This window comes from Taudactylus pleione, unplaced genomic scaffold (genome assembly GCF_031769625.1).
Source record: "Taudactylus pleione unplaced genomic scaffold, aTauple2 ptg000007l, whole genome shotgun sequence".
NCBI classification, from domain to species: Eukaryota; Metazoa; Chordata; class Amphibia; order Anura; family Myobatrachidae; genus Taudactylus; species Taudactylus pleione.
Genome location: NW_028284410.1, coordinates 22,481,422 through 22,625,600, shown reverse-complemented (window position 1 = coordinate 22,625,600; position 144,179 = coordinate 22,481,422). Strand labels below are relative to the sequence as shown.

Below are 144,179 nucleotides of genomic sequence, written 5' to 3'. Positions count from 1 at the left end.
GAGGTGCTAGGTTTTTTGACAGCCCGTGCGGAGAAAGGCTCGGGCTGTCGGTATATGTGCACAGGGGGGGTTTCTAGGTACTCAGAAATCCCCCCTGTGTGCGCTACTGTACTATACCAGCTGTGTACTTGGAGTCAGAGGGAGGCAAGACCACTGAACTGTTGTCACCGCTGGGCTACTACTCATGTGCATCTGGCGCCATGTTTACTTTGTAGGGTGTCAGATACACAGCTCCTGTGGTTAGACACTTAGGGCGGAATTCAATTGATTTTGCGGCCCGCATCTCCCGTCTAAAGTGACTGGAGATCGTGGGCCGCTATGCAATTGTGCCAGCTTTTCACACTGATCGTGCCCATAGAGGTCAGGTTTAGCCGCGTAAAGCAGCTAAACCCGACCAAAGTGCTGGGCGCGATCACGAAAAGTGATGTTTGGGCGCCCAAACATGTCACTTTTCGCACATTTCAGCTCTCATCCCTCAGGGGCTGCGAGCTGAAATGTAGTGCTTGGCAGCTGATCGCGCCCGACAGGAGCAAGAATTGAATAGCTCCGTCGGGCACGATAGGGGATGAAAAGAATTGAATTCCGCCCTTACAGTAAATACCGCTATTAACCCCTGCAATACTGCTATTCTGCTTGCCACTGATACTGCTGTTACCCTGCTGTTATCAATAATCTGTTATCCTGGTTAAGGAATCTCTGTGTGGCCTAACATTCACTTTCACAGCCACCTGACACCTATTGTGACCATCTCCCCAACACACTATGGGGGAATTCAGTTAGCCCCATTAATTTTTCAGGGGGGAAAAAAATTGACTTTTTTGCATATTCTAACTTTGGGCAATGCAATTAGAGCCTGTTTTTTCCCCCCGAAAAATTATCAGTATTCGGGCGAATACACATACAGTAGGTCTGTAAATTTATCATGGATTCTATATGTTTTCGCTACCGGCTTCCCGACAACAGGCTCATTATCTGGGATATTTTTTCAGAGCCTGCGGAGTTCCTGAAAAAAAAAATCCTGGGTAAGTGCTGTTGGCCAGCGTGCTTTGGGTCTACATGGATAGCCCCAGGGGGTCAATTAGCTGTGGTAAATTACTATGACTAATTTAATTCCACCCTATATGAATAGGTTATAGGCCCTGGCACCCCAAGTGTAAAGTAAACAGAAAGTTCCTGTATTTGAATCAGCAAATTCAGAAAGATGCACAGTGCAGCGGCAAGCATGACCATTACAAAACTGAGAGCTTCAGAGAAAAACGCCACATAGTAGTTTGTTCTGGAGATGTAGCTGAAACGAGAGAATCTATGGAAAATCACAAATGATCCAGGTGACAACCTAAATCTTGATGAAGTGGATACGGCCATGGGGACCAATGGCCTAGCTGTGGAGCAGCACATGTATTCCATAATTCATGGGAACGTATCAACATGACATTTGGATAGCCTTGCAGCAGTGCATGAAGATAAAGGACTCATGAGAATAAACCTGAAGCATACCAAATTGAGGGCCTGATTCGGAGATGTACGTACACCATCGGATGAATGTACATCTCCAATCATACTGATTAACCTAAACGGCACCACAAAATTGTATAAACAACCGTGTATAAAGTGTGCTGTGATACTTTATGGACCAGCACACAAGCACATAGGATATTAATGAGGAGATGTTACTGTGGCAATTATCATGCTGCTACATATCTTCCCGCATTGCTCTGCAGGAAGCAAAAACACAAAGACATATTAACATCTAGGCTGCCAGAGTAAGGAAGAGAAAACGTCCCCCTTCGGCGATCCTTGCAAGTCCCGCAGTGCATCAGCCCAGTGCTGTTGTGCTACATTTTGCCTTCTGGCTGTCCCCAATGCAAGATCTCATGTGCACTTTACACAGACGGATTGGGTACTAGCCCATTGGGTTAGTACATATACCGGCAGGTAATTCTGCCTATATGTGAAAAAACAAGCCACAAAGATAAGCTTAAGGTTTTTTTTTATAACAGCTGCAGCAATACTGTCACAAGTGTATGGCGATGGTGATATCATAAGAAATTATAGAGATTGATACCAGTATAAATTTGCAACAGATTTAGCACATTTCACATGTATCAACCAGCATTTAACCCTTTATGCTATCAAGGAGGTGACTTAGTGATCTTTTAGTGCTACAGAATTTCAGCAGTCAAATATTAACCAACAGAATATTTAGATAACCATACAGCTAAGGAGAATATACATTTATAATGCTGTTATTGGATAAATAAGACTCATAATAGTGAGGCAGCTTAGAAATGATCCATTCTATAGTGTATCCATTATTATATTGGGATTATAAACCACTATACTAAAAACATTTCACTATTAAATTAGAGCCTGATTCAGAGATTTCTGCAATGCTGATATTTATTCAGATTGAGTGATTTGTAGTCATGGAGCAATCGATTTGCGATTACGCTCACACAAAGGCAGGGGTGTAACTAGGTATTTGAAGGCCCCTTAGCAAAACCTATGGTAGTTACACCCATGCACAGAGGATTCACAGGTAGTCAGCGTGGTCTGTAGACCGCGCATGAGCAGGATCCTCAGCACAGGAGTTAAGAGACCTCAGATGTGGTCACTTCATTCCCAGCTCATCGCAGGGACAGGCTCCTTTTAGAGCCCCCGTCCCTGCGGTTGCAATTTGATACATTCGGACGCTGTGATCGCATCCTGTAATGCAATCATGAGTGCTAATATCTGGCCCAGGTCGCATTGCAAATGTGATTATTAACAAATAGGCCCCATAATGAGTACTGTACTTGCATTTTCCTGAGTCTGCCTGCAGAGGGACACAGAAGAAATATATATAACAGTGTGTGTTCTTGATGTCATTATAATCATCGGCAAATGCAGGAGGAGTTCCGGCTGCTTGGAAACCCCCCTCCCCAGCCCACACCATGACCACAATAGAAATAGTAATATAATAGAATTTTACAAGTGCTGCATGTTTTTCTCAGTATCACATATTATATAATTGGTATGCAATGCCATCAATATGGTTAATTATTAATACTATATGATAATACACTATCCAGTGCATAAGGAGACCAATATGTACATATATGTCCAGGGCAGTGCTAGGTTCTTTTGCTGCTCCCCCAGACTCCCGGACTTGCTCCAATGCTCTGGAATGATGTCCACATCTGAAATAAAAACATTCAGCTTAGGCAGGATGGCCCTAATGCCTCATTTAATTGCTTACTGTGATTGCTGGTTCTGTATAAGCTGGAAGTATGACACACAATACACTTTGTATGACGCATATTAAAGTTGGATAAGTGTTAATTATGCCCTTTTTGTAAATTGGCCACGCTCACTCTAAAATCAAACATTTGGAACCCCTCCTCTAGAAATTCTGTGTTTGTCACTGATAATGTACAGTAATTCACACTAAAGATTTGATAACTACGGCACTGTGCAGCTGTTATGAGAAAATCTTGTGGGAATTCAGAAGAACAACCAAGGAAGAGACGTGTGTTTAAGAGAATGCCTTGTAAGGCATAAACAACAAAAGGGAGGGTAGTAATGTGGCTTAAAACTGGTGTTTGTATTTAAACATAGAATAACAAGTCAAAATGCTCTAAGTTACTATACTTCAGAGAGGAAACACGTTAGTTTGATCTGCTTTCACATTTTATTATAAAAACGATGAATCAGTTTCTTTCAGTACTGCTCTCTCTCTTCCGCTCATACGTTTATTTTTAGCTGTACCCATTAGAAAGACCTAGCCCTTCCAAACAGACATTATGTCACACATTATTACATCACTCCACCAGTAAAACATTTCCAAATATGCAGTAAGTGAAACTTCTGTTAGTCAAATGCACACAGACATTGCAAGACAACTTATCAGAGAGATGTTATGTGGCTTCATTGACCTCAATTAGTATAAACTAGCACATATATTGTGCCTAAAAGGGTTACACAAACAGTTGTACAAAATAGAGAGCAAAAATACAAGTTACTGTTCCATAAAGATTTGATATACTATACATATTTAATAAAATAGCATGGTGCAAACAAAAAATGTGCTGTAATTCATTTAGATATTGCTAAAAATAGTTTAGTAGAAGGGGGAATATGATTTTTTTTATTATTATTATTATTTTTGGTCACTGTGATCAGCATTAGGCAGCTTGATACCAGGCGCTGCTAAGTAGTCTACAAATGACCCTGCTACTATTGTGATTCTTTATCTGTTATGAATGTATACTGTTATTTTGCTACAGATTGGCATTGCATTGCCACTGTTACCTGGTAAATGCTATTTGTATGCACGCAGGGATGTAGTCAGGAAGTCGGCGGTCGAAATGCCGACTGCCAGCTTCCTGACAGTGAAAGCCCGGCATGGGACTAATGATAGGCGTCTACAAACTGACACCTATCATTAGCCTCATGCTGAAATCTGGACGCCCGGCATACCAAACGTAGGTAAGCCGGGCGTCGGGAGCTGTTAGCCACGGGTGGGGAGGGTTAGGTTTATGGACTCCCGGGGGGACTTAGGGTTAGGCACCCTCCCCGGGAGGGTTAGGCTAGAGGAAGTGGGGGTAAGCATCAGGCACCCCCGGGGAGAGGTTAGGGTTAGACATCCCCCCGGAAGTGTTAGGTTTAGGGTACGGGGAGGGGGGTTAGGTTTAGGCACCCCTGGGGGGAGGTTAGGTTTAGGCAGTAGGGGGGGAGGTTAGTGTTGGGCACCACTAAGGGAGGTTTAGGGATAGGGTTAATACTTACCCTGTCAGGATCTCCATCTGCCGGCCTTCCGACGTCGGTATTTCATCCGCCTGGCTCAGGTCCGGCAGTATAATATAACATACAGATTCCTGCACGCAAATACTGCATTTAGAAATAGCCTCTTTCTTCCACAGAAGTAGATCATTTTATTCTGTATAACAAAAAGATTCCATACAGTATTTGCACTTTTGAAACCACCTTGCTCTAAATGCATGACCTTGGCACAGAGACTCAAATAATTATTTGTGATGTCCTGGTTTTGTTGTGGGCCCAGGGTGGTGATAGGAGCAGACACAGAAGCAGATTTAAAACAAAACGTGGAACTTTTAATAAGTGATTTGGGAGAAAATAAGTCCAGGGATGGCACTAAGTGCAAATGGGAACTGAGGTGAATGCAATGAGTAAAAGTCCAAGTAGTGGCAGATAGGAGCAGTCCAGTATCCGGGTCTTGTGAGGGTGGTGAAAAAAAGACTTGTCCAGCAGTGTGAGTTTCTGGTTAATAGGGAAATGTCCAGTTAATGACAGGCAGGGGAAATCAGGTGTAGTGGTTGAAATGAAAAATGCAGGCTGAGGGAAAATCATCCAGCAGAATGTCAGTGGAGGCAAGGTCAGTGGCGTCACAAGGCGGGTGCGGGGGGTGCGGCCCGCACCAGGGTGTCACCCGCCGAGGGGTGACACCAAGGTGCAGGATCCCCCTCAGTGACAGGAGCCGGGTGCTGCACTATAGCATTAAGTGCAGCACTCGGCTCCTGTCAGTGAGGGAGCCGGCACTGCCCATGCCCGCACCCCCCGCCGGCAGCACCCCATTGATACCTAATGTATCATACATTTAGTTAGCCACGGGCCGGGTTCGTGCCGCGAGGCCACGCCCCTCCCGAAGGCCCGACATGCGAGGCCACGCCCCCGACACACCCCCTCCCGAAGACCACGCCCCCATTTCGGCAGGTGCCGCGCGGATGGCGTCCCTCCCCGCACCGGGTGTCACCGTGGGGAGGGACGCCACTGGGCAAGGTGCAGGGTGAACAGCAGACTCAGATTCACAGGCAAGGGGAAGGTAATAGAGGATGCAGGGTAGTCCAGCGGTGGGAGAAGACAAGCAGGCAGGCAGGTAGCGTTACACAGGAACAGATGGTGAGCACAGGAAACACGTTGCACTGGCAATGAAGTGAGGCTCTGAACCTCCCTAAATACGAAGTGCTGTGCCGTGACTGGCCAGAGAGAGCATGTGACAAACCAGGACTGGGTGATTAGGTCACGTGACCAGAGGCAAGATGGCGGCACCCATGCCAGAGCGGAACGGAAGCACCACCAGGCCTCACCAGCCCAAAGTGACGACAATTTTCTTGCAAATTCTGACTAGAAACAATTAATTGCATTATTTTACAATATTTTGAGCTGACTTACAATCTTTGGTGTCTTATAGTAATTATTAAGATTATTCATCGTAATCCCATGCATAAAAAAGATACTATATATTACCAGTGTTAATTTTGTAGCTGCTATTATACATATATATATATATATATATATATATATATATATATATGATAAAATATCTATATGTGAGTCTCTTTTCTTTTCTTTCTCCATAAATGGGATAGAGAGATAGCTCATATTACTTTCGCCTAAACTTTCCTGCTATAAATCAAGTTTTTCTCTGTAAAGCAGGGCTTTGCTATTAAAACTAGTGATTTTTCAATCCAAAAAAATATATTTTTTATATATTTATAGTGGACACCTTACCATATTTTTCTGGGTGTCTGGCACACTATTATTTTAACAAGTATTATTAAAAGTTTCTGTTTTAAATTAAGAAACTATTCAATTTCTCTACTATTATAATTCATTAACTAAGAGTGCCCCACACAATAGTCTCTTTGGCCTGCCTGTGCAGGAATTTTTTTCAATTTTCACTTTGAGGGATACCATGTGCTTTGTAGCAATGGGAACAATCAACATTGTTAAAGAAATAATTGATTAAAATAGGTTGACATATGATTACTAAGATACTTTGCCTTTATTGCTGTCCTATACTCCATTTGAAAGAAACAAAAAGATTGGAGGACAGTTCCCTATCCACAAATTTTTGTTAAAATTAAAACTGCTTTAAAAACAAACATTATATATTTTGGAGATTGATAATTCTTTTAATATTTACTTTAATAAAAGTTATATATTAGATAAACTAATATAAAGAGTGCCCCACCCGAGTCTACTTTGTCTTTACTGTTGTACTGTCCAGATTTTCTAACAGCACTCTAATACCTTGTTCTAATATTAATAGAGTAGTTTTTTTTCTCTTTTATAATCAATTTCATGAGATCAATAGAGCACTAGTGTAATATGTTATCCCATTTACTCATGAAATCTATGTTATCTATCCCAAAAGTGTTTTTTTTTTTGTAGAATTCTGAGGCCCCTGGGTATCCTATTCACTGAGATATAATGTTCAAGTCCATTTATATCCCACCAGGCCTTAATTTCTTTTGTGATCAATTTTTCCATTTCCCAAAGTAAATTATCAATGTTTTTCGTAGGGATGTTCTCACTAGTTAAGACTCTGTTTTCATTAAATAAATTTTGCCAGAAGTCACTCCTTCTATTCAGATGGTCAGTATTTCTAGACATTATTTTGGATTCAGTTATAAATTATATATTAAGTCTGTAAACAGCTGTATAAAACTCCAGAGGCAGCTTTAATTAGAAAATCCGATGTAAAGCCGAGTTAGGTAGGAGATATATAAGCACCACCTGGATCCAATTATACAGTAAGGTGTAAAATATCTAGATGCACTTTCCATAGAAACATAGAATTTTACGGCAGATAAGAACCACTTGGCCCATCTAGTCTGCCCCATTTTTAAACATTTTATTACCTCAACCCTTATTGATCCTTACGTCTTCTGAAGGATAGATATCCTTATGTCTATCCCATGCATGTTTAAATTGCTCTACTGTCTTAGCCTCTACCACCCCTGATGGGAGGCAATTCCACTTGTCCACTACCCTTTCTGTGAAGTAATTTTTCTTCAAATTTCCCCTAAACCTACCACCCTCCAGTTTTAGAACATGTCCTCTTGTTCTAATACTTCTCTTTCTTTGAAGAATGTCTCCTTCCTTTACCTTGTTAAAACCCTTTATATATTTGAACGTTTCTATCATGTCCCCCCTATCCCTTCTCTGCTCCAAACTATACATATTAAGATCTTTTAGTCTTTCCTGGTACGTTTTGTGGTGTAGACCTTGCACCATTTTAGTTGCCCTTCTTTGTACAGTTTCTAATGTATTAATAACGTTCTGGAGATATGGCCTACAGAACTGTATTCGAGATGAGGACGTACAAATTACCTATACAGTGGTATTATCACTTCCTTCTTTCTGCTACTGATTCCTCTCCCTATGCAACCAATCATCTGACTTGCCTTCCTCATTGCTTTGTTACAATGTTTGCTTGCCTTTAAGTCACCTGAAATAGGGACTCCTAGATCCCTTTCCTCTTCAGTAGTTTCCAGTATAGTGCCATTAATACTATATTTAGCCTTTGGATTTTTGAGACCCAAGTGCATGATCTTGCATTTTTTGGCATTAAGCTGTAGGTGCCACGTTCTTGACCATTTCTCTAGTCTACCTAGATCATCAATCATTTGTTTTACCCCTCCTGGTGTGTCTACCCTGTTGCAAACCTTTGTGTCACTTGCAAAAAGGCATAGTTTCCCTTCAATACCATTTGAAATGTCACAAATAAAGATATTAAAAAGCACTGGTCCAAGTACAGATCCCTGATGTACTCCACTGGTAACATTTCCCTCTTGAGATTGCACTCCGTTTACTACAACTCTCTGTTTCCTATCCTGCAGCCATGATCGTATCCATTCAACAATCTTAGTATCCAATCCCATGCTTTCCAGTTTATTTAACAGTCTGAGATGTGGAATAGTGTCAAAAGCCTTACTTAAAGTCTAGATAAGCTATATCTATGCCCCCCCTTTATCTATTTCCTTAGTCACCCAGTCAAAAAAGTCAATAAGATTTGTTTGACATGATCTCCCCCCAGTAAATCCATGCTGTTTGGGATTCTGAAAATTGTTGGATTTGAGATAATCTACAACTCTTTCTTTTAAGTGTGTTTCCATCAATTTCCCTACTACTGATGTAAGGCTCACTGGTCAGTAGTTGTTTGCCTTTTCCTTGCTTCCACTTTTGTGCAGTGGGACGACATTTGCTCTTTTCCAGTCCTCTGGAATTACTCCAGTAGCTAGTGACTGGTTGAATAATTTCTGCTAATGGTGTTACCAGCACCCCTTTAAGCTCTTTTCCCATCAGGTTATGGATGTCAGTTAAGTTAAGAGGTTTTAAATAGCAGTGGTGATCTGCTATTTTTAATAGAAATGATTTGTAGTAGACTTGATGTGCAGCAACAATAGTGCTTAGATAAATATGGGGTAGTTAAACGTGTTTATAAGAAAAAACGTGTATAATACAACAGTGTAGATGTCTTTACCCACTACTAATAATAAAATTATAACCGTTAATAAATATATATTCTTGAGAACAATTCATATAAAAAAGTGCAATAAAGTGTCAGTGCAATTGTGCAAAATGATCATGACATATGAAATCGGTCTTTTATACTCTAAAAGACTAGATGACAATCCCTTATTTGCGTGTAAACAAATAAAAAATGAGTAGCAATTTATAAGAAAAATAAACACAGTTTTATTTGGCCAATAACAAAAGTTTATAATCTATAAATACATATAAAAAAAAAATTATATATATATATATAATTATATATATATATAAATAGGTGAATACTAGCGCGCAAATTTCAAATTCCTTGTGTAAAGTGAATAGTCAAATTTTGATGATTGATGATACGTGTGAAGAACACTCCTGAATATAACAGGTGGCTGCAGTTTTTCCAAATAGTCCGTATGGCAATCGGAGAAGAAGGTGCTGAAAAATAATAATAAAACGTTCGCCTAATAGTGTAATATTTTAAAGACAAATGCATCAGTGCTCAAATGGATAAGTAATGTGCGTACCAAAAAATAAAATATCAAGAGCTTATCTGATAGTCAGGCAGTACTTCAGTGGTCAGGTAATTTGAACTGATAGAACTTTCCAGGTTTCCACGGGATACACCTTTGTGATCACCTTAAATGTGGGCTTGCAATTTTTTTGCCCATCAAGAGAACATATATAGTGTAATATTGTATGCAACAGTTAGAAACACCACTGGACATAAATATATCTGCGTACAAAAATATGCATAAATCAATGCATAAACGATGTCACTCCTCTGTGTTTCAGGTCATACTCAGTAACAGTCTGGCTTCATGTAACAAATGGAAGACCTGACATCACTGAGGTCCTCAGTGATGTCAGGTCTTCCATGTGCCAGGGGCTGATTGTATAACTAATAGGAATGCAATCTATGTAAGCAATTGCTTGTATATAAGTGTTCAATAGTGCTCTACCATGGACGTCAGTCCAGGTGTTCACGAATTGTTACAAATGAAAAAAATTTTTATGTGCTGCATTCTCTATATTTGGCGCACCATATTTATGCCTGATAGACAACCTTGATAGACAGGGGTATCGTTATCTACTTAGAAGTGATCTTCGTGTACCACATTGATTGGTTTTGTGCACAACAGTACTTGATATGCCATCACTGCTCCTATAGATGTTTAAATGCATGATTGTATTATATAGATATGGATTCAGCGCTTGTAAACTACATTGCCTTCTGTTTTTATGTTTTTTAGTGTCATTGGTTACCATGGCAACGGGCCATGCATGATGACGTCATCTGTGGGCGTCTTAACTGACCGGAACCCAGAAGCTGTGGGGATGCACATGGTGTACGGTGGTGGGGTATAAGTAAGTGTACTTTTGATGTGTTTTGTATCCTGATGACGATGTGAGAAATACATCGAAGCGTTGATTATACCTGCGTCTGTGAATTTTTTCATATACTGGAGTGCCGCTGATATTGTATGTATGTATGTATATATATATATATATATATATATATAGTGGCAGTATCACCAGAGATGGCGTTGGTGAGCAGCAGATTTTGTGTGGGATTGGAGAGATCCTCCCACACAGGGTTGAAATACTGAGTGGTGATACACCTGTCGGGAGGAGAGAGCTCAGGTGTGAGCTAATGAGAAGGCCGAGCAGTCAGGCTGCTGGGGACAGTCTAGGTGAGACTGTAGCAGCCAGGAGAGCCCAGTGAAGCTAAGTGAGCCATTGGGGGCCAGGAGGCCTGAGTCCGGATCTTGCAAGAGGCAAGGGGGGACCATCAAACTCTCAGACTGTGGCACTATAAAGCAGCGAGGCTGCAGGCTAAGGAAGCTATATCAGGCCAGGAGGCCAGGGTCCAGTTCTGCACGTGGCAGGAAGGACCCCCATTTACAGAGACTGTGTTGGCATACTAGCTGCACCCTTATAGAGAGGGCTCAAGTAGTGAGCTAGATGGCCTAAACAGGGGCTAGGTTGTTTTGTTATTTTCTGTTTGTTATTTTCTGTATCCTGAATTCACAAGCTGGAAGTAAAAGCATCATTTGTTTACTTGAAAGCCGTGTGTGGACCCTCAATAAGCACCTAAACACTGCACCCATCCTCCCTCTGCTCCCTCTGCCGAGCTAAATACCCCAAGTCATCACTATATATATATATATATATATATATATATATATATATATTCGTGAATTTGTATTTATGTTCGAGGTAAACTCGGGAACTACTGAACCGATTTTGATTGGGGTTTCACTGAAATGCTCTTTGAGATCCTCCGAGTAACATAGGCTATACACACACACCCCAATCCTTTCTCCTCATTATTGGGCTTCTTCTAGCAGCCTCTCCTGTAATCTGGGGGGTGGAGCTTGTGACTGACATGCTCTGGAGGATCCCAGTGTAGGACTGAAGGAAAGGGAAGGGGTGGCCACCACACTACCTGCACAGCTCTAAGCAGGCAGACTGACTGACAACCAGTCGAGAGAGTCCCCATCCACATAATATTTTAATGGTCGATTCAGTATCATTGAACAAAATAAATAATCACTTGGCAACGACAGGTAGGCACTGCTAGTATATATATTCTATATGTATACATAATATAAAATAGTATCATCACTCAGTATTTCAACCCTGTGTGGGAGGATCTCTCCAATCCCACACAGAATCTGCTGCTCACCAACGCCATCTCTGGTGATACTGCCACAATATGTGTGTATATATATATACACCCCATCATTTTTCAAAGACAGCCTATATACTGAGGAGCTGATTGGTTGGTACTTTATTACTCTCCACAGCTTAGTACATCTCCCCCCAGGATGGTAAATGCTCTTTGGAAACCGGTAGTAGTTGGCCAACTAAAAACTTAGTTTCAGTAGTCATGCCAGAAACCCACTTTAATAGTTGCCACCACCAAGGAGATTTGTAACAGTGATCTGCTGCTGCCATCAGCCGAGAGCAGCAGTGATAGGGTACATCCTAAACTTGTGGTAGTCCCTGGGATGAAAATTGACCACTGATGGATACATGAAATAAAGGTATTTGAGCCAAATATCGACTGCAGGTCTGTGTGCTGATAGGTGGGCTCCATTATGATCACTATGCCTTGGAGGGATAATGGATATTCATCTAACTTGTGGGTCTGGCTTATATACTGGAAGCTGACGATGGGGCCACAGGTTCCTTTTTTCTAGCAACACATGCACATCATGGGGTACTAATGCAGGTCCAATGATAGGAAACTTTCAGGCTAACGTGGATTAAATCTGGCTTTGCAAATGTGTCTGTTAGAACTCCTGGGACCTTGATCCATAGGATACGAGAGAGCAGTTGGGAATGATCCAGACTTAAGTAGGTAAGAGACAGAGATTAGGCCATGCTTGAGATGGCTGTGATGGCAGCAAAAGCTCAGTAGTGAGCTCTTTAGATGTCTTTGCCAGGGCTTGGGCTTAGCATGTGGCTGAAAGCCACATCATACATTGATAGAAATGTAACCCCCCTTCTATCACTAAAGGGTCACCAGGTTTCTATCACCTTTGTTACTCCTAATGTACCCACCCTTAGCATCCCTCTAAGCGGTGTACAACCCCATTGTCAGTGCCTCCACCCAGGTTAATTATTTTAAATGTCAAAAGGGCTTACCTGGGAAAACCCAGTGATAGAATATATAGTGTCAGTATAAGTTTTCTTTGACTACCATGTATACTGCGTGTGTGTATATGTGTGTGTGTGTGTGTATATATATACCTATATATCTATATATATATATATATCTATATATATATATATATATATATATGTACATACAAATATTCGACCACCTGTTATTTCTTTTTTTTTTCAGGTCTCTCAATTCTCCACTGGTGACGCTGAAAGGTAAGTACTATGCACCACTCTTGAATAGGTTAACACTTTGTATTATGTAATTCATGAAGCAAAATAACTCATATCATGACATGTTGCATAACAAACACTATATACTTTGTTTCCATATGCAAATGGAATATTCAATCACAATATAATCACTTAACTCTGAATAATATGCCCAACACTTAGCCTTTGCCTACGAGTCTGTTAGCGTAGAGAATACTGAGTGCTTAAAGGTCCAGAACCCTAGAGCATAAGTCCTGTTGTACTTATCAAAGTAAAAGGAAGTTCATATATTTATTCCGGTTCAAGGCTGCATTCTCTAAGTGCTGGGGTGAATAAGTATTGTATAATGACACTGACAAGTATTATAACAACTTACATGTTAGTCTTAAAAAATGGAACCAGTGCCTCATCCTTACAGCTAGAATATGCTGTTTTCAGATAGTTTTAAGTTAGAATACATATCCAATATCTATATCCTATACTGTAATCCTCAGGTATAAGTTAAATTGCAGTATTATGTATTTAATTGTATCCTTCCCTCTCTTCTTTCCCTTATGCTGAAAGCTATCTCCTTTGGATATAATAAAATGTCTCATATAGACACTATGAATTCCTCTCTTTTTCCTTTTCTGTTCTTCCCTGAATGTAATCTAAAGATTACTGTAATGTTCCTTGAATGGCATATACTTCTTATTACCACTGCCACTATTTAGAGCATCATCCACACAGCTGGCATGCACTGAAACTCTCTCTCCATATGAGTGTCAGTACCACAACCAAGTATGTACTCCTTGTGGACAGAGTATATGGGATATTACTGCTCTTCTGTCCTCAACAGCGGTCTCTATATATGGGCTATATGTAGCTGTGTAGGTGCCAAGTACTATTTACTCAGTCCCCTCAACGTTGCTGTTTGTATTAGCACTGCTCCTGCTTTCTCCTTGTCACCGCTGCTACCTCAGCACAGATCCCTCTGTCAGTGCTGCTGCTGCCATCCTTTACACTGACACGGCCCTGCCTCCTGGCTCTCTCTCTCTCTCTCCCACTGGCTGTCGGCCGAGCTCCCATGAGCCAAAGGAGGAGGCTTGTAGCTAACAGCCTCCCTGTAACTACGGAGGTGCTGCCCAGCACAGCGGGGACTCACCAGGCACTCTCACCCACACTGGCCACTCCCTGATCAGCGCAGGTCCCTCCACTCCTCTCCGCCACCGGGACCACCTCCCGTGATGCTGCCTCTCCTGCAAGACAGGGTGAGTACCCCTGTCTCACCTTCTTCCCCAGCTCCGGCTGGGCTCCCTCTCCGGCTCTGCCCCCCGGCGCCCGGCAGCATATCGCTGCTCACTGGCTGCCCGGGTCACAGGAGGGCAGGCACTGGAGGGAGGGACCTGCAGACTGCCCCTCAGCTGCTGCTAACAGCTGTTATATATCCTCCCTCTCACCGGATCCTCTTTTCCTGACAGGAACCAATTCACTCCCATCTATATTACTCCGCCCCCTTATACAACTATCACCAATGTCTGTGAAATGTATATTTGCAGCATGAAGCGCTAAAGTCCACTGGCATCATAGATATCTAACATGCACAGGGTACATACATTTCCACATATTTACATCACATCACATATATCCCTACAGTATATTTAACATTTACCTCATAAATGGCATTTTGCTGTAAATAGATGAATGAAAATATATACCTGTTTCAATTGTATATATGAATTATATTTATATGTAATATCTCTCCGTAACCCTAACCAGGGTTACACACTCCCCCTGATAATATGTGAATGATACTTGGTTATCATCCAGATTATCACTCAAACTACCTCTATTGGCCACTGCCATTACTACCGGGGGATTCTTCCTCTCTCTATTTCCTGTCACATCTGTGGCATCCTCTACTACCCTCTCATTCTGTTAGTGAGTCTCCTCTCCATTTCTACTTTTATTCTAGAGAAGCAGTAATTTGGAGCCCCTTCCCTCTCAGGTGATGATGTTTAAAATATCTTAGGGAACAATTTTGAATGCACACTCAAACATGATATGATATCGACCAGAGACATAAAGAAACCACCATGAAAATATAAAGTTTGAGGAAGCTACAGTTTTAAGCAGTATGATATGCATGAGAAATTGAGAATGGAACGACTTATTGCAATTTACAAAGGTGAACGCTAATCATATTGTGTAGGACAAAACTATAAGGAACACCGACTAGCCTGTTATATATTTAGCATATTATTTTCTACCTTATTGCGCTCGCAAGTGGGTCGATGGTGGGCCAGTCTGCACGCGCGGCGTGCGCAATGCGCGAGCCCCGTAGCGAGTGAGTACTTCACTCGCTCCGGGGCTCGCAGCAAAATGGGGCGGCTGTTGATGTTGATCAACAGCTCGCCCCATTTTGTAGGCGGGTAGGGGGGGGTGGCTGAACAAACAGAGGCGTTCCCGAAGGAACGCCTGCCGTTTGTGGGCGGCCCTACTGACATCACTCGTGATGTATTAGAGCAGGAAGTCCACTCGGGCTTGCGAGACCTGAGACCCTACCACAGGGTCTCTTCACAAGCCCGATGGTCGCGATAATCGTGACCATCGCCAAAAGCTATGGGTGGTCACCCACAGCTATGCGAGCGGCCTGGAGGCCGAAACTAAAAAAAACAAAACGCCCTGATTCAGAGCGAGCGCACGCAAATAGCGTGCGCCTCTGATTCAGGCCCAGTATCTGTGGAGCCTGGAAGTGGGATAGTACTCTAAAACAAATGGAATCGCATGAAGCAGAGCACACTAAATAACCTGATACTGATTTCACAAGAGGGACCAGATCCTACAGACTTTGATTATAAAATAGCTGCAGACGTCTGGGCCTCTAAGAAGAAGAGGAGAAGTAATATATCAAGTGTTATTTCAAGTTTAAATCATTATGTCAGGATTTTAAAGCCCCCACCTGGCTACTTCTTGATGCCACCTGCCTGGAAAAAAATTCTGGGGAGAACACTGTGGTAGCATTCATAAAGGCTATCCTAGCATAGTATTGAGTAGGCACACTGGTTCCCTCTCTTGTAGAGTAAAATTATACAATTGCATAAAGGAATTGGGGAGTATGCATTTTTAGTAGGGGTGAGCGGGTTCGGATTTCTGAAATCCGAACCCCCCCGATCCGAGGCCGATCCGAGTCAGGCTCGACTTTTCCCGCCTGACTCGGATCTGAAATCGAGGCAAAACGTCATCATCCCACCGACCGGGTCTCACGGGTTTTGGATCCTATATAAGGTACCCGCGTCGGCGCCATTTTCTCACTCGACTGTGGAAGTGAAGAGGGAGGGTGGGAGTTAGGGCTGGCTGGGCTGTGTAGTGTAGTGTTGTGCTGTGCTACGCTGTGCTGCTGTTGTCCATAGGGGCTGTGTCCACTCCTTCAAAGTAGGGGTGAGCGGGTTCGGATTTCTGAAATCCGAACCCCCCCGAGCCGAGTCCGATCCGAGTCAGGCTCGACTTTTCCCGCCTGACTCGGATCTGAAATCGAGGCAAAACGTCATCATCCCGCCTTCCGAGTCTCGCGGGTTTTGGATCCTATATAAGGTACCCGCGTCGGCGCCATTTTCTCACTCGGCTGTGGACAGTAAAGAGGGAGGGTGGGAGTTAGGGCTGGGCTGTGTAGTGTAGTGTAGTGCTGCTGTTGTCCACTACTTCAATGTCCATAGGGGCTGGCTGTGTTGTGCTGTGCTGCTGTTGTTAATAGGGGCTGTGTCCACTACTTCAAAGTCCATAGGGGCTGGCTGGACTGTGTTGTGCAGTCAGTTCTCCATAGGGGCTATGTCCACTCCAAAGTCCTGTGCAGTGTCCCAGTCTTAAAGGGGTGCTGTAGTGTTGTCCAGGGGGTGCTCTGTCCATCAGGGGTGCTCCCCCCAAGTGCTAAAAAAATAATATATTTTCTGTGTTTGTGAATTGTGTGTGCAGTAGCCGCACGTGCATCAACAAAGTAGTGCCAAGCGTGCGCCTGTGTCATAAGTAAAGGGCCGGCTGGCTTGACCGTTAAAGGGTGCTGTAACCCCCAAAGTACACTCCAGTCCAAACCAAAAAAAAATTTATTTTCTGTGTTTGTGAATTGTGTGCGCAGTAGCCGCACGTGCATCAACAAAGTAGTGCCAAGCGTGCGCCTGTGTCATAAGTAAAGGGCCGGCTGGCTTGACCATTAAAGGGTGCTGTAACCCCCGAAAGTACACTCCAGTCCAAACCCCCCAAAAAATTATTTTCTGTGTTTGTGAATTGTGTGCGCAGTAGCCGCACGTGCATCAACAAAGTAGTGCCAAGGGTGCGCCTGTGTCATAAGTAAAGGGCCGGCTGGCTTGACCATTAAAGGGTGCTGTAACCCCCAAAGTACACTCCAGTCCAAACCAAAAAAAAAATTATTTTCTGTGTTTGTGAATTGTGTGCGCAGTAGCCGCACGTGCATCAACAAAGTAGTGCCAAGCGTGCGCCTGTGTCATAAGTAAAGGGCCGGCTGGCTTGACCGTTAAAGGGTGCTGTAACCCCCGAAAGTACACTCCAGTCCACACCAAAAAAAAAATTATTTTCTGTGTTTGTGAATTGTGTGCGCAGTAGCCGCACGTGCATCAACAAAGTAGTGCCAAGCGTGCGCCTGTGTCATAAGTAAAGGGCCGGCTGGCTTGACCGTTAAAGGGTGCTGTAACCCCCAAAGTACACTCCAAAACAAAAAAATATATATTTTCTGTGTTTGTGACTTGTGTGCACTGTGGCTGCACGTGCATCAACAAAGGAGCAGCGCCAAGCGTGCGCCTGTGTCCCATAAGTAAAGAGCCTGCTGGCTCATTTCTAAAAGGGTGGTGTAACCCACAAAGTGCACTACTCTCCAGCAAAAATAAAAAAATATTTTCTGTGTTTGTGTGCGCTTTAGCCGCACGTATATATCAATATAACATAAATGGAGGACCAAACTTTCTCCGATAAAAATAAAATAGGGAAAGATCAAGAACCACTTCCTCCTAGTGCTGTTGCTGCTGCTGGGAGTTGTTCATCATCCCAGAGAGAAAGTAGGAACATCACTACTTTTACTAAACAACTGACCCTCCAACAGTCCCTAGCGATGAGGATGAAGTACGACAGCAGTCATCCTGAAGCAAAACGTATAACTGAGGCCTTGACTGCTATGTTGGTGTTAGACGTGCGTCCGGTATCCGCCATTAGTGCAGTCGGATTTAGACAATTGATGGAGGTAGTGTGTCCTCGGTTCCAAATCCCGTCTAGATTCCACCTGCATCCTCAAAGCAGCAGCGACAAGCGTGCGTCTGTCTGTTAAAGGGAGGTGACACCGTCAAAGTGTGCTGCACAAACAATTAAAATATTGTTCTTTTTTTTCTGTCTTTGTGAAATGTGTGGGCTGTAGCCGCACCTGCATCCTTAAAGCAGCAGCGACAAGCGTGCGTCTGTCTGTTAAAGGGTGGTGACACCCTCAAAGTGTGCTACACAAACAATTAAAATATTGTTCTTTTTTTTCTGTCTTTGTGAATTGTGTGGGCTGTAGCCGCACTTGCATCCTCAAAGCAGCAGCGACAAGCGTGCGTCTGTCTGTTAAAGGGTGTTGTAACTCTCAAAGTGCTCCAAAAAATAAATTTTTTTTTTATGTGTTTGTGACTTGTGTGCGATGTAGCCGCACTTGCATCCTCAAAGCAGCAGCAACAAGCGTGCGTCTGTCTGTTAAAGGGTGGTGACACCCTCAAAGTGTGCTACACAAACAATAAAAATATTGTTCTTTTTTTTTCGGTCTTTGTGAAATGTGTGGGCTGTAGCCGCACCTGCATCCTTAAAGCAGCCACGACAAGCGTGCGTCTGTCTGTTAAAGGGTGGTGTAACTCTCAAAGTGCTCCAAAAAATAAAAAACTATTTTTTTAATGTGTTTGTGACTTGTGTGCGATGTAGCCGCACTTGCATCCTCAAAGCAGCAGCGACAAGCGTGCGTCTGTCTGTTAAAGGGTGGTGACACCCTCAAAGTGTGCTACACAAACAATAAAAATATTCTTCTTTTTTCTGTCTTTGTGAATTGTGTGGGCTGTAGCCGCACCTGCATCCTTAAAGCAGCAGCGACAAGCGTGCGTCTGTCTGTTAAAGGGTGGTGACACCCTCAAAGTGTGCTACACAAACAATTAAAATATTGTTCTTTTTTTTTCGGTCTTTGTGAAATGTGTGGGCTGTAGCCGCACCTGCATCCTTAAAGCAGCAGCGACAAGCGTGCGTCTGTCTATTAAAGGGTGGTGACACCCTCAAAGTGTGCTACACAAACAATAAAAATATTCTTCTTCTTTTTTCTGTCTTTGTGAATTGTGTGGGCTGTAGCCGCACTTGCATCCTCAAAGCAGCAGCGACAAGCGTGCGTCTGTCTGTTAAAGGGTGGTGTAACCCTCAAAGTGCGCTCCACAAACAATAAAAATATTCTTTTTTTTTTTCTGTCTTTGTGAATTGTGTGGGCTGTAGCCGCACTTGCATCCTCAAAGCAGCAGCGACAAGTGTGCGTCTGTCTGTTAAAGGATTACATCGGTGACAGCATCCAAGTAGGCATGTCAGACAGTCCGTACCTGTACTGGCAGGAAAAAGAAGCAATTTGGAGGTCCCTGTACAAACTGGCTCTATTTTACCTGAGTTGCCCCCCCCTCCAGTGTGTACTCCGAAAGAGTGTTTAGTGCAGCCGGGAACCTTGTCAGCGAAAGGCGTAGGAGGTTGCTTCCACAAAATGTGGAGAAGATGATGTTCATAAAATGAATTATCAACTCTTCCAGGGAGACCAGCCTCCAGAACGTACAGAGGGACCTGTGGTTCCAGCAGGGACGAATTCATACTCTGTGAGGATGAGGATGTACACACTGAAGAGGGTGAGGAATCGGTGGATGAGGAGGATGAGGATGACATCTTGCCTCCGTAGAGCCAGTTTGTGCAGGGACAGATTAATTGCCAGCTTGTTTTGTGGGGGCCCAAACGAACCAATCATTTCAGCCACAGTTGTGTGGCAAACCCTGGCGCTGAAATGATTGGTTTGTTAAAGTGTGCATGTCCTGTTTATACAACATAAGGGTGGGTGGGAGGGCCCAAGGACAATTCCATCTTGCACCTCTTTTTTTTCTTTGCATTATGTACAGTTTGGGGCCTAGTTTTTCAAACTGCCATCCTGTCTGCCACTGCAGTTTCACGCCTAGATGGGTCACGTGTTTGTGCCGCCCACTCGTGTCGCTTAGCATAGTCATCCAGCTACCTCGGTGCAACCTTTTGGACATAGAAACACTATTGTGAGGTGTGAGGTGTTCAGAATAGACTGGAAATGAGTGGAAATTAAGGTTATTGAGGTTAATAATAGCATAGGAGCAGAAAAACCTACAAATTCTGTGATTTTAGCTGTTTTTATGCTTTTTTTCAAAAAAATACAGATCCAAAACACAAAACCCAGAACCCAAAACACGGAAGGGTGGTTTTGGCAAAACCAATCCAGATCCAAAACACGAAGAAAGATCCAGATCCAAAACCAAAACACAAAAAGTGGCCGGTGCACACCCCTACTTCAAAATCCATAGGGGCTGGCTGGACTGTGTTGTGCAGTCAGTTGTCCACTCCAAAGTCCTGTGCAGTGTCCCAGTCCTAAAGGGGTGCTGTAGTGTTGTCCAGGGGGTGCTCTGTCCATCAGGGGTGTTCCCCCCAAGTGCAAAAAAAAATATTTTTTCTGTGTTTGTGAATTGTGTGCACTGTGGCTGCACGTGCATCAACAAAGGAGCAGCGCCAAGCGTGCGCCTGTGTCCCATTTGTAAAGGACCGGCTGGCTTGTCCGTTAAAGGGTGCTGTAAACCCCAAAGTACACTCCAAACAAAATAAAAAAATATTTTCTGTGTTTGTGAATTGTGTGCGCAGTAGCCGCACGTGCATCAACAAAGTAGTGCCAAGCGTGCGCCTGTGTCATAAGTAAAGGGCCGGCTGGCTTGACCGTTAAAGGGTGCTGTAACCCCCAAAGTACACTCCAGTCCAAACCAAATAAAAAAATATTTTCTGTGTTTGTGCATTGTGTGTGCGGTAGCCGCACGTGCATCAACAAAGTAGTGCCAAGCGTGCGCCTGTGTCATAAGTAAAGGGCCGGCTGGCTTGACCGTTAAAGGGTGCTGTAACCCCCGAAAGTACACTCCAAACAACATAAAAAATATTTTCTGTGTTTGTGAATTGTGTGCACTGTGGCTGCACGTGCATCAACAAAGTAATGCCAAGCGTGCGCCTGTGTCCCATAAATAAAGGGCCGGCTGGCTTGTCCGTTAAAGGGTGCTGTAACCCCCAAAGGGCACTCCAAACAAAATAAAAAAATATTTTCTGTGTTTGTGAATTGTGTGCACTGTGGCTGCACGTGCATCAACAAAGGAGCAGCGCCAAGCGTGCGCCTGTGTCCCATAAATAAAGGGCCGGCTGGCTCATTTCTTAAAGGGTGGTGTAACCCACAAAGTGCACTAGTCTCCAACAAAAATAAAAAATTACTTTCTGTGTTTGTGTGCGCCTTAGCCGCACATATATATCAATATAACATAAATGGAGGACCAAACTTTCTCCGATAAAAATAAAATAGGGAAAGATCAAGAACCACTTCCTCCTAGTGCTGTTGCTGGGAGTTGTTCATCATCCCAGAGAGGAAGTAGGAACACCACTACTTTTACTTAACTATTGACCCTCCAACAGTCCTTAGCGAGGATGATGAAGTACGACAGCAGTCATCCTGAAGCAAAACGTATAACTGAGGCCTTGACTGCTATGTTGGTGTTAGACGTGCGTCCGGTATCCGCCATTAGTGCAGTGGGATTTAGGCAATTGATGGAGGTAGTGTGTCCCTGGTTCCAAATCCCGTCTAGATTCCACTTCACTAGGCAGGCGATACCGAGACTGTACAGAAACGTCAGAAAAAGTGTCCTCAGTGTCCTGAAAAATGCGGTTGTACCCAATGTCCACTTAACCACGGACATGTGGACAAGTGGAACAGGGCAGACTAAGGACTATATGACTGTGACAGCCCAGTGGGTAAATGTATCACCTTACGCAGCAACAACAGCAGCGTCACCAGTAGCAGCATCTTAGAAACGCCAGCTCGTTCCAAGGCAGGCTACGCTGTGTATCACCGGTTTCAGTAAGAGGCACACCGCCGACAACCTCTTAGGGAAACTGAGGGAAATCATCGCCCAGTGGCTTACCGCACTTAGACTCTCCTGGGGATTTGTGATATATGGCAACGCCACCAATATTGTGTGGGCATTACATCTGGGCAAAATCCAGCACATCCCATGTTTTGCTCACACAATAAACTTGGTGGTACAGAATTTTCTGTAAAGCGACAAGGGCGTGCAGGAGACGCTTTGGGTGGCCCGAAAAATTTCTGGCCACTTTTGCCATTCAGCGACTGCGTGCGCCTGTGTCATAAGTAAAGGGCCGGCTGGCTTGTCCGTTAAAGTGTGCTGTAACCCCCAAAGGGCACTCCAAACAAAATAAAAAAATTCTTCTTTTTTTTTCTGTCTTTGTGAATTGTGTGGGCTGTAGCCGCACCTGCATCCTCAAAGCAGCAGCGACAAGCATGCGTCTGTCTGTTAAAGGATTACATCGGTGACAGCATCCAAGTAGGCATGTCAGACAGTCTGTACCTGTACTGGCAGGAAAAAGAGGCAATTTGGAGGCCCCTGTACAAACTGGCTCTATTTTACCTGAGTTGCCCCCCCTCCAGTGTGTACTCCGAAAGAGTGTTTAGTGCAGCCGGGAACCTTGTCAGCGAAAGGCGTAGGAGGTTGCTTCCACAAAATGTGGAGAAGATGATGTTCATAAAATGAATTATCAACTCTTCCAGGGAGACCAGCCTCCAGAATGTACAGAGGGACCTGTGGTTGTGGATTCCAGTGGGGACCAATTAATACTCTGTGAGGATGAGGATGTACACAACACTGAAGAGGGTGAGGAATCGGTGGATGAGGAGGATGAGGAAGACATCTTGCCTCCGTAGCCAGTTTGTGCAGGGCCGCAACTAGGGGGGGGGCTAGAGGTGCATGTGCACCGGGTGCCGGAATGCAGTGAGTGAAAAAGGGATGACTCACATGGCTTGTCAGAAAACGGCGAGTCAGAAAACGGCCATCCAAAAATGGCCGCGGCCAAGGAGGAGACAGATGCTAGAGGTCCTTACTGGACCTCTAGTGTCTGTTAGGCCAGCGTAAGTGCCGGGAGAAGATGCTGAAAGCTGCATCTTCTCCCGTGAAACCCCCTGGCAATGACCATAAACCCCCTGGCAACGAGCATGGAACCCCTGACAACGAGCAGGTAATTTTAAAGTAATTAGGAGCCTTACTGTGGGGCATAAAAATGGTGTTGTGCAAATATGTAAGTGCCACTTTGGTAATAGGCATTACAGTGTGTGGCATAATGTTTAATGGGCATTATGGTGTGTGGAATAATGTAAGTCACTATACCAGGGACGTTTGACTAGTGCACTGCCGTGTGGAGGAGCAAGGACAAAATCCATGTACAGGAAGGGAGGGGGCGCAAAATCGCTACCTTGCACTGGGTGACAGATATCTTAGTTTCGGCCCTGGTTTGTGCAGGGACAGATTAATTGCCAGCTTGGTTTGTGGCGGCCCAAACGAACCAATCATTTCAGCCACAGTCGTGTGGCAGACCCTGGCGCTGAAATGATTGGTTTGTTAAAGTGTGCATGTCCTGTTTATACAACATAACGGTGGGTGGGAGGGCCCAAGGACAATTCCATCTTGCACCTCTTTTTTTTCTTTACATTATATACTGTTTGGGGCCTAGTTTTTCAAACTGCCATCCTGTCTGCCACTGCAGTGTCACTCCTAGATGGGCCACGTGTTTGTGCTGCCCACTCGTGTCGCTTAGCATAGTCATCCAGCTACCTCGGTGCAACCTTTTGGACATAAAAACACTAATGTGAGGTGTGAGGTGTTCAGAATAGACTGGAAATGAGTGGAAATTAAGGTTATTGAGGTTAATAATAGCATAGGAGCAGAAAAACCCACAAATTCTGTGATTTTAGCTGTTTTTATGCTTTTTTAAAAAAAAATACAGATCCAAAACAAAAAACCCAGAACCCAAAACACGGAAGGGTGGTTTTGGCAAAACCAATCCAGATCCAAAACACGAAGAAAGATCTAGAACCAAAACCAAAAAACAAAACACGAAAAGTGGCCGGTGCACACCCCTAATTTTTAGGGACCTTTTTTTTGTGCCTTGCAGGGTTTTTCGCTCTGCCAAAGGAATTGCATTTTGAAACAGCTCAGAACTGGTGGTCTTATCCTATACCAGTAATACAACCCATTTTACACTTACACTTTTTCCTGTTTGGCAGAAAGGAGCATCTCAAGGTGCAACCAAATATAATACATATAATAATGAGAAGCTTCACATGCAAAATGATAATGAAAGGAGTGGTACTAAAGTTGACTTTGATATGACATTTACACTGTTGTACAGTGTAGGTCTGCAGATTTTGCCGCCTCACTGTGTTTCAAAGAGCACTTCTAGTTTGTATAGACATCACATGAGATCAGAAAATAGGTGTGCACATGGAACAGCGTTTGGTGGATAATCTCGGCAAACTGGTGCAAAAACAAGGCGTTTCTTGGTGAACTTCTTTAATGACATTCATGGCCTGATTCAGAGCTGCACTCTAAGGAGCTCATTCAGAGCAGCTCGCAAGCAGCAAGATGTTTACACACTGCGCATGCGCCGCGTCCGGCGTGCGTGAGCCCCGTTGAGCGACTGAAGTTCAGTCGCTACGGGGCTCGCAACAAGACGGGGTGGCTGTCGATGGTGATCGACAGCTTGCCCCGTTTTGAGGGCAGGTAGGGGGGGTGGCTGGACAAAGGGTCTCGTTGCAAGGCCGATGGTCGCGATTATTGTGATGGTCTCCTGGCCGCTCGCTCAAGCTGTGGGTGGTCACCCACAGCTTTGCGAGCGGCCGGAAAAAAAATAAAGAATAAATAAAAAATGCCCACAGACCCAGCGAGCGGCCAGCGGCTGCGAGCGGGTCTGAATCAGGGTCTAAATACATGCAATGCTAACGTTCACGTAGTTGAGCTACTGCGCATGTGCAAAATATTCTGAAAACCCCTACAGTGCATGAGTTACTCTGAGTGTATGCACATATGCGTTCTTGCGTACAGGGTCGCTGGTATCAGAACTGGTGAGGGAAAACCATGGGCGTTCCTGGATGGGACTGGGAGGTGGCCTGAAGAGAACGCAAAAAAATCTGTCGCATGGGTGTGTTATGGGAGTGTCGCGGGCATGTCAGTGCAAGCTGCTGTGTTCTCTGACGCTCAGCCGTAGCCACAGAGGCCATGTTCGGAAGGAGAAACTTCACCTGCCATAGGGCTGGTGTAAGTGTCGATGGTGCCATGATGGTGGATTATCCGGAATTACCTGCGGTGTTGCACTGAAAGTGGGCATCTCAGGACTTGCACATTCCAGCGCATGCTAATACACAAGGGGAAGACTGATACTAGCATTTGCATATCATTACCAAAAAGATGCAGCATTGGCGGTGACTGCATGCACCTTTGATTCAGGCCCTCGGTGACTTTATGTATCTTTTGTCTATAATAATTTCATAAAACAGTGTAGCACTCTCAGAGCCTGATTCAGCAAGGAACGCAACTGAGATCGCAATAGCGATTAAGCACTCAGGACCTCATTCAGAGTCGGTTGTTGCGGCTGCACGGTCGTACGCAGACGATGTTCGCTGAACTGCACATGCGTAAAGTTCACAATGCGCGTGCGCAAACTAGCCGTTATGATCAGAAATTGCTCTCTCCTTGAACACAGCCAGGTCGTTAGTTTGAGTGACAGAATGAACCGTTTGTGGGTGGTAACAGGGGCAGGTGCTTGAAAACGGGGGAGTGGAGATTCGAACGCAGGCGTGCCTAATTATGCGAACGGCGTTTAATGGGAGTGCATAATTAACAAAGTAGTGTCATGGCACATGTGACAAGGGCGGTTTTTAAACTGACTTGATCGTAGTGCTTAAAAGAGGGTATGGTCAACTTTAAGCTCTACAACCATCTCCGTTGGTTCCCGATGCTCGCGATTAATCCTTATATCCCAGGAGATGACGTGTGTTGTGATCGAGAAGGGGACGTGATTTAGTCTTACGACCGCTTCTTACCCTCGGTCATTCAGCAAACGATCTCATCTTAGGACCACAACTTGTAATCGCTTCATTTGCATATCCGGCCCCTTTCCCCTACGACCGTGCTGCTGCAACGACCGACTCTGAATGAGGTCCTCAGTCTCACAGCGATAGTTTGCTAATCCATTGTGATTGCAATGCAATCTCAGCACATAAGGACGCCCACTTTACCTTGCACACATCAGAAATTTTTAGCAGGACTGCGAAACCATCAGTACAATTGAGTACCATCGCAGCCTCACGCACACTTGCACAAGGTCTGACCTTACTCAGAAATTGCTAACTTCCACGCACGCTATCAGGCCTCCGGCTGCATAGGGCATCGCAGTGGATAATTTATGCATGTCCCTGCAACGGCGTTCAAATACACTGGCACCCCTGCATTCACGCGACCAACCCCCCGTTACCACCCAGAAATGGCAATTCCTGTCAATCACTCTGCAATGGGTCCGCGTAGTCACTGTGATCGCAGTACCGATCGCAGTGGCTAGTTCACGCACTGCGATGCATGCGCAGTACGCAACAATCGGCTGATTGCTTGCATTTTAGCAACTGCGTTCCTTGCTGAATCAGGCCCTCAATGCTTTTTAAATATTTTGAAATAATATTTTTTAATAGACAGTTATATATTGCTTGCAAGCATATTCTGGGCCTGATTCGCACAGTGTCGATGCTGCTTGCAAGTGGACGATATTTTCAGTGTACAGATGTGTCCGACCGCACTGCATATGTGCCCCGATGGTTACCACCTAAATCCGCAGAACGAATTTCAATGCAGAAAAAGGTAATTTCGGTGGGCGTTTCTGTGGGGTGGATAGCCAGATGTGGATGTGTTGCGGTCAGCAACTGCATCTGAAGCCGCAGTTGCACTGACCCCGGCGGCCATGTTCACATGGAGAAATTGCACCTGCAATAAGGCTGGTGCAGTCTTCGAATGCGCAAACGATGGTGTTACCGATGCAACCGATGGTGCATCTTAATGCACAGAGCGCTGGATTAGGGCCACATCCGGTGGGCGTCTCTTTGTACGAATCCCATTGGCTGCGGCTCTAACATAAAGACACACGCTGAAGCAATAAATGCAGTAGCTGCTGCAACAGCGTGCACCTCTGAAACAGGCTCTCTGTGCTCACAGGCCACACACACACACTGCATCAGTGGCGTAACTAAGGTATTTGGAGCCCAGGGCAAATGTAAAAATGGAGCCCCCCCCACCCCCATGTGCGCGCACACTGAAAAATGGGCGTGGTCACTTAAAATTGGGGTGTGTCAACATGACACACACCCCTTTCTTGTCACTATGAACATTCCATTCCATATGCACCTTAATGCAGTGCCCCTTATACAGTCCCCCCTATGCAGTGCCCCCAGTAGTGGTCCCCCTTATGCAGGCCGCCAGTAGTGCCCCATACAGTACCCCCAGTAGTGGTCTCCCTTATGCAGCCCCCCATTAGTTCCCCTTATACAGTGCCCCCAGTAGGGCCCCTTTTGCAGTGCCCCCAGTAGTGGTCCCCATAATGCAGGCCCCCAGTAGTGATCCCCCCTATCCAGTGCCCCCAGGAGTGGTCCCCCTTATGCAGGCCCCAGTAGTGTTCCCCCTTATGCAGGCCCCAGTAGTGTTCCCTCTTATGCATGCCCTGAGTAGTGATACTCCTTATGCAGTGCCCCATGTAGTGGTCCCGCCTATGCAGTGCCCCCATTAGGGCCCCTTATGCAGTGCTCCCTGTAGTGGTCCCCCTTATGCAGGCCCTCAGTAGTGATCCCCCTATTCAGTGCCCTCAGTAGTGGTCCCCCAGTGCAATGTCCCTTGTGCCCCTAGTAGTGAGCCCCTTATATAGTGCCCCCAGTAGACTCCACTATGCAGTGCCCTAGTAGTGGTCCCCCCTATGCAGTACACTTTTATATAGTGCCACCAGTAGTAGTCCCCTCCTATGCAGTGCCTTTATATAGTGCCCCCAGTAGTAGCCCCCCCTATGCAGTCCCCCAGTAGCAGTCCCCCCCAGTAGTGCCCTAAGTAGAGGTCCACCCCAGTGGTGCCCCCAGTAGAGGTCCCCCCCAATAGTAGTCCACCCCCCCGACAAATACACACAATAAAAGAAAAAAAATACACTTACCTGAATCCACTCTTCGGCTCCAGCCACTGCTCCCGCCACCGTCCGCACGTCAGTCCTCCCGGGCTGGCACGCTATGCATTATGGGAGACGTCATGACGTCTCTCCCATTACCCACTGCAGGAGCCGGAACGGCACAGCTCATGAGTGAGCTCCAGCCCGGCTCTTGCAGTTGGCGTAGCAGCAGCAGCCTATGAGAGTCTGTCAGACTCTCATTGGCTGCTGATTAACACACACATAGCTGCCATGCTGGCGGCGATGTGTGTGTAAATGCACTAGCCTGATCCCGCCTCCCATCCTCCGCCTGGCGCTATTGGGTAAGCGCTCAGGGGGAGGGAAGGGGCTCGGCTGTGCAGCACAGGACAGCGCTGGGCTCAGGGAAGCCTAGCGCCATCCTGAGTAAATGTGTAGTGCTGACCGCACTCACTGCGATCAACACTACACTGGCTAACTAGGACAGGCCGGTACCATGGCTGGCGGTGCCCCCCGCGTCGTCTGTCCCACGGCGCCCAGGGCACTAGCCCCAGCAGCCCTGCCCTAGTTACGCCACTGCACATAATTTAGTTCATTTATAATAGTCGTGTCTGGTCGGAGATTGCCCGAGTTTAAACACGCTCAGCATTGCAGAGACACAGGAAATTTTTGCCAGCTGAAACACTAAAATTTACCAAGAATCGTGTTTTGCTGAATCGTGATTTGTGATCATTATCTGTGTCTTACCGCAGCCAAACACACTCGAACATGTAGCCTGCACACATCAGTGACATACGTACAGGCTGCATGTGTGTATTGTTTAAAAAAACATGTAAAAGAGAGAAAAAAAACAACAACATTAGGTCTCCCTCAAAATCATAACCATCCCCTGGCTTTGTGAGCCAGTCCTTGGTTAAGATATATGGAGGACAATATGTGTAGGGGCCCCCCAATTTTAATTAACCAGCACCGGGCTCTGTGAGCAGGTCCTGGTTCTAAAAGTAAAAATTTGCGTAGGTGTCCTCCGTATTTTTAGACCCAAAGCATTCGCACCCCACACTAGTCAGCCAAGGCTGGGGATTCATGGGGAAGAGGTGACCCTCCCCAATAAAGGGGTTCCCCCTCTCCAGGGCTGAATCCTGGGGCTATCCCCCGCATGCCTGTTCGGTGAATGCGGGGTTGATAGTATTAATTAATTTTGTAAACGTAATATTGTCTTTTATATGGGGACTAGAGGTCCCAGCAAGCCCCCCCCGCATGCCAGCACTTATGGAACTACAAGTACCAGCATGCGGGGCATCAAGGGCTGCTGGTACCTCTAGTCCCCCTATAAAATAAATAAAACACAACACACACACACCGTAGAAAGTAAAAGTTTAATACATACACACTCACACTATACTCACCTTGCTTGTCATCGGTGTTCGGTCCTCTTCTCCAGTAGAATCCCGCTGTTTGGATTAAAAAAAAAATACCTACCCCTTGGCGCAGCTGGACGCTGATTGGATAACAGACAGGCCAATCAGCGGCCTGGCTGTTGATTGACAGCCAGGCCACTCACAGCCAATCAGCAGCCAGTTACTATAATAGCGGCCGGTGATTAGCTAGCGGCACTACAAGTTCAGGAAACCTCGTGGGTCCTGTCACTTGCGGGGAAAAGCTGTATGTGTTTACACTTGCAGCTCTACAGTGTCCGTTATGGATCGGTATGACAGTTTATTTTAAATGCCCGGGGAACCTACTGGAGAAAAGGACTGACCTTATCAGTTTCGCAGGTGAATTACCTTTTATTTTATAGCGTGTCTCTATTAGTGGGCCTGATTAAGAGGTGGGTGCAAGGTGGTTGAATATGCAAAAGCTGCAGGAGACTTTTCTAATCCGCTGCCTATGTCCGAAGATGCAGCATTGATCCACATAGTGACCATCGCAGCATCTGACCTCAGAGTAACTCTCAGGTTACTCTGGATGCCAGGCAAAACTATGCTGCCGGGACCAGTGAAACTGCGTCTGAGGAAGCAGCCACTGACTTCAAAACACTCAGGAAACAGGGCCATCACGCCCATTTTCTGGAATGCTCCCCATCGCCACCCTAATATGCCTGTAGCCTGTCAATCAGGCTGTGGATAACAGGGCACTGTGTCTGAAGCTGCAGCACCATCGCGAGACATGCGCACAGCAGCTCCGGCACATGTCCCAGCACAGTCCCGAAACATTGGTCAATTGTAACCAAATCGGGATTGCGTCTGGGGCTGAATCAGGCCCTGAGTTATGCTAGATGGCAGCCATTTTACTGGAAATCAAAATGCCTGGTGGTCTAGGCAATAGCTCACATTCTGACTGGAGACAAGTTTGTTTATGACTATTGGGGGAGGGGCACTCTTGTTCAGAGCACAGCAGCAGCGTTTGGATGTCGAGTTTCTGGGGGCAGCTTTAGGAGTGCTGGTCGCATGACCAGTATGATGAGGAACAAGGCCTGACACGCGGACATGCAAAATTACATGCAACTCAAAGCTACGCCCTATTTTCATTCGTGCACCGAAGATGCAAGCATGTAGTTCTAACACCTTCTCTAATATTGAGAGATATGTCCCAGGAACAAGTTCAAATTGACTGATATTTTGGTCCTTCTCATCTGAGAGGTTCCCTTTTACCATACTTCCCTAATATCTAGGATTACAGGAGATCTTAAAAGGAGGTTCAAGGGATAAGTATGTGGTTGTGGTGAAGCAATTCATGACATCATGACCTAACCACTGTTACAAAATGCCACAATTAGAAGCTATGATGATGTAATTTGTAGTGAATCGCATCATCACGGACCAACTCCCTTCAGTGTATGTTTTGTCCCAATGGGTTGGGTATGTCTTGTCAGTATTACTAATATCGACATTCTTCATACTGATGAAAATTGTGTGCCTTGGCGGTGCAGTGGCTTCCCCTACCTGGTGTCTTCTGGCGGTCATCTGATCAATCTGATCAGCGACAGTGAGTATGATACCCCTATTCCTTATCCTAACCCTCCCATTGCAGCCTAACCTTAACTCCCACTCCCACAGCTAAATCCTAATGTCAACATTTAAAATGTTGTAATTGTGATTATGATTGTCAGCATTTGGAATATTGACATGATGATTGCATCCTGGTCTAATGTACATGAGATTTTTTTCATTATGAGTCAGAATCCTAATCTGGCAATGATGGGCAGAGAATTTTCTCTGATGCCAGGAGTCAAAGGATAAATTTAGTAATTCTTCAACAGAGATAAGTGACCAGGCTGCAAATGTTTTTGTTTGGCTTTATCCTGTAGACAAATTGACCTCCCCACCTCCAAAAAAGGTATAAACCATGGCTTGTATAGACTGATTTGATAGAACAAATCGCTTTAAATATGCTGCCACAGCCTGCTACAATTATAATTCATGGTTTATGAAGTTTAGTGCAGGGTTTTCAGTAAGTGAACCTAGTAGAGATCTTGCATTAAAACAAGGGGGTTATACAATGCCTTTAGGTGAAGGGACTTCATACAAGACACAAATGTAATGCATTTGATAAACGCAAAGATTGAAATAGGATGGAGCAAGGCCCGGATGATAATGAACAATCACTATAATTACAGCACGTGTTAGGGGGGCTAAGGAGGGCTCCCACCATTGTTCCAGTCGTTGATGCTCCATAGGACAGGTTCTGGCAAGGTGCAGAACCAAGGATGTCTAGAAGGACAGTGCATGAGTACTGTCCCACCTGTGTTGACCGCAACAGTCCGATTCACTGCACAGCATTTAATATGGGATTAAATGTGAATAATCATTGGCTATTTCGACCTCAGTTCGCGTGCTTTCACCTGTCGGTACTCGTGTACCAGGTGGGAAACCAAGACCCTACACTGGGGTGTAAGGCCCACTCTGGGGCAGAAGAGAAGAGAAACAGCAAACGACAACACAGATACTGAAGGTTACCGGGGGTACTCTTGTCTTCCTAAACCACTTGCTCTCTCACAGATCCCTTTAATGAGACAACAACTACCAATGTGCAGGATCCTACCCTAAAGTGACAACTCAGCTTATCTACAACAAACAGGGCCCTCAACTCACTGGCCTAATGCATTGTAATAACAAAGAAGCAACATATACACAGCTTCAAAGGTGGGAACCGCTCATTGGCTGAGAGGCGGAAGGCTTGCCTCTCTCAGCCAGTGAACGCTCAGCGGCGGGATTTCCATAGTGAAATTCCACCGCTAAGCTCTAAAGTACCGTCTTTATAGGATGGCACTTAAGTACGCGGGCCCGCGAATTTCGTTTATTTATTTTGCCAAGTCCGGGGATGCCTACTTTGGACCGAAGAGGACCTGAAATTCACATAGGAGACGATGAGTATGGATATTTTTTTACAGGTACACTATGGATATTCTACATGGAGAAGAAGACGTGAGGGGCTTCAGGGATACAGTAGGTGAGTATGTGTACATGTGTGTGTGCATGTATGTTTAATAAATTTATACTTTGTATGGTGTGTGTGTGTCCTGTTTATTTTAATATTGCTTTTGCAGTGGAACTACAGGTACCAGCGGGCCTGTAATGCCCCTAATGCTGGTACTTATGGTTCTCCAAGTACCAGCATGTGGGGGAGGCTTGCAGGGATCTGTTGATCCACAGCAAATGACAATATTTTTACTTTTAGCAAATGCACTACACTACACTATCAACCCGGTATCCACCGCCCCATGGGTGCCGGGGATAGCCCCGGGCTATCAGCCTAGGCCAGGGGTGTCCTGGAGAGGGGGACCCCTTTACTGGGGGGGCTCCAGCTCCCCATGGATCCCCGGCCTGGGCTGACTAGCGATCAGGGTTAATGCTGTGGTTGGGTGGCCCGGTGAAAGGGCTCCCCTGGCTGTGGCATTAGCCCCCCGCTAGAAAAAGTCCAGTGCTGGCTCTGGATAATACAGGGGGACCCAACGCATTTTTTCCCCCTGTATTTCCAGAAATAGGACCGGATCAGAGCCTAATGCTGGTTGCTCAAAGTACGGGTGACCCCTACATCATTTTTCCCACGTATTGTGTACAACCAGGGCTGGTTCTGACTAGCCTGGGGCTGCTTGCTCTTTTGGGGAGGGGGGGGGCACTTTTTTTTTTTCCCCAGAGGTTTATTAATTTTTATCAGACACAGATGCACTGACGGAGATCCGCCCATGCATCTGTGTATTCATGCTTGCAGCACATAACTCCTTGTTCCATGCCTGCCAGCATCATATCCGGACTGAACGACATATCGTACAGGCATAAACACTGAACGATATGCCGCAGGACTGTGTCCGAGATTGGCAGATCTTGCCTGCAGCAGGCAAGATCTGAAGATGCGATGTACGACCCGCGGGGACGCGCATCGGCATCATGAGACATATTTTACACAATCTCTCATTCTGAATCTTCCGATGTGTCGGAATCGGGTGGATTGTGTAAAATATCGCCTAGTGTGTAGGCACCTTTAGAACCCCATTTCTGATATGCACTCACCACACTTACTTTGTGTGCAAGACATTAATGCTAATACATATAACAGCACAGCAACGATAACATTTAAATACAGATCTTATTGTATGCATATATCCAAGTAAGGGCACCGACTGTGCATATGACGATCCCCAAAACAGCCTCGGTTGATAATAGTAAAGCTACTTTATTAATTCCGTTACATTACATTGTGTCCAGGTATTTGCCATCTAGGAACCATGCATCTACTTACGGAGAACTTTCATTGAACCATACCATATTGAGAGTGTCTAGGAATTTATGTGACTATCGTTCCATGCTTATTTAGATATGATTGTGAACTGCTAAGTAGAAGTGATTGAACACCATTAAGTTGGTATTACTGAAATCTATATTCAGTGGCGTCATCAGGGGGGTGTGGGCCACACCAGGGTGTCACCCTCGGACGGGATGACACCAAAATGCCGGCTGCTTCTCAGTGACAGGAACCGAATGATGCAGTGTGACATTCTCCTGCAGTACTCGGCTCCTGTCAAAGAGGAGGAGCCGACAGTGCAGACACAGCTCTTCGGGGGCAGGCTAGCATCTCCGGGGATGTACGGCACACCCTCAGAGTGACGCAATCGGGATTTTCAGTTGCTCTCAGCAGCGTCGCGCGAGGGGGACTATAGAGTGTGCACCGTTGATGCCTCTGCCTGTATTTGATGCGATTTAAGAAATGCTTGCCATCTGTTTATTTAATTAAAGTGACCCATTCTAGCCTTTATTTGAGGTCTCTAGACATAAATTTTAAATTCCGTTTTCATACATTCTGTCTGCCATTTTGTCTCTGCCTGGGAAAGGATAAGATTTTCTTGCCTCTCTGCAGCGGTGTGAGGGAGGGAAGAAGAAACAGTGCTGCTGAGGACAGAGGACCTGATTCAGACCCGCTCTCTAGGATGCGTTCGCTCGTAGCTGCCAATTTTCACATTGTGCGCATGCGTATGCATTGCAGTGCACGTGTGCGAACCAGTGCGAGAGATCGGGAAGTGTTTGCTCGCTGCGCATAGACAGCCCAGCAGAGTGAGTGACAGGAGAATCTGTTTGTGGGGGGTGGCAGGGGCTGGCCATTAATAACGGGTAGTGGAGGTGCGAAAGCAGGTGTTCCTGAGCGTCTTAACGCCATTTCAGAGGCGTGCATAATTAAGAGGCATCTCATAGTACACGTCACCTGGCTGGTTTTTACACTAAAGTGCTCGCAGTGCTTGCGGTAGGGTATGGTCTACCTCAAGCACTGCGATCGTATCCGATGGTACCCGATGTAACGATGGTTGCATACACTTCCTGGAGATGACGTGCGCAAATGGGCATCTTAAGAGAGGCTAGCGGGCGTCTGCATACTCAAAGCGATCACATGCCAAGACATAGTGGGCGTGCTAATGCCTTGCCGTACGATCGCCTGCCTTGCTGTGGGTTGGCCGAATTTGCGTACGCTGGGTGCGAGCGTACGCATGTAGCGAGCAGGTCTGAATCGAGCCCAGAGTGCCAGAGCAAGAGTGGATTCCTGCCAACACACTGCAACCCCGTAACATCGGGCCTGTGATAAGATAACACACTTTAACATCTAACACAAATTTATTTGGGGTATCACAAATGTAGGGGTAACCGCAGAATAAATATCACAAGATTGTCACTTTAAGTCATTCCTACCTACACAGAGCTGGCCAGCCCCTTCTCCTATTAGGGCTTTGTCATACAATAGAATATCAGAATCTGTGGCTTTGTGCCATTTTCAAAGGGGATATATTTTGGGCAACTAAACAGGGATTGTTTTGGCGGGAAAATGGGGTCTGCAACATATGGCCAGAAAGACCTCCTCTTAGTGGCATCAATGGCTATGGGATTAATGCCCAAAATTATAGGTGTAAACGGACTTAATGACCAGGTCCTAATGTCCAGGTCCATTATTGGGGGCATGGGCTTGATGTCCATCTACCTGGTCCAACAGGCCAGTTATGCCTATGGGCCTAGTGTCCGATACCCTGGTGATCTAGTGTAGTATGGTAGAAAGAAGGGCACTGACCGCTCTGGCGACAATGACAAGCACAGGGTTGGTACACCCTGCACCGACCCATCACCACAGGGGTCAACACCATCCCTCAGCTGAATCTTGACTGGCGAAAGTTTTGCCTGGGCAGCGAAGGGCTAGCAGAAGCTCTTTTGCAAAAGCCCTCTGCTGACTACAGGATTTAGGCATCAGATTCTTATTCTGTCACTGACCTGCCCAGGCTAGCGGTACCTCTTCTTTCTTTCTTTTTGCAAAAGGCGTCACTCATCTTTGCTTTCCTGCTGGGACTCCTTCCTCAGCGGGCTCTTTCTTCTTCTTTTCTTCGGTAGGTGTTCCCTACTCCCTCTCCACCGGCATTCTGACTTCACTCCTGATTGGCTTCCGGTCTGAGAGCTGTGATTGACCAAATTTAAAATGCTGGCACTTTACTTTTGGCGCTGGGATCTGATGCTCATTCCCAGTGGTGATCGTTATGTGCCATTATTTTGGGTGCATGTACACTATAATTTGTGACCAAATATATAAAAACAACATACTCATCAATGCTTGAGCACCTTAATAGTCATACAAAGGGTAAGTGAAAGCAGGGCTACCGACAGCTTTGTCTGGTCCAGGTACAGGGAGGGGGAACCTGGCCAACCCCCTCTTTACAAAATATAAAAAAATAACACACGGGGGCGCCAGTGTTCCTGGTTGGGGGAGCAATCGCTCCGCCCCTCCGCATATATCGCCGAGAGAGGACTGACTGCTGCTGCAGCCTCTCTCCCCAGCCCAGCACACTGCATGATAGTAGCGTGTGTGCTGGGTTGGGGAGAGAAGCTGCTACATTAGCAGCTAGTCCTCTCTCTCACTGTCCGAACTAAAGTAAGTGGCGGCGGTGAGGGGAGGGGACAGGCTGCAGGACCCGGCCCCGCCAACAGGCCTGGGCCCGAGTAAATAGTACCTGCACCCCCCCTCTCTGTGCCCCTGTGTGAAAGGTCCGATGCCATGTGGGGAAATATGGGGAAGTCTGTCTGAGGGGCATGCCAGTACTTTTAATGAGAACTTTATAGCATGCACCTACTCCTGGTGTCAGAGCTCCATGCTACCTATTTTTCACCATACCAGTGAAGGGGGTGTGAGAAAATGCCGTATTTAGGGATCCGGGAACCCCTGACAAAGTTAAGGACTTGGGGGCATATGTATCAAAGCTTGATGTGAGATAAAATTGTTATATCACCAACCAATCAGCTTCTAACTTACATTTTGCAGGCTGTGTTTAAGAAATGATAGTTTTGAGCTGATTGGTTGGTGATATATATATTTCACAATTTTATCTCACATCAAGCTTTGATATGCCCCCTGGTGTTTATCCTATATTTTAAACAATTATAAGTATTTGCTCTAAAAGTAGTTTACTACAGAAACAGCATAGCGGTTGCCAATTCATACAAATAAATTAAAACACAGAAAATATTATAAGTTTGCAGACAACTTCTAATAGTTATGGCAATAATATTTATCTAATATGCTTTACGTACAAATTTTTGCATGTATTATTTGGCCAATATTTTTAATTAATATACATAAATTCATCATTGTGAAAACGCAAAACACAATCCTCCATAGAAATATAGAAATTTGAAATACAAAGGGTCGGAGGGGCAGTGATGACATGACAGTGCAGAGTCTGGGGGGCCTATATATTATCAGATTTTAAACCACCAGATAATTCTAATTTCTTATTGCTGCTTATTGAGGCAATAAGAAATTAAGGTTCACCCAGATGGCATAGCCGGATTACTAATGGGGCTGATGGAGCTACAGCTCCAGGCCCACGATCAGAATAGGCCCACACAGAAATATCTGTGCTGTGTGCGCTAGGCAAAAGCCGAAAGCAAAACATGATGGCGGCGCATGGAGGGCTTTAGTTGCTCTCCAAGAACCACTAACTCACGTGACGCACTGTGTCTGACGCCAAATAGATGCCACCTGCCACCACCGCACCGAAAGCCTGAAGCAGCCCGGCTCTGTCTATGAGTATGTCCACCAGCCACAAGCACGAGCAGATTCAACAGGCACAGCAGCTAGCAGCAGCATTCCTGAGGTAAGCTGCATGATTAGGTCAGTCCTGCTACCTGGCTACTGCTGTGTATACATTTATACATAATGCAGGGTGACCAGATTTTGTTATAAAGTTTAATAATTCTATATAAATACATATTTAGAATATTTACACATATATATAAGCTGTATGTGTATATACCGTATCTATCTATCTATATATATATATATAAACACTGTATATAAATACTGTGCATATATATATAATATAGGCTGTGTATGTATATATAAATATACTGTGTGTGTGTGTATATATATATATATATATAGTATATATGTATTTTTATTATTATCTATATAATAAAAATGTTTTTATGTTTATAAATATATATAATATATATATATATATATATATATATATATAATATATGTGTATATATTATAAATATATAGAGAGAGCATGTTTGATTTTTGCATGTGTGAAACAATGGAATAAAAGTGCAATATTTGAATGAGATAGGAAGGGGTAGGTGCAAGATTAACATTTTGTCAGGTTGCATACAAACATAGGGCATTATTCATTATCGATCACAACTACGCAATAGGGCAATTGTTGCTTTCTGCGCATGCATCGCAGTGCACTAAGTGGCCACTGCGATCGGGACTGCGATCGCAGAGGCCATGCAGATCCATCGCAGAGTGATTGACAGGAAGTACCATTTGTGGGTGGTGGCGCGGGGGGGTGGTCGGGGAAACGCAGGCGTGCCAATGTGTTCACACGCCACAGTGTGAAGACTCATAGCATGCATGGCTGTTAGCAATTTCTGAGTAAGGTCAGGGCTTGTGCAACTGTGTGTGAGGCTATGATGGTACTCAGTTGTACCGATTGGTTTCGCTATTCTGCTAAGTATTACGGATGTGCGTATGGTAAAGTGGGCGTCCTTATGTAGTGCTATGCTTGCATTGTGATCGCAGTGGTTTGGCTCAGGGGCGTATCTATAATGGGTGCAGGGTATGCGGGGAACACGGGCCCCTGGGTCCAGGAGGGCCCCGCACACCCTGCACCCATGTTACTTACCTCTCCGAAGTCCCACATCGGCGCGGGGGTCCGGCACTGTCAAACGACTGGAAAATGCCCGCGGCGGCCATTTTCCCATCATTTGCGCATGCGCAGTACAGGGAAAATGGCTGCCGCAGCCATTTTACCGGGGACCTGTGCATACACTATAGACTCTGGGCACACTCTAGTGCCCAAAGTCTATAACTCCGGTGCTGGCCGCGCACAGCTTAGTGCGCTGCCAGCCGCCGGGCGGAGAGGAGGGGGCCCGTTTCGGAGACTGCACACGGGCCCCCTGCTCTCTAGAAACGCCGCTGGTTTGGCTTGCTATCGCAGTTGAAATACTGACACAGGGCCAACAATTGTGCAGCAGGATCCCAATCACACTCTTTGTTTAAAGCTCACTTGTAGTGTGGATGCTCCGTGTCACCTGAATCTCGTGAGACCTTTGACGTCATCATGTGCGATGAAGTAGCACCATAGTAGTAGGTCCGGTGTGGGTATTAAGTATTATGTCTGTATGCATCCTGCTGAAAATTTGGATTTTGCAACTGTATCTATCTATCTATCTATCTATGAGACTGCAGTCCACAATGGGGACTACGGTCTGACCTCTATGTACCAAATTCCAAAAAGCGTACCTTTTTACAGTTTGGTCCCGTACTTATGGAGCCATTTTTTGCAGTCACAGTTAACATATTTAATATTTATTAATATTGAATAATGTGCATATTAAGTAATATTCAGATCACATATTTTAGCTTTATTTAATATTTATTTAGTTTATTTATGTTTTAATGCTCTGCACCTTTTACTTTGCTCAACGGTAAATATTGAAAAACTAGCAATTTTCAGGTATGTTTATGTTAAAGCACTTTATTAAGAAGCCATAGTTTGAATTTTTTTTTCTTTAAGAACAGGTGGTGTATGCTTTATATAGTCAAAGAGGGGAGGGAGATTGAGATGGTTGAATGTAGGCCGGTAGCTAAGCTTCATGGTGCTAGCCACACCCTATGGCACAGACCACACCCCCACATCACTGGTCACACCCCCATATCAGTAATCACACCCCCTGCAGCAGCACACAATAGGCCCTTCATAAATTTCAGCTCCAGGCCCAAGTGGGCCTTAATCTGGCACTACCAGATGGTATTAAAAAACCTATGCCAAGATAGGGACTCCCGCAGGTGCCCATCTCTGCTTTGTGTAAAACTAAAGCGATCGCTAATGCAATCACTTTACTTTCTGGTTTGGTGGCTGGCTGCACTACTGAGCAGGGTTCGCAGTGTCAGGGGTTATAACCAGAGGTTGAAATCAAGCTATGAGGAATAGCCTAGGGCAGTGGTTCCCAAACGTTTTTGAATCACGGCGCCCTAGAGGATAGGCATTGTTTTCACAGCACCCCTAATCCAAAAGTTTGTTGAGAAATTAAGATTTTTTTTTAGTGAAGTAGTAAAGTGAAGTAAATTGTGCTTACCTGTCATCCTTAGGGGCATATGAATCAAAGCTTGATGTGAGATAAAATTGTGAAATATATATCACCAACCAATCAGCTCCAAACTATCATTTCTTAAACACAGCCTGCAAAATGTAAATTAGAAGCTGATTGGTTGGTGAAATATATCACACAATTTTATCTCACATCAAGCTTTGATACATATGCCTCTTAGGCTCAGTTATGTGGTGGTGGACAGGTGTGTGCTTCTGTCTGTCCACATATTTACATTACATTGACCATAAATAATTTGATTTGGTGCTGGGCCACCAACCTGAGGCACCCCTGCAAGTGTCCCAAGGCACCCCAGGGTGCCACGACACACAGTTTGGGAACCACTAGTCTAGGGTATGGCGGAGTGCCAGCCGGCTTGGCGGCGTCTGTAAATGCTAAATGATGTAATGATAAATTATGTCTCTTGTGGTGCCCCCTACTACCTCAGAAGTGAGGAGGCTGGCCTGTTTCATTTGTACTTAGCCACACACTTATGGACTTTTCAGTGTGAAGTATTATGATAATTACCTCTACGAATTGAACAATCTTTATGAATAGACCACACAATTTCTTAAGGATAAAAAGGGATTTTAGTTAATGCAACCTGCGCCCAGGAGGTGGGAGGACCACTCCATTTGGAGTGGCCATAGCCTTGGTGCCAGCCTGGTGTCCTGGCGTCGTTATATAGACGATATTATATTCATATGGGATGAAAACAAAGGCCCTGTGGAAGATTTCTGCAATTATCTGAATTAAAATAATAAGGATATCAAACTTACCTTTAATATCAGTGAAATTTCCGTAGATTTTTTAGATCTTACCATATACATTGAAGATGGGATAATCAAAACAAAGAACTATATAAAACCTACAGATTGTAATGGGTATATTGAAGCCAACAGTAATCACCATCATAATTGGCTCAATGGTATACCTAATGGTGCATACACACGATCAGATTTTTTCTTCAGATATGGACGATAACGATTTAAAAATCGTTCAGTCGTTCATATCTGAAGGAAAATCGTTCATATCTGACATGCCTGAACGATGGACGATCAACGATGCGCGTTCCCGTTTGTCAGATAACGATATCTGACATCTGATGGGTTTGCAGTCAGACTTGGACGATTCCATTCATTTTAATGCAGTCAAAAATCGTTCAATCGTTCAAATCGTTCAAAACTTTGGTCAAATCGTTCAGATCGTTTAATCGTTCAATCGTTCATCTGACAAATCTGACAAGTCTGACAAATCTGACCGTGTGTACGCTCCATTACAGTCAGTTCCACCGTATACGGAGAAATTGTACGGAAACTTATGTATATGAAGATCAAGCCAACCATTTGGCAACACAATTTACAAACAAAGGATATGACAAAACATTGGTCAAATGGGCTAAAGAAAAAGGATACCAATTAGATAGATTGAATGTGATACGGAAAAATCAAAAGACTGTCAAATCTAAGAATGAACAGATTGCGTTTATCACCCAAGTTAATAGTCAATATAAAGAAATAGAAAAAATAATAACAAGACATTGGGGAATTTTAAATCATGATCCATCTTTAAGACCTTTTATTACGGAAAGGCCCAGATTCACATATAGAAAAGCACGAAACATTAAAGACAGTTTAGTAAGAAGTACTATTGCTGTCCCCAATTCATCCTCTATAAATAAATCCAAAGGTTTTTATAGATGTGGGGCATGCAGTATGTGCAAAGTTTGTAAAAGCACTACCCCAAAAATAATTGAATATAAATCCACTCAGACAAATAGGACTTTTAAAATAGATGATTTTATTACATGCCACACTAAATATTGTATTTATTTACTTGAATGCTCCTGTGGGAGCCAATATATCGGCAAGATGACAAGAATGCTTAAAGATCGTCTAGCCGAACATGTGAGGAACATAAAGAAGGGTCTGGAGACACATGTTTCACTACACTTTAAAAAGGAACATCAATGTGACATCAAACACCTATTACTTTTATATTCTTATTGATTTGTGGTTACTTTGTAATTATGTATTTTATGATAGTTACATTTTTAATAATTTTTATTCTTCCGGTCTCCATGGTGACCGATCCATATGTTTTAGTTATGGAATTAGTGTACATAGATATATTTCTCGTTTTCTATTTCATTCTAGTTCGTGGACTAATTTTATCTTTTTATGTTTGTTTTTATGTGAGTTATATCGTCCTTTGGAATCTATTATTCTGAAAGACACCTCCGGTTACTATGGCAACCATTGAAATATACTATTGGAGGCAATCGGGGCTTTGAGAAAGAGCCTCCCCCGTCTTTTGATACAAACGGAACTAAGAATGTCTTCCACTGTTTTCCGGGGAACCTAAAACAGAACCTTGGAGCTGCGTGATGCCTTCCGGTCAGGTTACACTGACTATTTCAGGAGCCCAGTTTCCTTCGACAGGAAGTTGTCACCAACCTGCATGTTTTGGCGCTTGAGGAAATTACCAGACGCCCAGTGTCTCTGAGAAAACGTGAACTGGATATGACAACACATGTGGATTAAATATACCATTGTACGAACACATATATATATATTTACATGTGTAAACTGTATTTTTGAAATGTATTTTTAAATGTATTTTTAATATGAGATACATGTATTGAGGGTAATACGATATTGATCATCAAAAGATATACTTTTTGATACACGCAGAAAGATGGTAGAATGGAATAGATCACCGGAGTTTATATAATTCCTGAAATGTTTTTAGTCATGTGATTTAGGTTAGGGTATATATACCCTTTAGTTTTTGAGATTCATTACACCCTGAGGAAGGACTTATGGTCAGAAACGCGTTGGTTTTTGTGTAAAGTATTATTTTATTTTTTTGGTACCTTCATCCATTGTTTTGGAAGAAGGAATTTTGCTGTATTTTTATCTTTGGACCTTTTCTTTACTATTAAATCTTTTTATCTGTGTTTACTGGTGGAGAATTCCCTTCCTTTGACCTGGGTATACACGCAAAGAAACCTTTATGAGAACGCTTACACCTGATCTCAGGTGAGTGCTCTTTTTGAGGGGTTCTGGTTGGGAACGAAATATTTCAAGTTCCACAGTTGACAAAAAGATACCTTTATGTGAAAGCATCATATTTGTTTGGGGTGAGTCTAAGACAGTAGACTCCAGAATATTCAAAGTGTACCCGTATTTAGAAGTATGATATACTGCATATCTTCTCTTCTGTTTTAAGTGGAATCTTTGTCAAGGCGGACAATCTATATACACTTCCTGAGGATCGCGCTTCTTTGGATCACTCTATTTGTCTTTTTTGTGCAATTTCTTAAGGATACCCATCTCACAGGGATGCCTCTTCCCTTTCGTGTCCTGGGGCCACCTAGGAGCCATGGTCCCTTACATAGCTTCAGCACCATTTTCATCAGAAAATACAGCAACCACAATACAGAGAACTGTTAAGGTGCCTACACACTTAGCGATATTATACACGATTTGCCAGATTCCGATGCATTGTGACGATAAAACGTGTAAAATATGCCCAAATCTTGAGTGTCCACTCACGATCACGATGCGCGTCCCCGCAGGTCGTACATCGCATCTTCAGATCCGCCATGCTGTAGGGCAGATTTGCCAATCTGGGACACGATGCACTGGAAAAAGTTAAGGATGCACTATAGATCATTTGTCACATTGGACACTTTTTACACCAAATCGTACCCACGGCTGCCGGGGAAGAGTTCAAGGGAAATCGTACACGATGTCAGATCGTGAGCACATCGCCAAGTGTGTAGGCACCTTTAGGGCAAACATTCACAGGCATACAAGTCTGCACTGTGTATGACTACAGTACTGTATAACTATAATCGGGAATGTCACTTTAATAAAAATACCAATTTTCTCTCTTCAAAGTTCCTGTAAAACCGCAGGGAAAGCACACAGCAGTGTATTATAGTCCCCACCTAGTAAAACGGTCTGAAATTCTGATGAATCTGTGTGGTGAGAAATGAAGAGGTTAATTATTCCACTTGTCTGTCTTGTCCTGCCCCTCCCCCCTCCTCCTCCCTCTCAGTCTCTCCCTGGTGCCGCCTCCCACTAAGTCCCGTTACACACACAGTCACATACTCAGCAGCACACTGTGTATAGCCAGCATATATACAGTGTTTATCCTCTGTTCTGCCCAGCGCACACACAGCCAGCAGGAATCTGCTACAGTATACAGGCAGGGCCGGGGCTGAGCGGGAACAGGGCAGCGAGAGAGACATTATTATCCTATTCCGTACAGAAGAGGGGAGCGGAGCATCAGCCCCTGAGAGAGCGGCCAGTAGGGGGAGAGGAGAGAAGAAAGTAGGAGAAAGAGGGTGCTGGGGAGTGGTGGGCACAACAGTGCGCTGCAGACAGCCAAACAAGGAATAGGAGGGAAGCAGGGGAGGGAGGCGAGTAACAGCGACGGACGGTCACTGGGAGTAGTAGCAGCAGCATCATCATGTCTCTGTCTGTGCCGCAGAACGGGCTGCAGGAGGACAAAGACAATCTTATAGAACTCTTTGTCAAGGTAAGTGCGGTGTGTGGGTCAGTGTCAGTGCGGTGTGTGGGTCAGTGTCTTGTGAGAGCGGATGTGCAGAGATCTTGCTCCCCCCTGTGCTGTCTGGAAAGTTCTCATCGCTGGAGTAAGATGGGTGACACCGGGCTAACTTTCCATCCCTGGCTGGCACATGGCCCCGCATTATCCCTATCCGTTGTGGTGATGTAGTCCTAGGCAATGGGCCGCTTATACAACGCTAATCTCCTCAGCAGCCTTGTCTGCTCTGTGACCTGATCTCCAGCTAATCCCCGTCATGTAAATGGCATGTTTGGACAATATTTAATTTATTTTAGATCGCAGAATGTAGCGTATTTATATGCAGTACGTAATGTCACTCTGACACATCCACAACATGTGCTGCTGACTCTATATGATCTACATCTATGCATTTTGTCGTCATTTCTACCGTAACAAGCATTGATATGATGGGACTACTGGAAAGGGTTGTAAACCCATCTCTAGTCCTGACTTCAGGGAGAGTTGTCCTGTATAAAGAGCAGCATTCACAGTGACTTTGATATACTGTAGTAGTTGGCAAAGTAAGGGTAGGTACACATTAGAACGTGTTTCCCGGGGTGACTGCAAAGGAACGACATTGCGTTCGCCCGTGCAATAGATGTAATACACAATATCTTCTGATCGGATGTTTTTCCAATTTGCCCCAAAAACAACATATGGTGCCGATATCGCTTATGCTGGATACACACGGTACGATCTGGACAATCAACTATATAGCTGAACAATTTCCCTTGAACTTTCTGTAGTGCAGGACAAACAATATTGGGTGTACACACTGAAAGATATCTATGATGGATATCTTTCAGTGAAGTTATCCTGCCACATCTCTTAAAATCGTGATGAAATCGTCGAAGTTGGTCTACATGCACTGACGACCATAGTTGTTATCTCCATGCGGGAACGCACATCGTTGGTCGTTCGCAGCATAAAAATTAACGATTTATCGTTGAATGATATCATTCATAAATATTTTAACATGTGTACCCACCCTAAAGCTGGGTACACCTTAGACAACTTGTGTACCCAGCCAGCCCACGATGCAACGGACCACATATTGTGTGGTTTGTACATACCACACAATCTGGTGAACGAATGCACCATATGTCGTTCACCAGCCGCATCCAAATACATGGGGTCTTTCATCAAATTGGCAGATTGAGCAGCATGTACCCTCGATCTGACGATGCGATGGATGACCCCGCAAGTACGCGCTTGCTTATGTGGACGATATGTCGGCCCAATCCGGCGACAGATCCTCTAATGTATACCCACTTTTAGAGACTTGTTTAAGAATAAGCTGGTAGAGACTGCGGTCATACATTTGATGATGATTGTCTGTTTCATCACTTGTGGTGCTTCAGTGTTTGAGCAGGCATACAGTCAGTACTGTTTATGGTGGTGATAGGTGCATGGTAGACCAGTGAGTAGTAACCGATTTTAACATCTGGTTGTTTGGCAAAAGACAAGCTAGATCCTAATACCGTCATTGTGGTGGTCTAATGACTGCATGCACAGAGATGTGTTTTGATTTTCAGATGTGATAGTCATCCTGTGCAATGACTGGAGGATCAGCTTTGTATACACTGGTCACATTTGAAAATTACAGCAGTTCTTGTTAGTAAGCAAATGAGCTGTAAAATGGCCACATACATTGTAATGTTGTAGAAACAGAAAATTAGTAAAGGCGCCTATATCCAGCTGCTGATTTAAAATATATTTACTTCAATCAATATCATATATAAAAATATATAAAATACAGGTGGACAATCGTTTCTTTGAATGGAAATAAATGCCAACAACAAACAGTGCATATACTCCATTAAAATAACATTGATTTCTAGTAAATTAATATGCAATGATCCCTCTGAAGAAACCTCCGTGTTTGTGGGCGGAGAAACGCGTCAGTGGTCGGCTGCCAGTGACACGTAGGTGGAACGCGGAAACAATCCGGTGGCTAGCAGCACGTGGTTAGCGGTGGAGCATTACCCGTATCCCCTCGCCCAGGACTTGGGGAGGGACCGTGTCACGGGAGCGGAGGTCCCTTTGCGCTGAGACTCTGTGCCACCAGTGGCCGGGTGAGCAGCCGGAGAGTCGAGCCAGCAGTGCACAGCCCGGATTACAGCCAATTTGAGCAGCGCAGAGTTTGGCTCTCAAGTGCCTGGAGGCCATAGCATCGGCACTACACATATGAAAGCCAAGGTACGGCCTCTTGGATACATCCTCCCTCACATCAGGTAGAGGAATTTACCAATTTGTATGCATACTTATCAACTTGTCCAATGAACCTTGCTTCTATTCACCACCTGCTGGCTTATTAACTTATTGGCTTACTAATAAACTGCCGAACTGTGCTATTGGAAATCATTCTGCTTAATTAACAACTATACTGCTGCCACTAATATCTTCTGCTTACGGATGAACTATCTGAATTAACTGTGCTATGCTACCATAATCATTGCATATTAATTTACTAGAAATCAATGTTATTTTAATGAGTATATGCACTGTTTGTTGTTTGTATTTATTTCCATTCAAAGAAACTATTGTCCACCTGTATTTTATATATTTTTATACATGATATTGATTGAAGTAAAAATATTTTAAATCAGCAGCTGGATATAGGCGCCTTTACTAAATTTCTTTATTTCATATAAATCTGTGGACCTACATTGTATGGGCAGCCTAGACTAGACTGTATTATAATACACACACACATTATTGTGTTATTTAAAAGCGCTCACTTGTTTCTCTTGATTTCTACCTTAATGTTGTACCATGTGTGACTCCAAAGCAAGCGCCATCTGATTGGTGATTACATCTGATTGGTGATTGTGTTAGATTGGCCACTGTTTACATGTGTGCACGGTCATTATCTGATTGTATAAAGTCAAATTGGACACTGACCCTGTCGCTTGATGTTCAGTTGTAGTGACAGGATCAGCCAATGTGTATGTTGAGAAAAGCTTCCTATTTGCTTTATACTTAAAGGTCATAAATGTAGTTTTAAGATTTTACTACATAATAAGGTCAGGTGCAGAATAGTGAGTCTGTGTTTAGCTGGTGGCAAATTCAACTCTGCTGTAAGACATTTTAGTCTTCATTCTAGCACCCTGCACCTGTCACAACCCTTGCAATTCCTCTATCCTGCCTGGGGTGTCGCTCTCTGCTCTGGTGCTTCTAGAACACTCAGCTGATGCAACAAACTGCTGAGATTCAGCAGTTTGTGTGCTAGAAGCACCAGAGCAGAGTGCGACACCCCAGGCAGGAAAGAGGAGCTGCACGGGTTTTAACAGATGCAGGGTGCTAGAATAACAACTACGTTTTAGAGCTGCTTAGTGTCATTGGGGTATATGTACTAAAAATCACGGTGTCAACATTTTTCTCATTGTACATCGCAGCTGGGATAATAATTTTTTTTTCTTTTTTACATAATTATTCCTGCTATGTGCTAAATGTAACTCTGATCGACAGTGGTAGCACTAACCGCTGACCCTGCGACTTACATTCAAGAGGCTGCGGGAGAGTAAGATCCCTCTCCTGTGATTATGCCTCCATAAGCATAAAGCGGTTTACGCCATTTGAGGAAAGTGTAAACCAAAGAGACCAAACTTGGATAATCTTTGCTTTTCAGAGTTTGGTACATAGGGGTCAGACTGCAGTCCCAATTGACATGGCGGCAGTGGTCTGCATTGGAAGTTGGCCTATTGGAGATTTCACAGAAATCTCCTGTAAAAGGCTGTTCTTACATATCTGGAATACTTATAATTATGCAGATACTGACGTTTCTGCATAATTTTTATGAAGCATTGGCTTCATAAATAGGTCCCATAGTCCTTGAAGTAATAATTTACAAACTTGCAGTAAATAGTTAAGCATAATGTCCAATAATTTGGTTTACTTTTTACTCCTTTTGGGGTTTTTAATTTCTTTATCAGTGAATTTATTAGAAGTGTCCATTGTATATAAATCCATCTGAAGTTGTTTTATATTTTCTTTGTAGCAACAACACATTGTCCTATTTTCAGAAGACAAAACATTTCATCCTACTGTAGTGATACACATAAAGCTCCAGTAGATTGATGGCTTTCTCTGACCTAATATTACTCTTCTTTTGTCCTTATGTTATTTATTCAGAACACACACTGGGAGAATGCTCTCGGGGGATCTGTGCCCTAATTTTATCAGCTTGTTGGAGAAATACAATGGTTCTCTTTAAAAATAGTCTTATAAATTGAATACCACTAAAGCACCTTCCAGTTATCAGTCCCAATACCACCCTTGCTAACTTGCAATCTCATTTTAAATATGTTTGGAAGAACGGATCCTATGTTATCTGGGTGTTCAGATTACCCCTACTGTGGCCACCGCAGCTGAAGCTGATATTCTTCCTTTAATTATAATATTGACCAATCTTAAGCGGACTTGGCTGACACAAAAGGTCTTCTGGCTGGGTTGCCTAGTGTCTTTTCAAAGTACGCTTGTGTTTAAATAGATGTTTCTGTTTCTTACTATACATTAAAAATGATCTTCTCTAACTATGGCCCATATTCAATTAGTTTTGCGAACGCGATAAAGTTTCGCCTGCCGTACTTTTCGCTTTTGTCACGTATTTTGGCCGTGGAAACTTAGTGCGCGTACCCGCGATTCACCCTATTCAATACCAAAAGACGCGAAAATGGAGACGTGGTGTCAGAATCGGGGAACTCAGCCTGAACCCCCCCCCCCAAAAAAAATATGCGGAAACATTGGGGATCAATGTAGTAGTGCCCGATTAGCCCTAATTAACTATTTGTTAGTACAATTGCCTCTAATTAGCGTCTTTGCACAAGTGGTGAAGAATAGCGTAAAGCAGTTTTTTTTGGAGAAAATAAATAGTCCCAGCAAATGTAGGGTACATGAAAATGGGTGCTAGCATATTTTGAAGTCGCTAAAGTGAAGCTTTAAAAAACGCACCTTAAGCTACTTTTTTGCCCCCAAGTGCATTTTTGGGGTGTTCCTCACTTCTTTTTTTTTTAACGCAGTTATCCTTTGTGGGGCTGTCCCAAGGGTGCGGAATGGTTTCCCCACCTTTGCACCCCAAAATAGCGATTTTTGCACTCTTTTTCTCCACCTATTCAGAGGCAAATCTCTTTTGTCTATTACATTGCATTTTCGCGTACACGAAAACTGAATACGGAGATATGTTTCCGCTTGGTGAAAAGTCGCAATCGGCGATACTTTGCGGATTCCAACTTTTCTAATTGAATATGGAACTACAGTATGTTTGAAAACAGGGCGGAATTCAATTGTTTTTATCCCCTATCGCGCCCGACGGAGCTATTCTATTCTTGCTCCTGTCGGGCGCGATCAGCTGCCAAGCACTACATTTCAGCTCGCAGCCCCTGGGGGATGAGAGCTGAAATGTGCGAAAAGTGACATGTTTGGTCGCCCAAACATCACTTTTCGCGATAGCGCCCAGCACTTTGGTCGGGTTTAGCTGCTTTACGCGGCTAAACCTGACCTCTATGGGCGCGATCAGCGCGAAGAACGGCAGCAATTGAATGGCGGCCCACGATCTCCTGTCACTTTAGACGGGAGATCCGGACCGCGTAATCAATTGAATTCCGCCCAAACAGTCTGTGAGTCCTTAACAAGCACTCTGGGTGTATAGCCCTCCAACACCTTGCCCTATCTGGATAGGAAGCCTGCTCTGGTGTATCTGATACATGATTTATCTGGGCTCCAAAATCTGTGTCCAGTGGAATGTGCAGTGCAGGGAGATCTGAAGATCCTGCAGCCGACACCATGCTTCTAGATGCGGTGGGGGTATGATATTTTGAGCAGTTGTACACCAGATCGTACAGTGTGTTACGAACCACCTGATATATTGTGCCATCGCATCTGTTGTTGCTGGGTACACTGTCTAGTGTGTACCCAGATTTAGTCTCCACTAGTGACTACTTACGAGTTTGGAGCCCCTATCCCTGCATGTGCTATTTAATACATTTGGGTAGTATTATCACATACTGCAGTGCGATTTTGGGTGCTAATATCGCGGCCAGATCCTGTTGAGTATCTTTATTGATAAATGGCCCCCTTAACCTTGCATAAAATGTGGCCTGCCTAGTCTAAATATTTGTGGTGTATTTTCAATAGGCTGAAGTACAAGGCATACTAAAACCTATGTGGCAGGAGTAATTTTGCTTGGTTAACATATCCTTAACATATGTCCCTCCCTGAAGTTTATTTAATTTTTTACAATGCCAGGCCCCTAAACAGTCATGATATATGTTGGGACATATTTTCTTTAAAACAAGGGTAGCAGTAGCTCCGAATTGGAGGCATGCGCTTCCCCCAACATTGATAAAATGATCACATAGTCTGTTTCATTTGTACGGTCTACATTACACACTGGCCCAGGCAGAATGTATTTAATGCTGTATTGTTCTGGTAACAAGAAGTGTAATTATGTATGTACCCCTTTCTATCCTGTTTCCTTTCTCCATAATATTTTTTTGGACCCTTTAATATTTTTATAAAATATTTCAGTAAACAATATCATTGTGGAGTTATTGCTGCTTTTGAATCAAAGAAAATAACATGTTCTTCTAAAGAAACCTAGTATTTTACAGATTGTTTTGTGATATGTGTGGTAATATCAATATTGTTGTACACCCAGTGGTGAGTCTGTTCTATTCAACAGTTATACTATGCTCTTGTGGACAGTTTCCAGTAGTTCTGTGTACAGCATGTCTTGCTGTTACATTAGTGGTTTTCCAACTTTCAGGAATCAGAACTCTAGAACTGAAATTGTACAGGGGATTTTTTTTTGTAATCATTTTTTTTTATTATAATTCTATGGTATGAAAGCTGTATTGGGGGAATTCAACTAGCTCCAATAACCCATTTACAGGGGTTATCGCGGCTAAATAAATTTTTTTGCGACTGAATTAGCAGATTAGTAGAGCAAATTAAGCTGCATTAACTCTCCATAGAAATTAAGGTTTTTTTAAGTTAAACAGGGGGATTTATGACTCTAGTTTCCATGTAGCATTTTGTAATAGTAATACAGGTTGAGTTTCCCATATGCAAAATGCTTGGGACCAAGGGTATTTTGGCTATCGGAATATTCCGTATTTTGGAATATTTGCATACCATATTGAAATGTCTTAGGAATAGGGCCCAAATCTAAACACAAAATGCATTTATGTATTATATACACACAGCCTGAAGGTAATTTTATACAATATTTTCAATAATTTTGTGGCTCAAACAAAGTTTGTGTACATACATATATTTAATTTATGTTTCATATACACCTTATACCAGGGCTCGTCAAATCCTGGGTGCCAGTTCGCCATGGCGACCAAGTATTTTGACCTGGCGACTGGATTTTGTGTTGGCTTCCACAGGGCTGACAGTGCTGTGATCGAGCTTTGCATGCACTGTGCTGCGGGTGCGGTCTCCGTAGCCCCAGAGGTCAGAGCTCAGCTGGGGAGGACGCGGATACCAAAGTCAGGGCTGAGCCGGGGAGAATGCAGTGTAATGCAGGGGCAGCTAGGTGACTGTACTGTGCCTGCCGTACACACGAGGCTGGGCCTCCCGTCACCTTTGGGACCATTGTGGAGTGAGTTACTGTCTGCAGCGCTCCTTCCATTGTTGTCACGTCAACAATGCAATACGTCTGTAACAAGCACCTGGCTGTTAGCTTCGGCTAGAGAAGGGAGCACTGACCACTGTGGTTTATGAGCGAGATCCCAGCAGCTTTGGCACCCCCGGCGGTCCTAGACTCAGGTATCCCCAGTGAAGAATCAATGCAGCGGCAGCCATCAAAACACAGTAAGACATGTTGTTTCTGGCTGCACATTAACACTGCGCCACCTCCATAATGTCTGGGCCTCCTGCTGTGCCGGTCCTGAAGCCAGTCTGTTGCACTGTTAAGCTACCCCCCCCTTCCATCGGGCCATAAGTTTACTTTATATCAACGGCAGACATATTAATTTAAGGTCTTCCTCTGATGAGCTTTATTAATTGGGGGCCCTATTGTGTGGCATGCTATGATTTGGGGTTACTGCTGTGAGGCATACTCTGGATTGGGATCCCTGCCGTGTGGCATACTCTGAATTGGGGGTAGTGATATGTTTTATACTATACATTAGACACCAGAGATTAGCATGTGGCTGGGAATGATGGGCATTTAAGTGGCACGTGTGGTGGTCTAATGGCATGTGGGGAGTTCTGATGGGGCATTGAAGGGGCTTGCATGGTGCTCTATACAAGTTTTCCTATATTTTGGTTGGTGATGATCTGGCTCCTAAACTTTTACGCTGGCTTCTAGATTTTAATAAAATTTGTCGAACCCTGCCTTATACACAAAGTCTGAAGGTAATTTTATACTTTATATTTAATTTTGTGCCTAAAGCAAAGTTTGTGTATATTGAACCATCAAAAAGCAAAGTTTTCACTATCTGTCATGCTAAAAATATTCCTTATTTCAGAATATATGGATATGGGAGACTCAACCTGTAATGGCACCAGTTACCTGAATTACCACTTTCAGCTTCAGTAGTGTATACAAGTAATGATATGAGAGATTCAGTAAAATGTTCGTATGGGAAAACCTAAATGGGCCGATTCAATTCAGGGCGCTGTTGATAATGCCAGGAGGGAGCTCCCGGAGCTATTCAATTCAGTGCTTTTTAGGACGACTAAATGATTTCCTCTCGCACCCTCCTGAGTGTGTGAAGAGAAATCTGACTAAAGTCCCGTTTTTCGGCTTAGAGCAGCGCTAATAGCCTCGCGACTGGCACTTTAGTTTGGAAATGCCAGTTTACGCAACTAAACACCCAGGTTAAGTCGTGAGAAGTGGCATTCTTCGACTTAAGTTGTTATAGTCGGACAAATCGGCACACTGAATTGAAGAGCTCCAGTACCAACTTCCCGGCGCTATTCAACTCCTGCTGAATTGAATCGCCCCCAAAGCTACCCCTGCCCATTTTATTTTGGATAGGCTTTAAAAGGTTGGAATCACATGTACCCCTGTTTACCAAGTACCATATAATCTGTATACATTTATGTAAATCCATATCTTGTGTATTTACATTTCTTTTGTTTTAAATCCTTCTAATTAGATATTTTACATATTTTTATTTGCTAGAAACATTGTAATGTACCATTCAAATCTATCTGAGGAACCCTGTTGGTAGGTATACATAGCCCTGGTTCTAAAGTATATTTTTGCACCTCTTTCAGTGAAAGCAAATCATAGTTCTTGCTGGTAATGAATGAGCGTGTGGACCCACTGGCTTGTTGGGCAGGGAGCAAAAGAACAGTGTAGTTTTAGGTGTTCCTGGCATGTACACTTTAAGGTTTGTTTAATACTAAGGGGGGAATTCAATTAGACGCGATAACTTATAGCACATGTGAAAACGTTTCACCTAAACACGTACCGTGCAATCCAATTCCCCGAGTTATTGCACGCACGTTGCGAAAACTCCATAGATGAAAAAACGGCGAAAAGTTTTCACCATTTCTGCGCAGGTGAAAAAATTAGCAAAATTCCTATTCTTTGGCTAAAAATGTGGGGACGGTTCAGAACTCTTTGGACCCCCCCTTAATGACTAATTAGGCAATAGCTTAATTCCCTCTAATAATTACATGTCATTTTTGGGGTGAAAATGGGTAAAATACTGAGTCAGGTACTTTGGGGGCTATATGGATGGGCCAGGTGTTTTTAGGATTGCAGGTGGTTGTAGCAGGTGTATTTTTAATTTTTTTTTAAACGGTACTTGCTAGAGACACAAATATTCTAGAACCCAATTTAACTGCAATAATTATTTTCTCAAAATAATATTGCTTTTTTATCAGTTTCCCACACTATGCATATAACAACCATTTCACACAATTTAAGAACCCAAAAAACTTTTATTAGGGCTAGTAATACACTTCTGTATTGATTTCCTATGTCATTTAGGCTTTTTATGTGGTACAGACTGACTTTCGCTAGTTTCGCCATGCGCAATTATCACACATATGCGTTTTTGAGTGTTTTGTAATTGGATAGAGCAAAAACGGGAGCGCGCATTGTGAAAATATTGCACCAAAACTAGCGAATAGTGTGAAAACTTCTCCGGCGATAAGTTTTCGTTTTATGGCGGCTACTTGAATCCAGCCCTTAGCTGCCATCAGCATCGCAAGTTTTGCATCACTTCCCATATAGGTGCGCAGGAAGAGTTGCGTTGTTGGGAAGGTAACATAACTGGCACAACGCCTTTCATTTAATTACCCCCTTTGTACCTGATGCTGAGCTGGATTTATGCTAGTTCGTGCAGTGTAAAATACATTCCCATTAAACCGTCCAGACTCCTATGCAGGTTTGTGTGAGGGGTGAGACGGACTGGTGCAGGTACACCTTGATGATGATGGTTGCAGGCACTACCTAGCGTTCCCGTTAGGTTGTTTTAGCGGAGCGCCGTGCCCTGCTTGATTTTAATTTGCTAAAACGCCCCCTGCCCTTATGGAGGGCACCCTGGTGCCCCGTTCATCTCGTGCTGACTCGGTAGGCCCGTAGCAGCGCACCCTGCATCAACTTGATCCCACTTCATGCTGCTGTGCATTGATTGGACAGACCAGTGACAGCGTGCAGCCTGATTACCAGGCAGGTTGCCATGACAGCCAAGGATGGGGTTAGGATGTCAGGCTGGAGCGGGGCGGCCGCTCTGCAACTTCAAGCGCAGGGTCAACAGTCCAATCGCAGTGCGGTCGGCTCTGAATTGACACATGGCGGAGGCCAGCAGGCAGAGAGAGGTGGCAGTGACTGGATGCCGCCGGAGCTCCCGCTGTGCTGCTGCTGTATGCTCTAAGGTTGCAGGGGCTGGTGCACCTCTCCCTGCAGGAGCTGCTCACACCGGGCTCCAGCAGCTCTGACTTTAATGCAGTCAGCTCCAGGTGACACTGTATGCTTGTCTAGTGACCTCCTGCAGCAGCCCATGTCTTCCGGATTCAATCATGCACAGATGACTAACTCTTCAGAGAAATCCTGAAAACATGAGCTGCTGGGAGGAGGTGAACACGGGTGTGGAAGCTGCTGCTGCCGGCTAATAGTTTTTTTTTTTTCCCTCCCATAAATCATGCCTAATATGGGTCCAACTAAGCATCAGGCCGTTTATGTTAAATCTACAAGCTAGGCAGGATTCATAGGGGGAATTCAATTGATTGCAATGTTGAATAACGCTGGGAATGAGTGCCCGGGGCTGTTCAAAATTGGCCGTGCTGTAAACCCGCAACAAAAGCATTTCTGTGCACACCCTCCTGAGATGCGAGCAAAAACGCAACTAAATTAGTGTTGTGATGCTAGTTGCGGGCTTATCGCGTGCGCTAACATCATCGTGCCCCGCACTTAAGTCGTAAAATGCCATTTATCGCGTTTTAACCCCCAGCATTAGGTGCGGTAAAGTGCATCTCCCGACTTAAGTGGTGTGCGCAATGTAGACAATTTAATAGCTTCGGGCACTCATTCCCAGATCTAAACCAGCTCACGTTCAATTGAATTCCCCCCATAGACGGCTATAAAACAAAATAAAAAATTATACGCTAGCTATTTTCTTGCGTTTGAGCTTGTTGAACCTTGAACTAAATATTTGCAAATGTAAGCATGAAAAAGCAGCCCCTGCAAAACGTTTGACCCTGCGTTCGTTTTGTAAAATGTAAATACAGTTTTACAGCATCACTGGCTGCTCACCTTCAGTAAAGAGAATATCAAGAGTGAAATTCACCCAAAGTTACTTACTTGCTTATTCAGAAGATGCATGCTATTGGGTGACATTATTAAAATTGTGAGTTTCATGTGTTTGTTCAAATAAACATTTATATAATGTCTCTCTAGAGTTTAATCTTCAAGTAATGTTCATCTAACTGCAGCTAAAAACTGTGGACTGAAGTGATCTTTGAGCTCTGTCTGAATAAATTATCTTGGGGGAGGAAGCTAATGTTTTGTAAAAAATACTGATGAAATCCCAGTACATGGGCCAGCGGACAATGACACATCTAGTGACAGAACGATGAATAGATGTAGCTAATATTAAAGTGTCTTATCCTATTGAGTGGAAAGTGTCACTTACTGAATGGTCGTTTTTGTTCTATAGATGCCAGCTGCCTTTCCCCTCCTTTTGTCCTGTGGTGCCTTATCACACATCTGCACACAGTGATTACAGGAGCTGGAAGCTGCATGTGAAGTTAAAATCCACCTTCAGTATCCAACACATACATTAAATACAGGAATGTTGTAAATATGTTAGAATTGAGTAATCCCATTCTTAATCCTGGTTTCATAAATAAGTATCCTCTTGCAGGATTGCACATTTTTCTGTTTGATATGGATAGAGGCGGATGGATTTATTTGGCTTATTTTACCGAAATATCTAATGTTATGTAATACCGAATTCCTCCTAAATTATGATTGAAGTTTGTTTTTGAGAAGTGTTCTGAAAGTGTTTCATGCATTTCTGCATTGATGAATTGGGAAGTAGAAAGGTGTCCTACTTAAATACACATATCAATTATTGTCTTCATGCCAGCCCTGTTACGTGACCCATGCAATGTAATTTCAATATTGTAACTCCTGTCAGTGCACTATTAACCCAGCATTTTAACCTGTAGTTGGACACACAGGGGTGATTCTGTTGTTTCCCCAGGCGGCTCTGACTAATGGGCACCCGACGGAGCAATTCAATTGTTCCATTCGGGTGCAAAAAGCCTCTAAGGTGGTGAGCAGAAATGTGCGTAAGTTGGGAGTTTGGGCACCCAAAGCATTTCTTTAGACCGGTTTAGTAGCTCTTCACGGCTAAACCAGTGCTTCTGGGCGCCTTATGGGTGAAACAATTTAATTGATGGGCGCCCATTACATTTGGGCACAATTGAATTCTCCTGAATATGTGTTGCTCCAGTGTAATCTGATCATCGCTTCTGTATGGTGAAGCAATACAGAGATTGCAAACCCGAAATAGATTCTTTTGCTCACTACTCGGGTATTAGCATTGGCCCATGTGTTACCAGCTTACCAGTCTTGCTGTATAAACTTTTCCACATGGACTAGTTGTGAATGGATTGATTTTGTGGTGCTTCAGTGTTCTCCCCAGGCTTTATTTAAAGGGCGGTCCGTCCGGCAAAATTATCTTGCCGCACGGGACTTGCAGGACGCGCTGTTTGTCCTGTGTGCAGCACCGCAGATTCTCTTCACTACAGCTCCCAGAATCACCCTGGCGCTTGCGGCTCCTCCTCCCTCTGTGTCCGCCTTCTGCAGCTGCCGACCGCTCGTCGCTCAGACACAGACTCCGTTACTATTCCTGTGCCCCGTGTTCCCGGGCTCACTCAGCCACACTCCGTCCCTCTCCATCACACGCTGCTCCCGCCACAGCCACTCCATTCACTGTGCCCCAGTGGGGATGTCTGACCCGGGTTGGGGAGGTGTGCAGACCCATTGGTGCTGCAGAAACACTTCCAGAAGCTGGTGCTGCAGCTGTTCAGGTGTAAACGATACTGGTAGAGGAGCACCCTGAAAGGTGAGGACCCCTGTCCTTTGTGTTACTGGCTGGCTTTGTGGCCCCTATCACTCCCCGGCTGTGTGGCCACTTCGCCTGGTATTAATTCCCATTTACCCTGACTGCTTTGTGCAATAAGGGGCCATACTGTGTACATATTGGGCAATAAGGGGGCATACTGTGTACATAATGGGCAATAAAGGGGCATACTGTGTACATAATGGGCAATAAAGGGGCCATATTGTGTGGGCTTAATGTGAATTGGTACTATTGTGTGGCCACACCCCTCCATGTAAAGCTACGCCCCTTTTTGAATGAATGCTGCCACCCGGCTGCTACTTGATGCCACCAGGCTCCCAACACTTTTCTAACTCTGTGCTTACTTGTTTAAGAAATCACTGCTGACACACGCATGGATTTTGCCTATTGCACTATCAATGAGATTAGCGTGTGCCATCATTGTAAATTCTGAACATGTAGTCTCCCGTACTCTTCTATATAGGAGCCTTCAGTATTTTCAAAAGACAACTGCAACCACAACTTGAATTACCACTTCACAAGAGAAACACATATTTCCTGAAATCTGATTTCATGAAACCTATAGCGCACATACTACTCAGCACTTTTACAGACAGTATTTAGTCAATCACATCAGTCCCTGTCCCAATGGAGCTTTCACTCTATATTTCCTATCACATGTACACACATGCACACTAGGGGTGATTTTTGTTAGAATCCAATTAACCTACTAAGGTGTTTTTGTAGTGTAGGAGGAAATCAAAGTACCTAGAGGGAACCAATGCAAACACGAGAAGAACATACAAACTCTACACAGTTATGTCTTTGTCTGGCAATTGAACTCATGGCCTCAGTGCTGTGAAGGATTAATTCTAACTGCTACACAACCAAGTCCATTTATATTTGCATGAATTAAGCAGTCAGTATTTGTAAAATGCAACAGCAGATAAACAATATGGATTGAGCAATCCAGGATCTTGGGCAATAAGCCCTAAGGTGTATGTGATACTTCTGAGTGTCGGGATCACATCTTGATAGTTTTATAGGTTTGATTTATATTAAATATCAATATGCTTTAACTCTTATGGGGGTTTCTGCGTGCCCCCAACGTTCTGTTCGCTTTCTAGGTCCGTGACCTGTTGCGTAGCTGCTATTGCAACAGCTGATCAGGTAATGCCGCAGTCCCACTGCCCGGGGTCTCCCACTCAGGCTGTGTAAGCAGTGCAGCTCCCATCTGAAATGCAGCCACTGGCGTCACAAGGGGGGGGTGTGCCACACTGTGTGATACCATCCAAGGGGGTGACACCAAAATAGCAGAGCCAAGACACGGAGAGCGGAAGGGGAGAGACTGTGGGCTGCCCCAGCAGCTGCATAAGCGCTGGGGAAGCCCACTGTGTGCCAAGAACAGGAGGCGGTAACACCCCCAAGATCGGGGCACACAATGGGGTGTGGCTTTGTGAGTCATGGCCGCGCCCCCTTTCGACTCAGTTTGACTCACCAGGTGTCACCCAGGTAAGTGACGCCTCTGAATGCAGGACAGGGCTTTGCCTGGTATATGTGTGTGTTTATTTCATTATTTTTTATTATTTTCTCCCCCTGTCCTATCTGCACTTTGGTTGTAGAATTAATATTAAGCATCTTTCAGAAAAGACAAATACGTTATTTTTCTACATAATCTCCCTGCTTTTCAATACACTTGACCACCTGTCAACAAGCTTTCATATTTTCTCATTAAAAATGTTTTAGGCTGATCTGCGAGCCACGAATGCACTGCTGTCTTCAAACCCAAGTCTGTCATGGATTATAGCAAAGTCATGGCTGATTTGCAAATTATTTGCAACTTAAACCACTGTCTCTAGTCTATCCAACAGAATTAGTTCACATGGACGCTCAATGTTCTCAACAGTCGTGGACGGGCGTCCAGGCCTTCTTCATGGCTGACATTTGTGCGACCTTTGAACTTCTCTATCCATTCATACATACTTATTTGCAACAAAACTCTTCCTCCATACTGTGCACAAAGGCCCTGATTCAGAGCCGGACGCTCTGACCAGAGCGCTCGCTCTGAATCAGGGCCCACCTCCATTAAAATGGAGCGTCGTCCTGGACGCTCGTATAGCTGTGGGTCACCACCCACAGCATATACGAGCGTCCAACAAGATGGTCGCGATGGTCTTGACCATCGCGACCATCGGACTTGCGAGAGAAACCCTGTGGTCGGGTTTCTCAACCGCAAGGCCAGGAGTGATTTTGGCTCTATCAGAGCCAAAATCACTCCCACTGATATCACTAGTGATGTCAGTGGGGCCGGCTTGAGACGCCTCCGTCTGGCAGGCACGCCCCCGGAACGCCCACCAAAGGGGGCGTGCTGTCAATCAACATCGACAGCACACCCCTTTGGTGTGAGACCCGGAGCGATGGAAAGTCCTTCGCTCACCGGGTCTCGCGCATGCGCACGACGGAGCTCCCTCCGTCGTGCGCATGCACAGTGGGTGAACATCGACCCACTTGCGAGCGGACTGCCGCTCGCGCGTGTGTCTGAATGACCCCCAAAGTCTTTTGATAAATATCGGCACCAGACACACTCTCAGACCACAAAATAAAAAAAACAAATCACTGCACGCTGCTCTTCTTTCGTGCATATCACAAGTGGGGCAGCCATTTTTTCTTGCACTGCAGTCACAAATGAACTGCCGTAGCATGTTCAAACCTGCACAGCAGTGACTGGGGGAGACAGTGCGGCCAACACAAATTTTAACATAACTGGAGTGCATACAAATTACTTTTGCAATTGGTTACGAGATTCTTTTGTGATACAAAAAAAAAAAGGAAAAACAATGCTTAAAATATACACACTAATATATGCGATAAGCATACATTTGACCAATACTTCATTTTTGCGATAAACATGAGGAAAAGACTTCTCTGGATAATTTACCGCAAAAGACATCTTGATAAATATGCCCCAAAATGCGTGCTGATGAACTCTTCTTCAGCATCCAAAGTCAGAATTGCTCTATTTCAATGTGTAAACTTTTCAGATGAGACTGCTGTTCTAAGAATGAACCCTAGAGTGTAGCTACTCAAAGGATTGGTTGCCAAGGAAAATGGAACTCTAGGGATGAACACTTATCACATTAACACCTGCTTGATTGACTGTTGGGTGTGATGGTTGTCGGTTACAGGATATATTATATATTATAAAATGGTAACTGAAACTAGAGAATGATTATGGATTTACTTCTGCTTTGTCAGACTGCTGAAAAGCATGGCATTGAAATGTACGAACAGATGTTTTTAGGAAATATGTACTATGCTATAAACCTAAGTGATAAGAATTGTATATTGAATGGCTATGTATATGATGACCATACATCGAATGCTGCTATCTTAGTGTTTAGATATCACATGTAGTCTAATTACAGTCATTTTCATGATGAGGTGTATCGGACCATATTCCTGAAAGTGGAGCACAGGCAGATATTCTTTTAAAGTGCTCCAAGAGGGTGATTCAATTGCTTTTTTTTGGCAGCGATAATTAATTCAAATATTGCGCCTAAAAGCACCGCGGCTTTATATGGAGACTCAAAGTGCCGTTTGGGCACCCAATAACTGGCCTTTTCAGGCATTTTTGCTCGTCACCTCCGGGGGCTGCGAACAGAAATGTGGGCGTCTGTGGCATTCGCGTCTGATCGGAGCAACATTTAAATTGCTCTGTCAGGTGTCCATTACATAGAGTGCCCCCCAAATAAGCCATTTCCCCCCCAAAACTTAACGGTTACTTACGTGTTCTCAATATTGTCTTTGAAAAAAAATTAAACATTACTGTTCATTAGTTAATTATACAGCGAATGACCTCATTTTCCCATATTATTTTTTCTTTCTAAAAACTTTTTGAAAGTGAACAGTTGTTAGAGGCCACCTGTCATTTTTATTCTCTGTGATTTAGGGCTTCTTGCCTATTTACTAATGATTTATAATCTCCATAGATGCTTGTTTTTACCACCCTTCCCCCTTCAATGTTCTTTTCATTCTCTCTTCCACCATCCAGTTTTCCGCCTCTTCCCCCTCCCCTCTCACGCTCCCTTGACTTCTGTTCTCAATCCTTCTGTTGCATCTCTGCTCCCTCCCTCCATCTCCTGTCGCCCTCCCTCCCTCTGTAGAAGCTTGCTAGATAGCAGTTCATTTCAATTCGCTAACTGCTGTTGGCACCAGACAGGTTTTGTTACATAATTTTAACAGGGTATAAGCTATCGACTGGCACTTTGATGTTGTGTAGTATATTGATGTAAATCTCTTTACAATGCTTAATGTTTTGGAGTGTGATTTTTGTAGTTTAAGAGCTCAATTTCAAATCCAATTTCAAATTAACAAATCTGCAGCAGACTGAGGTTTTTCAGATGAACCTTGGTGCAAATTGCGGCAAATGCTGAGATTTTGGCAATTTAGCAGCAATGTTTAAAGCGGTAAATGAACCTGGTTGTGCTTTAAAAAAAAGTTGCTGCTTTAAATCTTGAGGCTAGCTTTCTGAAATCAGGTAATCTTATTGGCTATACATTGGTCAAAACATAGGAGGAAGCAGGATTTGAAGAGTGACTAAAATAAGTTTCTCATGTCCTAGTCAAGTGCACCTTTTGTAAAGTTATGTCATCTCTCCTCTCCTGTATGGCAGTGCAGTAAAAAATGCACCAGCCTATGTTCCCCACACAAAATAGTACTGTCCACACCCCCGCCCCCAAATACTCATAAAGGGCGCACGCACTGCGCTTACAGAGAAAATAGTCATCACTATTACGGAGCCATCCTTTCTCTTATAGAAGGCCCTAGTTATAGATGTGCCTGCCTACATCTAGCCTCAATACGCCACGCAGTATATTTAATGACTAGTTGAACTACCTGACGTTACCCAGGTTTAAATCTTCAAGTTATTAAGTTGGCCACTCCTGTGTGAAGTTTTCATCCGAATCCATCCAGTGGAAGACCCAGAAAAGGATCCCCGGGTCAAAGTTCTGCCCAGCGTACACCAGCGAGAGGTCCGAACAGGACCCTGACCCCCCCCCCCCCCTAAAACCTGGCCAGGATAAAACTGGACCACCATGCGTTGGTTTACATCCCAATCGGTGCAGGGGTCTCTGAATGCGTAACCGGACAAACACTTTTTGACTCCCTTCTACAAGTTCATAAACCCATTTCCTATTAATACACCTCATACATGGTTCACTTTTAAACACATTTTTCTGCATTTTAGACAAAATTACATGTCTTTATTGCCCATATTTTCCTAATTTAAAAAACTGTAATTGTTCACTCTTTGGGAGGGGGTTCCCCAGGGGTGTACTACACTGTCATGTTATTTTTACATTCTAAGGATCTTTCCCTAATTTTCACCTAGTCTGGTTGGTGGGAAATAAAAGCTGTGTTAACACCCATTGAAACCCACGTTAACTTAGGGCCTGATTTAGAGATGGATGCAAATGCCATTGCAGCTCTGATCTCTCACGGATCGCAATTGCGAAAATATGCTAATGAGTCACTCGCTAAGAGACGCTCGCACGCAAATCGTAAATCAAGCACAGATCAGGCAGCCTTCTGAGTAAAGCTGGCCACACACTAGACCAACTTACATCCAACCAGCCAACTTGTTGATTGGTTGGAATGAAAATCTGTTAAGGTATGGGAGTAAATGATGATCAGCAATTTGCTCCTAAATGCCAGAAAACAGATGAAAATGGTCTTTCAGACAAGTTTGTTAAATGTTTGATCTAAACTATTTGTTCAAACAATAGTTTTAGTCCATTTTCCAGCATTTGGGAGCAAATTGTTGATTGTATACCTTCCCAGATTTTCATTCCAACCAATCAACTAGTTGGCTGGTTGGACAGATGATCTTTAGATGTGTGGCCAGCTTTAGTCTGTGGCTTTTTTATTCTGCCCCATAGTCTAAAAGTGCTATTTGAATTCACAGAAGTGTATGCAATATGTTCCTAATGATACAAAGTACGTTCTAGAAGGAATATTGGGTTATTACAGGTAATGAGCCAGAGCTAAGTTTGGTAACATTTGTATCATGGTGGGTGTTTTTTTTTTTTCTTTTTTAACAAAGTGGACGGAATTTGTCCTTTCGGCTGTGATCTAACAAAAAAGCCATTGCTGCCATAATTTTGGAGCTTTTCTGTTCTGAGATCCATCCTGCTATAGTGACTGTTACATCGTACAGCTCGACACACGTGCACACGGTTGCAAAGTGACGATTCCTTGTCAGTTTTTATTATACTGCTGGGAAAAGGTGATTTTTGGACTTGATTAACATGCACAAATTAACTGGTCTGGTTTGGAAAGTGCATTTGATGGAAGGAGGAGGTCTATTAGGTGGTGTCGAAAGTGTTAAATTAGGAACTAGCATTCCGAAATATAAAAAAAAAAGAAAAAAACCCTGGTTTATTAAAAAATCTAAAAATAACAGCATTACCATATCCTAATCATATGCATAGCGGGTTTTCTGACTGAATCACTATGCAGAGGAGTATGTGACAACGCCTTCCATGCTGATAGTCTTATTATTTCCTGCATAAGCCTAATTTGGTAGATCGTATAAATACACTAGAAACATTAGTTAAACGTTAGTAAAATTAATAGAAGTGGCAATGAGGACTATTGGCCTGGGAATATATCACTGCTGGTCTTTTTGAATGTTTAACCCTGAACAATATGTTTTTACCATCATGGTTCACATCTGAAAGTGGCATTTAGTGACTTTTTAATGCCAGAAAAGGCAGATTATCAGTTTACCACCACCACACAAATCTTTGTAGCCTATATCCTAGTGTGTCCCAAACTTTCCTGAATCATGGTACCCTAGAGTATCAGAATTCTTTACACGGCACCCCTAGGCCAAAATTATCTTAAGAAATTCAGGAAAAAAAATTAAATGAAGTAAATTGTATTTGTTATTCTTAGGTCTAGTTATGTGGGGGTGGGGACAGGGCTATGTTTCTGTTTGTCACAATATTTTATGATGGTCAGCCAACAGCACTGGCTTTCCCCTATTACATTGACCATAAATAATTTGATTTGGTACTGGACCTCCAGCCGGTGGCACCCAGTTTGGGAACCACTGCTATATCCTAACAAATAAGCTTGTCCTCCACAACAGGGTCTGCCAGGAAAACTTTAGTATTACCAATTATTGTTTGTCATCGCTGTTTCAAACATCAGTGGCGGATACTCTTTCGCTAACTTGAATAAGGTACATGATTGTTTTTGTATTAATAATTAAAAATCAGTCTACTCCTGTGGGTAATTACAATTGGAACCATTGTATACTCTTGTGTAGCTGGGTGTAAAAAATAATAAAAATAATAATAATAATTTCTGAATAAAACACATTACAGCATTGATCTTATCCCTCATACTATAAAACAGCCTCAAACATAGCATGGACATCTTAGTGAAGTCATTTACTCTTATGTGGGTTACTTTATATCGGTGACTAAATATTTTCCATAAAGTGCATTGTGCGGAAACACATGTATGTTTCTTTTTTTTCTTTCACTTTTGACTGAAAATGACCCCAGTCTTAGCTCAGTAACACAAACTCATAGGCACTCTGAGATGCAGACATTTGCTCCCTTTCTCAGATCCATACACTGGTGTCTACTAACACATCAATTCGCTAATGGCAGTAAAGGTGCGTACACACGGTATGATTAAAATGGCCGATTTGAACGACAACGATATTGATCATATCGTTCATATCGTGCATTTTTCGGTGCCCAACGACCTACGATCCGTGGGCACGTATGGACGATATCGTGATTGATATCGATCATCCAGCACACCCGGGAGATCACAAAACAAAACTATATCGTTGTCGATCGTCCCGTGTGTACGCACCATAAGGAAGAGAAGGGTCCACAGTCAATTCTTATGTCTCTAAAATCACACTACTGGCTGCTGGCTCTTCTAGAGAGACCATCCCTTTATTGATTCAAGTGCTCCCTTCATTTAGCTTCTCTGAAGTTTTTTTCTGACAGTATGATTCACAGCCTAATCTATTTGATCAGAAGAGAACCTTTTGAAACTGCTAGTATAATTGGATATGGTGATTTATGTTTTTTGAAGGCGAGAATGTGCTGGGTGATCATTTTGGCATACAACAAACTACACTGAAAGTATTAACTTTCTTAGAGACCTTTAAAAAAAAAAAAAAAAAAAAAGACAGCATGACACAAACATGAACAAAGGTTATACAATCTGTAAGGTCAAGGAACCTAGGTGCGAAGAAGCTATGATAAACGAAAACCCTTAAAGATTCTTAAATAGTGCTGCAAGGAATTCAGATAATTCATAACCTATTGCAATGAGCTGAACATAGTCTAATAGTAAGGAACTAAAGAGAAAGGATAGAAGCAGTGTGGCTACAGAGGTGTCCATATACATCTATCCTCCGTGTGCTACAAGTCGTGCCACACAACACGGGAGCTTCGTGTGACTTGGTAGCACCGAGAGTCTTTTGTGCTACTTTTTACCTTCAAATGCGTCTTATTTGTATTGATAGCACAAGCAGCTTCTGCTGATTAAAATGAAATGCAGCATGCCTATGTTCTGTGAGGGAGTGCTGGTGTATCTGCATGCTAAATACTACGTTAGTGTTACAGCCGCTGACACTGTACCGTAGCTTTTCACATGCAGATACACCAGCACTCGCTCACAGAACATAGGCATGCTGCATTTCATTTTAATCAGCAGAAGCTGCTTGTGCTATCAATTCGCATCGCTTTACGAATAAGACGCATTTGAAGGTAAAAAGTCGCAACAAAGGATGCTCTGCGCTACCGAGTCACACCATGGCATGGCACGACTAGAAGGGCTGTTTACTGCGCAAGAAGGCTAGGTGTATGAGGACCCATCTGTAGCTGCTAGGAAGCCTACAAACAAAGATGACAGTAAGAAGGAGGGGATGGGGAAGGAAGGAAGAGTACTGGCTGGGCTGAACCTCTGGTGTTAACAGTCTACAGGGAGAATGGTGAATGAGTAACATGAATGTGACAAGCAGGGCTCATGCCTTTTTAAAAGTTTTTGAGGAGTTGTGCAAAATACTTACAGTACTATATTGCATCTGATAAACATGCCAGACTCAGTCCAGCACTGCAAGGATGGAGGAGGTGTTTGACGTTAATTGGCCGCAATCTGGCATGTAGTAGCTGAAATAATATGATGGGCTAATTTGTTTTTCTGATTGGAGGTAGAGCGAATGTTTATCGGCAGAGATAGACCACCATGGCTCAAAAGGTGCAACACTACTGCTGGGGGGGGGGGGGGAGGAGCTCTGTTATTGAAAGTTTGATCTTCTTTTTTTTTTATTATTAATGGCAAACATTATTTTTAAATATTGCACTGCCAAGATGGTAGAGCACCTTTTACCAAATGGAAAGGTGGGTTTAAGGATTTATCAATGTACATTACCATGCCTCTTTTCTAGATTAGAATTTAAAGTATATAGAATTTGGGTATATCACTGGTGCGCAAAGAACAGCTGCCTGTGTGGAATCTTACCACAAAATGGGGTATCACCTATATCCCACAGAATCAACAAAAATTGAAACAAAAATATTGGTAAAGATAATACACTGGCGCTAATGATATTATAAAATGTGACTTCCCTTGATGTTCGATATTTTCTTTGTCTCTTCCACCATGCCAATGGTAATGTTTATATGAAAAGGAAGCACAAAACATGGGGAAAATATCCTTGTGTATTATTTGAGAGGTATATATAAGAGAGTATTTTTCGTTAGGTATAGAATCAATTTCCGGGGATGTCCCCTTAACCAGACACTCATACTTTATGTGAATAATATAGGCTCATCAACACATATATCAATTTCACCAGATGAAAAAATATTTTCGGGGAATAACTCCCCTAAATGTGTACTCACACGCAAAATGTGTAAAACATGTACATCAAATAATCCTTTTAACAATTTCTCCCTTTTTTTTTTTTTTTTTTTTCAATTGGTGTGTCAATTCCACCCAGTGTGAAGAATAATCTCGGGGGGGTTTCTCCCCCTAAATGTGTACTCACACACAATGTAAGTATAGCAGGCACATCAAATGATACTTTCTGACAGTCCGTCTCAAATAATACACAAGGATATTTTCCCCGTGTTTTGTGCTTTCCTATTCATATAAACATTACCATTGGCATGCTGGTGGAAGAGACAAAGAAAATATCAAACATCAAGGGAAGTAACATTTTATAATATTAGCGCCAGTGTATTATCTTTACCAATATTTTTGTTAGAATTTAAAGTAGTTTTTGTAATGATACCTTTTTGACACTCATTGCACTGACCATAATATCGACAAGACTTCTGGCACTATGGGGGAGATTTATCAGAGCTTGTAGAGAGAGAAAGTAGAGATCGATAAGGTATCAACTAATCAGCTCCAAGCTGTCATTTTTCAAGCACCGCCTGTAAAGTGACAGTTATGCTGCTGTAGACACTTACCGGCTGCTCGATGGGTCTGCGCTGACATCACATCTGAGTTTGCCCGATCAGTTGAGATGTCAATCACCGGCGGTCCCTGCAGCAACTGTATGGGCGGTCGGCGGGTTGCCCGTATACACAGCAAGGTGTGCCGATATATTGGGCATTGTCTATGCTGCAGGGCCGATGCAATATGTCTGTAAACTACATAGTTCACGACATATCGTCTGTACACACCCACCGATCCGCAAACAATATATCATCCGTTTGATAGAACGTATGATATATTGTCCAGTGTGTGCCCAGCTTTAGAAGCTGATTGGTTGGTACTATGGGGCCTGTGTAACATTTTTGCATTATTTTTGTGAAATCAATCCTATTGTTGCAGGGTTTCGCAATGCGTAAAAAAAATGTATTGGAATGTAAAAAGATTTACGAGCAAACATTGCGTTGCAAAAACAAATGTGGGTTGCGAAACTAGTTTCGACATGCGATATTTATTTATACTTAAAGCAAATTTGTTGACCAACACCCTGGAATTTGAAGCATTGCGCATGTCCCAAGAAAGAAGCGGAACGTGCGCAATCATCAAAGCCACGAACAATTCCCGCGTGGTGTTGCACTGTGGAGGAGGAAGAGACGCTTACTTTATTTAATCAATTAAAAAATATCCTATATTGTTGATTAATTTACTTAAATGTGTAAAAAAAATACTATCGGTTCAATTGAAGTGGACTGTGATGAAGGCTCCTGCTCCCTAGTAACAAGTAGGCCAAGGAAAAGGAGGAGCAGGAAAACATGGGATGTCTTCTCATACATGGGAGGGCTCTAATATCCCCCTCTCCTAAACCTTCATCTTATGAAAAAGCTATTTCTAATGCTGCCCATCCACTAAGCGATTAAACCTAGCGATTGAGCGATATCGACCGTCGTTATCACTCAATCGCTTGGTAATTGCCTGCAAATTGGGCAGTAAAATGTTAAAAACGACCAGCGATGCGCGTGCCCGCTGGTCGTTTCTAACATCTATCATCGCCCGAACATGACGGTCAACCTGACGACCGCCGTCAGGTTGCCATGTTCGGGGATGATTGATCTGCATACACTGAATGTCTGAACGTTCAGTGTATGCACTTCACCCCTAGGGGGACGACGGCACAATTATGATGTCGTAATCGTGCTGTCATCCCCGCATCTAGTAGTGGATGGGCAGCTTAAGTCATCTGAAGCATGCGATAAACAGGAGCAAAAAAATCTGATAAATATTATCGATATTTGATTGATACATAGTCATACAAATTTGTAGTTGCAAGACAGAGGTTATGTAGTCTTCAAGAAATAGAAAATTATTGCAATAATTTTTCACGAATAACCTATGATTTCCTGCTTAATACATGTGACTGATATCACATTTATCATGCAATAATTTAATCATATTTTTTATGTGAAATTCAATTTGATACATCGGCCTCTTTAGCTCTCTCCAAGCTTTGATAAATTTTCCTCTAAGCTGCTTTCCCATCTGATGACTTGCCAGTTCTGGGCCTGATTTAGCAAGAAACGCAGTTGCTTATACGCACGCATTCAGTCGATTAATTCGCACTGCGCATGTGTGTGCATCGCAGTGTGTGCGAGCCAGATGCTGCAATTGGAACTGTGATTGCAGAGGCTACACAGACCCGTGACAGGGTGATTGACAGGAAGTGCTGTTTGTGGGTGGTGATTGGGGGGGGGGGAGGGGGTTGGGCAAACGTAGGCATGCCAGTGCGTTTCAACGCCGTTGCATGGGCATGCATAAATTGGCTACTGTGATACCAGGTGCCGACTGAGGCCTCATAGCGTTCACTGAAGTAAGCAATTCCTGAGTAAGGTCTGGGCTTCATTAACTGTCTCATGTTACCGATTGTTTCTCTGTTGGCCAAGTATACAGATGTGAGTAAGGGGAAGTGGGCGTCTTTATGTCAGGTTGCGAATGCAAACATTTACATGTCACCGCTGATATTAGCAACTGCGTTGTGTGCTTAAGCAGAATAGCGATCCATAGTGAATCAGGCCCTCTTTCCTGGTGTACTTGGCTTAATTATAATAATTATCTGGTGGAACATTACATTGTACAGGTTGAGTCTCCCATATACAAAATGCTTGGGACCAGGGGTATTTTGGATAACGGAATATTCCGTATTTTGGAATAATTGCATACCATAATGAAATATCTTGGGAATAGGACCCAAATATACACACAGAATGTATTTGTGTTATATACACCTTATACACATAGTATGCAGGTAATTTGAAACAATATATTCAATAATTTTGTGGCTCAAACAAAGTTTGTGTGCAGAAAGGAAATTCATTTGTTTCATATACACCTTATACACACAGCCTGAAGGTAATTTTATACAATATTTTTAATAATTTTGTGCCTTAGACAAAGTTTGTGTACATTGAACCATCAAAAAGCAAAGGTTTTATTATCTCAGTCATGCCCCAAAAATTCCTTATTTCGGAATATTTGGATATGGGAGACTCAACCTGTAATGATTATAGAATCTCTAAAGCGTGCGAATATGAAAACATGGTGATTTTTGTTGTAACTTTCTTTTTAGGGCAGGGAGGTGGAAGGAGCTTACTCTATAATGTGTTTTAATGCCATTCAACATAGAATCTAATGCTGTAGCATGAACATCACTTCAGTAACATTAATTTTTTGTTTCCTGTCTATGAAAATGTATAGTCCTTCTAGGGGCATCTTTTGAAGATTATTCTTGGATGAAAAAAGCAAAGTTATTCTAGTGTTGCCTCTTGTCCATAGTTATACCTTGACCATTCCTAGAGGGGAATTCATTTGCTGTTGATGTGCTGCTGAGCCCTGCCATTATGTTCAGCTGTGCACATATATATATCAGATTGCGTTGGAGCCAACATCATGAGTTACCCTGCGCTTTTCTATGGGGTGTGAGGGAACACTTGCAATACCATTGGTTGTGATGTGCTATTCTGAAATAATCAGCTGGCTGAATTGAATTCCCCTACTAAAGACAACAAATGACTGCTGTAGCTGTCAGAAAATAAAACTTTAAGTACTACACTTCTCTTGCATTCCTCCTGTTTAACCTCATAAATCTCAGAAGCAGTTCATATGTTTCTCTGTTTAATGGTTTTGTATTTTTGGCTATCCATTAGTATTTATGGATTGTTTCCATACAAATATCTTCTGTTCATAGCCACATGGCTATCAGCCGTTTCTCCTGTACCTTGGGTTCGCCAGAAGAAATGTTAATGTAATTATAATTACAGTAGTTTGAGTTTTAAATGTTATGACTATGGCAGAAAGCTTTAGCATTTTTGTAACCAATGTTCTATTACTTATACATTCTTCCTAGCTCCCATATTCCTGGTGTAAATATGAGAGCTAGGAAGTAGGAAAGGAAAATATTATATTGTAAAACCAGAATAGATATATACAGTAATAGACAAAATTGAGGTATTGTGAATCACAAACACCAGATTAACACTTCTAATGGTGGAGAGAGGATTAAATAATGTAGTAAACACTTGTCACATAAACCTTTGAAATGACATTTACATGCTGACAGGTGCTACAACAAAGCAGTCTTATTCAAATTGTTCTTTTACCAGCACTTTACTACAGTTCATTTCGAACACATAGGAAAACCTGAAAATTGTTACCGTTGCTCTATACTCCTACAGGGAGGATGTTCTCTTACCACCACTTAATTTTTGATGCAGTTCTTTCTTTGCTTTCCACTTTGTATAATTGTCTGTCTGTACAGAATAACACATGCTCGTATGCTTTATTACTGGCAGGAAGATAACCCTCCTGAAGTGTGTTATTTTTAAATACATCCACAAAACGTAAAGTTTAGGGAAAAATATACTTGAACATTGGTAGATCATTGGTTCAGCTGGGAGAAATTTTTTAGATGTTTCCCCTTTTTAAGCATATGAAAGTAAGCCTTGAGTGGTTGTCTACAAAAACTCCCCACTAATGTGGCTGTAGGCTTAGGGTGATTCAGAGATGGACACAGTAAGTACAGAAGTTGTGTCTTTGGACACAGTTGCTGTGTGCTATGATGTTGTCTTGTGTTAATAGACTCCTCCTGCCTGCTTGTGTGATGCCCTGCTGCGTCTTTGTTAATCCCTTGCGAGAACATCGGCCATCTGAGTAACCCTCAGATTTCTCAGAATGGCTGTCTTGTATCCGTAGCCAGGGCCAGTAAATCTGCATCGGAAGCCTCGCCCCCGTTTTCAGGCCTGGCGCCACACCTTTCCCGCCTCCCTAACAGCCACAGACTGTCAAACAGGCTGCGGCTTAGGGGGCACTGCAAGCGAAGATGCAGGACCTGTTCTGCACATGTGCTGAACGGGTTATGCGAAGTCCTCCCGCCATCGGAGTTGTACTCAAAAGATTAGGTTTGCTTACAACTTTTTATCATGCCCTTAAAGTGGCAATACACCAGTGATGTGTCATTTTGTCCCTAGCATGAAGCAGACAGATCTATCCCCAGTTTGACCTCACAATTGCTCAGGCCTAAGGTGCCTTTGGGGAACAATTGGCGTTGTTGCATGATGACTGCAAACCGTTGTGTAGTAAACTTCATTCAATGATATATTCAAATAATTCAGATCAACATCTGAAACAACCTAGATCAGGGGTGTTCAAAGTGTGTCCCTCCAGCTGTTGTGGAACTACACATCCCAGCATGTCCTGCACAACTTTTACTATTAGGGCATGCTAAAACTGCATTGTGGCAGGGCATGCTGGGATTTGTAGTTCCACACGGGTTGGGTACGGGATCCCGGCGGTCAGAATCTCAACGCCAGCAACCCGACCAGATTACCATCCCCTCGGCTGTAAGTAAGTATACTAACCTAATCCCTAACCCTCCCTCCCGGTGCCTAAACCTAACCTCCCCCTCCCCGCACCCTAAACCTAACTCTTCCCCCCCTAGTGTTGGGATTCCGGCTTCGGCATTGTGATCAGCGGAATCCCCGCTGTCGGGACCCTGAACGTATACCATTCTACACAGCTGAAGGGTGGAATGTTGAGTACCCCTGTTGTAGACATTGCTTTGGATTGAGTTTATACACTTTGTGATCTGCTGGCAGAATCAATATGAGTATTAACGCCTAAACTGGAGAAGTGCTCTCATCCTAAATAGGCTTATTATTTTCTAAAACCCAATACCCCTGCATTGTCCTATTTGCACTGTATAGGCTATACTAATGTACTGTACAATAATTTGATCTCAAATACCAAGCACTTTCCAGTTTATCTGCAAAAGGTTAAACAGCTTAAGGATGATAAGTAAATTATGGTGTTACTATGCCCAGCCAGTAATTTGGTTCTCAGGAGACCCTGTGTCTTTTCCCACAGAGAAACTAATAGACTTGATCCTTCTCTACATTTTGTAAAGCTCACTCTTCATCAACCCATCTACAAGCATTTTATTTTTTGATCTTTTTATTTAGGAAGGATAGAAGTAACAGACAAAACATATACAGGGTATGTAAAACAGTGTTTACAAGGTCCACGTTTTCTGTGAAACAAATATGTCAAGTCAAATGGGAATGACCTAGAAATATGGTTCAGAGGAGGAGGGGGAAGTGGGTTGCTGAGGAAAGAGATGATGAAAGGGAAGTGATCACAGAATGCGTCCAGGGTAAATAGTAATAGGAGAAGGTAGAGTCTGCTACTTGATATATTTTGGATAGGTACTTCAAGTTTAAAGCAGATTTTTTTTTGCCAAAATTGAGGGTTTGGGGCTTAGGGAAATGTTCATGTGCTGCAGAAAAGCTTCCAACCATTTTAAAACCAGGCACCAAATTCAACTTCTGTCAACACAGTAATACATTTTGGATAGATATCTAATGTTTAAAGCAGGAATTAGAGCACATTTTTGGATTTTTGATATTTGTCAAAATTGAGTGTCTGGGGCTTTGGTAAATGTTCATGTGCTGCAGAAACGTTTCCAGCTCCCATTTTAAAACCAGGCACCAGAATCAACTTCTGTCAATGCAGTTATACATTTCTGGATAGGTACCTAAAGTTTAAAGCAGAAATTGGGGCACTTTTGGAATTTTCATTTTCAGGCAAATTGAGAGTCCGAGGTTAGGGAAAATATAATGCACTGTTGAATCATTAAGATAAATAAAATTAAATATATCCTAAAACAAGTCCTCAAAACATGATACAAAGCTGCCCTGTGGCCACAACACCTTCAGCATGTCTGATCTACTGAGGGAAACCTTTTGTTAAGTCTGCCTGGGATATAGTACAAGCAATAGTATATTTTGGATGCTGTTTCCTTGATGAGTGTGAAAATCGAGGAGTGGGATACTACATATACATATTACAGAGAAAATCGTGCCCCATTCAAGGGGATGAGGGAGACAGGGTTTTTTTTCCTAAAGGAGTCAATGGGTGACAGGCAAGATTTGCGGGGAGTGAGGGTGTATTGAAATATTCAAACCCTGACAGGTGGGCAATAACATTCTTATCAGCATGTAGAATATTATGATGTACAGGCTGGAAGAAACAGGGTGTTATTTCATAAATGTGTAATGGGAAGATAGGGGTAGAGAGGTCAATTGTTGATGCGCAAATGTTCCATACTTCAATCTTGCTTTGTTACCCACTCTCTGCTTTACTCTTCATGTGTTTTTTTAAGGTCTAGGCCCCCCCCATGAAGGAGTGGGAGGTAATCGCAAAACATCTGGATTTATTAATATATATATATATATATATATATATATATATATATATTAAATAGCTAAATAGCACACACATATATTACATAGGAACGAACTCACATGTGTACACACACATACACACACACATATATATATATATATATATATATATATAGCACACATATCACATAGGAATGTACATACATGCACACCCGCACTATTTGTGTGTGTGTGTGTGTGTGTGTGTATGTATATATATATATATATATATATATATATAAATTCATTTCACATATATTCAGACTCACTTTCACTTACATTGGCATCCTGACATGCTGCAGCAGGTTGTTGATGGGGGCGTGCTGCAGCAAGGGGGGGCGTGGCTACGACATGTGTTAACAATATATATTTATAATATATTTGGTTTTTCAGAGGGGGTTTCAGAGTACTCGTGAGTGCACTACTGGCAGTACCCAGGTACTGATACAAGGGGCAGGGCGGAAGGAGGAGCAGCTGTCATGCTGCTGCTAATCTGACATTGCTGCTCCTCTGACATTGTAATCATGTGACCTAGTCACAGGAGGAGAGCTGTACATGGCTGTATGCATTGTGCAAGGACACAGGAGCAGGAGGGGAGAGTGGAGCTCATCAGTCCTCAGCACTGCCGCAGTTGTGATCATACCTGGATGACGCTGTGCAGTGTCTGATGGAGTTTTCAGTTACTCCCAAGTCCCAGAGCAGACAGGCAAGGGTGCTAGGCGGGTGATCACACCAACCGCCCCCTCTCCGGATCCGCCACTGATTTCAGCTGGCAGGATGTCATGAGTGATCCTTGTTTTTTTTTTTTTCGTTTGTTGACTTCCATACTATACAGTCAGGTGCATAAATATTGGGATATTGACAGAATTTTCATCTTTTGGCCTCTATTCACCACCACAATGGCTTTGAAATGAAACAAACAAGATGTGCTTTAACTGCAGACTTTCAGATTTAATTTGAGGGTAATGACATCCAAATCAGGTGAACGGTGTAGGAATTACAATGGTTTCTATATGTGCCTCCCACTTTTTAAGGGGCTAAAAGTAATGGGACTATCAACTCAAAAGCTATTTCATGGACAGGTGTGGGCTATTCCCTCGTTATTTCATTATCAATTAAGCAGGTAAAAGGTCTGGAGTTGATTCTAGGTGTGACATTTGCATTTGGAATCAGTTGCTGTCGACTCTCAATATGAGATCCAAAGAGCTGTCACTATCAGTGAAGCAAGCCATCATTAGGCTGAAAATCAAAACAAACCCATCAGAGAGATAGCAAAAACATTAGGTGTGGCCAAATAAACTGTTTGGAACATTCTTAAAAAGAAAGAACGCATCGGAGAGCTCAGCAACACCAAAAGACCCGGAAGACCACGGAAAACAACTGTGGTGGATAACAGAAGAATTATTTCCCTGGTGAAGAAAAACCCCTTCACAACAGTTGGCCAAATCAAGAACACTCTCCAGGAGGTAGTTGTATATGTGTCAAAGTCAACAATCAAGAGAAGACTTCACAAGAGTGAATATAGAGGGTTCACCACAAGATGTAAACCATCTGAGCCTCAAAAAACAAGAAGACCAGATTAAAGTTTGACAAACAACATCTAATAAAGCCATTACAGTCCTGGAACAACATCCTATGGACAGATGAGACAAAGATCAACTTGTACCAGAGTGATGGGAAGAGAAGAGTATGGAGAATGAAAGGAACTGCTCATGATCCAAAACATACCACCTCATCAGTGAAGCATGGTGGTGGTAGTGTCATGGCATGGGCATGTATGGCTGCCAATGGAACTGGTTCCCTTGTATTTATTGATGATATGACTGCTGACAAAAGCAGCAGAATGAATTCTGAAGTGTTTCGGGCAATATTATATGCTCATATTCAGTCAAATGCTTCAGAACTCATTGGACGGCGCTTCACAGTGCAGATGGACAATGACCCGAAGCATACTGCAAAAGCAACCAAAGAGTTTTTTAAGGCTAAAAAGTGGAATGTTATGCAATGGCCAAGTCAATCCCCTGACCTGAATCCGCTTGAGCATGCATTTCACTTGATGAAGACAAAACTGAAGGGAAAATGCCCCAAGAACAAGCAGAAACTGAAGACATTTGCAGTAGAGGCCTGGCAGAGCATCACCAGGGATGAAACCCAGCGTCTGGTGATGTCTATGCGTTCCAGACTTCAGGCTGTAATTGCCTGCAAAGGATTTGCAACAAAGTATTAAAAAGTGAAAGTTAGATTTAGGTTTGTTTAGTTTGTCCCATTACTTTTGGCCCCTTAAAAAGTGGGAGGCACATATAGAAACCGTTGTAATTCCTACACTGTTCACCTGATTTGGATGTAATTACCCTCAAATTAAATCTGAAAGTCTGCAGTTAAAGCACATCTTGTTTGTTTCATTTCTAAGCCATTGTGGTGAATAGAGGACAAAATATGAAAATTCTGTCAATGTCCCAATATTTATGCACCTGACTGTATGTGTTTACTGTTTTAGTGTGTAAAATGGCAATAAATATGTAGAATAAGAACAGATGGAAAGAGAAAAGAAAACCTGTGTAACAAGTAAAATTTTGCAGGACAGAAAACTAAAGCCATTTCTTTCCTAAGCATATATGGTGGCAGATGGTTAGAGTGACTGAATTCTAAAAATTTGTCTTGAATTCCCATTTTGGATGTATGTGTATATATGTATTATATAGAGTATAGCTCACTGTGGGACTGATTTGCTGCCACTGGTCCTTATTCAGATCAGTGGCTTCGTGATTTATAAGTAATACCAGTGTATTGAGTCCGAAAGCCTGCGGGTCAATACCATAAAATGGCGGCTATGGTGTTTTGTCATGCTTCAAGGTCCACATACATAAAACCTACCTCAAAAGAAAAAAAAAATGGTTAGCAAATACCACTGTAGAATATCGATTTTGTTATATTTAGTATTCAGATTTAAACACAATACAACCTTTAGGCTTAGAGTGGTACTTTACAAAGCCAACGTATTTGGCAATTTTGGCCTATGGATTTAAAGGGACAATAATATTAAATACTAAACACGCCTGGTTTTGTACTTAATATCATTGTCCCTTTAAATCCAGCAGCCAAAGATTCCTCTCCACTATGTATGTTCCAAACAATGGGAAAAGGCTTTGCTGAGATTGTACAAACTACTAGAAATGGGATACAATCATTAGGAATCCTATGTACTAATTCTATAAGAATAGTCTGCACTTTTCCCCTTGGCATGTATCTTTTAGGAGTACCTACACTGCTCAGTTGATGGTGCCGTTTCATCCTTATGAAAGCTACCATTGATTCTGGAATCTGTGTGTTTGTGATTATAATATAAAACAAACCCTTGTATTTAAGTTTTGACAGCTCTTTATTTCATAGAACCTCTTTCAGGTGTGGTTTCATCATATTATGATCTCATGGTTTTTTTTTTTTTTTCCATATAACAAGTTGCTATATTAAACAGTCTTAAAACTACTTGGTTATATTCATCTTGGTTACACTGATCACTACCTTATTACTACGTGACCTTGCACACAGACACAGTATAAGTACAGTTCTGTAGCCTGGAATATCCGCTACATCTGGTAAGTCTCACCAACAGAACTACTGAGAATAGTCTCTTTCAGTCTCATCAGGTTTCTGTTTAATTTTGGCATTTAGAAACCAGTACATAGTCTCTAAAGCCAGCTGCAAAATACAGATCTTCGTGTGTTGTGTGCCAATAAATACTAGAACTACAGTGCAGCAATAATTAAAAAGAGCCTAATATTGCCGAATGTTATTCCTTTGCCAATATTTTAAAGAACCTTAAGAAATGTCAAAGTGTCCAGAGAATCAGTTGGCTTGTCACTCCCTATTAGGTAGCAGTAACTATCTGTAAGTTGGCCATATAGGGGTCCAGAGTTATGTAAATGTGTAGATAAAGTGTAACCAGAATGTGCTAAAAATAGGTCTTTGTGCTGTGGCCTCAGAATGTGACTGTGCTTTGTTCTTTTTATAGCGTGTGGCCTAAAAGTTAGAACAGATAAGAACACGCATGTCACATGCAAGAATCACTGCATGATGCAGGGACTTATTTCATGTTTAGACCTTCAAAAAGATCAACATTGCAGGCTCTGCGAATATTATTGATCACAAGTAATTTAAGCGTGTCCCACCACCAGCAGTGTTTTATTCTATGTACAGGTAATGGATACAAACATTTAGTGTATACAGAAAATGCACACAAGTAATGTCTGCATGCTGTTTGATTGTGCACTAGGCTTATTTTCACTGTAGTGTTAATGATAATAAGAAAAACAAGTCATACTTAGCCTTAACTGAAGGACGACACATGTTATCCACACCTGTGCTTGGTTGGATTTCTATCCTTCTAATATATTATTTAGTAGGCAATGAAATGCTGACTCTAATGGATTCAGGACTTAGTGAATTCATATGTTTAAGGAAAAGCAGTTTGGTGGGATTGTTTAATTCGTATTTACTGCAATCCATCTGCAAACTTACAATGCCTGTAAGGAATACAATCACCCACATCATATGCAGGATGCATTCTGAACACTTGTTTACTTAGGGCAGATAGAATCTTTTTCCTAAACATTTACAGTATCGCCCACAATATAACTTTATACTGTAAAAAAAAAGGCAATGTCCTCTGAGAACTTGGTTACTTTACAAGGTGAGAGAATATTTGGAATACAGTTTGCGTTTTGTAGTAACATATTTAGGTATTTTACTTCTGCAGCTCCTGGTTTATTAGGAAATAATATAGACAAATATGCCATTGTGGGGCCATTTTAGAGCTGGACGTATAGTGTGTGAAAAATGCAGGTGCAAATTACACCCCATAAAAGACTAAGGGCCGTATTCCATTTGAGGCGAAAAGTCCATTTCGGCGAAAAAGCATCGCGGGTGATGTCATTTCGACAGGCGGAAACTTTTCGCCATATTCAATTTCAAAGACTTTTTGCCTAGGCGGAAAGTCAATGCAATGGATCAGCAAAAAAGTTTCGCCTATGAATAAAAGACGGAAAAAAGTGCAGGATTGGGGTTTTGGGGTGCAACGTTGCGGGAACCCCCGTGCAGCCTTAAGACAGTCCCCCAAAGGTAAACTGCATCAAAAGTAAAAAAAAAAAAACACTTAAGAACTCCCAAGAAAAGTACTTTCGTTTTGGGAGAGAAAAAAGCAAAGTTAAAAACAAAGCTAAATAGACTCCAGAGGGGTCCCCAAGTATGCCCCAGGTGTTTTTTTGATTGCAGGTGCTTGCGGCAGGTGGCTATACCACGAATCCCTGCTAAATGCTATTCTTCACCACTTATGTAAAGAAGCAATATATCACCTATGGAGAACATTTGAGTACCCCAAATACCTTTAGCAGGCCTATTCGGAGGTATCCATAGTGATCCCCCATGTCAGTGCATCTTTTGGGGGGGTGTCGGGCTGATTTCCCCAAATCTGACAGGACTTTTTGCCTGTTTCAGTTTTGCCAGGTGCAGTTTTCGCGTCCTTTGAAATTGAATACGGGGAAAAGCGCGCGAGCGGAAAGTGTTTTCTCCAAAAACACACGATGTAGGCGGAAAGTCCAGTAGGCGAAAAGTATCTGACTTTTCGTGTCAAAGTGAATACGGGCCATAGGGTTTTATTCAGCAGATATAAGACCTTTTTTAATACATATGGGATCCATAAATATTGAGGTAAACCTTTTATCTCATTTTACCTTTTGATACATCCAGTCCTATGTGTAATTGTATGATTAGGTTTGTGTAATTGACTTTGAGCAGTATGAATGTGTGCAGTTAGTATGACAACCAGGGTGCCTGTGGCATTTGTATTTCTTCTTGTATCGGTGGGTTTCCTCTCACTGAAAAACCAATATAATAGGTTAATTTATTTTTTATTACATTAACCCTAGCGTTTGTCCATGTGGTATGGAATAAATACCGCAAACTCCACTGTTGTGACTTAATAAAATATTCTTTGTAAAGTAGTGTGTAATATGCACTATTTAAAAAATAAATGCAGATGTAGAAAAGTGACAATGGGAAACCTCCACTTTTGGCAGTGAGACAGATACAAATTATATTCAGAATAAACTTCAATTTTAGCTTTTATTCCATTCCATCTAAGGATACAACAGGCGATATGTGCCAAGCAAGTCTTGGTGCACATACAGTAGTTCTCTAACACTACTGTCAGCGTTTGAACAATGCGTTTGAGTGATAGTTCTGTATCTGCAATTATTATAGTTTTTGCTGTCTTCTTAAACACCAAGCTTAAAGGAGCAGTCTATTCATTATGTTAATATACTAGCTTGCGGCGAGCGCCGGAGCAACTCGTCAATGCTCTGGCGCGGAGACAGCTGATCCGAAAGTCAGTGATCTCCCTGAATGCTTTCACTGCCCCTTTCGGAGCAGTGAAAGTTAACACTGCCGTGTTCAGGCAGGCGGCCAAAGCTCGGCGGAAGTAGCCAGACAGGGGTGGAGTTACCCGAAAGGATCCCTCTTCGAAACCCGGGACTCCTTCCCATAGGAAAGGAGCCGGTAACGGGGAAAACGCCATCTGAAGATAGCGAATGCTCTGAAAATATTGTATTTTCGGAGCTTGATGAATTTAGGTCCTCATATTAGTGTATGGGGACAGCGAGCCATTCCGAGAGAGGTAAGCTGCTTTTACCTTTTTGATGAATGGTCCCAAAACTTAGTTTCTACAAAAGCTGGAGAAAATGTTCAAGTGATAATGAATAGACACCTAAGTCATTGCTAAATGAATAATCTTCTTTATTGGAAAACTAACCACAAAATGTACTGTAATGCATGGAATACCCATTATAGAACAGAATACTAGCAATTTACACCACTGTTTGTTTTTCCCCTTATTTCTTCTAAGATTTTACGTTTTCCTTTTTTCCAGGCTGGCAGTGATGGTGAAAGTGTCGGGAACTGTCCCTTCTCACAAAGGCTTTTCATGATTCTGTGGCTAAAAGGAGTGGTCTTCAATGTGACAACAGTTGACTTAAAGAGGTATCACTGATAACTGGATTAGAGAACACAAAACTAGGCTTGAATGAAAAGTGCTTGTTATTAGGGCCGCAAAATTTCCTATTGTGCCCATTTTGGGATTAATGCAGCTATGCGCGCTCCTGATTCTCGTGTCATCCAATTGAAAAAAATTGGGTGCGCTAATTTTTTCTGCAAAAACCCGTTTAGAATTTTTTTTTAAACCAAATGGGAAAATTAGAAATGGAAAAATCCTGTAGCCGACCGCAATTTCACACGCCGCAGGGTAAAAAATTGAATATGCCCCCAAGTGTTTGTGTCTGTGCTCCTTCTTGTGTGTGTCTGTTGGGTGTTTTATAGTAAATTATTGGGTTACACACAACGGGGATGTTACATTGCTTATTCATGCAGTTATGTTATGAAGCTTGATTTGGCCCAGTAAATTAGAAGGCACTTTTTCTTCCTGGGATATAGCCAATAAATATGTATTAAAAGGCACTGCATTTTATCTTTTTTTTCAATTTAAATCTGACCATTTATAACAATCAGTGTACATTTGTACACTGCCTATAAACCTACCCTTTCCCTCCTCCCTAATTCCGTTATGTTGTTGCTGCACTACTGTGATGGCAGGATGGAGCACAGGAGGCGTCCGTCACACTTTGCTCTATCTGCTATAAAGTATCACAGATTGGCCAGTGAGCGCTGTGGGAGGTGGGAACCAGGAGGGGAGGTGAAAACATTATCTCTGTCAAAGGATGGTACAGCCTGGTGCAAGGTATTCAGCTCATGGGAAGAACGGACCTACAAAGCTTTCTGGATAAAGCTCAAATGGTATGAATCAGAAATTGTATTACCTAAAATATGAGCTGCACTTAATACATCAATTGTGCAGTATATTAAAATGACAACTTAAATTTAATGACCTCATTTAACCACTTAACTGGCTAATATTATTAGCAAATTATGTAAATAATAGCTATTTAAACATTATTCAATATATTATTCTTTTTTTAGCGTGTGTGTGTTAACAGTAGTTTTTTTTTTTTTTGTTGTTGTTTTTTTAAACTGCTTGCAGGATTTCACAGTCCTGCAAGACAAGCCATCAGCAGTGGGTGTTTCTGAGGATCGCATATAACTGCTGTTGTGTGACTGCCCAATCACTGTGGTCTGCAATGATCAGGACACATGGGGGACAGAGCCGCGGGTGCTGTGTTTATAACACATTGTTTTTCTGATTCTGCCCCCACTTTGCTTCCTCTATCAGTTAGAGTACCGTAAGGCTCCAGTCTTGGGTCCTCTGCTTTTCTCAATCTACACCACCTCAAACTAATCGGCTGTTTCGGTTTTCAATATCATCTGTACGCGGACGATATTCAAATCTGCCTATCCTTCCCAGATTTGTCACTATCTGTACTGGTCCGTGTCACTGAATGTCTTTCTGCCATTTCATCTTGGATGGCATCTCACACCCTAAAACTTACCATATCCAAAACACAATTACATTCCACGGGCAAAAAGTTACAAACCTGATATCTCTCACTGTTGATAACTCGACAATGAACCCCACACCACAAGCACGCTGCCTAGTTGTCGTCCTTGACTCTGAACTGTCCTTTGTTTCCCCACATTCAATCTGTCTCAAATTTATGTTACATACATCTAAAAACATTTCCAAAATTCAACCATTTCTTACAGAAGACCATGCAAAAACTGTAATCCCTGCACTCATTATTTCTCGCTTTGACTATTGCAGTAGTCTCCATACTGGTCTTCCCAAAAACAGGCTCTTGCCACTGCAGGCTAATCTTTAATCTTCCTTTTCAAACTTTTTTTTTTTTTTTATAACTCTCTTGTTTTGTGCAATCTGTTTTTATTGAAGATTTCAAATTAACAAATATACAAAAATAGTACAAATATGTCCATATCAGAACGTAAATATAATATACATATACAAATGATGGAATCAAGTACAATAAAATTGAATTAAAGAAGAAACCATAAGGAAGGGATCACAGGATATAGGGGGGGAGGAAGGAGAGGTCGCCGTAAGTGTGGTAGATTGATGTTAACATAATAAGAAAAAATCTAGTTATCTGAGAGGTGAGATGTTAGACATATAAGTTTTAAATTCCATGGTGGACTTGTATTCCAGCCATAGGGACCAGATGTTAGTGAAAGTGAATGGCTTGTCTATAGATGAGCTTAAAAGGTCTACCATCGACTTGTAGTAATCGATCCTCTGGAACCAATCTTTACGGGTTGGAAGGGTGCAGGATTTCCCAAATAATGGAATAACCGCCCGGGCCGCATTGCTAAGATGGCGTATTAAGGATTTCTTGTAGGACCCTAATGATGTATGTGCATGATTCAGCAACCAAAATGTGGGATCATTAGGAACGGGAATACCTAGAATTTGTTGCGAGATGGAAATAACTTCAGACCAAAATTTATACAATTGAGGGCAGTCCCACCAGATATGTCGTAATGACCCAGGACCTGAGAGGCATCTCCAGCAGGAGCCAGATATTGTTGGGTACATAGTATGAAGTAGGGAAGGATGTCTATACCACTGCATTAGAATCTTGTACTGAGTTTCTTTGACAATCGTGCAGAGCTGCAATGAGTTTTTAAAAATATGGTTTGCCATTCTTGTTTTGTGAAGGAAACACCCAGGTCTAATTCCCACTTTTTAGCCCATGAGGGGGTAGGAGAGTGTGAATTAGTTAAAAGAAACTGTTATATATTGGAAATTGTGTGTGAAGGAGAGGTTGGAGAGACACACAGTTTCTCAAATGAGGTGAGGTCTCTCTTGGCTAGCTTTAATCTATCTGCGGAGGTCAGGAAATGACGAACCTGGAGAAATTTCCAGAAGTCAGATTGTGGGATTGACCATTTTTCTTGGAGTTCTGCAAATTGTTTAACACCAGCTGGCTGACCCTGAAGAGACCCTCCAGAACCCAGGTAGGAAAATGTGACATGTTTAAACCAGGGGAAAACTCAGGGTTAGCTAAAAAAGAGGTAAGAGGACCAAAGCGTGAGGAACTGTGTGGGTGGCATCGCAAGGATTTCCAAATAGAAAGAGGAGATACAGTCAGGTGCATAAATATTGGGACATTGACAGAATTTTCATATTTTGGCCTCTATGCACCACCACAATGGCTTTGAAATGAAACAAACAAGATGTGCTTTAACTGCAGACTTTCAGATTTAATTTGAGGGTAATTACATCCAAATCAGGTGAACGGTGTAGGAATTACAACGGTTTCTATATGTGCCACCCACTTTTTAAGGGGCCAAAAGTGATGGGACTATCAACTCAAAAGCTATTTCATGGACAGGTGTGGGCTATTCCCTCGTTATTTCATTATCAATTAAGCAGGTAAAAGGTCTGGAGTTGATTCTAGGTGTGACATTTGCATTTGGAATCAGTTGCTGTCGACTCTCAATATGAGATACAAAGAGCTGTCACTATCAGTGAAGCAAAAAGTGGGAGGCACATATAGAAACCGTTGTAATTCCTACACCGTTCACCTGATTTGGATGTAATTACCCTCAAATTAAATCTGAAAGTCTGCAGTTAAAGAACATCTTGTTTGTTTCATTTCAAAGCCATTGTGGTGGTGAATAGAGGCCAAAATATGAAAATTCTGTCAATGTCCCAATATTTATGCACCTGACTGTATAGTCGGATGAGATAAGTTTAGTTTAGGTAAGGAAGGTAACCAAGGTGTAATTTCAGGGGGAAGTGTCATGAAGCAGCCTTCAAGAGCAACCCTTTGCTTAACCTCTCTATATCTTGTCCACTCAAGAATTCTATTAAGGTGAACAGTATGGTAATAAGATTTGATATCCGGAAGTTGGAGACATCCCAACTGTCTTGGCCGTGGTAGGATGTCACATCTAATCCGAGGTCTCTTCCGGAACCAGATAAATTGTTGGATAAGTAGATTTAACGAGCAAAACCAAGAATCAGGTATCAGAATGGGTAAAGTTTGAAAGAGGTAAAGCAGTTTAGGAAGTGTATTCATTTTTACCACATTGATTTTCCCAATCCAAGAAAGCTGCTTCATAAGCCAATGGGAATAGAGGAGAGAAGAGGGGAGAAATTAGTAGCAAATAGTTGTGACAAGTCTCTGGTTATTTTAACCCTTAGGTAGGTGATGTGTGAGGGGTGCCAAGAGAATGGAAATGCAGTTTGTATGCCCGTAATCATGGAAATAGGAGCGGACAGGTTGAGAGCCCAGGATTTTGAAAAATTAAACTTGAAACTGGTTAATTTTCCAAACCGTTCAAACTCACCCATTAAATGCGGCAAGTATGTCACCGGATGGGATATGGTAGCCAGTAGATCATCGGCAAATGGGGCCAATTTATGCTCTATACCGCCTGTTTTAATACCAGAAATGAGGGTTAGCTCGAATGGATTGTGCCAGAGCCTCCATGCAAATAACAAAGACCAATGGCGATAAAGGGCATCCTTGTCGTGTGCCATTGGTTATGGAAAAGGTTTCAGATAGGGCGCCTATAATCCTCACCCTCGACGAGGGACAGGAATATAGGGTTAAAATCCGATGGAGAGCAAGAGGACCCAATCCGATGTGCACGAGCACAGACCTCATAAAGGACCAACTGATTCTATCGAACGCTTTTTCTGTGTCGGTAGAAAGTATAATGATTGGAGTGTTCGCTTGGGTAGTGGCAAAATGAACCAGATTGAGGACTTTTGTGGTATTATCACATTGGTCATTGTGGATCAGCTGGGGAAGAAGGGAATGTAATCGGTTTGCTATTAGCTTGGTATACAGTTTAAGGTCAGCATTTAATAGAGATATGGGTCTGTAGCTCAGGACAGGGAGGGGTCCTTACCCGCTTTAGGAATGACAGAAATATAAGCCTCTAGAAATTGTTTTGAAAATTCGGATTTTGCAGAGATAGAGTTGAAAGCGCTTAGCATCATAGGGGTCAATTTGTCTTTAAAGGTTTTATAATAAGCTATTGTCAAGCCGTTTGGGCTTTTGCCAGCAGGAGAGGAGGATAAAGCTATCTCCAGCTCCTGTAGGGAGAAGGGACATTCTAGAGTGAGTCTGTCTGACGGGGAAATTGTGGGGAAGGAAATAGATGAGAGAAAATCTAAATTGTCTTGTGAAGTAGGGAGGGTAGGTGAACCAGAGGAAGAATCATTCAGATTGTAGAGGGACGAATAATATTGCTGGAAGCATGAGGCAAGTTTGGAGGTCCGAAAATGAGATGTGCCCAAATTATCTTTAAGTGTATGTATGAATCAAGCTGCTCGCTGAGCTCTCAGGGCCTGAGCCAAAAGTTTTCCTGGTTTGTTCCCCCATTGATAGAAGCGATTCTTACATTTTCTTACAGAGAGTTTGATATTATCTGAATGTAATTTACTAAGAGCATTGCGTGCATCTAAAAGTTTATGGTAGGCATCATCAGACAGTCAATTTATGGGACGTCTAGAGGGATTGAATCTGGTGTAGCAAGGCCAAGATTTGCGCAGACTTTTGTTTTTTAAGATATGAGCCTAGTTGAATGAGTTTACCTCTGATGATGCATTTGTGAGCCTCCCAAATAGAAATTTGAGACATGTCTGGAGTGACATTATGGGTAATGTAATCTGAAAGATCGGGATCAAGTTCGGCTTTACAGTAAACATCTTGTAGGAGGGACTCATTAAGGCGCCATGTCCATTGTTTAGAAGGGGAGTGTGGGAGGGTCAAGGTCACTGAGACTGGAGCATGATCCGACCATGTTATTGGGCCAATAGCAGCATCAGCGACCATGTGAAGATGTCTATGGCTGATAAATAAATGGTTCAAACGGGAATAAGTGTTGTGTGGGTGAGAATAGAAGGAATAGTCACGGCTTGTAGGGTAAAACGTCCTCCAGGAGTCTGCCAACTGGTGATCGTGGAAAAACTTCCTAACCTGTCGATATTTAGTGGAAGAAAACCTAGGTGCATTAGAAGATATATCAAGGAGGGGATCCAACGACCAGTTAAGGTCCCCACCCAGAAGTGTGACACCTTGTGTTAGGGGAGCGAGCAGCTCTAAAGCGGTTCAAAGGAAAGTAAGTTGAGCTTGGTTAGGAGTGTATATATTAATAAATGTGAAAGTCTTGATTGTAAAGCTGGCATGTGAGGAAGAGGAGTCTACCTAGAATCAGTTTGTGCACTTTTACATTTGAGATGGGGAGAGTCTGTGAGAAAAGAATTGCAACGCCTTTGGATTTCCCATCTGGGTTATTACTGTAAAAAGCAGTGGGATAATGTTTATCACATAGAGGTGGGGACTGTGTGTGTATTTTAAAGTGGGTTTCTTGGACCATTGCCACGTCAATCTGGTCTGCCCATAACGAGCGTAGAAGCTTAGATCATTTTTTGGGGATATTTAGACCACGGGCATTTATGGAGGAAATTAGGAGTTTAGTATTCAATGACATCAGAGAGGGTGGATGAAATGCGTTAACTGCAGCTCCTGGAGGGGAATGGTGGAAAAAGGGGGTGGGGTACAAGCAGAGCACAAACAAAGATACAAGAAGAAATACAAAGAACATTGAAAAACATGCAACTGAGACCATGGACCAAAAAACATGGTCCAATGTCTCAGTGGTATGATACATCACGCGGGTAGGGGGGCATAGGGGGCCGGTATCAACCCCGACCTCAAACATATCGCAATATATCAAATCTAAACAGTGACATCAAAATAGAAAAATAAAATAAAAGACTGAGAAAATATGTGAAATAGCGAAAACCTCACCAATCGAGAACATCTACATCTAAAATATATACGAAAATAGTAACATTTATGACAAGCATATAAGGATTTAAGTTTGAACATCGCCCCAGTAAGGGGAAAAATGTACCAGACCGTCAGGTATTATCCTTTTCTGAATGAACTGGAGAGGTTCTTGGCAGTCGTTGATTTCGAACTGATTGCCAAGAGTTTGGGCGCGTTGAGGTAGAGGACAAGTCCAGTTGTGCCAGAGACTCTTTCCAATCCGGGATCTCGACTACTGGAAAGCCCAACGAGGAGCAAAAGGAAGGAAGGTCAGATGGATTGTAGAGGGAATGTGTTTTACCTGAGAAGGTCACCTGTAAATGGAATGGGAAACCCCATCTGAATTTTAAATGGCGTTTGCGCAGCTCGTCAGTCAGTAGGCGCAGGGCTCGGCGTTGTTGCAACGTGTGCCAGAACAAATCTTGATAGATATGAATGACATCTCCGTTGAAGTCGATTCCATCCAGTTGTCTAGCCTTCTGCATGATTGCCTCTTTTTGAGAAAAATATGTAATGTAGCCCGCGATGAGGTGGCAAACAGGTCTCTTTAGGGTCACAGCCCTTTCCAAACTTTCATTGTCTGCTGATCCGCTCTGTCAATCCCTCCATTGGTTGCCGGTTTTCTACCGTATTCAATATAAAATACTTACACATAAAGCTATTAACCAAACCACACCAACATTCATCTCTCAACTTATCTTATAATATCTCCCAACCCATCATCCGATGGTCGCGATTGTTCCGATATTGACCCCAGGCTGCGACCTTGGTAGCAGCGCTGGTATCACGCAAATGCAGCAAGGAGGTGTGTGACATCTTCTGCATTTGCATTTCAAATGGACGGAATTGCACAGCCATTTGTGTACACCTGTGCAATTCCGTCCATCTCTGAAGCAGACCCAGAGTCTGCACACTAGCACTCTGCAAACTCCACATATTGGATACTGGTTTTGATTTATATGACACAAAATTAACCTCAGGAGTTATGATTATATGGGTCTACTAATTAATAACAGAATTTTATAAATTCATAATATATAAAATTAATAACAATCTAAAACCATCTAGACCAGTGATTCCCAACCACGGTCCTCAAGGCACACTTACATGGTTTTAGTAATATCCATGTTTAAGCACAGATGGTTAAATCAAAATAACTGAGGTACTAATTACGTCACCTGTGCCCAGCTGTGGCTAGCCTTAAAACCTGGACTGTTAGTGTGCCTTGAGGACCGTGGTTTGGAACCCCTAATCTAGACCTTGAATCACATAAAACAGTACCACAACCCCCTTTCCCCTTATACGACTTTAAAACGCTACCATTTATAAATATAATGCATAATGTCAAGAAAAACACAACACAAGAGATGTAAACTTTGAAAAAAAAATTATATTTGAAATGAGTTTCCTGGACAGGATTCATTGATTAATACCGGACCAATGAGTGTCTCCTGAGTAAGGACTACCCAAATACAAAATTCATGTTAAGAGCACAAGAAGTATACATAAGTCACAACGTTCAGCCAACAAGTGCAAATGAAGCCCATTTGCCATAGGGGGATACTCCGCCCTATGAGGTGGGATGGGGAGATTGCCAGATGACAATGGGGTGGGGGGGGCTTCTGTAAAACCTCCTCCGCGTGTTTTATAAATCTGTTACTCCTTGATGGTCCAGAGGCTGGAGTCTTGTGCGGACGGCCTCTCCATTTCCAACTCCACGACCTCTTTGGGCTCGTGGATGAAGGATCCACATCCAGAACTTCCACCTTGGAAGGATGAAAAAATACTTGCCATACAGTGGCTTTGAAGACCATAAAAAACGGAAATCTGTCAAAAGTGGGAGTCAGTTGAGAATTTTTTAAGTAAAACAAACAGCTAGAACAAAACTAATGTTTACAATTGTTTAATTGCTTATCTGTTCATGACACTTCAAATCCTCAACGAGTTCCTCTACCACCTTTGGCTCCAACGAGCACCACGACCTCTTTGGTTCTTTCTCAAGAACGAAGGGGAGCAGGTCATAGTACCATAACTTCGGCTTTTGGACTTCATCTGCACCTGTTCCCGAACGTTGTGACCGTAGATACTTCTTGTGCTCCTTCAGGAACACTATTCTCAAATTCTGAATCTTTGTCTTCAACCCAGTCCATGTCAGCATCACTTTCTTGCTCCCGACTGTACATTAACAGTTTATTCAGTGCCTGATTCTTCAAATCTTTGTTTGAGTAGTCCTTACTCGACACTTTCCAGGGGCACTCATTGGCCTGGTACATCTCGATGAATTCTGTCGAGGGGCAGAGTACCAGTCATGTCTGCAAGGAAACAAAAAAATTGTAAACAAACATAACAAAAAAAACCAGCAGTAATGCCCCCCTGAGTTCACTTTTGGAGTACCCCTAGTAGTGCCCCTTATGCAGTCCAGTACCCCCTGTAGTACCCCTTATGCAGTGCAGTACCCCCAGTAGGGCCAATTATGCAGTGCAGGACCCCCAGTAGTGCCCCTTATGCAGTGCAGTACCTCCAGTAGGGCCCCTTATGCAGTGCAGTACCCCCAGTAGGGCCTCTTATGCAGTGCAGTTTCCCCAGAAGGGCCCCTTATGCAGTGCAGTACCCCGAGAAGGGCCCCTCAAGTAGTGCAGTATACAGTACCCCCCCCTGTAGAGACCCTTGTACAGTACCCCAGAGTGCCTGCAGTACCCCCAGTTGTGCCCCTTGTGCAGTACCCATGGAGGTGCCCCTATGCATTGGTGGTCAGTGGTTTTGCACTTACCTTTTTGTATTTTGAAGAGCTGCGTAGTCACTTCGTTGTCCAGCTCCAGCAGGGATGATCACAAAATGGAGGTTTGGGAGTGTCAGTAGTCAGGGAAGTGGTTTATCATTTGATCGTTGATCAATCAACGCGTAACGACTGAATGATATACCAACGATATTGGGAAAATTGACCAGCATGTAGGGATGATGAAAGAGACAATGAGACGACCAACAGGAGTGCGCATCGCTGGTCGTTTGACATTATAGTGCACGATTGTTGCACGATTAATGAGCGTTTGAACGATTACGATGTTGTAATCGTTCAATCGCTCATTTTAATCACCTAGTGGATACGCATCTTTAGACTTCTTATACTACAGTTTTTAAAAAAGATAATACTTTTGTTTTAATCTTGCTGAACTCATTATTGTGGTGGTTTTTATGTTTGTTTTTTCTGTTTTGACTGCTCTTTTATTTTAATATATTTATGGCTACTTGAGTTTGAGACCCTGTACTACAGTTATACACAAAAGTAACACTTCATTCCAAAATATAAGGATTATTTCATCCTCTTAGCTATAACAAGCTGTGGTAGCTCTGTGGACACTTATTAATGTTGCATAAATCATAATGTGTCCCTTTAAACAGTGCTCTACTGTACTTCGCTATAAGCTATGTTTCCATGCATAAGTGTTGAAATCTACTTGACAATTATAACTCTGTTATAATGAAGTAGGGCTAAAAATAGTGGCATGCAAACAGGAAAGCTTGTTGAGCTGAAAATGAGCGGGTACAGAGGGTGAATGAGTACACTATCCGGAATTCATTTGCCAGACTGGACAGTTTAAATGCTGCAACTTGTTCTCCTCAGCCCCTGTAGTACGTCAGTCAGATAATATTGAATACAATAAATCTACCCTATTGTTGCAATCAAACTACAGTATTTTTTGTGATTAACCTTGTTTAATGGGCTTTAGACCATGTATGTAGATAATTTTCTACACAACCCAATAGTTACAATAATTGTTTAAAGTACTACAGGTTGAGTCTCCCATATCCAAAATGCTTGGGACCAGGGGTATTTTGGATAATGGAATATTCCGTATTTTGGAATAATTGCATACAATAATATCAATAATACAATATCCTGGGAATGGGACCCTAATATACACACAGAATGCATATATGTGTTATATACACCTTATACACACAGCCTGCAGGTCATTTTATACAATATATTCAATAATTTTGTGGCCCAAACAAAGTTTGTGTACAGAAATGAAATTCATTTGTTTTATATACACCTTATACACACAGCCTGAAGGTGATTTTATGCAATATTTTTAATGATTTGTGCCATAGACAAAGTTTTTGTACATTGAACCATCAAAAAATCAAAGGTTGCATTATTACAGTCATGCCAAAAAAATTCCGTATTTCGGAATATTCTGTATTTCGGAATATTTGGATATGGGAGACTTAACCTGTATTAACCTAAAATGCTAGTTAAGTAAAGAACTATAAAAGCATATTTTGTACAAATATATAGGTTATATTTGGAAAGATTTCTGTAAAATGCACACTAGCGTTTGTATTCCATTCATGTGCGTGATGCAAGGAGAATGTATTGAAAATTGTATAAAAGCTATAAACAAGCTAAAAAAATAAGTGGTTGCAAGTAAATATGAATCCGACTTGCATCCTTTATTCACTTGGATGCACTTTGGATTGTCATGTATTTGGGTAAGCATAGAATCCATGTAAAACTTCTGGATCTGATTAGGTGCATTCCATCTGAGTGAAGTGACTGATCAGTAGACTTTACAACACAGATGACTTATGTTGGATGGACACTCAACTCTACTTCATGACTTTTTGTTCTGTACAGTGGCCTATTAATCACTGTTCTGCAATGTTGCCCCTTAATTGTAGGATGTTTGATGTACATAGACATACATGATTGTAAACCCTTCTCTCAAACAGTAAAGGAATTGTCAGCTGTTGCATTGTCAGCTGCCTTGAAGGACTGTTTTACATGATTTGGTATAGAGGGCCCTATATGTTCTATCCGTTCAGATTTAGACAGGTGCATGTTTTATTAACAAGTCCGGAAATCTGGGATAACCTTTTATAACCTAAGCTTATTACATCAAGATCACCCTGAGATTCTGTAAGCTCATGGAATTTGTTGTGCAAGCCAAGGACCATGTAATGTGCTCCAACTAACTTCTATCTGTTCTGGGATGTTTAACCTTTCTCTGTGGACTGACACCTTTGCCATAAACACATTGATGGAATTAATAAGATCTTTCTGCATAGACAATATGGGCTGCTGTAAACATTTGCTGCTCTCCTGTAGCTTCATCACTGGACTTTTCCTGCTTAGAGGCCTCTACCACGTGGTGTTACTGGGGACAGTCTGAGATCGCCACTTTCCTTATAACTTTTGAAAAACTGTATTTTGCTTCTCTTCTAAACTTTGGTCAAAATATTGTGGCAGCCACAATTTATTTATGTGGCGATACAAGCTCTCACGGTAAGTGACAACCATGGCTCCCAGCAGTTTGTTAAACTCTGCAGTCACATTAGCTTGCTCTATAGACCAGCACTATGGATGGAGTGGCATATGTTGGCTTTACGTATGGGACAGGATTACTAAAGAAGGGATTGTCCAGTGAAATGATTTGGGCCTAAAGTGATAGTAGGATGATGGAGTTTATAGTGATGTCTTCTTCTTTCTTTCCATCATCCATGTTTCCAGTCTGACACACAAGTGTGCAATTTCCAGGCACAGTGCCAGATGCCAGGATGTGTCAGTGCACCTATGAATGCATTAGAGGCATCTGTGCACATAGAAAGGTCCTGCACATTTTATAAGTGACCTTTAGTGGTTCTTGTTTTAGGAGCAAAAACACAGCACCAATTTTAGTTACAAGGCCTTTCCCCTTTACACCACAGTGTTTATTTTGGTGGTGGGAAGCAGCAGTCAGATTACTGTTGCTAGTGCATGAGACTTAAATGAATGAATTAAGCAAAAAAAAATCTTACAAAGTTGAAAGAAGTATATGACGTAAAAACAGTCACTAAGGGGTATATTTACTAAAGTGAGTTTTTAGAGGTGGAGATTGTAGCGATTATCTTCTAGAAGGTGTTAGTCAAATGTTAAGTAGAATCTGGTTGCTATTGGCAACATCTCCAAGCTTCTAAAAACTCTCACTTTAGTAAATATGCCCCTAAGTGTTTGCTGCGCATTGTTTTGACGGAGAATGAAATTCACCAAAATGGGACATGAGCTTGCTGAGCACAAGTGTATGTTGAAGAGGAAAGGAATGTCTGGGGCTGGGAGAAACACACTTTGGCCTCCAAGTGATTTCCTGCACTTGTTCTGAGCAAAGTCTTGAATTTTAATTGCAGAAAATCTCCTAATAAGCCTTTTCTGGATCTGGTCATTGAACTGTACTTATTGGGGGATGCACAAATGAAACCACTGAAGCTTTATTGTGATGTGCCCCTGTTAACTGGTAACCTCTCCCTTCCATGACCTGCACAAATCTTACTGCAGTAAATTATCAGAAATTTGTAAGTTTTCTAAAATCCAATATAATTAAAGTAATGTACTTAAGACAAATTGTTTTGTTAATTTATTTGATTTTTATCTTTATACCAGAAAACCAGCAGATCTACAAAATCTTGCCCCTGGAACACATCCGCCATTTATAACCTACAACCATGAGGTGAAGACTGATGTAAATAAAATAGAGGAGTTTCTGGAAGAAGTGCTTTGCCCTCCAAAGTGAGTATAAGAACAGTGATAATAGTAGATACATGGCAATGAGAGAGGCTCTGTTAGTGAAGTATGGCAGTGAGGCCTAGTCTGTATTAGGCATTGCGTATGTAATATTAGATGGTGTATTCTGAATGTCGCTTCTTTCTCTTCTCACATTTTACCCATGTGCAATGCCAAACGCACACAAAGTAAAAAAACAAAAGTACTCTAGTTCATCGTTTACAAGCATTAAATATAGGTGAAAAATGTATACTAGGACATATATTGACATATTGTATAAAAATACAATTGCTTAGACTGTCCAACATGCACTGCAGCAATTAAACTGAACCAGACTGGGTTTTGTGGTCCAGTTCAATTTTGCACCTAAATAAATGGTGTGTTCAACTTTTATTGAACCCATTGTCTGTAGAAAATTATAGGCGCTTTTATCATCACTGGTGATCCACACTCTGTGGGCCTGATTCAGAGCCGGACACTCTGACAGAGCGCTCGCTCTGAATCAGGACCGGCCTTCTGTTTTTTTACAGCGGCCTCCCGGCCGCTCGCATAGCTGTGGGTGACCATCGCGACCATCAGGCTTGCGACGAGACCCTTGTGGTAGGGTCTCGTTGCCACAAGCCCCAGAGAGATTTCGGCTCTAACAGAGCCGAAAGCTCTCCCACTGACATCACCTGTGATGTCAGTGGCGCCGGCCACATGGGAACGCCTCCGTTTGGGCAGCCACTCCCCCGGCCCACCCACCAAAGGGGGCATGCTGTCACTCAACCTCGACAGCACGCCCCCTTTGGTACGAGACACGGAGCAACGGTTTGCTATCCGGGTCTCGCGCATGCGCATGACGGAGCCGGCTCCGTCATGCGCACTGGGCCACCGAATCAGGCCCTTTGTCCCCAACCTCACATAATCACCAGGCAACCTAAAGTCATTCAAACTAACATAATAATGGCCCTCTATTTGATATACCATATCTGATCCACAGCACCCTCTCCCAAAGATAAGTGTTCCAGCCAGGATTTGGGACGGGCAGGGCGCATGGGTGCTGGGGCAGTAAAAAGGGGGCACTGCCCCGCCGTCATCACTGTTGGGAGCTGTGCCATCACACCGATATCTATATGTCAGAGTCTGCCATGAAGTATGATCTGGCCCCATAGCCTTAATTTAGAAAGCATACAATTCTCTTTCCAAGAGGAAAATTAAATAGTTTTTTTTGGGCGCCTTAACTAATGGACGCCCGATGGAACAATTCAATTCTTGCTCCGTTCGTGCACGAGAGCTGCCAGTGCCGACATTTCTGCTCGCCACCTTCCGAGGTGGCAAGCCGAAATGTGCGAAAAGTTCTTGTGGTACAGTTTGGGTGCCCTAACCGGGACTTTAGACGGGTTTAGCCATTTTAAGAGGCTAAACCTGGTTCTTTTTGAGCGCAACAATCGCAATATTTAAAGGGCGCCCAAAACAATTGAATTACTCTGTCATTAATTATCGCCGTCCAAAAATCCGTAGAATTTCCCCCCCAAGAGTCCTGTCACCAGTGACTGAGTGTGCGCTAATTGAGATGCATAATAATAAAGCTTAGTATTAGGCTTAATCCACGTAATGCTCTTTGCTCTAAATAGTATATTTCACCTAATTCTGGGTATTTCATCTGCCCAGGCCTAATACAACAGATATTGCTTTATTTTCCAGAAGACTTTGGTGGGTATGGACACTGGTGAAAGCTGCAGTACATATAAAAACCTTAACATGAAAAGTCCTTTTTATTAGACTAATTCTGCAGGTGACTTACAGGTCATAATCTTTCAGTTTTATTATCTAGGTTATAAGAAATAAATTTAAATATCAAGACCTGTTGTGATCTACTCTGAGGGCAGTCCCTTCTAATATAATTACCTGGGATAAATCTAGTATTATTACTGAGACCAGAGAAGTAGTAACTTCCAAGCCATCCTCCACTTGCAGCAAGCTTCCAATTAACAGATTTATATCTGATAAAAGGAGTTGTACCTGTCCAGACTTTTATAGAAAGGCCATTTACAGTATATTGTGTTTCCTAACTAGACAGGCCAATGGCTTAACAGCTAGTGCAAATAGCAAAACATATAGTGAATAACCTAGACGCGTGCTCCCACCTGATCTAAAGGATTCCCAACATGTTGTCATTGTAATTGGGAATATAATTGCCTAAGATTTGGTATTTATTCCTGACATAAATCTTGTTTGGTCTGGATGGACTATTTACTCTAAAAAACTTATAAAAAGGTCACAAAGCTAAAGTCTTAACCAATAGTTCGACATTTGTTGACAACATGGATATGCACCTATCAGAATTGGGATAATTCAGAAGTCCATTTATCCTCGCCCCCAGTACCTGGCAGTTATCTCTTGCATAGTAAGGGGAGTATCCAAAGCAATAACTTTGGTAGCTCAAATCTATTAAAGCAAGGGTGGGGAACCTCCGGGCGGTTTAGTGCAGGGTCTCTCTCCCTATCAGCGCCGGCAGGTAGCGCAGCGCACAGGGGAGGTGATCAGGGTGTCAGGGCTGTCATTGAGTGGCATGCAGGGCTCTCTCCCCATCAGCGGCTGCAGGCAGGCAGCGCACAGGGGCGGTGGGAGGGGGGAATCAGGGCTGTCATCTGGCTGCCATTGAGCTGGTTAGTGCAGGGGTGTGCAGGACTCACCATAACAGCGTGGGCAGGCAGGCAGTGGTGGCACAGCAGGGGGTGTGTACAGTCAGTGCTGTCATCAGGCTGGTTAGGACTGAGAGGACCCCAGGGCTGCCTTATCAATCTGCCTGTCTCACATCCATAGGGACTGCCCCTGCAGACTCTGCCTGGCAACATACAGACAGCCTCCCCCTCCTCTTGGCTTCTGGAACCCATAAAAAAGTACTATAAGTGTGATGGTGGCACATTTGCCTGTTTATTCATTGTTTATGTACAAAAAAAGAGAAAAGTTGATGCATAATGTCGGTCTTTCCAAGAAAATTGGAAAGATGAGTATTTGTTTATTGAAGTCAAAGGCAAACCTGTGTGCCTAGTTTGTGGCGATGTGTTAGCAGTAATCAAAAAAGTCAATCTGGAGCGTCATTACAGCTCAGAACATGCTAAACTCAATGATTTGAGAGGACAAATGCGTCTGGATAAAATCGAAGCTCTGCAGTGGAGTTTGGACTCACAACAAGCCATTTTCACTAGGCCTTGTCGTGTTCAGGCGAGTTTTGTAGTGTGCGAGCTAATTGCAAAAAAGCTAAGGCCTCGTGTAGAGGGAGTGTTTGTGAAAGAGTGCATGGTGGCTGTTGAGGATTTGTTAGCACCAGACAAAGTCAAATTGTTTCAGCCTGTTTGTCTTTGAGAACCGTCGGATTACTGACTTGGCACAAGATATTGAAAAAACACTGAAGGTTTCTGCAGGAGATTTCCAATTTTTCTCTCTGGCTTGTGACAAGACAACAGACATAACAAATACTGCCCAACTGGCCGTTTCTTGTTGGATAACCAAAGAGTTTGACACGAGAGAGGAACTACTGTCACTAGAAGCCATGCATGGCATTACAAGAGGTGAGCACTTGTTTGAGAGACTTGTTTTGGCAATGAAAAAGCTTGAGCTAACATTTGAAAAGTTAAGTGGCCTTACTACAGATGGAGCTCCAGCCATGGTTGGCTCACAAAAAGGAACTGAATCGTCTCAGTCTTGATCCAAGTGATATAATTATATGCCACTGAATCATAGACCAAGAAAGTCAACAATGAAGCTCAACAATGTGATGTCAACAGTAGTGTCATGTATAAATTATGTCAAAAGCCGAGGGCTTAACAGCCGCCAATTTAAGGAGTTACTGAATGATCTCGACTCTGAGTATGGTGATCTTGTTTATCACTGTGAAGTCCGGTGGCTGAGTCACGGGAACATGCTCATGAGGTTTTACGAACTGCGGGATGAAGTCAAGCAGTTCATGGATATGAAGGGAAGACCTGTCAGGGAACTCAGTGATAGCAAGTGGCTGTGTGATCTAGCATTCATGGTGGACATTACCAAGTACCTCTCGGAGCTGAACATCAAGCTGCAGGGATCCAGCCAGCTTCTCAACTCCCTGCTTTCAAACGTGAAATCATTTGAATCTAAATTAAGGCTGTGGACAGTGCAACTAGAAAGGAATAACACTGCATTTCCCCACTCTGGAAGGACAAAAGCCTTCTACGACGCTCGAATATGCTGGTGAATGTGCAAAACTAATTGAGGCAGTTGAAAGATTTAAGGACGTGAAAAGTAAACAAATGGCATTGAACATCTTTACTAAACCTTTCAATGTGGAACCGCTGATGTGCCTGATAACCTCCAACATGAAATCATTCAGCTGCAAAGCGATGATGAGCTGAAAGCTAGGTACAACAGCCTCCCACTGCTTGAGTTCTAGAAATGTTATATAAGCAATGCTGAAATTTCCCACTTTGAGGAGACGAGCATTGAAATATGCATCTCTATTCGGAACAACTTACTGCTGCGAGCAGTTCTTTTCAAAACTGACCATCGCAAAGAGTCGACTGCGCTCTAGACTGACCGATGCAAACCTGGAGAATCAGTTGCGAGTAGCAACATCAGCAATACCAGCTAACATCCTACGCTTCACCAAAGAGAAGCAGTTTCAGCCATCGCATTGAGGGTGAGTTAACCAAATATAGGAGGCTAACTTTTAAGTTAATAATTTTGTATGGCCCCCGAATGATTTTCTAAAAATCCAAATGGCCCTTGGCAGAAAAAAGGTTCCCCACCCCTGACCTAAACCATTATTCATATCCTGTAGATGAAAGTTGTTGACTATTAACACAGTCTAGCTGATTATAAAGTGTGTGTCATCATTAGTGGCCACTATTTCCGGCAGGGTGTGATAACTGAGGAGGGCATGTTTAATTTTGAAGGGCAAAATTTAGGATATGATGTGTCACTAAAGCTGAAATATACAGATATCGTATTAAATTATTGGAATCGGTATGATATCCCGGTGGTCGCATGGCCGGGAGTTCGAATCCCACCAGCGGCAGCCCGGCAGCGGAAGCCTGACAGCGCTGGAAATCCCGATCGTCCTAAGGTAAGTATCTACTAACCTAACCCTAACCCTCCTTAGGGGTGCCTAACCCTAACCTCCCCCCCTGTGCCTAACCCTAATCCCCCCTCTAAGTGCCTAACCCCCCCTTCCCCGCTGCCTAAACCTGTCCCCTGGGGGGGGGTGCCTAACCCTAACCCCCCCTCAGGGGTGCCTAACCCTCCCTCCCCCTAGCCTAACCCTCCCGAGGGGGGTGCCTTATCCTAAGTCCCCCCCGGGTGCCCTAAACCTAACTCCCCCACCCTCACAGCTGTCCGCTCGCGGCGCCTGGCATCCCTTCGATCGGATGCCGGGCGCCTGTTTCCCGGCATCGGGGAAATGACAGGCATCTAGATATAGACGCCCGGCATTTCACCCTTGCCGGGATATGACAGTCGGGAAGCCGGCTGCCGGTATTGAGGCAGCTGGCTTCCCGATTTGTATACCAAATTATTATAATTAATGTTTGGCATATGTAATATTTATAGTATTTTTTTATTTAAACTCTTTACTATTCAACTTTTTCTTGGTGTACTTATTCATTACATCTGGATTTTGTTTTTTTCCATAAAATATTACGGAAATAAGTCAAGCAAATATTATACAATATAAAGTTTTATTTTTTGTTTTATTTTTTTATTTTTCGTACAACTATTTATTTACAGTAAATTCTGTTCAAATGTACAGGCAAACTTTAATATTCATTTCTATAAGCTAAATTTACAAACATTCTTTTAAAATACAGAGTTAAACTAGATGATCCATACATTAGTGCCCAATTGTATATATCCAGTCGCAGGACTCAGATATTTGTGTAACGCCATTCACTGTACTGTATATATACTGTCTCTCCTTACACTGAAAAACAAATCCCAAGAGCCTACATTGTGTCTGCATGTGCCCACTTTACAGATCTGCCAATACACATCTCCACATATGCAGTCCGAGGTCAGAGATTGGTGCAGGATGGGTGTCCACTGTCTCTCTCTGGGGCCCATTTATCAATGATCGCTTTTGCAATGCAGTGAGGGCATGCCAGTAGTGCCCATGATCACATTGCAAAATGCGATCCTATCGGCTGGATGTATCATCCAGGACATGCAGGGACACTGGCTCCAAAAAGAGCCCGTCCCTGCGATGTCTCCGAAGAGCTGCCGGCCGGTGCAGGGAGTGCTGGACTGCACATCCGCCATAGCCGGAGAGCCCATAGGCTACAGCGGCTAACTCCATGTTCAGATTGCGTTAGCTGCGGGGGCCAATATCTGGAATTCATCGCATTCCGGATATTGGTAAATTTGGCAGCATCACATCCCCCATAGAAACAAATGGGGGAGGCGGCTGCCAGCGGCAATGGAGGGATCACAGCAGGTATCGAAGATGCGGGATGATACGAACATCCTCCAATCCCAGAACATTGGTGGGTTCTATCTTGTCCATTTGGTTGTGCAGAGAGAGGTTGAACCGATAAATTATGAAATACACGTGGCATTCTGTATAGGGCAAGGTGCAGTCTCTGCTAAAACAAGCTAGTGAGAAAACTAATCATTGTCGTATATATGTAAGGTGCCTTAGATTCATCCGTGCTGGAGAGATCGCATTATAAAGCATACAAAATAAAAATGAGCACAAAAGACAACAAGTGTATAAGATTACATTATAATGATATAAATTCAACGTGAGCATAAAGCAGAACAAGTGGAATTAAGGTAAATGAAAGGAGGTACAGACATGAGACAAAAGGTAGAGGCCCTGCTGGTTTATAGTATAGAGGGAGGGAATTGGTATTGTGAACATGTCGTATAGGATAACTGTGGAAGAAAAGAATAACTATTCTTAAGCTGGGTACACATTAGACAATATTTTGGCCGATCTGACGGATCGGTTCGTTATGTTGTCAAAATCGCCTAATGTGTTCCTACTATGTCGGGCCATGCATGCCCCCATTTGGTCGTCTGTCGCTTTGCCAGGTCGTCCCTAAATACAACTCAATCTGCCGAAGTAACTGACAACTCCATGCAGCTGGATGTGTCAGGGGCCGACATATCTGCCAGTCGGGCACCGGATCGCCTAACGTGTCCCGGACGCACCATGTCAGCCCGTCTCATCGCTGGCCCGATATGTCGGCCCGTCGCATATCGTTTAATGTGTACCCAGCTTCAGAAAGCACATGACAGCTGATGTTTATACTGCAAACTAAAATTGTATTAATAAGTTAAGTGACCCTCCCCAGAAAGTTCTTTTAAAGAACACACAAGGCTACTGTACATATAATTTATAGCATGAACCAGACTGATTATGTGAGTTGGGTAAAAGATGTTGAAATAAGACTTCATTGTTTTGCCAGGCTGCCTTAGACATGCACAGATTTACACGTCAATGTTTGTGTCAATCTAACTAACTGGGTTTGAACAAAAAAAAAGTGTATTTAATAAGTGGCTGCTTTAGACTCTGAAGCCTTCTGTCAGGTACAGTATGTATCTTAGACAAAATAGAGAGAAATGGCTCCCTCTAGTGTACTGTATTGTACATATATTGTGCTATTAGCAATAAGACGTGTCCTTCCAATTTGCACCTATACCTGAAAGTGAATGAAGTGCAGTGTATCACTGTGTTGCCTTGGTTTCTTTTATACCCCCTACCTTGATTTCTAATGTACCATACTGTATAGTGTAATTCTGGCAAATGATAGTGACACAATACACAAAATCTATACAGTACTTGCATAACATAGTGCAAAGTTGTAATGTGCTTCTCTGATGTAGATTGTTCCATAGATCACTTCTGGATCCTAATACATATAATCATAAAATATAGCGTAATTCTGTGACAAAACCAATGTGCCCAACACCATACTGCTAATAAAGTACCAGGTAATAATGAGGGTCGCTTATCTCTTGGTATATTTGGTTGCTCAGTTCTCCTGTTATTCAGTCTGTTAACAATGGGCCTGATTCACTACCGATCGCAACTGCGAATATGCACGTAATCGGCTGATTGTTGCGATATGAGCATGCAACGCAGTGCGCGTGCGCGATCTAGCCACTGTATTCGCAGTGACTACGCAGACCCATAGAGTGATTTACAGGAAGTGCCGTTTGTGCCTAATCGCAGCCGCGATCCGTAATGAATCAGGCCCAATGTTGGTAAAGGGGATCACGACCTCCTGTCTGTGTAGTCGCTGTGACCTTATTAGCTGAAAGGCTTGTGTATTCCAGACATGTACATGTGCATATAAGGGAATAGAAAGGACATGCAGAGACCCTAGTTAGAGTGACATGCATCTTCTATAGTGAATAATATGTATGATATAAGCAGGGAGGGAGGTAAAGTAAATTAGTTGGTATTTGAAAAATGGTTTTGCAACATATCAAATATTTAGCTTTAAAACGAGATATAATCTATGTAATAGAGCAAGCTATATGATCTGTGATACAAAGGGAAATATGGCAGATTATTATATACAGCCTTGTAGTGAACAAACAGCATATTTGTGCCTTTTGGTAAACCTGAAAGTTGAAACCAATAATGTACATTTTGCTGTAAATACATTAAATTTATCATTGAGTAAAAAGTACAGCAGCGCTGCTATCAATTTTACTCCATCTCCCTTTTATATGGCGGCATCGCCTATAGGAGCTACAGTCCTGTCATTTGTTTTTCTGCGCAGAGGTATTTTTTTCTATTGAATGTATAATTCTGATAATGGAAGTACTCCTATTTTAGTGAGAAGACATTCAAACCATTGGGGGCTTTTATGTCATTGAATTCATCAGAAGAGTAATTTAATTTAAAATCTGATTTAAAATAGATAACTTTCTTTTTGTAGAAGATTCTTTTCACAAAATAAAATCATGAATTGGTTATTCCAGGTACCGAAAATTAGCAGCAAAGCACCCAGAGTCCAACACAGCCGGCATGGACATATTTGCAAAGTTTTCAGCCTACATCAAGAACTCAAAGCCAGACACCAATGAAGGTAAATCTTCCACTGTAACGCTTAACTTTAATACCTTTATCGCTTACCTTTTATTTTTATTTCCTGCCTCTACAGGGTGTAACTCCACCCTCCTACCTCAGTCATCTCTACCTGACCAACTTCCCACCCTCAGGTCCCCATCCACATGCTCACACCATATGTCATCTGTCTCTCTCCCCTCTCCCATATATAGTAAGCTCCTAGATGAAGGGTCCTCCTGTATCCTGTTCTCATAGCCCTTTTCTCTAGGCAAGTGGCCCCAGCTTTTCTACCAGCATATTGTGAAGCATTTAGTAGCTTGGCCCCTATAGGGTATTGCCAACTCCAGATGGCAGAGACACGCTTTTCCGCTCATGGCTTACACTGGGGGCAGCCATGTTCGCTCTGTAAAAAAAAAAAAAACACTGCAGATCAACCGGTTTTTATGTCCGTGTGCTGAGCAAGACATGGGCATCGGCAGGGCCAGCGCTTCCATTAAGCAGCTGCGTCTGGTTGTGGGGTCGGGGGAATCGGACGTAGGCAGAAGCTTTACCTAGGGTACCTAGAAGCCTTGCACCGGCCCTGGGCATCAGCAATAACGTATGGCATTGTCGACCTAGCGGTGCTGATGAAACGGCTCATTGGCACCAGGACAGCCAAAGTAAGGGGAGAGGCACATTCCTCTGACCCCCTCTCTGTCGGTCTTATTAGGCCAGTATGCAGTCATGCTGCCTGTGCATTAAAGCACTCCTAAATTTAGATTTTTTTCTTTTCCTTAACGGCTCGTTAAGCAGCGGGACTGTCCTATGTGGTTAAGGAATTCAGTTTAATTATGGGCGCACAGTGCACATGTATATCCTTACACTACATTAATTTCAACTTTGCTTCCAACTGCAGAATGGCCCCCACAGCTGCGCTGTCGCTCCAGACATCAGCAACTGTGTATGCACTTGCCGATCCCGGGACCCCCACTGGGTCCGTTTCACGATAAGTCGGCTGGATAAATGTGTACCCGGCTTAAGGTTAGCCGATCAGCCAATCAATATGGGTTCTCCTAACACATCACTGTCTGCTCCTTTATAAAGAGGCCCTGTTCTTTGCAGGCTGACTAATGGTTGGCCAAGTCTGTCTGTGGTGGCTGGCCTCACCCCCTCTGGTGACTGGAGTTTGTGTCCCTAACACTGCACTTTTAAGGGAAACATTGGTCTCTTGCAGAACACAAGAATGTAGCTGTAGCGCTGTGGGACAAGATCCCCTTCTTTTGTACATGTTAAGTCTCCTTTCAGGCATTTATTGCATCCAAAACAGCTCTGAAAGTCATGGCATGGACTTGCAAGACCTGTGAAAGGTGTCCTGGTCATCAAGACATTGTTATTCATTTCACCTGTCAGTGGTTTTAATGTTATAGCTGGTGAGTGTATATTTAGTTTCCCAGAGTGCACCTAGGAATACGCTTCACTACCACAGTGCAACATTCAGGAGCAAAAAGGGTCCCATAGAAGTATAGGCTCAGACCTGAAGACTGCCAACTCAGAGCTCATGGGAATAAATCATTTTGTGGAGTAGAAAAATGGGAGAGACTAAAACCTGCTTTCTGACTGCCCTTCAGTAATCACACTGCAATACAAGAACCCTTGTTCCATAGCTGCTCTGCATGACCATTCTCCTGAAGGAACACCCTTACTTCTCCCCATAGCCCATGCAACACACCATCCTGCCTACCCTCCAACATGACCCATTCCATTAGGTACAAAATGCTCTGCTCCTGGGCTTCCCATCTAATGTATGATTGCAGTCACCTGTGTTGAACTAGGTAATTGATAAGACAGTTGTTTCAGCACATGTGTCTGCAATCATAAGTTAAGAGGGAAGTCCAGGAGTAGAGCATTTTTGTACCTAATGGAACGGGTCATGTTGGAGGGTGTGCATCCTGCTGCCCAAATCTAGGCACATGTGCAAATAGAGTTGCACATTTTGTACTTCAGAAATTACCTCCCCTGTAACAAGTGTTACATAGATACGTTTTATGTTGTTAAATTTGGGTAAAACGTAGAAGATGCCAGGTATAAGAAACTGGCATTTTCAGAAGTGGGTATTGCTCTTTCTTGTGCCATTAATAAAACTGCACCTCTCCTGCCCTATACATTTATAACACTATTTACCCACTTTTCTCCATGAACCCCTGCTAGCCTACAGAGTACTCTTTTGTCTAGGGCAGACATGTCAAACTTGCGAGCCGCATGCGGCCCAAAAACATATATTATACTGCCCAGTCACTTCTACCGTGATCGGAGCTGAGGCAGGGGTGACTGTGCTGCATGTGTTTACTTTATTTAAAACTGTGAACGCTGGTCTCTGAGGCGATCAGAGACTAAAGAAGCCTCTGATCACTTCGGAGGCAAGCGTTCCCAGTGATGCAGTTCGCGGGTGACCTCACCCGCGATGAGAGGCGCCTGCCCTGCTGGATCTAGTTAGATCCAGGCAGCGGTTAAACGGGAGCGCTGACTGCGTGCACCGGAGCTGAGCCTAGCGATCAGCGTGAAGAAAGGTAAGTACTGCACAGGAGAGTGGGGCCTGTTCTCCACTGGGAGGGGGCACTACATAAGGGGCACTGCATAATGGCCGCTACTGAGGGTACTGCGTAAGGGGCTCTAATACAGGGGGCATTGCATAGTAGGCACAACTACAGTGGCATTGCATAAGGGGCTCTAATACAGGGAGCATTGCATAATGGGCACAACTACAGAGGGCATTAATACAGGGGGACATTGGAACTACTACAGGGGGCACTGCATTGGTTTTTATTAATAATAAACCTTTAAAAATTGCATATAAGACATTTTATTTTTTTTTCCTTTCGGCCCACACACTCTTAAGGTGCGTACAAACTGTACGATATCTATGAACGATATGAACAATAATGATATTGTTCAACGATAAATCATTCATATCGTTCATTTTTATGCAGCGAACGAACAACCAACGATGCGCGTTCCCGCATGGACGATAACTATATCTATGATCCTCCGTACATGCAGGCCAACTTGGACAATTTCATCATGATTTGCATGTTCAGAGATGTTGCAGGATGACTTCACTGAATTATATCTATCAGTGTGTACACCCAATATTGTTTGTTCTGCACTGCAGAAAAGTTAAAGGGAAATCATTCAACGATATTGTTGGTTGTGCAGATCGTACCATGTGTACCCAGCTTAAGACCTTGAATAATCGGCCCGGTTGGTATTTTGAGTTTGACATGCCTTGTCTAGGGCCAGGATCTGTAATAGTCCTTATTTCAATTTAAGCAGAGGATACACAATAGAAAAGTTTACTCACAAGAGTGATGGTACTAAAGTAATTTTAACACAGAGTTCCCAAAGTCTGTGTTTACTTGTTATAGACACTTTTTTTTATAATTAAGGTAGAAACACATAACCAATTAGCAAACACATGATAAAATGTAAACTACAAAGTAATCTCATCATATAAAAGATTATATAATTTATTATATATACTAATATAGATATACATTTTTCTATTAGGGGTCAATCCAATTAGTACGAGTTGGCTTGCGCTAGCTGTTTTCACAGCAAACCTGCACGGCGAATTGATGTTGCAATCCATATCCAAGATTCGCAAAGAGAAAATCATCTCTTTGAAAATAATTAGTGGCCTCAAATTATCAGTCATCTTTTTCTCTGCTTTTTTTTTTTTTTTCGTTTAATTCGTTTGTGATTAAACAAAACGTTTGCTTTTCATAATTTCTTTCTTTAAAAAATACAGGAATCAGCCATTTGACGCCGTCTAAAAAACCTCCAATAATTTCCTTATGCCCACTAACAGCCTTCTGTATGATTCTGCTAACGAAGTTGTCACTTTTTTTAGGATCCAGGATGTTTGCCACCTTTTTCATGCTCTTCTCCCAAGTTGCATGTTATAAAAAAATTTGCACCCCATTAGTGCGAGTGGGCATTTCTTTTTGGATATCGCATTTCTCAGGAGTGCTCATTCCTGCGATGTCTGAGTTTCATGAAACAAACACTTCTGCAAACTAGGGTCAAGATCTGTAATAGTCCTTATTTCTAATGATTTATTTCTTACAACCTATGCCCGTATTCAATTTGAGGCGAAATGTCGGAATGACGTCATTTTCGCCTATTTGAAATATCCCCGTATTCAATTACATTGACTTTTCACCGTTGCGACAAGTCAATGTAAAGAAACGGGCATAATTTTTCGCCTGCCTTTAGCAGGCGAAACAAAATGCAGAATTGGGGTATAGGGGTACAGGCTTAAAAAAAATAGCCTGCACCCTTGGGAATGCCCCCTTAAAACGAAATATGCAAAAAAAAGTAAAAAAAAAAAAAATTGGACACCCCAAAAAATTAATCTAAAGTTTTGGGGAGAAAAAAAAAGGGGGAACAGTGTTTAAAAATAGCGAAATAGGTTCAGGGATATTCTGTAAGTATGCGGATGGTGTTTTTCTAGAATAGGCTAATGGCGGCAGGTGCAGTTTTGCAGAATTTAAAAAAAAAATTAGTTTAGGGACTTAAAAATATGCTAGTACCCATTTTCATGTACCCCAAATTTGATGGGACCACTATTAAAAACGAAAAAAACAAAGCTAAGTGCTCTTCTGTATCACTTCTTCAGAAAATACCTGCCGCGGCTATTTAAAAACCCGACTTCTTGTACAGGCAAAAACGGGGGTACTCATAGTGATCCCCCAGGTCTGGACATCTTTAGGGGGGTCCTACAATTATTTCATGAAAATTCCCGTATTTTTTCGCCAATCCAAGTTTTGCCGGTTCCCGATTTCGCTTACTTTGAAATTGAATACGGGGAATAGCAGGAACGCGCGCGATACTTTTCCGTCTGGAAAACAGACGAAAAGTCCAGCTTTTAGCATCAAATTGAATACGGGCCCTAATTGGATTGACCCCTTCTTAGATTGTGTCATCTACATCTACATGTGCCTTACATCTACTGCACACTGCTGCCCTCTGCTGCTGCTGTTTTGCAACAACTTTTACTTAATCACAATATGAAGAATATTGGACCTCATTCAGAGTTTGTCGTAACCGGCCGCTCGTTCGTACGCCTAACGACCGAGAAACTGAAAAAGGAAGCAATCGCACGGCCGGTCGTTTGCAACCAAAGTGACGCCCATACATGAACAATACACCTCATCTAGCTAACGAGTGATAGCAGCTAGCGATCGAGTCAATCGTTGTCAGTCGCTGTATGTTAATTTTCTTCTGATGGTTGTGGCCGCTTGTGTTGTGTTGATGCCCACAAAAATAAAAAAAAAACGCATAGAAAAAGCCATCCCCATGAAATTTATTTATTCTTATTATTCGCTAATGCAAACGCAGCTGAATCAATTACAAGCCAATTAGCAGTGCTATTAGCTTCATCAATCGATTATTAGCTGCTTGCTTGTGTGGCTCAAAATAGAAACATCAATCCTAACATCAATTAGTTTCGATTGTACTGTGTGGCTTGCGGGAGCTCCTACCCAACCTCAAGCTGTACGATCAGCCAGGCCTCGAACCTGCTCGCAGAGTGACGTTTTACTACTTCCGGCCTTCTATGTCTGTCGTAGCAGGTAATTTATGTACGCCCCTAAAACGCCCTCAAAACGTTGAGGTACACCTGCGTTTTCAGACCACCACCCCTGTCGACACCCACAAACGGCCTTTCGTGTCAATCAACTCTCGGAAGCCACTTCCTGCTCGTAAGCCGTACGATCTACAGCATTTTGGATCGCAAAGCCTCGTACGCACATGCGCACAACTAACTGTGCACATGCCTGGTTTGGAAACATCGAATGTGTACGACCGAGCGGCCGCTTACGACTGACTCTGAATGAGGTCCATTGTGCTTGGGATCAACAGCACACATAAAGAGAAGTAAACTTCATGTTGTGAAAAGATGTTGGAGCATATTTAAGCCTTTCATACCTGAACCTCGCAGTTCAGTACTTGCTGACTTTAAGCCATGCATTGCTATCTGAGTCAGTGAGCGTTTTGAGTTTATTACGCTCAGGAAAAATGTAGCTAGAAATATAAAATGGGCCTGTGTCTGAGGAGGTATTGGGCTTATCTAACTAAGACCACTGTTTTATTTCAGTTGTTTGAAATATAGTGCTGCACCCATCTGTTTATACACACACAACACGTAAGAAGCACCTGGAGGGCTATAGACAGCAGCATAAACATGGGGGTGCATAACATGCAGTGGCTATGGGGCCTGGTGGTTGGAAGGGGGCACCAGCAGTGCTGGGGCATTCTCACTGTTGATGCCCTTGTTCTTCCTTGAAGCCCTCACTCTGCTGTTTTGGAAACACAGTAGGGGGTCTGGGAGGCATGAGTGGCATTGCCAGGCCCCTACCCAAATGTTGCTATGAGGCCTGGTGATGCATCATTCCATTGTTAGTTGGACACACTCATTACTCAAGTGTGAGGTGGGGCAGATGGGCAGAGCAGAGTCTCTCCAGTGCCAGCCTACCTTACTGTAAGGTCATCCTGCTGCTTTTACTTGTCAAGACGCCTGGCAAGAAAGAAGGGGGCAGATGTGGAATAATAGTGCTGCCCACATATGCTATATAGCATATTGGAAGCTACTTGTCTTATGCTAGAGATTTCTAAGGTGATCTTTTATTTAAAAGAATAAAATCCCGGGTGTTAATGTTATGTAATGTTGTTCTGTACAAAGTTTTAAATTGTAGATTGGGAAAAAAAAATGCTAAAAGTGTGAAGAGATCTTACTACATAAATCACACATTCACATATGTAAATGTAGTAGTTGAAATACAGTTACACACAGTGTAGATGATAAAGTATTGTCCTTGCCCTAAATACTTACAATAAGAAGAAGAGACTTAAAGAACAGGAGTAATGTAGCATGATTGTAGGTGCTTGTGCACATGTCACAGAAGTAGTTCAGTCCATGTTTCCTAGCTTTGTTGGCCATGTATTCTATGTAGGAATATGTCACACATTTGTGTCTGTTATGGCAGCATTGGAGCGGACACTGCTGAAAACGCTGCAGAAGCTGGATGATTATCTGAACTCACCACTTCCAGATGAAATTGATGAGAACAGTATGGAGGACATTACAGTTTCCACCCGTAAATTCTTAGATGGCGATGACATGACTTTAGCAGACTGCAACCTCTTGCCGAAGCTTCATATTGTCAAGGTAAAATAAATGTTGGGAATCATTGCTTTGGTGGCGTGAGGCTGTCTTTGTTACTATACAGGCCATTCTTATTTACTTATCTCACTGTTGTGCAGGTGGTGACCAAAAAATACAGAAGTTTTGACATCCCAAAATCCATGACTGGGATCTGGAGATATCTCAGCAATGCATACTGCAGAGACGAGTTCACCAATACTTGTCCAGGAGATCGTGAGATAGAGATAGCGTATGCAGATGTAGCCAAGAGGCTCACCAAGTAAACCTTTGCGCTGAAAACCAGACGAGGCCTTAATTATCTACAGATCTTCTCTGGAGAATGTTGTGGGACAAAACTTCCAATTTTTTACATTTTTTTTTTTTTTCTCCTTTCAACATATCTTTTGTTCTTTTCTAAAACTGAACACAAAGCAAACTAAGGCCTACAGTAGTCCCATAAAATGTTTTGTTTTAGAATTCTAATTTATGTCCCATCTCATAATGATGTTTATTTGTTTGCAATATATTTATTGGGTTACGTAAAAAAGAAATATATTGGCTGCCAAGTATAGTGTTAGAGTGCTGAAAATGTTGCCACCCTTGCCAAGAAAATGTCTTTTACTTAAAGTAAACTAATGATATCTTGGATAGGGTTATACATTTATTTATTGACTTTTTTTTTTATTACTTGCCGTCCATTTAAATGATCTGCTGTGCCATACTTACACCCAGATAGTGACAGTGACTTACCATTGTCTGATAATGTGAGGTGTAATAATCGCTACAATTACTTATTACATTATACATATCTAGAATCTATCTATACTGCATCTATTCCTATATGCCTTAGTAAAAGAAGTGTTAACAGTGTTTAATTGCTTCTTTATATCATACAGTCAATAATAGAAAACATAACTTAAACCTTATTGTTCTCACTTATGTTGTACTCCAGCAGTGGCTAGAAGCAAAGGGTACTTATAGGGCTATTTCACACACAACGGTTTTGTCTGGACAGAATAAAACAATCAGGTTTTTTTCCTGTGGATCAGTCCCAATCACAAGAAATGGTTTTCTGCTATGTGTAATGTTATTGCCGTATGTTTGAATCTCTTTTCAGTCTGTTAAACTGAAGACCGTGGACAGCAACCGCACTAGTCCGTGGTTATCACAGCTGTAACACGGTGACCGTGCCATGTTTGTGCAGTGTGAGAGCCCTAATGTATTTGGAACTTCCACAGAAATTAAATGGCTGATAAAATAATGTCCATTTTTTTTGCCAGAAGGACAAATCCGTCGTGTAGGAAATAGCCCATAGTATTTATATATAAAAGGGTCAGCATAAACGTTGTATCTGTGAGTCGCAAGACATCGCTCTTCAGCTGACATATTGTCTGTTTTTTATTCTTTGTAGTTTTGCCGCTATTAACTGACTGTGTGTGTGTGTGTATATATATCTATATATCACACACACATTAGGAATCCATGAAAATTACATTACATTACATGGCCAGAAGTATTTGGCCACTCGGACACTTATATATTTCTTGTTGAATATCTCATTACAAAGTTATTGGCAATAATAAGGAGTTTGTCCTCTCCTCTCTTCTGGGAAGGCTTTCCACTAAATGTGGAACATGACTGTGGGGATTTGCATGTATTCAACCACAAGAGCCCATGTGAGGTCGGGCACTGATGTTGGTTATTAAGGCCTGGCGCCCAAGTCAGCATTCACATTCATTCAGGATAAGGCTCTCTGCAGGCCAGGCAGGTTTTTTCACAACAAAATCAGGAAACCGTATTATGATGCACCTCACTTTTACCCAATCTATTGTCACAAAGTTGGAAGCGCACAATTCTCCAGGATTTTATTGTATGACGTAACATTAAGATTTTCCTTCAATGGAACTCAGGGGCCAGACCCAAATCATGAAAAATAGGACCAGACCATTATTCCTCCTCCACCAAACTTTACAGCAGGAAGAGTGATCAGACTTTCCAGATGAAGTGCAATTCATTACACCAGAGAATACCTTTGCACTGCTTTAGAGTCTAATGGCTCTGTGCTTTACACCACTTCATTTTGGTGTTGCACATGGTGATCTGAGGCTGGTTTCCAGCTGCCAATCCCCAATCCATGAAGCCCCAATGAACAACTCTTGCTGACCTTGCTTCCTGAAGTAATTTGGAACTTGGTAAGTGTTGCAAGCAAACATAGACTTGTTTATGCACTACAGTGCAGTATTTCTCAATTTCTGTCCTCATGACTCCTAACAGTTCATGTTTTCCAGACAACTTAGCTTTTACACAGGTATATTCATTAGTAACACATTTTAAAAGCTCTACAGGTCTGGAAAACTGTGCTACACACTTCAGGACTTGGTGGCCCCGGTCTGTGACCTTATATGGCCTGTCACCTTGTGGCTGAGTTTCTGATGTTCCTACTTCACAATAACATTATTTACTATTGACTGTGACAGCTCAAGCTGTGCAGAAATGTGACAAACTGACGTGTTGAAAGGTGGCATCCTATGACCGTGCCGTGTTGAAGGTTACCGAGCTCTTCAGTATGACTTATTCTACTGCTAATGTGTGACACATTGCATGAATGCATGCTTAAGTTTATGCACCTATTAACAATGGATATTCTGAAATGGCCAAATGCACGAACTAGAAGGGGTGTCACATACTTTTGGTCATGTAGTGTAGTTGTGTGCGCAATCATCAGTCAACCAAGTTGGACCTCTATTTGAACTAATTTAGCCACATTTCATCATTCAGTTGGCAACTAACAGGACCACTTATGTAAAACATGAAACACTTATGTATTACATGAAAGAGTAAGTAATAATGGTTAGGCTACAGGAGGAGGGGGGTTAGGGATTAGAGACACACACCACCGCAAGTGCACCTGGACCTGCCGGAAGTCCTCGTTACCTGTCTGCCAACATCGCTGGAGTTTCTGGACCAGGTAAGTCACCGGTAGACCACCGGGGACATTTTGTTGACATTCTAATTTCATCAGTGTCGACCAGTTAATGTTGCTATTATGACCATTTTGGCATAATATACCACACCCATTAGAAGATATTTTTCATTATTTTACATATGCTATGCAACTGAATGCAAACTTTTGTTATCTGAGGCATACAGCATAGTTCTTATATGCACCACAAGACTTTGCAAATATAATTTATTGGCCCAAACCATGAAGCGACACTGGAAAAGTGTGTGGTGTTATACCTAATGTTTGTTCTAATGTCCCTATGTTCAAACAAGCAAACCGTTCCCACTTGCTTTGGCTCAAGTGCCCAAAATATCCTAAAGGAGTGTCTGAAATTATATAGTTACTAGTTTAGCCAATTGTATTCATTGCATTGAAAACAAGTAACTGTATATGATTTCCTTATGCAAGGCAATAGATATAGTTTTTTTCAATATCTAATAGAAGAAGCGTTTATATCAGCTCATTGTGCCTCATACTTGTAATATATAAAGTCATTTGCAAAAATATTTAAAGAAAAAAATCATTTGCAGGCCGTTCTACCAAGTGGAACAAATGTATTTTTTAAGTGTAGTAATTTATACTTTGCAGTTGATTAGAAAAAATGTATAGTCTACTCTTCTATCTTGTTATCTTTCTCAGAATGTTACTATTGCTACGGCTAAATTAAGTGGCACTTTTCAAAGTCTCTCCGTCTTCCTCTGTTTCAGGTGCTGCATTAAAAGGGGTAATAATATTAAATATACAACATGCCTGATTTTGTATTTAATATTATTGCTTGTTTAAATCCATCAGCCAAAGATGTAGGGGCTTTGCAAAGCGCTGCTTAGTAAATATAGCACTTTTGAAAAAGTTAGTGGACAGTAATATTCTTATAGACTGCAAGCATTGTCAATATAATGGTCGTCCTGAAAAAAATTTATTTATACAAAATGTAACAATTGTATATGTGGTAAAGGCAGAACCCACCAAAATTATTAATTGGTATATTGTATCAGTTAAACTATTGTATAACTATTTGCAATTGGTCTGGTTAATGGATTTTGTATTTACTAATCATTTGGCAGTCTGGTGGCTCAAATGTCACCATTCTACATGGTCATCTGTACTTTATTATACTCTCCTATACTGTGCTTTATATCTTCAGGTATTCAGAGAGACTGTTTTTTTTGTTATTGAGGCCTTCACATATGCTTTTATACAAAAAGACTTGGCATCTGAGAAAAAAAATCATTCAGTCAGATCAAGTTTATTTTTTATTGGTATTTTACTGACTTTTTATGGTATTTTTTTTTACAGGTAATATGGTTGAAGATATTTGAATATATTAACCTCAACTTTTGAATAACATATTGTTTGATAACACAGTTTCCTAATAATGTACACTTTTATGTCTTCTAATTAAAAAACATGATTTATAGCTGGCGATAAATTAGCTTGATTATATAAAATCAATGGATCAACTTTTTATGAATATTTTTTTATTTTACAAACACAATTTTGTTACAATTTTTCTAACATTATGATACTGTTTATGCCTTATGGTTTATTTAAAGTTGATATAGTCAAATCTCTAAAGGAAAAAGTTCTGTCACATTTATGAAAGTTTATCATGAACCTCTTGTGATATGGATAGCAACACACGGGCACATTGAGTGCCAGCACCATGTTGGACATAGTATAACAGGGCTACACAACTATAATGCAGTAGAATTGGAGAACATTATTACTGAGTGATTTAGCCACTTGTGGATTTGGGGGCATATGTAGCAAAGCTGGATGTGAGATAAAATTGTGAGAGATATATATCACCAACCAATCAGCTTCTAACTTACATTTTGCAGGCTGTGTTTAAGAAATGATAGTTTGGAGCTGATTGGTTGGTGATCTATATTTCACAATTTTGTCTCACATAAATCTTTGATACATATGCCCCTTGGAGTGATTAGACAATACACTTTAAACATGGAGTGAAAAACACATTTGCGATAATGCACTATTGCAAGTAATTTATGCTCATACTATAATAAGTCTTTCATTACATGAATTCTATACATTTTTATGCTTTTGTGATCACAAATATATTTAGCATACAGTAACATTTTCTGTATGAAGGTTATTAATCCAAGAATAAATTTAAGTTACAACAAATGTAAGCACTGTTATAATGTCTATCCTTCCCAGGAATACAGTACTTACTAAAGAGTTAAAACTGACTGGAAGTTTAAGGGCAGTTCATCAGATTATTTGGTATACCTAATGATAGGTTGTTTTTTTTTGTTACTGTCTGGGTGAGAAGAATCTGGTTTGTATCCAGAGGAAAATTGATGTTATTAACAAATAAAGCTTGGTTTCTGACTGTTTACCATGCGTGAGCATAAGACGTCCCTTCTAAACTCGTCCTGGGATATCACTGGGTATATATATATATATCAGAAAAGAAATACGCACGCGCTTGGTTTTACCCATATCATACATGGTACCAGCAGCATGGCAATATTAATGCCATATATGTATACAAAACAGAAAAACTTTTGCTATCGGCGCTAACAATAAATATGTGTGTGTGTGTATATATATATATATATATATATATATATATATATATAATCTCCATGGCCAAAAGTTCTAAAAATGACAAAAGTATTGGTTTTCATAAAGTTTGCTGCTTCAGTGTTTTTAGACCTTTTTGTCAGATGTTACTGTGGATACGGGAGTAAAATTATAACCTTAAGTTTATGCAAAAAGTCAATATGTGGTGACAAACAATGTCTTTTCCAGCATGATGGAGCACTTTGCCATAAGGTAAAAGAGATAACTAAATGGCTCGGGGATCAAAACATCGAAATTTTGCGTCCATGGCCAGGAAACTCCCCGGACCTTAACCCCATTGAGAACTTGTAGTCAATTCCCAAGGGGCGGGTGGACAAACAAAAACCCACAAATTGTGACAAAATCCAAACATTGATTAGGCAAGAATGGGCGACCATCAGTCAGTATGTGGCCCAGAAGTTGATTGACAGCATGCCAGGGCGAATTACAGAGGTCTTGAAAAAGAAGGGTCAACACTGCAAATATTGACTCTTTGCATAAACTTAATGTAATTGTCAATAAAAGCCTTCGACACTTATTAAATGCTTGTAATTTTACTTCAGTATACCATAGTAACATCTGACAAAAAGGTTTAAAAACACTGAAGCAGCAAACTTTGTGAAAATTAATATCTATATATAAACAAACACAGGGTATAGAAATGAGGACTCTAGACAGGCAGGTACTTTATAAAGCAGTGGCTTTTTATGTGCCTGGATACGCACACACATAACAGAAAATAAGCAAATAAACATAAAAGTAAATGTCCCAGCACTCCTCATGCTCAACAGTCAGCAGTTTCAATCTCTGTGAACCTTCCAGCTCCTGGCACCCTAATGCTAACCACCACCCTCGGCCCTTTCTCCTGGCCAGTTTGTCCGGCACCAGGTGTGTGGGTGTTTTAAACCCTTCCTGTGCTCCAGTGATTATTGCAGCTGGGTTTGTGTAAATGTGAAAACCTGGAATTCCACACTTCCATTGCTAATACAGAATGCACAGGTTTCTCTCCAGCCTCCCTTGGAGGTAGCTGATCCCACCAGAATGTGGGTAATTCAGGTGAGAGATTCACCACACATCCCCCCCTTTCGCTTTTCCAAGCACGTTTTTCTTGGTGACTGCTGACACCCTAAGTCGTCGTCTTGCGGATGCTGGGTTGTACTTTTCCCCGCCACTCCGTGGACAACATATTTCTCAAAGAGCCAGTGTAACATCTGAGCTGACTAGCGAGAAGTACATGGTCCGGACTTTCTTCTTGCCAGGGTTTGAACAAGTTGACATGGTATATCTGCTCTGCATGCCTCCTTCCTGGCTGCCTGACACAGTAATTTACTGGTCCTACAGGTTCCACCACTTCCTAGGGCCCGTGCCAATGGGAAAACAACTTACTTTCTTGGGTTGGCACCAACACTAGAACTTTGTCCCCTAGATGAAACTTTCTGAGCTGTGGTATCATAGACTCGTTTCTGACAAGCTTGGGCCTCTATAAGGTTTTTTGAACAATAGGCCCTATTTTATACAGTTGTTCATATAATTTTCTATTTTCCTCTGTTTTTTGCTGTCCCCAGCCTTCCTTCAAGATGTCTATGGCGGCTCTTGGTTGCCTTCCAAAGAGGAACTCAAAAGGGCTAAACCCGGTTGAGGTTTGAGGTACCTCACGTATGGCAAACATGCGGTAAGGGAGTACTTCATCCCACTCCCGTTTATTATCCAGGACAGCCTGGTGTATCATAGACTTTAAGGTCCTGTTAAATCTTTCCACCAACCCATCCGTTTGTGGGTGGTATACAGTCATGTGTATGTATGTATATATATGTGTGTGTGTGTAAATATATATATATATATATATATATAGCGCACACATATTTTGCTAGTTGCGGTGCCCTCCCATCTAATAACTGATTTAACATCAATATTTTCTCACCACTGCAGGTGGACATTCCCATATAGTGTGTGTGTGTATGTATATATATATATATATATGTGTGTGTGTGTGTGTGTGTGTATATATATATATATATATATATATATATATACATATATACAAAAAGCACTAATCCACGGCACTCACCATTCCTAGTTTTGTGGTGCAACATGGTATGTGACCACATTGTTTAAATAGAAATCACAGGGGCTCTGCACTCACCATAATAACTAATAATAATAAACAGTGGGGTTTTGGTTCGTGAATTGATCAATGCATTTAAGCTTGCAGCCGATCGTCACGGGACCCCACTTTACTGCAAGTCCCTACTCTATTGCTCAGAATTATAACATGGACATAGCCATCACATTAGTGTTAAACTCAGGGTATGCTATTAAGGTTTAAAGCTCACAGCAACTTTGCTTTTAAATGTGAGACAGTCACCAAGCACACCTGTTGCAAAGCACCTAGGAAAACAGCTGACACAAGTTAGATAACTAGTTAAAAGGGGTGCATGAGAAAATGTGATCACAAAAATGATTATAAAAATTAATCATAATAAACAAAAAGCACTAATCCACGGCACTCACCATTCCTAGTTTTGGGGTGCAACATGGTATGTGACCACATTGTTTAAATAGAAATCACAGGGGCTCTGCACTCACCATAATAAATAATAATAATAAACAGTGGGGTTTTGGTTCATGAATTGATCAATGCATTTAAGCTTGCAGCCCATCGTCACGGGACCCCAATTTACTGCAAGTCCCTACTCTATTGCTCAGAATTGTAACATGGACATAGCCATCACATTAGTGTTAAACTCCCACCCCAAAACTAGGAATGGTGAGTGCCGTGGATTAGTGCTTTTTGTTTATTATGATTAATTTTTATAATTAATCATTTTTGTGATCACATTTTCTCATGCACCCCTTTTAACTAGTTATCTAACTTGTGTCAGCTGTTTTCCTAGGTGATATATATATTATGGTGAGAAAATATTGATGTTAATCCAGTTAAACTGGAGGGGGCTAGATGCCAATGGCACTACAACTCGCCCAAAATAGCAGATCACACTGGTAGTTTAATTGGCTCCTAACATAAAATGAACCCTAGTGTGTATGTGTGTGAGCATGTAGGGAATATAGATTGCAAGCTCTACTGGGGCAGGGACTGATGTGAATGACCAAATATTCTCTGTAAAGCACTACGGAATATGTGTGTGCTATATAAATAACTGGTAATAAATAAACATTCCATAATGAGACACTGTTTGATTTACAAATTACAAAACCTCTTTCAAAAGGCTATACACCAAGAGCATCTGAATGAACTCCAAAAGTGTTTGAGGTGGTGCAAATGAAACAAGGTAAAGGTGGATAGGGTGCACAGGGTGCATGTGTATTCCTAGCTGCATTAGGACATGCCCATATGCCCTTTGCAAAAGGACTTAGACAAACCTGATCTCTTCCAGTGGTTGCAAAGTTTAATACTTTTTCATGCATCTTGCAAGTTGTGATTACACACATGGAAAAGAGATCTCCTGTGACATGGGAATACCTTCAAAAGTATTTAAGCTGTGAGTTGTAAGAGTAAAACATCATGTTCTGTAGGCAGGAATTGTAGAAGTATCTACTACACCTATGTGACCCTAACATTTCTCCATTAATAATGTATTTTCATTTTAATCTAAACTCTAAATGAGTAATTCATGTAATAGTGATGACCGTGAAGTGTCTTCGGTAATGGTCGGGCAAAGACACGTCACAACCATCTTGTTCTGCAAATCCATGCACTCAGCCCAAAAAACTAAAGCTGCATACACATGTAAAGATTTTCTGTCCAACCATCCAACTAGTTGATTGGTTGGAATGAAAATCTGGTAAGGTATGGGAATAACTGATGATCAGCAATTTGCTCCTAAATGCCAGAGAACAGATGGAAATGGTCGTCAGACAAGTTTGTTAAATGTTTGATCTAAACAATTTGTTCAAACAACAGTTTTTGTCCATTTTCCGGCGTTTGGGAGCAAATTGCTGATTGTCATTTGCTTTCATACCTTACCAGATTTTCATTCCAACCAATCGACTAGTTGGGTTGTTGGACAGAAAATCTTTGTGTGTATGCAGCTTTACTGTGATAACTACAGTACCTCCCCTAAAATGAGTGCTGATTTGCATAGTACTGTCTGACTTAATGTGCTGTGGGAAGCTGGTAAGAGTGGAAAAGAAAACTGCTTCACAAGTCAGTTGGATAGGGAAGGGACATGTACAGTGGCTCATTTTGTGATATAACTGCTGCTCCCTGGGAATCCTCTGTAGGACTACAGTGAGGCTAAACATTTTGTTTTCTCTACTCTGTTTGCCCCTTCCTATTATTTTCCCTACTATACTTTTTTTGTGGCTTCAAAATACACTAAAACATCCTGTTGACCAGGATTGTAGGATGAAGATTTTTCAGTTGGGAGAAGCAGGAACAAGACCTATGTGCATCCCATGGCCTACTGTCATTTGTGCTGTAACAGTACAGGCAATACTAATAAATGGCCACAAGATGTCCTTATGCTGCATACACACGGTACAACTTACAGAACCAAAGATATCGCTGATATGGTGCATACACACGGTCAGATTTTGTGTCAGATCTAAACGAGAACTATTTTAAAAATCGTTCATATCTGAAAGAAAATCTGACTTGTGAGCCTGGAACAATGCGCGTTCCCGCATGTCAGATAACGATATCTGACATCTGATGTGTTTGCAGTCAGATTTGGATGATTTCATTCAATTTAATACTGTCTGAAATCGTTCATTTGACAGATCTGACCGTGTATATGCACCATTATATTTCCCTCCAACTTTCTGTAGTGCAGGGCAAACTACTTTGGGTGTACACACTGATAGATAGCTATAATAGATATTTCAGTGAAGTCATGTCTTTACAGGCAAATCTCGACAAGATCGTCCAAGTTGCCCTGCATGTATGGTCGGCCATAGCTATCGTTCATGCGGGAATGTGCATCGTTGGTCGATCGTTCAATGCATAAAAATAAACGATATATCGTTGAACTATATTGTTCATATTCAGGAAAATCATCCCATGTGTATACAGCATTACAGGAAAAATAACCACATTGTATGTGACACACAATATATACTGTCATTTAGTAAATAAAAGTATTTTTCAAAACACTCTCCCATCTATATTCAGTCCACACCCATTTGTGATCTCTCTAGATAACAGATGGCCATGGGCCCTGTTTTAAGTCCCTCTCATTCATTCAAGAGACTGCATGTGACTTTTAACTGGCAGAGTATATTGAGTAATATTTTATGTTAATCATTAACAATATATATTTATTGTATTCATAAGTCTCTTTATTCATGTTTATTATTATAAATGATATATCGTAAATAAATAATGCAATAAATATATGCATAAGGTAGTATTTTGGACCCATCATTGGCTGGGTTGGTAGCTGTCCCTGTTCCTGTGAATTTCAAGGCTTTGATATGTTTATAAACATTTTATAATGATATATACATTAGCAGCATCACAACTACTTTCTGAGGATCCAAGCTTATTTACAGCCTGATGGCAATGTCTGAAATTTGTCAAATCTGTGCAGCCACTAAAAAAACTGAAACCGCATCTAAAAATATATATATGCTGTCATATAAAGCTTTAGCTTGTGCACCTGAAAGGTTAGCAAAGAGTGACTAATATGGTTTCCATTTATTTTTTGTTTTCTGATAATAGGATCGACCTCAAAGAGGCAGAACTCTATTAGCCGCGATGATCCCGCTGGCGCGAGTCACCGCAGCAATGGCCGCACTTTACGGCAGCCTGGATTCGCGGAACTTTGGCTGCGAGCAAAATTCAGCAAATTTGGGCTCAGAGCTTGCCGCGAAGGGTGTGAGGTGCCGGTCTGTTGCCGACTTTTTAACGCCTTTGCAACAGCACATCGCACCCTTTGCGGCTAATTGGATTGACCCCTTTAAGTAGAATGTTGCCACCACCTGTGGTAGTTGGTCAAAAAGGCTGCTGTTCAGTAAATGCATTTTGTTTTCTGCAGTAAATCTCTATTGGGGAAAGCACAAGTGGCAGGCTAGCAGAGAATTAAAACCACATACTGTATGCAGTGGCATCACAAGGGGGGTGAATGTTACTGCACACAGGTCAGTCCACACCTGCTGCACACCCCCCCCCCCCCCCTTCCCATGTAAGAAGCAAGGGGGTAAGGGCCACACCCTTGTTTGCAAGGTAATTCCCCTTTTTGGCTGTGTGTGGCTATACCTTGCGCACAGCATCCCGCACCGGGTTACACTGTGGGGAGGGACACCACTGCATATGAATAATGGTTTCTTCTGCTCAGAAACACTCCTAGGTTCTTCATGATGTGACTGCAGATGAAAGCTCAGCTGAGAGCCACTTTCAGGAATAACCTCGTGAGGATTCCAGGTTTAGGTTTAGCTATTTTGTAGGATCCTTTAACCTTCTGTACCAAGATGCAGCGTTATGTACTAGTGTAGCACACCTCCACCTTTCAGAAGGAAAACCTATGCTTGGACCACATTTAAAGCACAATAGAAGGACGGTGCAGAACCTCCCAGCTTTAATTACACCACCGCTACTTTGAAGCATGGTTCTGGTACGTTTCCATTGTATACCTATACTATTTTATTTCATTGTTTTTATTTTTCATGACATTTGTTTTCTGTTAATGCAGTGTGTGTGGATATTCCCATCTATTATACATCTTATGGAGGATGCACTCTAATTACATGCATGTAAAGACCATTCCTACTGCACATTCAAGTCTACCTGAGTAAGATGAGGACCTAAAGCAGGGATGGGGAGCCTTCTACCCGGGGCCGTATAAGGCCCCCGGAATAATTTGTTTTGGCCCTCTAAGCATTTTTCTGCTAGCCTCATGTGCCTAGAATTGCACCCTGCAGCCAGAATCTATGCAGCAGTGCCGCCTGGAGCATCCTTAGGACACTTCAGACGGTTACACTGCTGTCCTTACAGCTCTCCGCAGTATCCTCAGGATGCTCCGTGCATTGCTGTAATCGGTTGTGGCCCTGCTGCAGTGTTATGTCACACGGAGGGGGCGTGGCGTGCATCGGGCCCGCAAATAATGTTATATATATCAAAATGGCCCTCAGCAGAACAAAGGTTCCCCACCTGTGACCTAAAGGGTTCAATTTAAACCCTGAAGAACCACATAACATTTTCCTAAATCTTATAAATTTTTTACTTGATATTATTGTGACGCTATTACACGCTGCAGTTCTCCCTTTATTTTTACATAACTGGCATTATCCAAGGGAAACAACACTGTCATAACGCCAACAACTTATGGTGGGTACACACTGGGCGATATTACTGAGCGACTGCACGCTTACGACATCGTAATCGCGCAGTCGCTCAGTAATCGTGCACAAATCATGCACTTTCATGTCGGAAACGACCAGCGATGCGCACTCCCGCTGGTCGTTTCCGACATTGTCCATCGCCTGAACATGCAGCACAATCTGACGACCTCGTCAGGTTGCTGCATGTCAGGGAAAGGGGGAGAGAGCCCGGCGCTGAACGATATCGTTAATGATATCATTCAGCGGCTGTGCTCAATGTCATGAACGACATTGAGCACAGCCTGCCGGGGACACACTACACGATATCGCTCAGGGAGTATATCGTGTAGTGTATACGCACCTTAAGGGAAGGGTTATCCTGTATTATTGTGTTTTTGTATGCACTTTTTTTTTTTAGATCTGTTTACATGGACGTGTTTGATTAAGATTCAGCGCCTTAGAGAGATTAAAACGTTTCTTAATATTGTAATAGCTATTTGGTTTTCTTTGGGTGAAACCAGGACTCATTCAGGCAGCTATTAGCCATTTTTGGAGTACCACAGTGCCCTCTATACTCTTTCCTTCATGCCCTTATATACCAGCCTAGGACCCTCTCTTTACCAAATATGATTTAAAGCCCCCTCACTTCCCATTATATGCAGCTGTCTATAAGTATGGTGTGTGCCATAAACGTAACTATTTGTAGGTGTTTACTGAAAATTGGATGTACCTGAAACAGACCAAGAAAAGACAAAATAAATATACAGTATAAATACACACACACACAAAAAATCATTCAGGGTCGTTTCTAGGTGCTACTGCTCCCAATGCAAACAGTCAAAATGTACCCCCCCCCCCCCATCTCAAACAAGTATAAGATAGTAAGTTTGCCTGTGCCCTGGAAAGGGTGTGGTCTCACAATAAGGGGTGTGGGCTCAAATGAAAAGACTGTGGTTCTGTATCCTTCTTCAAAAGGTACTTTATCTGGGACTTCCACAAAAACTTTTCATCAGAAAGACGAGATGGACTATCAATAGAACAATCCTTCAGGGGAACAATCCATCCTTTCGGTTGTACTGGAATATACCTTCACACCAAAAAAATCACCCAGACAGAAAGGCCAACGTCAGTAAAAGCTTTTTTTTATTCCAATATAAAAAATGGTTAATAGTTTGAATAACCAGCTTACATTAAAAATGCTTTCTTTTTACACCTTACGGTGAATGCTCGGCAGCAAGGACCATGAGCAATTCCACCAACAATGTGACCCTACGCTCCAAGTGCAATTGAAGCGACTGAGGTCTGCATGCCAGCATTCTCTTTATCCAAGTTGCGGTTGGAAAAACAAATACAACTTGTGTTCAGTTACAAATTGGAATTGTATTTGTTTTTCCAACCGCAACTCTGGGGCTTGCGATGGGCGAGACCCTACCACAAGGGTCTCGTCGCAAGCCGCGATGGTCACGACCATCTCCTGGCCGCTCGCAAAAGCTGTGGGTGGTCACCCACAGCTTAGCAAACGGCCAGGAGGCCGGCTCTGAAAAAAATGCCGCCCTGATTCAGAGCGAGCGCTCTGAAAGACGTCCGGCTCTAAATCAGGGCCTATGTTTACTATACGATCTCAATCTATTGCCTTGTTAGGTGTACGTACTATCAATTTGTATAATTAATCTTTGAACTAAATCTTTAGCACCCTATTTTTCTTTGTTTTAATATTTTTTGGCATCAGACTAACGGTGTCAATTGGGAGGTGCTGCTTTTATTTATTTTCCTTTTATGTTGTTTACATTGAGCGCATTCTAGGGGCATCCTTTGTACATATATATAAAATCACTATGTAGACAAAAGTGATTGGACACCCCCGCGTTTCAGCTGGTTTGGCATGGGTCCAGTAGTTGTAATTTTCTGGCTAAATCATTATCTCTTTGCCAGCAAGTGTACCAGACCTTTGAATTCCAATAAGACCACACTTCTGCTTAAATCCTTTGTACTGCTTTTGCCCACGCTCTTGGTCAGCATAAGATGACGCTTTTGTTTGACTGTTTGTTATTACATTGCTCGCAAAGTGTACCAGACCCATGGACAGTGCTTATTCCATACTAACATCATTGTTTTGTGTAATAACCCATTAGTGTGACCAACTTCTTATGGGGCCAATTATTGCCAGAGAAAACTGCAATGAAGATTTCAACAATGCATTCCATTCATTGTCATTTTATTTAACAGCTGAAAAAGTGATTTACAAGACAGTCCAAGCTAATTACATGACCTGAGACAGAGTTTAACTACAATAAATTTTGAAATGATGTATTTTCAGAGCTTGTTGAATTAAAATATTAGTAGGTCCCTGAACAGGTGTATGAGGATGGTGTTCCACTTTGGTGCTGTCGGGCAGTGACGGACTGGGGCTGTATTTCAGCACTGGCAGTCTGCCCTGCACTCTCTTGTAAAGGGGGGCATGGTTAATTCAAGGGGGCGTGTCGCGAGTTACGGGGGCTGGCCTTGCGGGGGGTCTCTTCCCAGCACAGCCGCCGCCGGCCCGTCCATGTCTCCACTCCTTCCGTCTCCGTGAGATCACAATGATTCCACAGCTATGTGGTGGAGGGCGGGGGACTCTTCCTTCCCCCCTCCTCGAGCCGGTCCTAAGGCTATCGGCCCTTCTGGCATATGCCAGAAGTGCCTGAGGGCCAGTCCGGCCCTGCTGTCAGGTAAGTAGGGAGATGTCAGGGAAATCTCCTGCGTTACTCGGACAAAGAATTGGAGCATTACTTCAATTTGTGTAAAAGCCATAGAGAGATTTCTGTGTCTGTAAATAAATGATGAATAGACCTAAAGACTGCCCATTAACAGCTGTGGGCCATGATAACAATACTTGTACTTTCAAAGGAGAACATAATGTAACATTGGATAATCTATTAAATTGTGAATTATATGTATGCAGCGATGTACTTGAAAACACGTGATTGAGCGTACACACTATATGTCGTTCTAATGTGCCTCAGGATGACATATCGCCTAATGTGTACCCAGCCTTACACTCGCTAGGTGGCAATAAGTATTTCAAGAAAACAAAAACATGACATGGATAAAAGAGACAGTACATATATTTACATGCATTCCCTAATCACAGATTGAACTGGGAGCCTGTCTTTCCCTCCCACTCCCTGGATGCTGTCCTAGTGTAGGTCCCGCTTGCCTGCAACCCCTGCACTGGACAAACCAGAAAGCACTGTTCTGCTCACCTACTCTCGAGGGCTCCCACTCCTTGCTCGCTCTCTCCTGCATAGGATGTATTATGGTTTCCTTGATAAATTCTCACATAAATAAATAGCTCCCTATCTAACTCTCTTCTTATAGTAAACACCTATCACATCTTCTCTTTCTTCAATTTAACATCCTCCTAACCCTAGGGCAACTTTCCAGTGTGATTGGATTATACAGCCCACCAAGAACATCTGCAATTGGGCTGGACCAATTTGCAATATGTAGCTCCTCCTCCTTGTGTATCAACACCTATGTCTCTATAGATTGTAAGCTTGCGAGCAGGACCCTCTTACCCTTATGTATGTCATGTATGTATGTCTTTTACAACCCTGTATAATGTTAATCTTGATTCAAATTGTAAAGCGCAACGGAATTTGCTGCGCTATACAAGAAACTGTTAATAAATAAGTAATGATGCTGGCATGTGTGCTCCGCTCCCTGCTGCTGCACTTCTCTCTTAGCATGCACTGGCTCCTCCTCCCTATCCAATTCACAGGCCGGCCCCCAGCAGAGCTGCCATCAGCAGGCTGAGCCCAAAGCCCACTCTACTCTGGAAGATGCTGTCACAAATATGTCACTGCCGGGGCCCATCTGCTCCAATTAGTGATAACCAAGATGAGCCTATTACTTGCCGCACACTGCCAGAGTGGTGATGGATCTTAGAATGGCCCAGGGGCGGAGCTCCAGGCAGCCCCCGTGCTTTGGACAGCCGGGGTAGAGTGTGAAACTATGAATAGGTGCTGGTTTAGGCAAACAGCAAATTAGGATAAAAATTAAGCTCCCTCGGTTGGAATCAATTTTTATTTACACTATTTCTTTCTCTATGAACACAATTTATCTTTTTTTTATATTTCACTGTCTTAATATATTGATATATTTTAATATATGTAAAATAAAGGTTATGTTTTCATTTACTGTAAGTGCATCAACAGACGACAATTCTTTTTCTTTTTGGATTTCTATGTAGCTTACCATTGTCGAAAGATAGCACCCCCTTTTTCTTGAAGTGAATATATCTAACAACTGAAGTGATTTGATATAATCAGTATATATGTATTCTATCGATTCAAATGAGAATAAATATCAGTGCGGCTGGTGTATCCCTTTTACTACTGAATGCTGCATTAGGCAGCCAAGAGGTTAATGTGCTGGCCTTCAGGAGACTGTTGGTGATGACAAGGAAAAAAAAAATCCTGTCAACACGGTCTCCCCTGCAGTTGATCCTGTGGGCCTATTTTCATGGGAAGCCTGGAGCTACAGCTCCACCCGCCCCATTGTTAATCCGGCCCTGCCTTTGGGGCTTCTCCCAGAAGGAAAAATATAAATTCAGCAAGATTGATTTATGAATCTTGCGGGGAGGAGATGGTGTAAAGCTGCCAGGTCTATTTCAACACAGATCAAATAAACAGCATACAACCTATATTACAGATGGTATAGGGGAAATTATTTAAAATGTTCGCAAACCTATAGGAACACTTTGTTGGCGGTATTGTGGCCACAAAGGTGTATTCCATATCTGATAGGCTTTCTTATTTATCGTTCCCTTTTGGGATACAGTATAGTTTATTATCAGTGAAATGTCTGTGGCTTGACTCAACAAGGATCGCAGTTGCTAATACGCACACAATTGGACGATTGTTTCATTCTGCGCATATGTATGCATTGCAGGGCGCAAGGGCAAACTAGCTATTGCGATCGGAGAGGCTACGCAGACCCCTTGCAGAGTGATTGACATGAAGCACCGTTTGTGGTGGTGATGGGGGGGAGAGGGGCTCGGGGGAAATGCAAGGGTGTCACTGTGTTCGCACCCCATTGCCATACGCAGTGTGAGGTCTCATAGCGTGCGTGGAAGTTAGCAATTTCTGAGTAAGGTGAGGGCTTATGGAAGTGTCCGTATGGGTCCGATTTTACCGATTATTTCACTATGTTGCTAAAGTATACTGATGTGAGTAAGGGGAAGTGGGGTCCTTATGTTAGGCTGCAATGCGAATGCAATCATTTGCATATCACCGCTGATAATAGCAACTGCGTTGCATGCGTATTAGCAGAATAGCGATCCTTGCTGAATCAGGCCCTGTACCATCAATAACTAAAGAACCATGGACATTTACTCTCTCATCCTAACTAATTACACCAGTAGTTCCCAAACTTTTTTGAATCACGGATCCCTAGAGTATCAGCATTTTTTCCACGGCACAACTGGGCCCAAAGTTTTGCTGAGAAATTCAGCAAAAATGAAATAAAGGAAATTGTACCTATATGTCACCCTTAGGTTCAGTTATGTGGTGGTTGTCAGGACTGCGCTTCTTTTTGTCATTAACACTAAAAATCTTTTTGTTGTTTTTTTTTTGGGCACTGGACCACCAACCTGAGGCACCCCTGAAAGTGCCCTGAGGCACCCAGATTGGGAACCACTGAATTAGACTAAAACTGGTTCTTGAATCCGCAAAGTCTCTCATAGACTGTAAATAACAAGATCCTTCTTTTCCAATTCTTAAATACTTTGTCTGATATCACATTATTTACAGGACAACAGACAAAATTTTACACCGTATGGGCAACTTTAGGGTAATGATGTCCTCTAAACTGTGACCATGACTACTACTTACTGAGTAACTTAAACAATGGATCCCCTGCAGGTTCCACCAGGTTATGAGATGTAGGGATACTTGTGCTCCATGTCTGTACTGGAGCTAATTATCACTTCTGCTGATATGAATCAGTCTATTGTGTTAGCCTAGATATGGGCATGCGCTATTGTCCTGTACCTCTTACCCTCACCTCTGCCGTCACCTCCACTCTCCCCCTCTAGTTTTACTTTAAAAATAACAAGGAAACAACTGTGTTGCTGACAATGTTTATTGCATACTGTATACATGTGCTACTTCAGTAAATATAAGCATAAAAACAATCAATACACATCTTCTGCCCAACTCTGTACAGCCTGTATTTCCATCACCATTGGAGAATCACATTGGGGATGGAACTCTGTGCACTTCACTAACAGCAGGAGGCAATTCCATGCCGGGAAGATCCCTAAACACAGTACCCCCTGCTCATCTATTCACAATGTTTGTTTTTGACACCAAATAATAACCATATAACTGATTACATAAAATGCACCATTTCTGGGTGTAGGAAGATGGCAGCCAGGCCTCCCGAGTGTGCAAAGATAGAGGCTAAAGATGAGAGAGTATGTAAGGAGAAAAGTAAGAGGAAGTAGGCTGGAGTGGGGGAGAGAGAGAAGGTGGAGAGATAAAAGGGGGAAGGAGGAGAGAGGGCCTGACTCAGAGATGGATGGGTTTGTACTGTACAGCCGCATGGAAGTGACTGTGGAATACCATCCAACTAATATTCTAATGCAGCAGGAGGCGTCTGTAGGAAATGGAATATTCTATCGTAGCAGGATCCATCTATAGGTATCACAGGCCAACCACACCCCCGCTCTGCCCCCAAATGGTCGCAACATGTCAATCATGCTGCGGCTTGGAGGCACAGTATGTAAGGACGCAGGACCCGTTCTGCACATGCGCTGAACAGTTCCTGTGCAAGTGCAAACCCCCAACAATCGGAGATGTATGCAAGCCATCGGGTTTGCATACATCTCTAAATCAGGCCCAGTGAGATTGCAGATGCAGGAATGATCACCTCAATATGGCTGGTATCCATTAACGCATCACCCAGATACTATAAGGCAGTGGTCGCCAACGTTAATTGAGGTGTGAGCTACTTTACAAAAATGAAACCTCCTGAAGAGCTACTAAAATTGTAGAAAAAAAAAATCTGGCTAATAACTGAACAATTAAAGGTAATTTAATGAAAATGAAAAAAAAAAAATGTTTCATATAAAATAACAATGCATTTAATTAGTACAGTATTGTGATCAACCAAACTTGCGAGCCTAGAAACAAACCCAGATGAACCCCCAGTGGAGAAGTTGTGAGAAAAGGGCCCCCATATAACTCCTGGGAACTAGTCACCAACTGCACAATGGTGTTAGCCATGGATCTAGCCCCAGGCTGGTTCCATAGGCAAACGTAGGGGGGGTTTCCATCTGCCTGGAAACCCCCCTCCCCAGCCGACACCATGACCATAATAGAAATAGTGATATAATAGATTATTACTAGTGCTGCATGTTCTTAATATAACAAATGAAATAATTAGCACCACCTGTGGATCTTTTAACATGTATCAGCCAGTAATAAATAACCTGTTCACCAATTAGAAGATCTGGAAAACATGCACTGTTACAGATGCACTGCTATAGAGCCCAATATGTACATATACAGTATGTCCAGGGCAGTGCTAGGTTCTTCCTCCAGGCTCCCGGACTTGCTCCAATAGTCTGGAATGGAGCCCACATCTAAAATAAATACATTCAACTAAAGCAGGATGGCCTACTGACACATCTCATGGCTTACTGTGATCACTGGTCCTGTATATGCTGGAATTATGACACACAATACACTATGTATGACACACATAATGGGTTACTGTGATTGCTGGTCCTGTATATGCTGGAATTATGAAACACAATACACTATGTATGACACATATAATGGGTTACTGTGAATGCTGGTCCTGTATATGCTGGAATTATGACACACAATACACTATGTATGACACATATAATGGGTTACTGTGATCGCTGGTCATGTATATGCTGGAATTATGACACACAATGCACTATGTATGACACATATAATGGGTTACTGTGATCGCTGGTCATGTATATGCTGGAATTATGACACTCAATGCACTATGTATGACACACATAATGGGTTACTGTGATCGCTGGTCCTGTATATGCTGGAATTATGATACATAATACACTTTGTATGATGCTTATTAAAGCTGGTTAAGTACTAATTCTGCCCTCTTCATTGACTGGCCACACTCACTCTAAAATTAAGCATTTAAAACCACCCCTCTGGAAATCCTGCCTTTGCCACTGGGTTCCACCACATCGGATGTAATATACCCAGGCTGGCAGGTTAAGAAAAAGTCCCACCAGCCATTTATAATGTCAGTACAAGAAGGTAGCAAACAACCACAGGACAATAGCAGAACACAGTCAGAAAAAAGAAAGCGAACCTGCAATAAAGCCCACAGACAAGCTAATCTGATGGCACTAACCATTCAGAAATACCACCCCCATACCTAATATCTCAATGAAGGCAGAATACAGGAGGGGATGCTGGAACTCCCAAACCACTTCCCCCAGGTTCCTGATACAGCCACCTTCATCCCTAGTGCAGCCTTCCTGTCTGCGGTCAGTCACTGCACAGGATCCCTGGTTAATGTCTTCTGTGTCAGTGACCGCTACCCCAAAGTCCTCCATCTTAGGAAGCAGATGCCAGCATCAGAAGTACTGGCTCTCACACAGCCACCAGCACTGTGTAAGTCTTTCTACTTGTACATCTGATGTGCATCTCTCCCAGGGGCACAGGGAGGGCGGTTCCACTGGAGTGTGAGCTCCAGGCGCCTTACTTACCAGAGGGCACCCTGAAGACTCCGGAGCAGCTGTCAAGTAGCTGACAGCCTGTGTCGGGTCCACAGCAGCTCCTGTCCTGCCTTCCTGCTCTAGTGAGAGACTCCTGGTCACTAGAGGAGCTTGTGCTGAGCCCTGATTGGTGGAGCTCAGCACATGTTCATCTGACCGCAGCAGGGGGCGGGACTACAGCAGCATGTCGAGGAAGAAGCTGCAGGGACCAGGGTCCACATTAGGTTAGGTCTAGAGTATACAGCGCTGATGGACCTGTGACGTCACACCCATGTGACCTGGCCTGAAAGGGGTAGGGGCGGGGATGCTAACGGGGGACCAAAAGTGTTCCCACGCAGGCTCGCCACGCTTCAGGCACGGTGGCTTGCTGCGCTCGCCACAAATATTTATTCCCCCTCTATACCCTCATGGATGGTAACACAGGAGCGGTCCAGCCTCCTGCAGCGGTCACGTGGTGGATACGTCACAGAGGTCCTTTAGCCACATAGGAAATAGCAGCAACCGTCCACATTAAGGTAAGAGGGGTTATACCCCAGTTATGTCTATCATCCTCCCTGCCTGTATGTACTGTATGTGTGACCCTTCCTGTCTGTATGTACTCTATGTGTATGTGTGACCCTTCCTGTATGTATGTACTGTATGTGTGACCCTTCCTGCCTGTATGTATGTACTGTATGTGTGACCCTTCCTGTCTGTATGTACTCTATGTGTGTGTGTGACCCTTCCTGCCTGTATATACTGTGGGCCTGAATCAGAGTTGGGAATAGAGAGAGATAGCATTTAACTGTGTAGCTGGACAAACCATGTTGCAATGCAAGGGGTGTAAATACATAATTTTTGTTTTGCATGTAGGGTAAATACTGGCTGCTTTTACATGTAACCAACAAATACTTTACTATTACTCTACAATTTAGATGTCAGTTTGGACACCTCCCTCCCAAATCTAAATCTCTCTGAATATTTTAAATCTGCCCCACCTGCAGTGCAGCATGGTTTCATCAAGATGATCAGTTGAGAGAGTTATCTCTCTCTATTCCCAACTCTGAATCAGGCCCTGTATGTGTGTATGTATGTGTGACCCTTCCTGCCTGTATGTGTGTGTGTATGTATGTGACCCTGCCTGTATGTGTATGTATGTGACTCTGCCTGCATGTGTATGTATGTATGTGACCCTGCCTGCATATGTATGTATGTGACCCTGCCTGTATGTGTGTGTATGTATGTATGAATGTGTGACCTAGCCTGCATGTGTATATATGAATGTGACTCTGTCTGCATGTGTGTGTGTATGTATGTATGCATGTATGTATGAATGTGACCCTGCCTGTACGTATGTGTGACCATTCCTGTATGTGTATATGTCTGTATGTATGTGTGACCCTGTATGTATGTATCACCCTGCCATGTATGTATGTTTATATATGCTGCGGTTATATTATATAGCACACACTTTTTTTTGGGGGGTGGCACGGTAGCACGCTCATGCTCCGGGCACCCTGGCCACATGCTACACCTCTGATCTCTCCTGACTGCTGCAGCGGGCAGTCATACAACAAAATAAATAGACAGGACTCATGCTGCCTGGCAATATATGAAGAAGCCCCTGCACTGATAGGACATTTAACTAACCTGAGGCTCTTCCATGTGTGGAGTATAGAGGGCGAGGGGCTATAGACCTGTGTAAGATTTAAAGTGCCTACAATCCTCGATCCTTTCTATACCCCAACATCTGCAGTCTTCCCAAGTTGGATGCCTGTGAAAAGCTGTTTGTCTGTACATATGGGGGCATAGTCGGAAGGGAATGTGGCGTATGTTGCTCTAAAAAAGTGTTCACAGAAAGTAAATGTGTATACTCTATTATGTGTATGTGTGGCTTATAGACACCATCAATAGTGCGCATTTAGGCCCTCATTCAAAGCCGCTCGCAAGCGTGTCGATGGTGAGGGCCTGTGCATGCGCAGCGCTCGCAGTGCGCGTGCGCAAGCCCCGGAGCAAGTGACAAATTCACTCACTCCGGGGCTCGCTACAAACGGGGCGGCTTTCGATGTTGATCGACAGCTTGCCCCGTTTTGTGGGTGGGGGGGGTGGCCGGACAAACGTAGGCGTTCCTGAAGGAACACCTGCCATTTGTAGGCGGCCCTACTGACATCACCAGTGATGTCAGTAGGGAGCTTCTTGCTCTGTTAGAGCAGGAAGCTACCTGGGGCTTGCGGTAGACAAGACCCTACCACAAGGATCTCGTCGCAAGCCCTGATGGTCTCGACCATAGCGACCATCACCTGGTCACTCGCTAAAGCTGTGGGTGATCAGGATTTTTATTGGGGGCGGGTCCATATATATGTGTGTGTGTGTGTATATATATATAGAGAGAGAGAGAGAGAGAGAGAGAGAGAGAGAGAGAGAGAGCTTGTTTCCAGATATATCTGCTCATCGTGCTGTATATACAGGTGGTCAGCCAACTGCCCATACACTTTGCCACAGAAGCACCAGGAAGGGTGTCGCAATGCAACCCCGGCCAGTGGGACCGCAGTGACGGTTGTTCAGTGTGTATGAACAACTGTCATCTGCAGATATATATATGAAGATCAGTCGATCTGCAGATATATCTTTCTGGTGTTTACCCACCTTAAAGCTGAGTACACATTAGACGATTTCCCTTGAACTCCTTGGAACTCCTGGACAAACGATATAGGGCCTCATTCAGCTTGGATCACAAGTCTGCAATTACACGTACCCGCTGTTTGCGAAAATATACAAATGAATGCGATCACCCTGCAATCGCACTATGATCACAGCACCATACCAAGATTCCCACCAGATTATAAAGCCGCCCACTTCCCATTACATACATCCACAAGTCAGTTTAAACATCGGTAACACTGGACCCATACACACAGATGTGGTTGAGCTTGACCTGACTCACAAACTGCGAAACTTCCTGTCGCCATCTAGACCTCTGGCTGCGTATGCCGTTGCAGGGGCTTAATTATGCACACCCCTGTAATGGCGTTCAAATGCAAAGGCACACCTTCGTTCCTTCGACCACCCCCGCTCTCCACCCCCAAACGCCACTTCCTGTCAATAATTTGTCAGTGGCTCTGTGTATCTGCTGCGTTCGCGATCACGGCGGCCAGTTCAAGCACGCGCAATGCAGTGCATACACAGAATGTAAACATTGACCGGGTGTGTGAGAAAGCAGACTTGCGATCCAAGCTGAATGAGCTCCCTAGTGCATACACACTGTGCAATCTTACCAACAACCAAACAATATATTGTGAGTCATTAACGATTTTCAAATAGATCATTAACGATATATTGTTTGCTTAACATCTTAAAGATTTCTGCAAAATGTAAATAATGGGCTGTCCTAGATGCATGCACAGATCAGTGAGATCCGTGCATGCATCTGTGTGTAATAAAAGCTTGTAAAGTGTTAAAAAAATTATGTGGTGTCCCCCCCTAAAAGCACAACCAGCACCGGACTTTTCAGAGCCAGTCCTGGTTGTGTAAATACGGGGGACAAAAGACGTAGGGGTCCCCTGTATTTTGCATAACCAGCACTGGTTTTGGAAACACGATGTGTTGAATGATTGGTGGTCTGTGCTACTATGGCAGAGAAGGAGCTAGTGGTTGATTGCTTCACTATTGTACAGATGTGCAAAATAAATAGTCTTCTGTTTTCAATAAAATATTTTAATTCAAATTCCGGCCTCCGCCTCCCCTCGATAGCCGGCCAATCACACGCCTTAGTTATTATTTCACTATTATCCTCTAGGGACACTGGAACTTGGAGATATAGAGGCTCAGGCAGAAGTTTAGAACTATGTTGGAAACTCCTCCCCTCTCCATAACACACCCTGCATAGAACTTACTTTAGGGCAATAACTAGGAGTGTGATCGGTGATGTCACACATAGCGCAGTGCATCACTGTGGCAGTGGACCTCCTTTGGACTCTCCTAGCATGCTATACACCCTACAGCTGCGTGGAGCATCCTAAGGATGCTCTGGGCAGTGCTGCTCTTTCTGGTGCATGATTTCATGCGCTCAGGGGGTGGGGACAGAACAGGACACTCGGAAGTCCTGTTACAGCACTGTTGCACTTTGGCACTGAGATATATCTTATGGGAAGTGCTTAACCCTGAACAGTTTGGTACCTGCTTTCTTCACTGAGAAAAACCTGCTAAAATACACAGACCCTCAAACATGCAGATCCAGGTGCATCTCTTGAATCTTTCCTGCAGGATACTTCTACAAATATATTTTAATTAAAATTCCGGCCTCCACCTAGCCCCTCAATAGCCGGCCAATCACACGCCTTAGATATATTTCGCTATAATCCTATAGGGGCACTGGAACTTGGGGAAAACAGGGCTCAGCCAGGAGTTTGGAACTGTGTTATAATCTTCTCCCCTTTCCATAACCCACCCTGCAGAAAACTCAGTAGTGCACTTTGGCACTGAGATGCATCTGGTATTCTGTTGATTTAATTTAAATTTGTTCACAGGCATCTACACATGAATACAGGGTGCCAGGGGCAGGTCTAGGAAGTATAATCCCAGGACATTCCACTGGTCCCTTCGCTCCATATACTGAGTGTGTCTCGGGAGCATGCAGTCACTACCTTTGCAGGCAGTAACAGAAAGACCCTATGCTACTAACCGGACATTAGGCCACAGCACTGGACCACGCATCTGAGGCCCAGATTCAGGACTTCCCTCTAGACTGGGAGTGGGGAGCCTGTAGTTTTAGTCAGTCTATCTGTCGGCTACAGCAGCTACAAACTAAGCATAGTCTGGCCATAATAGGTCATTCTTCAGGAGGCTATTCTACTGGGTGATAACCATGTATGTTCTGGGCCCTAGGGGAGACGCTTAACCCAGAACAGTTTGGTACCTGCTTCTTAGTGGGCTTTTTTTTTACTGAAGAAAGTCTGCTAAAATACACAGGCCCTTAATCATGCATATCCAGGTGCATCCCTTGAATATTTCCTGCAGGGAAGTTCTATAAAAATATTTTTATTAAATTTCCGGCCTCCACCTAGTCCCTCAATAGCCGGCCAATCACACGCCTTAAACATGAAGATCTAGGTGCATTTCTTCTATAACTCCCCTGCAGGAAAGTACTAGATTGCTTTATCTGCGTAACTTAGGACTCTTTTTGAGGTTAGGGTTGGGGGGGAGGGCAGTGTGTGGCAGCATAAAAATGCCCTCTCATTAAATAGCCGTATTACTAGCCTACCCATAAGTATAACGACACTATTCCTACACTGTTACTATATTATCCATGCGCTATTACTATCCTATCCCTATACTATTATTACACTATCCCTACACTGTTACTATGCTATCCTTACACTATTACTATGCTATCCTTACACTATTACTATGCTATCCCTATACTATTACTACACTAAAGCTGGCCACACATCTAAAGATTATCTGTCCAACCAGCCAACTAGTTGATTGGTTGGAATGAAAATGTGGTAAGGTATGAAAGCAAATAACAATCAGCAATTTGCTCCCAAACGCCGGAAAATTGACAGAAACTGTTGTTGGAACAAATTGTTTAGATCAAACATTTAACAAACTTGTCTGACGACCATTTTCATCTGTTTTCTGGCATTTAGGAGCAAATTGCTGATCATCATTTATGCCCATAAGTTACCAGATTTTCATTCCAACCAATCAACTAGTTGGCTGGACAGACAATCTTTAGATGTGTGGCCCGCTTTACACTACACTGTTAGTCAATCTAGCTGTCAGGAAAAGCAGATACAAACTAAGCATAGTCTGGCCATTATATGGTCATTCTCCAGGAGGCTGTTCTCCTAGGTGGTAACCATGTATGTTCCAGGCCCTAGGAGAGGTGCTTAACCCTGAACATTTTTTACCTGCTTCTTGGTGGGCTTTTTTCACTGAGGAAAGTCTGCTATAATAGACAGAACCTCAAACATTGAAATCTAGGTGCATCTTTTGAATCTTTCCTGCAGGGAAGTTCTAGAAAAATATTTTAATTAAATTTCCGGCCTCCACCTAGCCCCTCAATAGTCGGCCAATCACACTCCTTAAACATGCAGATCTAGGTGCATTTCTTCTGCAACTCCTCTGCAGAAAAGTACTAGATTTCTTTATCTGAGTAACTTAGGGCTCATTTTGAGGTTAGGGTTGGGGGTGAGGGGGCGGCGTGCATAAAATGCTCCGCATTAAATAGCCCTATTACTAGCCTATCCATAAACTACAGTATAACTACACTATTCCTGCACTGTTACGATACTAATTTTGCACTAATACTATCCTATCCCTATACTATTATTATTCTATCCCTACACTGTTACTATGCTATCCTTACACTATTACTGTGCTATCCCTATACTATTACTACAGTAGCACTACACTGTTAGTCAATCTCGCTGTCGGCTAAAGCAGCTACAAACTAAGCACAGCCTGGCCATTATAAGGCCATTCTCAAGGAGGCTGTACTACTAGGTGGTAACAATGTATGTTCCAGGCCCTAGGGGAAGTGCTTAACCCAGAACAGTTTGGTACCAGCTTCTTTTTTTTTTACTGAGCAAAGTCTGATAAAATACACAGACCCTCAATCATGCATATCCAGATGCATCTCTTGAATCTTTCCTGCAGGGAAGTTCTAGAAAAATATTTTAATTAAATTTCCGGCCTCCACCTAGCCCCTCAATAGCCGGCCAATCACACGCCTTAGTTATTTCTTCGCTATCATCCTCTAGGGACAGTGGAACTTGGGGAAAACAGGGCTCAGCCAGGAGTTTGGAACTATGGGGTCTATTTACTAAGCCTTGGATGGAGATAGAGTGAACTGAGGTAAGGTACCAGCCAATCAGCTCCTAACTGTCATGTCACAGGCTGTGTTTGAAAAATGGGAGTTAGGACCTGATTGGCTGGTACATTATCTCCATTCACTTTATCTCCTTACAAAGCTTAGTAAATAGACCCCTGTGTTACAAACTCCTCCCCTTTCCATAGCCCACCCTGCAGTAGTGCAGGGTGGGCTATGGAAACTCAGTAGTGCAGTTTGGCACTGAGATGCATCTGGTATCATGTTGTTTTAGTGTAATTTGTTTGGGACTTTTCCAACTTTGCTCACAGACATCTAAACCTTCTATCGGATGAGGTGTTGTCATGTGTGCAAACCACTTATCATACTAAGATAAAATAAAGACACTGAGACGTGGATTTGGCAGATAACTTGATGGCGATTTATTGGAGCAATAATAATTATTATTTATTTATTATTTATTTAAGGATGTATGGTGGCAAAGAAAGGACGGCCAGAAATCAGCCAGATCTGCTATGCCCACACACAAACAACAAAAGGCATAGCAGGCGTAGATCGCCCAGAGTGCATACACATAACCATGTAAATCATGTCAACAACAAAAGGTAACGCTCACCCCCATCTTGACTTCCCACCCGTTTAGGTGGTGATACTGCCCCCCGTTAGGTTGGTACAGCCAACTACCAGTCAACGAAGGTAGCGCCCTTAAATCATAATTGCACCCGGACTGGCGACCTGCCGTTCTTTCCCGCCACCCAAAACCAAACCCACCACATACAAAATTTATAGGGGAGGGAGGGTGGGGAATCTGGAACAAAGAGGCTTTGGCCCACACTTTTAGCCGACTATATAATGTTCCTGTTACAAACCCGCCCCTGCTTGCCATAGGCTAACTCCCACAAGTAATTTGCATACATGCCTGCCCCCATCCTAGAGGTTTAAAACACCTCTTTTCTTATGCAATCTTTCGGTTTCTCTAAACCTTCTATCGGATGAGGTGTTGTCATGTGTGCAAACCACTTATCATACTAAGATAAAATAAAGACACTGAGACGTGGATTTGGCAGATAACTTGATGGCGATTTATTGGAGCAATAATAATTATTATTTATTTATTATTTATTTAAGGATGTATGGTGGCAAAGAAAGGACGGCCAGAAATCAGCCAGATCTGCTATGCCTACACACAAACAACAAAAGGCATAGCAGGCGTAGATCGCCCAGAGTGCATACACATAACCATGTAAATCATGTCAACAACAAAAGGTAACGCTCACCCCCATCTTGACTTCCCACCCGTTTAGGTGGTGATACTGCCCCCCGTTAGGTTGGTACAGCCAACTACCAGTCAACGAAGGTAGCGCCCTTAAATCATAATTGCACCCGGACTGGCGACCTGCCGTTCTTTCCCGCCACAGCAAGGTTCTGCTTATAGAACCGCCGCACCGCCACCATACCAAGTACTACCCCAATAACGCCAACTCCTCAAAAAGATCCCCAATAAACAATGACAAACCCTCCTCTGTTAAATGAACTCCATCAGGTCTATACATATAACTAAATCTACCCCACCAAATCATTGACAATATCAACTCGTAATTCTACAGTGGACCTCTGCCCTAAGTCGTTGCCTCTTAAATAAGCCACCAAAATACGTGGCCTACCAAAAAGCCATGCATACTCTAACAGTTTAGGACAAAAGGAATGCCATCTCATACCTCTGGAAACTATCCAATGGACCCTAGCTGAATATTCAAAAATTTGAGCTTGATCTGAACTCATAAACCTAGCAGCCCAAAAAATATATGAGTGGCCTATCACCCAAATGTCCTGTGTGTCAAAGAGCAATCCTAAAGGTAGAGGAAAGCAGTAAATAAAAAATTAATAATTGTCATAAAACAATAACATTTTATGGTGTATTAGTGGGATCTGATAGAACATAAGTGAGTATCTGCCAAAAAGAAAAATTTTCTATTGGTCGCCGACTTTACTATTTAAAGTGGCTTTGACAAACAGAAGACACAAAGGGGAAGAATGGGTGGGGGGGAATTGGGAAAAAACAGGTGAACTCGGCAAGAGGTAAAATAAAAACCTGCTGAGGGATGGACTATGGCCTAATTAAATGATTGAGAATAGCCGAATTGACTCCGTCAGTTCAGGTAAAAATTGTAAAATCCCTCAAGACTCCCATTGCCAGCAATGGCGAGTAGCTAATCCCGAGTAGGATGGACAGGGGTAACAGACAAGACAAGACAGTACATGAGATATGACAAAAAAGCAGGCAAGCATAAAATATAAACGTCACCAGAACACACTGTGACATGATTTTAAATAGAGGACCTTAACGCCTAGGTCTAATGTAACTTTATAAAACTATCCGATTTCCAACATCCCAGGGCCTGAAGTGCTGATGCCGAGAAACCCGCAGCTGCCGGCGAAATTGCGGCTCCGATCCGAAACGGGTGTGTACCAAAATCCTGAGGCAGGAGGACTAAACCTGATACACACCTCTTCCAAATCGACCAAACTGGTATTTGGTAAGCGGAGTCCTGTCCAAATGCATGAGCCATGAACCAGGGACATCCGGCCGTAATAATGCGTAGCACATCGCTAGTGCCACAAGGCAGATCCGTTCATCCTTAGATGCACTCAATGAGATCCACCAACCTTACCAGCCTGGTCGGTCTTTGACCGCCGTATCCTAACACAGCACGGACCTTACATTGACCGAGATATCCGAGAGGAGCATGGTGTCATCAACCCATTTGGAAGATGCCACCGGCTCTGAATACCCGCAAGGCGCCGTGAAAAGCCATTGAAAACGGCAATTGGATCAGGACCGCCTCGTACTCGGTAAGAGCAACTCGTGAACTGCCCCCAATACTGCTGGAAGCAAATGAGCGTCCACAGGTTTCCTACGGTCAGCTACTGGCCGGGAGACCCGTGCCCAACCCTTTAAAGCCTTCATGATCAGAACGCTTTTTGTAAAAAGTCAGGCTGTCCCTTCAACTTACAATAAAAAGCAATGCCTGCCAAAGAGCGCGTAACCGAAGCCCTGGATCTGCCAGCCAAATGGAGACTCCAAATAAAAGAAAGCATCGAACGATACAGACTCTTATCTACCTGCCTGCTGCTACGGGAATAATTTTCCCGTTCATTCCATGCCTGACGGTATGCTCGCAATGTGGAGAAGGCTAGAGACTGTTCTGCTAA

General features: G+C 42.7%; 1 protein-coding gene across 1 annotated transcript; it reads left to right on the top strand.

Annotated features, from left to right (window-relative positions):
• The first annotated feature begins 44,669 nt into the window (after window positions 1–44,669).
• CLIC4 (CLIC family member 4) lies at window positions 44,670–113,387 on the top strand. Its single transcript, XM_088462534.1, has 6 exons — window positions 44,670–45,131; window positions 82,880–82,989; window positions 96,181–96,306; window positions 105,250–105,356; window positions 112,360–112,541; window positions 112,637–113,387. Exons 1-6 carry the CDS (start codon window positions 45,063–45,065, stop codon window positions 112,799–112,801), a joined length of 759 nt encoding a protein of 252 aa, XP_088318660.1. The 5' UTR covers window positions 44,670–45,062; the 3' UTR covers window positions 112,802–113,387.
• The last annotated feature ends 30,792 nt before the right edge of the window (window positions 113,388–144,179 follow it).

What these genes read in the sequence shown, in the direction of transcription:
- CLIC4 (XM_088462534.1), top strand. Translation starts at nt 45,063, where the DNA reads ATGTCTCTGTCTGTGCCGCAGAACGGGCTGCAGGAGGACAAAGACAAT. An exon ending in TTATAGAACTCTTTGTCAAG is followed by an intron (nt 45,132 to 82,879) that starts GTAAGTGCGGTG and finishes CCTTTTTTCCAG; the next exon opens with GCTGGCAGTGATGGTGAAAG. An exon ending in AAAGCCAGACACCAATGAAG is followed by an intron (nt 105,357 to 112,359) that starts GTAAATCTTCCA and finishes CTGTTATGGCAG; the next exon opens with CATTGGAGCGGACACTGCTG.